The sequence below is a fragment of the Patagioenas fasciata genome, chromosome W, assembly GCF_037038585.1.
Source record: "Patagioenas fasciata isolate bPatFas1 chromosome W, bPatFas1.hap1, whole genome shotgun sequence".
Classification (NCBI taxonomy): Eukaryota; Metazoa; Chordata; class Aves; order Columbiformes; family Columbidae; genus Patagioenas; species Patagioenas fasciata.
Genome location: NC_092559.1, coordinates 68,170,108 through 68,314,286, shown reverse-complemented (window position 1 = coordinate 68,314,286; position 144,179 = coordinate 68,170,108). Strand labels below are relative to the sequence as shown.

At 43.4% G+C, this 144,179-nt stretch overlaps 2 protein-coding genes, 1 long non-coding RNA gene and 1 pseudogene across 7 annotated transcripts; 2 read left to right on the top strand and 2 right to left on the bottom strand.

The window, feature by feature from the left end:
• Positions 1-30,017: 30,017 nt before the first annotated feature.
• On the bottom strand, positions 30,018-45,703 carry LOC136115745 (uncharacterized). 5 transcript variants are annotated; one of them, XM_065862282.2, is made up of 4 exons: positions 40,873-45,703; positions 39,441-39,539; positions 38,894-39,013; positions 30,018-36,771 (listed from the first exon to the last, which is right to left on the bottom strand). In XM_065862282.2, the coding sequence occupies exon 1, from the start codon at positions 45,440-45,442 to the stop codon at positions 44,420-44,422; it is 1,023 nt and encodes a 340-aa protein (XP_065718354.1). In that variant the 5' UTR covers positions 45,443-45,703; the 3' UTR covers positions 30,018-36,771; positions 38,894-39,013; positions 39,441-39,539; positions 40,873-44,419. The 5 variants fall into 5 exon arrangements, 4 of the variants coding, with proteins under 4 accessions (XP_065718354.1, XP_065718034.1, XP_065718033.1 ...); XR_011736249.1 differs by having other exon boundaries at positions 30,018-39,539; positions 40,873-42,747; positions 45,481-45,703; XM_065861962.2 differs by having other exon boundaries at positions 38,894-39,539.
• A 765-nt stretch (positions 45,704-46,468) lies between these two features.
• On the top strand, positions 46,469-143,779 carry LOC136114671 (ubiquitin-conjugating enzyme E2 R2). The gene is made up of 5 exons (XM_065860107.2): positions 46,469-46,763; positions 115,622-115,708; positions 130,974-131,071; positions 139,996-140,130; positions 142,835-143,779. Exons 1-5 carry the CDS (start codon positions 46,587-46,589, stop codon positions 143,052-143,054), a joined length of 717 nt encoding a protein of 238 aa, XP_065716179.1. The 5' UTR covers positions 46,469-46,586; the 3' UTR covers positions 143,055-143,779.
• On the top strand, positions 48,416-48,469 carry LOC136115754 (U5 spliceosomal RNA; annotated as a pseudogene).
• Positions 123,099-126,411, bottom strand: LOC136114650 (uncharacterized). Its single transcript, XR_010653116.1, has 3 exons — positions 126,343-126,411; positions 124,438-124,633; positions 123,099-123,190 (listed from the first exon to the last, which is right to left on the bottom strand). It is a non-coding gene; the product is annotated as an uncharacterized lncRNA (long non-coding RNA).
• Positions 143,780-144,179: the final 400 nt, after the last annotated feature.

Genomic DNA, 144,179 nt, shown 5'->3' with positions numbered 1-144,179 from the left:
AATCTGTTAATCAGTGACCTGGCTAAAGAGACTGAGTGCACTCTCAGCAAGTTTGCTGATGATACCAAACTGTGAGGAAAGGTTGATGATACACCAGAAGGCTGTGCTGCCATTCAGTGAGACCTGGACAAGTTGGAGGACTGGGTAAAGAAACTGATGAAATTCAACAAGGGCAAGTGTAGGTTCCTGCACCTGGGGAGGAATAACCTCATGCACCAGTACAGGTTAGGGGTGGACCTGCTGGAAAGCAGCGTTGCAGAGAAGGACCTGGGAGTTCTGGTTGACAACAGGTTGACCATGAGTCAGCAATGAAGGCCAAAGGTATCCTGGCATGCATTAGGAAAAGTTTGACCAGCAGGAGGCTGTCTTCCCCTCTACTCTGCCATGGTGAGGCTGCATCTGGAGTACTGCGTTCAGTTCTGGGCTCCCCAGTTTAAGAAGGACAAGGAATTCCTGGAGGGACTCCAGCAGTGAGCTACAAAGATGATTAGGGGCCTAGAGTATCTTTCTTATGAGGAGAAACTGAGAGACCTGGGTCTGTTCAGCCTGGAGAAGGATGAGAAGGGATTTTATCAATGCTTCCAAATATCTGAAGGGTAGATGACGAGAGGATGGGACCAGACTCTTTCCAGTGGTGCCCAACAATAGGATGAGGCATGGAATGACCTTACAACCCTTGAGGTTATAAAGAAGGTATGTATTTATTTACGACGCCGGACACACGGTGTGGCTGCTAGTACATACAATGGCTTGACAAACAATCCATAATTATAAATCCACAACTGGCACCACTCTGTCATGCCCAAAAAGGATCCATAATTCTTTTAAAGTTTGAGGATTTGGAGCTTGACATATAGCCTCCTTTCGAGCCTGTCCCAGGGTCTTCTGCCCTTCACTAATTTCATAGCCCAAATAAGTTACTTGTTGCTGTATTATCTGGGCTTTCTTCTATGATACCTGGTATCCTTGAAGCCCCAAAAAGTTCAATAAACTTAGAGTTCAGGTTATGCACGTCTTCTGTGTCCTAGTAGTGATCATCCACATATTGTTGCATCTGTCCTTCATCAGATGGGGTTTCCCAAGATTCAGGATCTTTAGCGAGCTGATTTCCAAATATTGTCAGACTGTTTTTAAATCCTTGTGGCGACACCGTCCATGTGAGCTGGGTTTTACATAAATATTGTCTGGTTGGCTTCACAGTATGACAGTATGTTTGGGATTGGAAGGGACCTCGAAAGATCATCTAGTCCAATCCCCCTGCTGGAACAGGAACGCCTAGGTGAGGTCACACAGGAACATGTCCAGGCGGGCTTTGAATGTCTCCAGGGAAGGAGACTCCACAACCTCCCTGGGCAGCCTGTTCCAGTGCTCTGTCACCCTCACTGAGAAGAAGTTTTCTCTCAAATTTAAGTGGAACCTCTTGTGTTCCAGCTTGATCCCATTACCCCTTGTCCTATCATTGTTTGCCACTGAGAAGAGCCTGGCTCCATCCTCATGGCACTCAACCTTTATATATTTATAAACATTAATAAGGTCACCCCTCAGTCTCCTCTTCTCCAAACTAAAGAGCCCCAGCTCCCTCAGCCTTTCTTCATAAGGGAGGTGCTCCACTCCCTTAATCATCTTTGTTGCCCTACACTGGACCCTCTCCAGTAGTTCCCTGTCCTTCTTGAACTGAGGGGCCCAGAACTGGACACAATATTCTAGATGGGGTCTCACTAGGGCAGAGTAGAGGGGAAGGAGGACCTCTCTCAGTCTACTAACCACCCCCCTTCTAATACACCCGAGGATACCATTGGCCTTCCTGGCCACAAGGGCACAGTGCTGGCTCATGGTCATCCTGTTGTCCACCAGGACCCCCAGGTCCCTTTCCCCTACACTGCTCTCTAATATGTAATTTCCCAACCTATACTGGAACATGGGGTTGTTCCTGCCCAGATGCAGGACTCTACACTTGCCCTTGTTAAATTTCATCGGGTTGTTCCCCGTCCAACTCTCTAGCCTGTCCAGGTCCCGCTGGATGGCAACACAGCCTTCTGGCATGTCAGCCACTCCTCCCAGCTTGGTGTCATCAGCAAACTTGCTGATAGTACACTCCATTCCCTCGTCTAAATCGTTAATGAATATATTGAATAATATTGGCCCCAGTACTGACCCCTGAGGCACTCCACTAGATACTGGCCTCCAACTAGACTCCAGCAGGAGGCTGTCTTCCCCTCTACTCTGCCCTGGTGAGGCTGCATCTGGAGTACTGCATCCAGTTTTGGACTCCCCAGTTTAAGAAGGACAAGAAATTACTGGAGAGAGTCCAGTGGAGAGCTATAAAGCTGATTAGGGGTATGGAGCATCTTTCTTATGAGGAAAGACTGAGAGAGCTGGGTCTGTTCAGGCTGGAGAAGAAAAGGCTGAGAGGGGATCTCATCAATGTTTATAAATATCTCAAGAGTGGATGTCAAGAGGATGGGACCAGGCTCCTTTCAGTGGTGCCCAATGATAGATGAGGGGCAATGGGCACAGACTTAAGCATAGGTGGTTCCATCTGAATATGAGGAGAAACTTCTTTACTTTGAGGGTGACAGAGCCCTGGAACAGGCTGCCCAGACAGGTTGTGGAGTCTCCTTCTCTGGAGACATTCAAAACCCACCTGGATACATTCCTGTGTCATCTGCTCTAGGTGAACCTGCCTTAGCAGGTGGGTTGAACCCTTCCAACCCCAACCAGTCTGTGATCCAGTGATCCAGGCAAGCACAACAGCCAAAGGGCATCAAAGAGGTGCTGGGACCCGCCTGCCGGTCAGGGCTGTTTGAGTGGATTGCAAAGGGGAAGAAGGTTGTACCAGGGAACCCAACAACTAACCCAGCTTGGAGCTGCCACCTCTGCAGAGGACTTTGCGGAGACCTCTTTAAATGCAGCCTGTTGGAGGTAAGTTTAACAGAGAGAGTGAATGTGCAGAATTGGCACCCTGCCTTTGGAGCTGAAATGTTCCTCTCCAGCCCATGAATAGACACATCTCCTGATTGCTTTTCTTTTTTCATTGTAAAGAACAACTCTGTTTTTCATGATGCTGTAATGCACACACTTTTGCATCATGCCAGGGAACTGGCTCTTTCAGAAAGCCAAAAAATATAATGAGACTTTGTGGGGAAAAAAAATAAAAATATTGAAGTTCAGAACACAACAGTAACATGAAATTGAAAGTGTTTGCCAAGGTTCAGACATCAAAAAACCAATGAAAAGGTGCTTTGTTCTTATCAATGCCTGCTGTGATAGGCCTGCTCCCCATGTCTCCTAGGGTTTGAGGTTGGCTGTGGTGTAGTCCTTAAGCTGTAGGAGTTACTTTCTCTATGTATTCACTTGCATGCCACCTTCCATGGTGAGAAAGATGGCTTTCACCTCTGGTGTCCTGTTTTCTCCAAAGAGCAGGGCTTAAATTTCCTGGAAAATTTGCATCTGTGGAAGAGGTTTTAGCTGAGCTCTAGTGTGAAAGTGCTGGGCGATGGTGGAGGAGGCAGGGCAACACACAGTGGGAAGCCCTAGAGGCTTTCAGGGCAGCGAGTGATGGACCAAAAAGTCAAGGAAAAGCAACAACAGAGAGAGAGAGAGATCCCACACCGTGGGCTGCGAATATTCATCAGTGTGGCTTGGTAATGTTTAGGAGAACTGTAGGTTTCCACTGCATCCAAGCTGGACAGGGGTTGGGGGTGGCCGTTGACTGGTTTCCACAATATGAAGAGAAAAGGAGACCTTTGTCAAGCAAGTTGAGCTGCTCTGAATGAGACACCACTTGTCATCAAGAAAATGGGGCATTCAGGAGTGTGGCAACTCTGCCCAAGCTGCACCTGTAATACCAGGACATCTCTGCATTTAAGAATACAAGCAGGTTAATGCTAGTGTGGCTTTATACTGCTGTGCTGCTATCCTGAAACACAGAGCAGAATTCCATATACTCTATTAGCACAGAACAGTAAATGACCTGAACCCAGGGGTCCCAGCAGGAAGTTTGCCATCTGTACAGCTTTTGTTCTTTCTCTAAAAAGAATGATTCCACTGTAAAATGTCAGAAATCAAGAGTCACCCATCCAGCTTTCTGTGTGAGGGTATTCAGGGCTTGGGGACTGTCTGCAGACATCTCTTTGGGGCTAGATGTTTTCAGATCTGCCAAATCTTGGACAACTTCTGAGTCAGCCAGCACGTCCTAATAGGGCTCTGTTTGATTTACTTGTTCAAAATGCTGCTTCTGAATGGGGGAACAGGATTAGATGCTTTGTAGGCTATGTTTCTCAAAAACATGAAAGAAATTTTAGAAAAGCAGCATGTGGCTTGGTTGGTGTTCTAAAGGTACCAGGCTTTAACATCACTGAGCAGTTCAGATCCCAACTTTAATTCCTTTTAGTTTGTATCTGGGAGCTCTGAGGAGTCAACAGATTTTGTGGCTTGAATAGATGTTATTTTTTTTTTTTTTTTCCCAGAGCTAGGTTTAATCTGAAATACACCTTTGCAACTGCTGCTTTTCTCTTTTCTACTGGATATCTGCCAGAACCACCATCCAACAGATGTTACATGGCTTAGTGTTATTCATGCTGTATTATTTCAACTTGGGCAAAAGTCTTCTCCTGGATTCAGCAGTTAGCACTGTGAAAAATCTTGTAATCTTTTTTCTGCTTTCTCTAAAGCTTCAGTTACACTGTGAACTGACAATATAAATGGAAAATGCACATCTAGGATTAATTTAATTCTAGTCTTTGAGTGAAGTCTGTGCTCCTCATGATACACCACCCTCTGCATGTGTGTGCATTTACAAGCACACCCCTTGCAAAGGTAGAGGAGACTTTTTCTATGTTGGTGATGCTTTCAGAGCTGTAATGTGGAGGCACATATCCAGCTGTCTTAGAAGATACTCCTCTGGCTGACAGAGTTGCAGAATAATTCAGCCTCTGGAGGTTTCCAGTCCAGCCTCCTGCTCAGGGCAGGGCTATCTTCACAGTTATTGAGTGTCTCAGGGTCTTGCCCAGCCAAAGTCTGGGATATATTCAAGGATGGAGATTACAGCACCTTGGTGGTGCCTGCTCTCTGGTCAGCAGTCCTTGGGGGTATACCCACTCCCAGAGCTGGTTGGGCAGTCAGATGGCATGGGTAGGGTTGCAGATGTGCTCTCCCTTGCCATAAAATTCAGTGTTGAACATTTTTCTTCCACTCTGCACTGGGGTCATCCCCTCCAAACAAGGGGACTTTCCATGGGGAGGGAGATCCACTTTCATGGCCACATCTGCATGGAAAAGGTCCCAAAACACCATGGGTCTGGTCCGAGGCTTTGTCCAACACCTGGAGCAGAAATTGTCTCTCCTCAAAGTACTGGGCATGCTCCTGCTGTCCCAAATGGCATGTGTGGGTCTGGGTGGTCAGTGAGCACAACATGATGACTCCCACAGATCCCCATTCAGACCCTCTGGCCTCCCCTAAGGTTGACTAAGTGCTTTTGATCTCCCATCTTCCTTTCTCCATCTGTACAATGCACTGGTGCCCATCTCACAGGCCACTGGGTATAAAATTCAGGGGACAAGGAAAATGCATGGCTGGAAGGGGTCAGGAAGGTGATGGGGTGGGCACCTTCATTGCTCATTTCTCTGCCATGCAATTGCCAGTTCCTCAGAGCTGCTTCCTGGCCAGGTGCAGAGCCCCAGGGGTGGGAGGTGGGTGTCCCAGTGTTGGTGGCTGTTGGGCTGGTGAAAAGCAGATGGAGGCTAGCACCCAATAAGTCTGACTGGAGTGGATTTATCCTTACCCAGTGCCCATGAGTCCAGCAGCAGACAGGATCTTGAAGCATCTTCAAATCATCTGTACCCTTTTTGTGGCAGGCAGCAGGATGAAATCCTTTAACCTTTTTCATAAAGTGATGGGCAGAATTACATGGCTGGGGGGCGAGGGCTGGAAACTGAGACAGAACAACCCTGCTGAAATCTATTTCTTGCTTTTGGGTTTTTTTGTAGGGTTTTCTGTGGATTTTTTTTCTTTCCTCTTCTTGGCTCTATCTTTCAATTGGAGCTTGTGCAGATTTGTCACAGGTCAGGGAAATTTAAGTCATGATTTGTAGAAAGATTAATGGACTTTTAAAATAAATTTTGTGGTCTGTGGTGTCAGTGGGGTGCCAATCACTCTGTGCTGGTGCTGCTCAGTTCCTCTGCCAGTATCATTAGGAGGCGCAGGCAGCATTCATTACAGGGAGGTTGAGTCTCGCTGCCTGTTAATGGAATTGAGCTGCCTGACCTTAATGTGTGACTGATATTTAATTTGAAAGTTTCTCTGGACACCAGCAAGCTGTAATGGAAATGATACAGGCCCAGTGACACAAAGCCTTAGCCCTGAGAAGAGAGCAAAAGAAATTAAATTTAGTAATTCATAAAAATTCTTGGGGCCTAGAGGTCACACATGGAACTACAAAAAGTGTGGGTTTTTTTTTTCACTTTGCAACTGCATGGCTTCCTGGTAGTGTCTTGTGCGCCATGGGGAGGAGCGCAGTATAGTCTATTTGCCCTGGACTGGTGGGAAATTTTGAGATGCTCCTGGCCCCACTCGGATGCATCTCCAGCCCCATAGCCATCACCATCACCCTCCCACTCTCCTTTGCTTCGCTGAGATGCACAGGCCCTGTACTCCCGAGGCCATCATCCATGGGGTCTCTCCTGATGCACCCATCACCCCATGGGGTCCCTCCTTCCAGGTGTTTTACCTGCAATGATTGGGCTCCTTACGGTCCCACATCTGGCCTCAGGGATGGTCACCTGCTAAAAATCTGTGGGTGCCCAGAGTGGATGTGATCAACCCCCATCCCTGGTGCTCAGTTGCACTCCTTGCTACACTGGGAAGTGCAGGCAGCAGGTTGTCGCATCCTGCCAATGTAGGAGGGAATTCTGAGGTGTCTCAGATTCGCCAATTCCCTTGGGTGGAACTAAGGTGAGTCAACACTCAGGGTCTACAAATACACAATATTTATTTAAGCCAAGATGTGCAAAACGCTCACCGTGTGTGGGGCTTCTGCCTTGAGTTACTCAAGAGAGACAAAGAAGAAAGGGGTGGGGGGGGGCGGAGAGAGAGAGATCACCGGTCTGGGTTCCTGAGATGGTACAACCACAGCAGAAGCTCATGAATGCATCCATAGTTCTTCTTTTCCCCTCTTCTTTCAGGTCTTTTATACTCTTATTTCCAACCCTGCCCCTAGAATTATGTATTTGTATGTTTTAGGTGGGGCAAGTCTTTTCATGGCATGTTGCAATTTTGTATAATATGCTGCTACTCATAGAAACTCAGCCCTGTTCTTCTTTGATTCATCTTACTAGCAATGGTAACACAGTAATTGGCGTGGAAGCCCTGGGTAGGGTGATATCTGTAAATGCCCTGCAAGCATGGGGTGATGTAGAGGACCTTGGCTGGTCATAGGGGAAAAGGTGGCTTTGGTCTCTCAAGCATCACCAAGAGGCAGTGGGGAAGGGAATGGCATGGCAGCAACCTGTGGATGTACAAACACCTTTTTATGCAGAGGAGAGGGTCTGGTCCTGAGTCTGCCACCCACTTTTGTCCCCTGCCCAGCTCCCATCTCCTCCCCTGTAAAACAGGGTGCATTAACCAGCCCGGTTCTCATTGCACTGGGCAAGCACTTTGCTGTCTTCTCCCTGTACCAGTTAAGTACAGAATCAACTAAATTGGGTGTGCCATGATTTGCCATGGCATGAAAAGTCTGCCTGAAGGTCCTTCAGAAGAACCAAAATCAAATTTCAGATGGTCTCGCAAACGAAGCTGAAAGGTCATAACAATTTCAAGCAGGAGGTTGTGTGTGGCACTACATGCCTCTGCTAACTATCAGCCAAATATTAGTCCATCCTCTTCAAAAGGCCAAGAGCTATAAAGGCTCTGAGTTCCTTCTGCCACACATTCAAACTCATTGTGTCTAAAAATGGCACAAGTCTCCTATGAAAGAGAGATGCAACTTCAGGAACATCAAATTCAAGAGAAAATGTCAGGTCGGTGAGGTAGACGAAAATCAATCTGGAAAATTCTAAGATTTTTAAAAGCCAAAAGGGACTTGTAGTTTGTGTGGCTAGCTCTAATTAATTTGGTGTTTTGCCAAGCATTGTCATTCCAGTTTAATCAGCTGCTGTGAAACAGAGCGGTGTCCATCTGCCAGCCTCCCATCCTGGCTCACGGGGACAAGGGGACATCTCTCTGTTAGGTACATCACCGCATTCTGTATTTGTTTGAAAATCTGTTCTTTTAAAGGCTTCATCTGACATAAATGTTGCCAGTGCAAGAACTATATTGGACAGGAATTTAATCTGGGAAAAGTGAAGTCAAAGCATCAGTTTAATCAGGGGGTTAGACTCTTGTGAAAAGAGCTCAACAAGGCTGCAGGCTTCCCCAAGGCCACCAACCTTCTCCTAATAGTATTGTGCTAATTAACTGGCCAATTCCTCCTCTCTTGTGCTGACATGGATAGCTGGTCTAACTGGGTTCACTAATTCTCCCCTAGACCAATTTCTGGTGCCTGACACTGGGTCTCCCACAACCTCCAGAGGTCCAAGACCAGGAGTTTGAGGAGCAGCCGAACATCTCACCCATTAAAACCACTAAAAGCCCATACGAGACACTCTAGAAACATTAAATAATCCAGGGGCATGAGATAAATCTCATCTCATATGTGGTGAGAAGTGACTGATCCTGAAAACATGTCGGTGGATGCATCAGTTAAGTTAAAAAGTGCCTAGTGTGCAGAAAGTCCTGGGGACACAGGCTTTTCCTCCCATAGCATCCCTCCTTCCTCCTTCCTGGGTGACAGCTTACCTAGCTCCAGTTATTGACACTATTTGTATTTATGGGGCACTTAACCAGTCCTATAAGCAACAATTTACAGGCTATTCTGCACACTGTAACTGAAAACCTCTTATTTATTTTGTTGTCTCTGCTAAGAGCAGCACCTGCAGCCTCAGGAGTCAAATTCCCTCTGAATGCCCATTTTTTTTCTCAACAGCAAGGCTGGCCTTGGAAAGCAAGATAATGCTGGCAACCTGGTGCTTTTAATGGGTTTCTCCAAGAGGGTTTGCTGGTCCAGTGTGGCTGAGGGCTGCGAAGCTTCCCCGTACCTGCTGTTTGTGCCGAATGGCAGTGTTGAAGGTTTGCAAGGTAGATGTAATAAAAACAATATACATGTGAGAGAGGAGAAATGTTTCTGTCTGAGCGGGCTTGGCAAAACCACTGTCAAGAAGAGTAAAAATCGTTTACCTTGATCTCGGAGCACAAAATTAAGGCAACCAAAATGCCAAGGAGTTGTAATTCAATCAAACAGTATTACTTTATTATTTTGCCTGTAAAGCGACACGTGATTGAGAGAGTAGAGAAAAAGGGAAAGAAAAAGAAAAGGGGGAAAGAGGATTTAATTACCACCAGACGAGTCACAGTATCACAGTATGTTTGGTATTGGAAGGGACCTCAAAAGATCATCTAGTCCAATCCCCCGTCCCAAAGGCATCCCTCTGGTCTCCGGTCCTGTAGAGTCCTGCTGGTCCTCCGTTGTGATTTGGAAACCTTTGGTGGGAAGATCTCCACGATGTCCAGTCGGGAATCGTCTTTTATACATCTTCACCCCCCCCTCACTCCCATGGATTGAGGCCAATCTCCACCTTTGTTTCACAACCCAGGCTTAACTGCGCAGGCTCAAAAAGTCCTCGCTTCACTTGCCAGGACCCGTCTGCGCCTGCGTCGCCTCGTGTTCAGGGGTCTCTTTCTGGTCCGTTGGGTGACCTCAAGACCCTTGGCGAGCTTCTGGGCATGCTCTTCTTTGTTGGCCTTAGTAACAGGGAGGAGGTGGGGGCAAGTTTGACCTGTAGTCCCAGGTTGGAGAGTCCTGCATGATTCTTTCTCTCAGGCCTCTCTCCAAGTCCTTGCACAGTTCTTTCTCTCAAGGCATCTGTTCTCCAAGTCCCTGATGGCAATGTTGAGGTAAATACTGTATTTTGGACTGACTCTTACACCACTCCACCACATTGTTATCAGGACCTCATGACAATAACACAATCCTCAGAGACAGAAAGTAAAGAGGAAGAAAAGGGAAAGGAAAAGAACAGTGGTTTATATCCACGCGATCTGCTTTGTATCAATGGTTTTAGGGATGTCTACATTGGAGGGCACACTAAACAAATTGTGTGCATTAAGTACAGATGTTAAATGTGTCAACTGCTTTACCATTCTCCAATTCAAAACATACAATAGTGCGGACAGAACAAAACCTATCAAAACTAATACCAAGAGAACAACAACGGGGTGACACAACTTATTCAGGATGCCTGTAGCAGTAGGTGACCACCCTAAAAGCATGTCCCACCACTTATGTTCTATGTCCTTTTCAACTCTTCTCAACACACGGTGAATTTCTTCAGCATTGTGGTGAACAGTTATCAAGGTATTCTCTCCATTTACTCGAACCTCTTCCAAGATCTTGATCAAGTCTTGGTGTTGCAACAATTGCTTTACCAATGTGAGATTCATCCCAATAGGTGTAGGCAGAAATTCGTGAAACAGTGTGTAATTAGATTGTATAAGTTTATGAGATATGACTGGTGCTAAATAAAAAAAATCACATTCAGTAATTTTGACAAAATTACAAATAAAAAATTTGAATGGTTTTTAATATTTACCGTCACCAAATCTACTAATATAGAGTTACAAGCAGTCCTCAGGCACACACAACCTTTGCCAATATACACTAATACCATTTCTCGATTGTCAGGACGAACTTCAAAATGACAAACATTCTGCTCAGTGTCCAGACAAATGTCTTGAGCACTGACTGTATTACTTTCACAGATGAATCTTTGCTGTTCTCACACAATGCAAGATTCTAAATTGACAGTTTGCCATTTTTCATCCACTTTTCGGGCCCATACTCTATGCTTGAAAAGATAGAGTATAGCTCTGTTGTGGTTCAACCCTAATGCAATGATAGGGTAAATTATGTATATTGAGGCATTGTGTATGGTTAACACAAAGGTCATGGCCGTGTTTGTGATGGGGTTATAAGTAAAGTTTACCAAAGTCCACCAGGACTGGAGTTGTCTCTCAAATTAGGTGGCACTGTCCCAAACAATTTTCTGAATTATGGTAGGGAAAGTGCCTTCTTCCCCTTCTCTTATGATTGAGGCGGCCACTGATTGCATCTATAGTTGTTCCTGAATACAACTGATTGCCAAAGAAAGGTTATTTTGGACCACACCAAGTGTATCTATTATCAATTCATGGTCTTTTACATTAACTTTTTCCCATTTTGGCAACACTTTTGATGACAGTCATTTGTTAGTTCCCAAAGCCAAAAGGGAAGACCACAAGGGCAGTTGCAATTTTGCCAAATCACTAGTTCTGGTGGCCGATTTATTCATTAATATTTCTGAATCAATACTATTTAAAACTCCCAATCCTGTCCCCAACACACCAGTTAGGTCTCTCTATGTTCGTTTTCTATTAGGTATTTGTTTCCGCAGACAGGTTGTCCACCCTTTGAAGGAGGTTCTCAAGAAAGAACAGCAGGTTGGCTGAATCTCAGAAACATTATTTTGCATTAACAACTCAACACGTTTAAGAGACCATTCTGGGTTGAACAACATTTGTTGTTGGCCTATATTTTTGATCACATATGGTCCAATTTCAGAGTCTGCTTCGGATGCCAGTCATGGTCAAAGAGCGAGACCCTCGTGATCTCCCTCTTTTATAGGGTGTATGAAATACTGTTGGAATACTTATTCAGTCAGTTTTAGTCACCTGTTCTGCCCACCCCTCTTTGCAACTATGCCCCTCTCACTTATGGAACGTGCAAAATTTATCAGTAACTTTGGCTACCATAGCAATAAGTCTAAACCTGGGGCTCTTCTGCACACCATTGCTACCGTTATCAACTTGTCGAGGTTTTGATTGCGGGGTGACAATAAAACCGTGGCAGATGTATTGTTAACCCCCTCTACCCCCCCCTTCCCCCTCCAGCCCCTCCCTCTCCCCCCTTCCCACTAAGGACAGGCAATCGGGAGGGAAAGAAGGACAGAGAGAAGAGAGCTGGAAAACATTAACAATGTTTTACTAATGCTACTAATAAGAATAGAAAAAAGTAATACAAAATATACAAAACCAATCTTGAAAGTCCCAGCAACTGCAGAGCCGGCACCCGAAGTCCTGGATTGGACTCTGCAGCCAACCGGAGCTGGATTCAGCCTGCCACTAGGCCTCAGTTTGCAGGGACAAATAGCAAGGTCGTCTCCTAATGTCAGTCATAATGAAAAGGGACAAGATCCTCGTGATCTCCCACTTTTATATGAAGTATTCACGTGAGTGGGATGTTATACTCCGTTGGTCAGTTTCTTGGTCACCTGTTTCTCGTTGCCCCTCTCGCGAGATGTCCATCCATGCTTATCAATAACTTCTCATTCCATTGCTATGTTTACCAAAACATGTATCTGGTTCTCCAGGAAAATGCAGCTAATAGGAAGGCTTTAGCTGACAGGCAAATTCACTAAAAGAGAAACTTGTTTTTAACCAAACCAGGACACCCCACCATGTTCAGACTTGGTGCAGAGACTCTGCTGACACCAGCCTTTCCCTGCCCAGAGAGGTCCCTGGAAACTCACCCAGATACCGCAGGGTGCTCCTCAGCATCTGGTACCCATTCATCTTCTTGATGATCTTGCATTTCATCAGCAGGTAAACAACCAGCACAGAGACCAAGAAGCCACTGAAGCACCCCAAGCCCTCTGAAAACTGAGTCAAAAAGAGCTCAACGAGGCACCAGAGCCTATCCCACATAACTGCTTCTGGCCTCTGTCATCAGCAGCAGGGCAGCCTCCAAGCCCCAACCTCACCAGGAAGACATTGAGGCAAAGCCCTGTACAATGAGCAGAGAGATGGATCCCCTTGCAGGAAGTCACCACCTCCAAGTTCTTTGGGAAATGAGATTAATTCCTCCTCCCACCCCCCCACCCCCCCAAAAAAAAAAAAAAAAACACCACCAACAACAACACCAAAACCTACTACCAGGAATCTCAAAGAAGCATGATTGTCTGGTTCACACAGACTCATTGCAACCCATGGAGTAGGATGGAGCTCCACCATCTCACCCACCAGGGCCAAACCATCACTTTTCCACCCCTAGGAAGGGAGAGCAGGCCAAAGGCAGGTCATCCAGGTGAGCCTGCTCTGTCCCCTGGCACAGGACATACCTTGCTGAGCTGCCATTGTTTCAGCCAAACTTTGAGAAGGGCCAGGCCATCCTTCATGCCCAGGAAGTCAGTGGCTGCGCTAGACAAGAAGTGCAGGAAGGAGAGCAGCACCGTGTCGCAGAGGATGAAACTGTTGTAGCGCAGGGTTGGGGACTCTGTGGTTCCCATGTAAGGAAACAACAGCACGTTGAACCCAACCACCCTAGCACCCTCCTGTTCACCCTGGTCTTCCCATGCCACTGTCTGTCCCAAATTCAAACCCACGGTCACCTTGAGTCTGCAGAAACAAGCAGCATCCATCAGCTCATGCGTCCTACGTCATCTTAGAGAAGAGCCAGACTATGCACAGTTGCTTGGGGAAGGCAAGAAGATAGCAGGGAGCAGGGGTGGGGAAAACAGGAAGGACGGTGCTAGACATAGTAGACATAGCCATGTTTTTGTAGGGTCTGCTTTACTCCCCAAAGCACCCACAGGGTGGGCCAGCCAGCACGGTCAAGTCTAAAAAAAAATTTTAAAAAAAAAGGCAGCTGAAAGCTCTGATAAAGTGAGTGGTGAGACCACACTCCCCAGCTCCTCATGCAACCTCACACAGGAATAGAGAGGACAGGGCAGGGGCAACAGAGGATAGGAGGGGACAGAGCTCAGCCAGGCCCCAGGCCACTTTGGAGGAGGCATCATGATCAGACCAAGTTTGCTGATGACACCAAGCTGGGAGGAGTGGCTGACATGCCAGAAGGCTGTGCTGCCATCCAGCAAGATCTGGACAGGCTGGAGAGTTGGGCAGGGAAAAATTTGATTAAATGTAACAAGGGCAAGTGTAGAGTCTTACATCTGGGTAGGAACAACCCCAGGTTCCATTATAAATTGGGGAATGACCTATTAAAGAGCAGTGTAGGGGAAAGGGACCTGGGGGTCCTGGTGGACAGCAGGATGACCATGAGCCAGCACTGTGCCCTTGTGGCCAGGAAGGCAAATGGCATCCTGGGGTGTATTAGAAGAGAGGTGGTTAGTAGATCAAGAGAGGTTCTCCTTCCCCTCTACTTTGCCCTGGTGAGATCCCATCTGGAATATTGTGTCCAGTTCTGGGCCCCTCGGTTCAAGAAGGACAGGGAACTGCTGGAGAGAGTCCAGCATAAGGGCAATGAAGATGATTAAGGGAGTGGAACATCTCCCTTATGAGGAAAGGCTGAGGGAGCTGGGGCTCTTTAGTTTGGAGAAGGGGAGACTGAGGGGTGACCTTATTAATGTTTATAAATATATAAAGGGTGAATGTCATGAGGATGGAGCCAGGCTCTTCTCAGTGACAACCAATGATAGGAGAAGGGGTAATGGGTTCAAACTGGAACACAACAGGTTCCACTTAAATTTGAGAAGAAACTTCTTCTCGGTGAGGATAGCAGAACACTGGAACAGGCTGCTCAGAAGAGTTGTGGAGTCTCCTACTCTGGAGACATTCAAAATCCACCTGGGCACATTCCTGTGTAACCTCATCTAGGTGTTCCTGATCCGGCAGGGGGATTGGACTAGATGATCTTTTGAGGTCACTTCCTATCCCTAACATTCTGTGATTCTGTGAGTCTGTGACTCACCTGCGGCATAGTCACTGCCACATCCATGTTGATCTCCAGCTTAATGCAGGTGCCCAGCAGGTAACTGCCCATCACCTTCAGCTTGGCCAGGGGCAGGAAGTAGAATCTCTCCTTCATGCTGAACAGCACCTTCCCACCCTTGGGAAGCCAGGCCTGGTTGGTGAGCTAGGAACAGAAGGGACACGCAAAACACTCTAAGCATGACCAACAGCAGATGTGCAGAGACCAGGACCCCTCTCTCTACACATCTGCAGGCACATGCTCCCAGGGCTTAAAGACTGAGCATCTCCCTCTCCCCTCCAACATAAAGTAAGGTAATATTTTTTCAGTCCCTAAGGGAGATACTCCATGAGGACCTCTGCCTGTACAGCAATAGCAAAGCCTGCTCCATACAGAGGTCTTGCTGCCTCCTCCATCCCTCGGGACATACTTCAGTTTCTGGGGCCTCTGGGATGGCACTCAGCAGGTTTTTAATTTCGTGGAGGAAGGCATCAATCTTCTTCTTTGTCTCCTTCAGTGTCACCTCCTTCAGAAGCTTTTCAGTCTGTAGGGGGAAAGGGGACCATGAAAGGCAGCTGCAATACTGGAATTACTCCTTTATCTTGTCCTTCAGCACCGACCACAAGCCTGGTGAAGAGGGCAGCAGGTGAACTGGGGAACACACCTGAGCCCCTCCACAAACCCTGCCTGGAGTTGCTCCTGCCATCTCCTGTGAAGTTCTGGATGGCAATCCCACCAGCTTCTGTGTGAGGTCCAGCCACAAAAAAAAAAAAAAAAATTGCATGACTGACAAAGGTATAGCTCTCAGAAAGGTTTTTTGTATGACAGAGTATCAGCTCCAGGAAACAACCCTGCAGGTTCACACGATGAACCCTAGAGATCCTGCCACCAACACCAGCAGGGAGCCAAGAGATCAAAGCCACTCCTCATAAAATTACCAATGTTATAACCACCAGGAGCTATCGAGTCACCAGTCTGACCTCCCCCTAACACAGACAGCTTGCTTTTCCAGGACATTAATAAACTCTCCTGTCCCATCCAGAAGTTGGTCAAAGACAGGAGCCAGGTGTACCCGGTAATGTTACTTTCTCACCCAGGTAAGCAATAAAACACCACGGCAAGGGATGCAATGGTTACACTTACACCATACTGCAGTTATGTGCTAGAGGGGTTCAATTTTAGTGGTGTAAAAGAAGCAAAGAACCTGGTGTAGGATGATAATAAGAATTACAGTGGAAATATCAGTTATATACCTGGTGCCTTACAAAGTCTGCGCCTTCTGTCCCTGCCCTCATGCCCAGATTCACCAGGTCAGGAGGGCTCAGGGGCCTGCCAGGGGCCCGGGGTCTCTTTCCCAGGGGGGTTTCTGGAAAGCTCCAGGTCCGGGATCCTGCTGCTCCCTGGTTCCCCCCCTCCCTCCAATTAGTCCCCAGAGGGCAGCTCCCCAGGCCAGAGGGCCCCCCAGCTGACCCGCAGGTGGAGCAGGTTAGAGCAGAAGAGGTCCTCTGTCTCCTTTAGCTGGCTCAGCTCCTCCCTAGGTGGTGGCTTGTAGAGCTTAGCCTGGATCAGCTTCACCGGCTACAAGGCTCTGGCCCCAGCTGGGACGACCCTTTTTCCACCCTGCACCCCCAGTGGGGGGCTCTGGCCCTGCACCACCACTTCCACTGAGCCCTGCGAGGAAAACACAGCACAGCTCACCCCACCCCAAAGTCCCAAGAACCCCACTGCACAGGCCCTCAGTGCACCAATTTACCCTGGAACCCCCGCCGCTTCACTGCCATGGCCGCCGCCATCCAAGATATCATTCTCACTGGCCTGGGCTATCACTCCTTACCCTCATAAAAAACATACTTCTATATAACCTGTCCAAGGCTGTTGAATGAATGGTTTGGGTTGGAAGGGTCCTTTAAAGGTCATCTAGTCCACCCCCCCTGCAATGAGCAGGGACGTCTTCAATTAGATCAGGTTGCTCAGAGCCCTGTCCAGCCTGGCCTTGAATGTCTCCAGGGATGGGGCATTTAAGACCTCCCTGGGAAACCTGGGCCAGTGAAACCTGGGCCACCCTCATCTTCCTTATATCTAGTGTGAATCTACCCTCTATTAGTTTTAAACCATTACTCCCTATGCTATCACTACAGGCCCTATTTAAAAGTCTGTCCCCATCTTTCTTATAAGCCCCCTTCAAGTATTGAATTGCCACAATAAGGTCTCCTTGGAGCCTTCTCCAGGTTGAACAACCCCCAACTTTCTCAGACTTTCCTCATAGGAGAGGTGTTCCAGACCTCTGATCATTTTTGTGGCCTTCCTCTGGACCCTCTCCAACAGGTCCATGTCTTTCCTGTACTGAGGGCTCCAGAGCTGGACACAGCACTCCAGGTGGGGTCTCAGCAGAGCAGAGTAGAGGGGCAGAATCATCTCCCTCAACCTGCTGGCCATGCTCCTTTTGATGCAGCCTAGGATTCAGTTGGCTTTCTGGGCTGCGAGCACACGTTGCCAGCTCACGTCCAGTTTTTATCCACCAGTACTCTCAAGTCCTTGTCCACAGGGCTGCTCTCAGTCCCTTCATACTCCAACCTGTATCGATACCAGAAATACCTCCCATGAGATAACATCACTGTTGGGATCAACAGACTGGGGCTGAGTTTTTTCCCTGTCCCCATTGGGTTAATGTTGTTTCCATCTTTTCCTCACTTGGTTCATCCGTGCTGGTGGAGCAGGGTTGTCCTTTCCCATGGGATACAAGGAGAGCCAGTGGTGGTGTTGAACCACTGGTGGGGATCTCTGAGGTCCCAAAAAGGGGGAGTTGCAGAAGAAAAAGGGGGTTGCTACTCTCCAGCATCCCTTTTTTTGTTTAAGGGACCCAGATGCCTTTGGTTTGCCAATGCTGTTTGCAAACAGCATGATAGATCCAAGCCCAGCAACCTCCTGCCCACAGTCTTTGAACCCACCAAGCTGGCAGAGGGGCCGTCAGAAGCATGTGGAATCGCATGGCTGCTTGGAGCTGCCTTTCCTGGGAGCATCTCTCAAAAACCTGAGCACCTCCAAGCCTCAGTCCACTGCGGTGCTGATGCACTCAACCACGCGGCTGAAACTGCTGTGCACAAGTGCACACCCACACACACCCTCATGTGCATGCATGTCCTTTCTCCCTCTGCTCCCACTCTGGAAACACCGCTGCCATCATGCACAGTCGGTGGTAGGAAGGAGCTGCGGTTGGATGGGGCTGCCGAACAGATTTAGCCATCACATTGACCCCAACTCATGCTGCGTCTCCCCTCCCTCCTCACTGCCTCATCCCACCCTGCGGCCTTTCTGCAAATGCTGCTGCTGTGGAAATGCTCCAGTACCACGGCAGCTGTGGAGAGCTAAACCTCGAGCTAAAACCTTGGCACATCCTCAAGCTCAGCATTACCCATAGATGTCTCATGCTTCCCGTGGGCAAAGCCAGCTCCTGCCTGGGGCTTTCCCCATCAGATCTTTTCATCCATCTCTAACCCCCCTTGGCCACCCCATGGACACAACTGTTTTTTTTTTTCCAAGCCCCCCAACACCTGATCTCAGCAATAGTGCCTGGAGTAAGGCAGAAACCCATGGTCCAACCATGTGGGAATGTGGTACTTCTCATTGTTTGGAAGATCCCTCCCAGCAACTTTACCCAGATTTGACGGGGTGTCTTGCTTTTTCTGAGGAGAGGGGGTTCTGTCCCACCCCAGCAGAATCTGCATTTCATTGTAGGATTAAATAGTTCCTCCCTTTGGTTTCTCAAGTACTTTCAAGTGCTTCAAATTTTCAAGTATTAACGCATGATAGAGTCATTTATAACTCCCAGACAAAAATAATCTGGTATACAGGGTAATGACACAAGAAAGTGCTCCTGTAACATTTGGCTGTCCATCCCAAGTATGGCCAGATCAGAGAAACACATAGATAATGAGCAATCTTCACGATGGCCAAGAAGCGAGGGACTTCATCAGAACAAAGAAATAGGGTAAAGGAGATGTTTGTAGCCGTTGAAGCTTTAAACGAAACCCCAAGGACTTCACCCACGGATTCAGGCAGGTACCCAGCATGTTCCTGGCAGCCAATGAAAGAAAAAAGGTCCCAGGAGATCTGGAGTCCAGCTCTTGGCTCAGACACCACCAGCTCTTCATCTGTGGGATGGGGTCAGAGGAATGCCAAGGTCCCTCCCAGCACTTGGGGACCACCCAGGCAATGCAGACACATTGATTAAAACAAGCTTCAATCATCAGTCATTTCTTGGATGGATGATGGTTCATTAAGTCTAACCTGGTTCATTAAGCCTCACCTGTCTGCATGGGAATGGAGCAGCCACTTTGCATCCCCCACCAGTGGCAGCAGTGGCTCTGGGGCTTTACAACGGTAAAGTCAGGGTTCCTGGGATCATAGAATCATTTCGGTTGGAAGAGACCCTCAGGATCATCGAGTCCAACCATAACCTAACTCTAGCACTAAACCATGTCCCTACGAACCTCATCTATACATCTTTTAAACCCCTCCAGGGATGGTGATTCCACCACTGCCCCGGGCAGCCTGTTCCACTGCTTCACCACCCTCTCCATGAAGAATTTTTTCCTAATATCCAATATAAACCTTCCCTGGCGCAACTTGAGGCCATTTCCTCTTGTCCTATCACTTGCTACTTGGGAGTAGAGACTGACCCCTCCATGCTACAACCTCCTTTCAGGTAGCTATAGAAAGCTGGAGCCCTCCTCAGTGGGTTGTATGCTGGGAGGATGTGTTATACACTCATCCTAAGGCAAAAAAAAAAAAAAAAGCCTAACAGGTAGAAAATTCAAATAGGACTAAACCAATCAAGGGCAGAAAGGGAGAGACTGATTTTGACTGTCCAAAGTCAGTGGTTCTAGCAGCTTTATCTCAAAACTGTGGTGACCTGAATTACACAGAGAGAACTAAAGGGAAGTTGATATGTTTCATACCATGCTAGCAATATTTTGCATCCTTTTAAATCACTAATTTGCTTTTTGCATAGATTGTTTTGTGCTCCTTATTTTTATTTTCTGGTTGCTTTCATTTGCTTTCTGTGACAGGCTAGAGAGCGAATTTATCTGATTTCCTGGCTGTTGTTGTAGAATTTACACATAGCAAAATGGAGGAGAAACCCTGTGTCAATGAGAACAACGCATACAGACACAGACAGAGATGCACAGGCACAGAGTTTTTGTTAGCAGTGAGAGCAGAGCCAGACTGAGCTGAGCAGAGCTGAGCCAGGCAGAGTTGACTTTTATTGACAGTTCTCAATTTATAGGTTTACAGATATGGGCCTGGACCAAGAGATTAGACAGAACGTTTTTTTCAAAAATTGTTATTCCAAACACACCATGCTCATGTTGTGACTGTTTTCAGTCATGTTCCCATGCATATCCTGTGGGCGATGTCCTGACCCACTCATTCACACGCCCAGGCCCAACAGTCACATATCATACATACGGGGGCAGTTTTCCAGCCTGAGATATCATTCTCACTGGCCATACTTCTGTATAACCTGCCCAAGGCCCTTTAGCTGGAACCACACATCCTGCAGTTTCCCCATCTCCCCCTTTTTTGTTTTTGAACATTGGGTTCACAATGAGTGCAGCAAGGACCCTGGCTTTATTCTTTACAATCTGTATCATTTTCCAGTTTATTTGGAGGACTACAAGAACAAATATTACATAAGCACATCCAATTCCCACAAAAACCCATATATGCAGACTGAGGTCTGAAAACCATGGTTTTGGGTCTAACCACATTACGCTATAATGTCATCCATTATGTCTTGCAGTGTTAATTCTTGCAAATCATGCAGTTGTTTTTGCAGGGCACTGGTTAAATCCTAAACCAGGTCTTGCACATAAGTTGAAGATATTCTCTGTGGAATATCTTACAGACAGTCATCTTGAGTTACTGGAACAACCTTGACCAAAATAGAATGAGAAACCAGAATGTTTTTGTACAAGAAAATATTTTTACAATGCGTTAGCCAAACTGCCAGAGTGCATGCAAGATTAAGTAAACCAATCGCAAGATAACTTTAAGTGCATGAACAGCTGGCAAAAGCCAATTAAAACAGAAAATTAAATGCGTGTACAACAGCTACTAGCTATAAATCTAAGTGGCTTGCGGAAATAAAGGGTCTCTTGGTTCACCTGCGCCAGGAGTCCGTGTCGTCAATCCCTCAGTTCCCTGGAGATGTTGTTTCACTTGAGTCCACTCATGAACACTATAATTCCATTTTAACAGTGTTACATATAAATTGTTTTGAGTATATTCCCAACCACAATGCAGTTCTATTCTGGTAGCCAAAGTGTTCTGTCCATCTCCTATCCACAACAGAGCTGCTTCACATATATTTATCGCAGAGGTGTGAATAGTTGTTGAGTTTTATTCTTCCTCTTAGATGACTGCTCTCCAGTCTCCGCAGAAACTGTTTTTACAGAAAGAAGTTTGCCTCCTTCTTTATCTGTGTCATGGAGGCACTCGAAAGTCAGTTTTAGGTGGACAACAAGTTCCAAACCAGACTTAATTCTAGCTGGAAAAGTGTAGCCAGTAAACTGACTAGAAAAAGGGTTATATACAATTATTCAGTACTCCATCAACATAAGATACAGGTTCAGATATCAGTTGAGGAAATTACTGAGGTACAACAACATAAGAATAATGAGGATCCACAATGTGCATGGAGTCACTCACAAGAAACAAAACTGGAGGCCTCTCACTTCAGGGTACCCACAAGAAATAATCACTCACCTGGGTTAGGTGAGGGGTCATTCAAGGATATATCCAGTAAATAACCACTCACCCAAACGAAGAGGTGAAGCGCTCTCAATCCCGGGAAGTCTCCTTAGACAATGTTCCTGTCTAAGGAAAGGGCTTCAGTTCACAGAATCACAGCTCCAAGAAGACCACTCAAAGGAGGTCTTTGGCGGGGACCCTGTTTTATAATCTGGTCAGATGTGGCTGTGGGCATTACAACATGGTCCAGAAGCTTCTCAGCTACTCTGGTCACCTTCTGCAGCGATTAGGAATGACGCATACCAGGACGCAGACAGAAATTCATGCAGAGGCAGAGATCTTGTTCAGGAAGAAGCGCAGAGCCTGGCCAAGCAGAGAGCTGATTAGTTAGCCTAGGCTAAGGCTAACTTCTTTATTCACCATTTACAATTTTATAGGACTAAGATGTTTACAAAAGGTGTTTTTCCACTAATTGTTTTTAAAAACACACTAAACTCGTGATGTTTGTCTCACTTGTTTTTCCACTCATTCACAGACCAGGCCCAAGGACATTCACACATCCCAGACACTTGGGGGCGATTATCCGGCCCGAGATACCATTCTCACAAGTCTGGACTATAACTTTTTACAATTATGAGAAAGATACTTCAAAGTAATCTGTCCAAGGCCTTTTATATATTATTATGTTAGTATTATGTCTTTGACCGTCCGGATGGTCATGTTAGTACTGATCTTCTTTTATCATCCAGGTGGCTGGAACCGCACATCTTGTTTTCCCACATTTTACTTTCCAACACCTTCTTTCACAGTATCACAGTGTCACAGTACGTTTGGGATTGGAAGGGACCTCAAAAGATCATCTAGTCCAATCCCCCTGCCAGAGCAGGAACACCTAGATGAGGTCACACAGGAACATGTCCAGGCGGGTTTTGAATGTCTCCAGAGTAGGAGACTCCACAACCTCCCTGAGCAGCCTGTTCCAGTGCTCTGTCACCCTCACTGAGAAGAAGTTTTCTCTCAAATTTAAGTGGAACCTCTTGTGTTCCAGCTTGATCCCATTACCCCTTGTCCTATCATTGTTTGCCACCAAGAAGAACCTGGCTCCATCCTCGTGGCACTCAACCTTTATATATTTATAAACATTAATAAGGTCACCCCTCAGTCTCCTCTTCTCCAAACTAAAGAGCCCCAGCTCCCTCAGCCTTTCCTCATAAGGGAGATGCTCCACTCCTTTAATCATCTTTGTTGCCCTACGCTGGACCCTCTCCAGCAGTTCCCTGTCCTTCTTGAACTGAGGGGTCCAGGACTGGACACAATATTCTAGATGGGGTCTCACCAGGGCAGAGTAGAGGGGAAGGAGGACCTCTCTCGATCTACTAACCACCCCCCTTCTAATACACCCCAGGATACCATTGGCCTTCCTGGCCACAAGGACACAGTGCTGGCTCATGGTCATCCTGTTGTCCACCAGGACCCCCAGGTCCCTTTCCCCTACACTGCTCTCTAATATGTAATTTCCCAACCTATACTGGAACCTGGGGTTGTTCCTGCCCAGATGTAAGACTCTACACTTGCCCTTGTTAAATTTCATCGGGTTGTTCCCCGCCCAACTCTCCAGCCTGTCCAGGTCCCGCTGGATGGCAGTACAGCCTTCTGGCGTGTCAGCCACTCCTCCCAGCTTCGTGTCATCAGCAAACCTGCTGATAGTACACTCCATTCCCTCGTCCAAATCGTTAATGAATATATTGAATAATATTGGTCCCAGTACTGACCCCTGAGGCACTCCACTAGATACTGGCCTCCAACTAGACTCCGCACCATTGACCACCACTCTCTGGCTTCTCTCCTTAAGCCAGTTTGCAACCCACCTCACTACTCTATTGTCTAGACCACACGTCCTCAACTTAGCAACTAGGATGCTGTGGGAGACTGTGTCAAAGGCTTTACTGAAGTCAAGGTAGACCACATCCACCGCTCTGCCATCATCCATCCACCTTGTTACATTCTCATAAAAGGCTATGAGGTTGGTCAAGCATGACTTACCCTTGGTAAAGCCATGCTGACTGCCCCTGATAACCCTCTTATCCTTGATATGCCTTGAGATGGCACCAAGGATAAGCTGTTCCATTACTTTCCCAGGGACAGAGGTGAGGCTGACCCGTCTATAATTACCCGGGTCCTCCTTCTTGCCCTTTTTGAAGACTGTAGTGACATTTGCTTTCCTCCAATCCTCGAGCACCTCTCCCGTTTCCCAAGACTTGGCAAAAATGACGAAGAGTGGTCTAGCAATTCTTTGTTGAGTACCCTGCCAATTGACCAAGGGTCCCACCCCTCCTTCCCCACCAGCTGGTGGAAATGAAGTCACCCTGCCCTGGATGTGTATGTGGGGACAGGTACAGTGGGTCACAAAAGGTGCTAAAGAATTCTCAGCTGCCCCACTGAGGGCTCCAGATCTCAGGGGAATGTTGTATGGGAATATAGTGGAAGATTTGGCGAGGAGGTTAGTTAAATGTAAATACACTCAAGTGACTTGCACCTGTCTGTAGAAAAAGCACATACATCACACTAATTGTTTTACTGACCTTGTGTGCTTGATGAGTAGGACCTCTGTGTTAGATAACATAGGCCTGTGAGAAACTCTAGGCACCTTATCACTATGTCTGAGATACCTGCTTTGTTGTGAGAAAGAGTGGGAGGCTGTGCCTGCCTGAAGCCTTGAAATACAGGCGAGCTCAGCAGGCCCGGCGATCTTCCAGCAGGGCTGAACTTACCAGTGCCTGCATCCCCGCCTGTGTCACCTCTGCCTAGGAGCTTAGGTGCTACTTCGAAGATCCCCCAGTAGAGAGGTAACTAAAATAAAATTTGCTCTTTGCAATTCATTCGTGGCCTCTGGCTCTTCTTGCGACATGCCTGCATATATGTACACAAATGTGCAAGTGCCACACAATCCACCCCGTGACCACAATCTACTTTGGAGTGGTGGTGCAGTCACCTCTTGCCTCCAAAGTCAAAAGGGGGCACTCTGTTGGTGAATTTGAATGCCCACTGTGGATCATCATACCTTATGTGTCATTGTCCTGTTATACATTATCACTACAAATCAACCTACTAATAAACAATGAAATAGTGCAAATTACAACAATTACAGTAATTATAAAATAGTGGAGAAGCCTGGTTAACAATCCTGATAAGGAAAACAAATACATTGAAAGATTTTTCATGTTAGTCCCCAGTCCAAATAATGAAAATCTGCACCATTCTGATATGCTGGTGCCTCTAATTTACAGGGGGGGCAGTAAAAACTCAAAACATTTCCCATGGTTACTTTAGATACTTTGCATGTTGGAATGTCAGCAGGGGGTTTCAAAGTAGAAAATCAGCTAGTAAAATTTATAAGGACATAGATTGTGAATAAAAAAAAAAAAAATCAGAATTCACCAACAGTACATATATGACAGATGGGTCATGGCCTATTAAGACTTGAATCCACTCTCTGTGTTTTTTGATCAGATTAACAATCCATTCTAGACGCTGAGCAATAGTTTTACAGAAAGAATTTGGCAAAAAAAAAAAATCCATTCCAAATATATTAGTCTGTTTGCTTTCTCATCGCATTGTCCTACAACAGCCACAGGTTGTTCCTGTGTTGTAGCTATATATAGACAAATCTGCAAGTGTAATCAAATGTAGTCAGCCTGTAAGGTTGTCATAAACTTGTTCCTCAAAGTCTCTAACCCCATTTTGTTTTTCATATTTATTGGATATTGTTTTTCCTTACCAGATCGAAGTCCTGTTTCAGTTCTAACAGTATAGTGTTGGCTTTAACAGATGCTTCAGCTGCCAATACTAGTGGAAATACAACATCCAAAATTTCCTTGGAGATTTCTTGCTTGCAGCGAGTAGATCTGCACCTTCCAAGCAGCTTCTTATGGGACATGCAACTAAACAGAATTCTCAGAAAACATTATTTGAGCTTAAAAATTACTTAAAAAATCTTGACCTAAGAGAGCTATAGGGCTTTCTGGCAAATACAAGAATTATTGTGTTAAAACTTTGTTCCAAATTTGGCATTCTATTGGTTTCAAAAAATGGCCTTTCTTTCTTTCTCATGACCTCAAAAACAGTGAATTTACTAAGAAGTCTTTTACAAGTTACCAAGGAATAAGTCTATTAAAAGAGTTTTGTTTTAATTCCCCAGTTTCACTAGAACTATGGATCCACTGAGGATGCCTTTAAATTTCACCCTCAGATTCCTTCATTCAGTACTACAGTTCTCTAGCAACAACTTCTCCACGGCGGAGGGGGAAAAACCCCCCTTTTCGCCACTTTAGCAGTGAGCAGCCAGGTTTTTCTTTTTTTTTTTCCCTTCTTCTTTTTTTTTTTTTTTTTCTTCTCATTGCAGTTTAGACACAGGCAAGGCCACAAAGGTGGCGTAATCACTGGTACCAAGCGGGATCTGACAGGCCCTAGCAGACTCACACAGAATGTTACAGATTCAAAGGGACCTCGAAAGATCATCTAGTCCAATCCCCCTGCCAGAGCAGGAACACTTGGATGAGATTACACAGGAAGGCATCCAGGCGGATTTTGAATGTCTCCAGAGAAGGAGGCTCCACAGCCTCCCTTGGCAGCCAGTTACAGATGCACTCTCCCCAGGGCAGAGTAGAGGGGAAGGAGAACCTCTCTCGACCTACTAACCACTCCCCTTCTAATACGCTCCAGGATGCCATTGGCCTTCCTGACCACAAGGGCACAGTGCTGGCTCATGGTCATCCTGCTGTCCACCAGGACTCCAGGTCCCTTTCCCTTACACTGCTCTCTAATGAGTCATAACAATTTATACTGGAACCTGGGGTTGTTCCTACCCAGATACAATACTCTACACTTGCCCTTGATATATTTCATTAAATTTTTCCCCACCCAACTCTCCAGCCTGTCCAGGTCTCGCTGGATGGCGGCACAGTCTTCTGGTGTGTCAGCAACTCCCCCCAGTTTAGTGTCATCAGCAAACTTGCTGACAGTGCACTCTATTCCCTCATCCAAGTCTTTTATGAATATATTGAATACCAGCCCCAGTACTGACCCTTGAGGTACTCCACTAGATACAGGCCTCCAACTAGACTCTGCCCCACTGACCACAACTCTCTGGCTTCTTTCCTTCAGCCAGTTCGCAGTCCACCTCACTACTCGATCATCCAGTCCACACTTCCTCAGTTTAGCTGTGAGGATGCTGTGTCAAATGCTTTACTGAAATCAAGACAGACCACGTCCACTGCTTTGCCATCATCTGTCCATCTGGTTATGTCTTCATAAAAGGCTATGAGGTTGGTCAAGTATGACTTTCCCTTGGTGAAGCCATGTTGACTGCCCCTAATGACCCTCTTATCCCTGATATGCCTTGAGATGGCACCAAGGATAAGTTGTTCCATTACCTTTCCAGGGATGGAGGTGAGGCTGACCGGTCTATAGTTAACCGGGTCCTCCTTCTTGCCTTTTTTGAAGACTGGAGTGACATTTGCTTTTCTCCAGTCCTCAGGCACCTCTCCAGTTTCCCACAACTTAGCAAAGATGATGGAGAGTGGCCTAGCAATAACTTCAGCCAGCTCCCTCAGCACCCACAGGTGCATCCCATCTGGATCCATGGATTTATGAATGTCCAGATTGCCTAATTGCTCCCTAACCCAGTCCTCATCAACCAAGGCAAACTCCTCCATCGTCCTGACTTCCTCTGGGGCCTCAGCGGTACGGGGCTCCCCAGGACAGCTGCCGGCAGTGTAGACAGAGACAAAGAAGGCATTCAGTAACTCTGCCTTCTCTTCGGTTACAATGAGCTGAGTAGACTTCTGAGGCAGTCTATGCCAAGGATGCACAGAGCATTTGGGCCAGTCACAATAGGGTGCTTTTGCCAGTCCTTACCAGTTAGGCTCACTTTGGTTTCTAATACAGTCAACTCTTGGGATCCCCTAGTCACTCCAGAAACACAGATGAGTTCTGACCCTTCATAGAATTAGGGTACATTGTGCACCAGTGTCCACTAGAGCCTTATACTCTTGTTGGTCTAACATGCCAGGCCGTCGAATCCACACAGTCCAATAAACCCAGTTGTCCCTCTTCTCCACCTGGCTGAAGGCAGGGCTCCTCTAGTCCTGGTCATAGCATTCATTACTTGTTTCTTGCAAAAATCAATTGGAAGTCCCCTCAAGATGACCAGAAGTAAGATCAGTCCTTCTGCTCTGGGGAACTGCCTGCTGGAAACTGGAGCAGCATTTTTATGGAAAAAAACCCTCTTGTGGTTGTTTTTCCTTGCAACTCATGTACCTGTGCCTCTAGGACTTAAATAGGTTTCCCATCCTACTTCCTTATGTCTTCTCTCCATAGTCATGCAGGAAAAAGCACAGGGTGCCCCATTTTTTATATCCTTTATATTCTCTTTTGAGTTGAGGAACGCTTACTCCTATATAGCTGAGATACTGGTCCATACAGGCAGTGAGCAGAACTTATCCTCAAGTCACGGGAGCTCTCGGGACAGTTTCTCAGTTAACATGCCTGGCAGATTCTTCACAGCTAAGATGCAGGCCTGTAAGGAGGAAGAGATACTTCCTTTGTATTGCCAGAGTTGGCCAGCCAATTCATCCACTGTTTATCCCTTGCCTTCCTTCCAGGACATTACTGCCAATGAGCTGACATACGACAATGGTGCACTCAGTAGCAACTTCCACCACATGAGTTGTGTGCATTGGACTTCATCTGGATTTGTGGGTAACTGCTCATTATTCGGATCATTATAAATCGCTTCCAGCATGGCTAATTCCCTCAGGTACTGGAGACCTCTCTCCATGGTGGTCCACTTGCCTGGGTGAAAGGTAACATCTTCCCTGAAGGGGTACCTTTCCTTTCAGCCTGACAGAAGTCAACACCAGAGGTTGAGGGCTTGTGTCTTTTACCCAATCACTTTGTCAATGCCCCCTTCCCTAGACAGGGATCCCAACTGTGTGGCTTCCCTACCCTTTAATTCCAAGCTACTGGTTGCATTATCCCAGCATTGGAGCAGTCAGGTAACAAAGTGCTCACCTGGATGGCAGTTGAAAACTTCTCCTACGTCTTGCAGCTCACTCAGGGATTACATGATGATCTCTGGTTCTGCCTCTTCCTCCTGTTTTCATGATGACCCTAGTTCATCAACATCCCTTACTAAGCGAACTGATTATTTCTTTTTTGCACATTTCTTATTCTGTATAGGGGCAACTGATACAGGCAAGGGTTGGTTCTCTGGTTCAGCTGCAGTGCCTCTCATCTGAGTTTGAGTAGCCACAGTGCCCATCACTAGGGTTGAAGTAGCTGCAGGGCCTTTTAATCTGTTTTCCCTCTCTCCCCCCTGGGCATGCTGAATAGTATTGAGCAGTGTTTGGTAAATACTGGCCATGACCCTGCACAATGCAGTAAATTGTGCCTCTTTGGAATAGCTACAGCATTTTCCTTTTAAATATTCTAACACTTCATCAGGGTCTTATAGTCATTTGGGGGTTAAGCTCCAAACCATTGGAGGTGAGAAATTATCTAGATACTTATCCATATTCTCCTGCATGCCATACCACCCATAAGCATCCAGCCTTGGGGCAGATCTCTGGGTGGAATTCCTAAAAAAAAAACAAAAAAAAAACCAAACAAACAAACAAACAAAAAAAAAAAAACAAAAAACAAAAAACAACAAAAACACACAACAAAAACACCCACAATCATTTTGTAACCCTATACATTATACATGACTTGAAACTCATTCAGGAAAATCAGTAAGAGCATGATGTTAGCTTGAACGTCCCCAGGGTGTTCAAAATTTTCAAAAACTGCTGTACCTAGCCTGAAGGAGAAAGGGGAGGTGAAAGAACAGGGGAAGTCCCTGTCTGTCCCCCCCCACACGTCTTCCCCATAGATGGGGTCCAATTACTAATCAATTCCGAGAGATGGCGCCAGAGGTATGGACATGACAACAATGCCACGTACAAATACCAGCCTAGCCACGCGATCAGAGATGTTATCATATCAGAAGTCGATACTACACAGTACAGCAATAAGATGACTGTAATCCTTCTCTGAGAGGTGATAAACAGCACCACAGGGAATACATAGAGCTTATAAGAATTTAAATAACACAGCCACGGGGAACAACAAAGCAACATTGTGATCGGCAACTACTTAACTAATATAGTAAATTCCTATTTTAACACAGTCTGGGGTCAGCTCTGTCATTATCCCAACCCTTCTTGCCCCACATTGGACGCCACAAATACAGTTATGATTTAGCCCCAGCCCCCCCCAACAGCTGGCAACTAGAACCATATACCACTCGTTTACCCCTCCCCTGCCTGTCGTGGATGAGACAGACAAACGACATAGACCAAGTTCTTCCAGGATAAAAGTAGTAGATGCCATTTATTGCCACAAGTGCGTTTTTATACAGTTTTACCAATTCATGTGTCTCTTCACTATTGGTTACAAGTTACAGCAGTAACATCTCATTGGCTGTTTTTGCTATCATCAATGTTACTCTTCTACTCCCTTCTCTCTCATGGGTACATCCTTAACATCTCCGGATACTCCTTTACTCCCATCTTTCTCACGGGTAGGCCTTCATATCTTCAAGGCTAATTTCTGTTCCCATGCCCTCCATCAGGGAATCCACGGACCCACCGTAGTCCCCCACAATTCCCTCTTTTTGTATTTGTGCCAAAAAAAATTGCCTTCATTGTCCGCTGCAGGGTCCTTTGCAGCAGAGAAATCATGCATGGCAACATTAGTAACACAACCACAATCATCAAAACAATCATTCCTGTTTTCACTACTGATAACAACCACCCTGAAAGCCCCCAACCACTAAACAATTTATTTAATGAATCCCATCAAAATCTTCACACCCATGTCCTTGAGCTAACAACAAAAAGTCTATTGCGGTTCTATTCTGCAGTGTAGCATGTCTTATAGAATCTACATCTAACAAAAGTCCACTTAAAGCCTTAGAAGTTCTGTTAGTTTGCTTAACTAGCCAGCATCCTAATTTTTCTAAAATATTTAAAGTTTTAGCTGTGCCAACACCAGATACAAGAGATCCTAAAATCCTTAACCCTGATCCCCAAAAATCTACATTATCATCACATTTTGAATGATATACATGCAAAAACTGTTTTTCCTGTCTTGCTCTTCTGTGATGTCTTATCATAGATACATTGGGCGTTAAGAGAGTTAATAGTCCCAAAATACACAGTCCTCCAACAGCATTAGAAGGAATTCCTGGCCAGGCTCTGTCTCCACAGATCAAGAATACACCACACAGGAGGTTTTGGGGTCACTCTCCCACATTATCAATTACACCCCTTGGATTCTTCTGCGAGGCATTACACCATCGAGTTTCATTTCTATAGTCACCAAGGGTAGCATTAACATTTTGCAGTTTTATCCATTCATGCTCTTGTATATTGTCCTGACACTTTTCACAAACCAGCTGGATACAAGAATCCATGGGCATAGATCCCAGCAATTCCAGGTCCTGTGGTTCGATATCAATTTCCGGGAGGCAATTAATCCAAAGTGCCATGTTGGTATTATTACAGTTTGTTGCAATGCCTTTGCACCAAACACTATTTTGAAACAGTCGTGTAATGCTGCTGTAGTCATCAAGGAAGACGCCAACCAAGCATGTGTGGAACAGGTTTTCCGGAGATGCCATAGCTAGGCATATAGAGTCCTGGCCAGTCATGTTGGCTAAAGTAATCCACATGTTAGTCTTTGTCTGTGCAGGCATCCAAAAGGCAGCAGCTGCAGCAATCATTGTCAGGAAGATAACACAGGTTTCACATTTCGTGCCAGCAACCACTGCGGGTCTTGATCTGTAAAGACACAAGCATAGCCTCTCCCCCAGGTTATCAATTGATGTGGCCTTTTCCATTGACCATTAACTAGTGATTTGACCACAACTAATGTACGTTCTTTCTGATTTACCATGTTTTTGGGTCATACTTGCAAAGTGTTTCATCACAGGGCAAATTTGGGCTGCACCACTTCGATGTAAGTGATTCATCACATACAATGCTTTTGATAATAGTTTTTGTGGTGTTTTCCCTACTTCTCCCCCCTTTTTGTTTAAAAAAAAAGAAAAAACAAAACCAAAAAAACAGTTCAGAGTCAGATACGTGCGTTGGACCTTGACTACATACTCAGAATCACAAATCAAATTCAGAGGTTCCTCCTTAAAAAGCTCTCAGTAAGGTAAAGCCGTGCCAAGTTCTGCTAATTGGGTTGAACCTTCAATAATTTTTACAGAATGATGCCAATTGTTATCTTCATGCCAGACCACTACAGCTTTATGAGACTTCCCAGAACCATCAGCAAAAACTGTGCAAGCATGTAGGATCAGACCAGATACACGTATGGTCTGTGACCTGATGTTAAAGACTTGCAGATTCTGCAGCAATTTACATTTTACATTTATGCATGCCAAAAGCTGTGCTGTTAAGAAAATCAGCTAGTGCAATTTACAAGGACACAGATTGCAAATAAAAAAAATCAAAATTAAATTTCACAAATGGTACATACATGACAAAAGGATCGTGGCCTCTTAAGACTTAAATTCGTTTCCTGCATTTCTTGATCAGAGTAACAATCGGTATATCAGTCTGTTAGCAATCTCATCATACTGTCCCACAATAGCCACAGGTTGTTTCTATGTTGTAGCTATAAACAGACAAATCTGCAAGTCCAATCGAATGCAATCAGCCTGTAAGGTTGTCATAAATTTATTCCTCAAAGTTTCTAACTCCATTTTGGTTGTCATATTTATTGGATATTGCTTTCCCTTACTGGATCGAAATCTTATTTCAGTTCTATCAGTGTAGTGTTTCCTTTATCGAAACATTGGCTGTTAATACTAGTGGAAATACAGCATTCGAAATTTCCTTGGAGATTTCTCTCTTGAAGCAAGCAGATCTGCACCATCCAAGCAGCTTCTTGTAGGACATGCAGCTAAACAGAATTCTCAGAAAATGTTATTTGAGCTTACAATTTACTTAACAAATCCTGACCCAAGAGAGGTATAGGGCTTTCTGGCAAATACAATAATTCATATGGTAAAACTTTGTTCCAAATTTGGCATTCCTTTGGTTTGAAAAAATGGCCTATCTTTCATTCTCTCCCATGACCTCAAAAACGAGCACGGTGAATTTACTAAGAAGTCTCTTACAACTACTTACCACAGAATAAGTCTATTAAAAAAAAAAAAAAAATTGGTTTAATTTCCCAGATTCATTAGAACTATGGATCTACTGGCGATGCCTTTAAATTTCACCTCAGACGCCTTCATGCAGTATTACAGTTCTCTAGCAGTAACATTGCTTGGGGGAAGGGCGCAGGGGGGAATAAAACCTCCCTCTCACCCCCATCTGAGATGACAAGACGTCCAGCCCAGCACAAAAACAAATCAGTTCAAACTCCACATCAAACCAACCTGGCTCCACTCCACACCCAAATTAGTACCAGCCTGACCCAGAGAAGCACTGAGCACTCTAACCGCCCAAAGCTGACCAGTGTGAAAAGACCGACTTCAGCAAGGAGGTAAAATGATGAGCTCTTTCCCAAGATGTGCCAGAACCTAGGAAACAAGACGGAAACAAAAAGAAACAGTCCAGTCCAGTTCTGGGCCCCTCAGTTCAAGAAGGACAGGGAACTGCTGGAGAGAGTCCAGCGTAGGGCAACAAAGATGATTAAGGGAGTGGAGCACCTCCCTTATGAAGAAAGGCTGAGGGAGCTGGGGCTCTTTAGTTTGGAGAAGAGGAGACTGAGGGGGAACCTTATTAATGTCTATAAGTATATAAAAGGTGAGGGCAATGAGGATGGAGCCAGGCTCTTCTCAGTGGCAAACAATGATAGGACAAGGGGTAATGGGATCAAGCTGGAACACAAGAGGTTCCACTTAAATTTGAGAAGAAACTTCTCAGTGAGGGTGACGGAGTACTGGAACAGGCTGCCCAGGGAGGTTGTGGAGTCTCCTTCCCTGGAGACATTCAAAACCCACCTGGACATGTTCCTGTGTGACCTCATCTAGGCGTTCCTGCTCTGGCAGGGGGATTGGACTAGATGATCTTTTGAGGTCCCTTCCAATCCCAAACATACTGTGATACATGCTGTGATACATACTGTGATACTGTGTGAAACAGCACCAACAACCCCTGATTCAAAGCCGAGAAGCATCGCAGTGCCACAACAAGGATGGATGACAACACTTCAGGACAAAAAAGACCAAGCGGGGGGAATAAAGCCCCCCTTTCTCCACTTAGCAGCGGGCGACCAGGTTTTTCCATTTTTTTTTTTTCCTTCTTTTTCTTCTTACTGCAGTTTAGACATAGCCAAGGCCACGCAGGTGGCGTAATCGCTGGTACGAAGTGGGAGGCTCTGGCAAACTCCTCAGTTACAATGAGCTGAGTTTATCTTGCAGCTTGACACAGGCCTGAAATTTATATTCAAACTGTACAACACAGGCCTGGGATATTTTGCTTTTTTGTTTGCCCGTTTCATTCCAACCATAATACACTTGATATGCAATTCCAAGTAGCTCAGCAATAGTTACATTCCTTAGCTCCATGTACCTTTTGCAATTTACAGATGTCAAAAACCAGCATATTAAAAATCAATCCATTATTCCATTTTCCTCAATCCAAATCAGTTCATACTCTAGCAACCTTTAAATACAACCTCATACAACACCAAGTTCACATCCATCATAGCATTTAGGGTTTCTTTTGTTTCTGTTTTTTTGTTGTTGTTTTTTGTTTGTTTCTGTTTTTGTTTTTGTTTTTGCTTTTTTCTTCAATGTGAATCAGATTTTAACAATTTAAATTCTTTTCTGGTTTCAAAATTAGCAAATTAACTTACAGTACCATACTTCACCCAATTTTTTCCAAAGTTCTGCAGAACAACATTAATTGCAATATAGCACTAAACCCCAGAATTCCACATTTAAGCCACATTCGAGTACAGTATTGTTTCAAGTTTTCTTTTTTCAGAATATTTCCTCAAAAGTTACTCTAACGTGTAAGGATGCATCCTAAGGTGGTATTTTAGCAGTGGAACTGGTTCCCATTTTGTAATTATCACCCAAACAAAATTCTTTTGGTACCAAATACATATAAATATGCAAATTAAAATACTGAGCTCAGATATGAAAACCAAATACCAAGTTCAAATATGCAGATGGATCACAGTTACACTTATTCAAGACAATATCTCGATTTTAGCATTGCAACTTTGAACTGCTTACTGCTCAGCCAGGTGGAAGCACCACTGGGTCTCCCTGACAAAACAGGTCAGTGCGTGCTGGAGCCCAATTGGCACCCGCCCCCCCGCTGACACAGTAAGCTGGACTGGGCAAGGCTTTTATTAGTGTCTCATCTGGTGTGCTACGACTGTTATCCCAAAAACAGGATTCTTTACTTGGTGTGCATACAAAAGAGCCAAATTTAGTACATCGCAATGAGAGACAGCCTATCACAGAGTTGCACAAGTCTGAATGCCAGAATAAAGCTAGCGTGCTAGAAAGAAAAGTAACAGCTACTACACACAAAATTTTACCATCACATTCATGCGGTAAAGAACTAAATTACTCATGATCTTCTGTATTATCACAAAACACACATTTTGAGTCCATGGATTCTCATAATTTAATAGTCTGTGAACTCACCATACCACACAACAAAGACCTACTAAAACTGCAACATGCTTAAACAGATATCCACAAAGAAAACAGGTTAATGAGGAAAGCATCTTGCAGTCTTCAGCAAGTTTACTGTGACCTGTGTGTTATCACAGAATCAAAGAATCACACAGTGCGAGGGCGAAAACTCATGGACTCCACACAATTCAATATGAATTCAAGCGAAGCCATTTATTACAGAAACAAGCCTCCTTATATATGCAGTTATTTCCTGATCACGCGTCCACGCTCCAAGTATGCATTAGCTGATTGGATATTGTCCATGTTCACAAGCTGTCCATGCGCCCAAATCTCACTGCTGTTTTTCAGGGTGCTGTTTTTCAGCCTTCGGGATGGTCTTGAAATTCCTTTGGCTAGTTCAGAAATAAATCTGTATCTAATAGAAACCCATCCACACAACAACCTCAGGAAAATCCCTCAAATCTCCCACAACACAGAATCATAGAATCACACAGAATCACAGAATCGACTGGGTTGGAAAAGACCTCAGAGATTATCAAGTCCAACCCTTGGTCCAACTCCAGTCCATTGACTAGATCATGACACTAAGTGCCATGTCCAATCTCAGTTTACAAACCTCCAGGGATGGTGAGTCCACCACCTCCCTGGGCAGCCATTCCAATGCTTGATCACTCTCTCCATAAAGAATTTCTTTCTAATATCCAGCCTAAATTTCCCCTGGCGGAGTTTAAACCCATGCCCCCTTGTCCTATTGCTAACTGACTGGGAGAAGAGACCAATCCCCACCTGGCTAGAACTTCCCTTCAGGTAGTTATAGAGAGTGATGAGATCACCTCTAAGCCTCCTCTTCTCCAGACTAAACAACCCCAGCTCCCTCAGCCTCTCCCCATAGGTCTTGTGTTCAAGTCCCTTCACCAGTCTTGTTGCTCTTCTCTGGACCCACTCCAGCACTTCACTGTCTTTCCTGAACTGAGGGGCCCAGAACTGAACACAATACTCCAGGTGTGGCCTCACCAATGCAGAGTACAGGGGAAGGATCACTTCCCTTGTCCCGTTGACCACGCTCTTTTTGATACAGGACAGGATATCATTGGCCTTCTTGGCCACCTGTGCACACTGTTGGCTCATGTTGAGCTTCCTGTCAATTAGTACCCCCAGGTCCCTTTCTGCCTGTCTGCTCTGCAGTAACTCTGTGCCCAGCCTGTAGCGCTGCAGGGGGTTGTTGTGGCCAAAGTGCAGACCCAGAACTTGGCCTTGTTGAACTTCATCCCATTGGAATCGGCCCATTTTTCCAGTCTATCCAGATCCCTCTGCAGAGCCCTCCTGCCTTCCAGCAGGTCAACACTCCCTCCCAACTTGGTGTCATCAGTAAATTTGCTGATGATGGTCTTGTGAGAAATGCAGTTGTGATTCATGCTAAGATGTTTCATGTTTACAGATATAACCAAATGAGGCACGGGCTCTGAACCTGGAAAAAGGAAAAGGTGGTTAAGTTCTATGTAAAAAGTTAGGAAACTTGTTTATGAAGTTATATTGACAGAGGGAACTAACATTTTAAGGGTTAAGCAACTACATAATAAGGGCCTACTAACAAGCTAACACTTTAAGCCACATAATTAATATCTAGTTTAGAGCTGTATGTAATCAATTGTGCTAAGGAAAAAACAGGACTTCATCGAATGCCGAGATAAGAAGTTTTACAGCACCAGCTGCAACCTTGAGGAGACAAGATAGCCAAGATCTACAGCAAAAAGGGGGCACCAGTCTGATTTCGGTCGACTTGGCAGCTTGGGTTCCAGCCAATTCATCATAATGAGCCAAAGGTAAAAAGTTCACTGTGACGAAGCTGAAGGAGCCTTCATCCAAAGACCCTCAAAGACCCCTCCTCAAAATCACCAAGTGACAGGCGCAACAGGGGAGGGTCAGGGAGGAGACTATAGAAATGGTTATCTGAGACTCAGTTTAATAAGAAGCAGGGAAAAGTTATGAATATGTATAGGCATTCCTGGGGTTATTATGAATATGTAATAACTTATTGTATTTAAGCACACTTCTTATTGTTAAAAGGTGTGCATGTTGGGCGGAGCAAATCCCCCGCACACCCAGCGCTGTTTTGCTTATGCTCTAATGAACACGTGTTTAAGGAATACAATTAAGGAATTGGATTAAACATTCTTTATCCATAGAAAAAGCGTAAGTTATTTATTTCAGTCTCAATCCCGTCATCTAAATCATCAATAAAGATGTTAAACAGGACTGGACCCAACATTGACCCCTGGGGGACACCACTAGTGATTGGCCGCCAGCTGGATGCAGGCCCCATTCACCAGCACTCTCTGGGCCTGGCCCTCCAGCCGGTTCTTAACCCAGCAGAGAGTGCACTTGTCCAAGCCATGGGCTACCAGCTTTTGCAGGAGTATATTATGGGAGACAGTGTCAAAGGCTTTGCTGAAGTCTAGATAGACCACATCTACAGCTTTCCCCTCATCCACCAGGTGGGTCACCTGATCATAAAAGGAGATCAGGTTGGTCAGACAGGACCTGCCCCTCCTAAACCCATGCTGGCTGGATCTGATCCCTTGTCCATCCTGAAGGTGCTGTGTGATTGCATTCAGGATAATCTGCTCCATAACCCTGTCAGGCACTGAGGTCAGGCTGACAGGCCTGTAGTTGCCAGAGTGAGCTTTGCAGCCCTTTTTGTGGATTGGGGTAACATTCATCAATTTCCAATCGTATGGGACCTCCCCAGTGATCCAGGACTGTTGGAAGAAATGCAGTTGTGATTCGTGCTGATGTTTACAGATATAACCAAATAAGGCATGGGCTCTGAAGAAAATGAAAAGATAGTTAAGTTTTATGTAAAAAGTTGTGGAACTTGTTTTGTACCATATGCACATGTATAGGAAAGGTGGGGGAGTAACGTGAAGGAGAAGGTGACCTTCCCCGAGATGGCCACCACGGGGGAAGTGGGGGGGAGTCGGGTAGAAAAGACCCCTTAGTAACAACCTGGAGTCTGCACTCGAAGAAACTGACACTGAGGAAGAAGGAACTCTTCAGCCATCAATGAGAAAGAGAGAAGACCCCTGGTGACAACCAATCATGGAGTCAGAGTGCAAGAAGGACTAGCCAAGGCAATAAAAGGAGCTGGTCAGAAACTTAAGGTGCACCTGTTGGTGAGCATGGGCTCCACTCACACCCAGCGCTGTTTTGTGCACCCAGCACTGTTTGCTTGCCTCAATTCACATATTAAATAAACCAGACTCCTGTTTGGCAAATTATCTGAGTCTTGGTCTTTTATCACACATCCTTATTACTTCTCCTGTCCTGGCTGAGATAAGATGTCCAGCTTGCAACTACATCTCCATGCTGCATATTTCTCATGCAGCTAGGTAGTCCTGTGTGCTGACAGGCAAGTGTATGCATTAACATTTCCAGAACTGAAACCCAGTTTTGCACTATCTGGGGTTGTTATTGTAATTTATTTATTTTTACAATGGATATTATTTATATTATTCATTAAAGGCTAGATAAGGAATAGGAGCTGGCAAGCACTGTCTGAGGAGCTTGCTCACGTTCACAGGTCAACATACCTTGCCATCTCTGCAAATGTTTTTCTCCCTTAACCGCATCGGGGAACGGGAGGATGGACTGAAACTGCATTTTCTGCCTGTAGCACTTCACACATCCGTAGAGCTACGTGAAAATAACACCTGTGGGAGGGGGGTCACTGCTTAGAATCATAGAATGTCCTTGTGGGAGATTTGAGGGATTTTCTTGAGGCTGAGTTGTGGAGGGGTTGCTGTTAGATGGAGATTTGTTACTGAAGCAGCCAGGAATTTCAAGGTTGGGAATGTTAGTAACAGAATCAGTTATACAAAATGTTCTTGAAAGGATGAATCAGTTTTGTAAACTGTCCCTGTATGGATGTTCAAGCATATCGTGTTTTACCTAATAAGGGATTTGAGTATACTCTTATCTTATCAACCTAGCTTTTATCTTAGCCCAAATACGCATAGAATGAGAAGTATATACAGTATCTCTGGAGGTTGAGCAAGTCAGTAGTTATCTAACTATAGAAGTAGTACGCATGTGCAGTACCCAAAGGTGAAAAGGACAGAAGTGATGAAGACTACTTACTTCATCCTGAAGACCCCCTAAAAGACCACCAGAGGACACTGCGCATGATCAAAGTAGTTCCAAGGTGTTGCAATCAATGTTGAGTAACTGTTACGTATCCTAATGAATATATGAATATGTATGTGAATGGACCGTATAAATACTGTGTAACTTAAACTGACCGTTGAAGCCAGCTTTGGGTTCAAACCCCTGGTTTCCCAGCGCTGGAATAAAGCACCGCATATAACTACGCCCGTGGTTATGTGTTCTGATTGCTAACAGGAACAGGACCTGCCGTGGGAGAGAAGCAACTCCGAAATAACAAGGTCCCAACGTGGTGTAAATCAACGGACCTATTAGCAGTGAGACTCGGGCGCGTGGACAGCCCGTGAACATGGACAACATCCAATCAGCTAATGCATGCTTGGAGCGTGGACGCGTGATCAGTAAATAACTGCATATATAAGGAGGCTTGTCTCTGTAATAAATGGTTTCGCTTGAATTCATATTGAATTCTGTGGAGTCCATGAGTTTTCGCCCTCGCATGTCCTGAGTTGGAAGGGACGCACAGGGATCATTGAGTCCAACTCCTGTTCCTGCATATGACAACTCCACAGTTCACACCATGTGTCTGTCCAGTCTCTTCTTGAACACTGTTGGCGTGATAAAGGACTCAGCATTCCGATTCAATGTGAATCACGCAAAGCCATTTATTACAGAAACAAGCCTCCTTATATACGCAACTATTCTCTAATCATGCGTCCACGCTCCAAGCATGGATTCGCTAAATGAGTATCATGGGCAGTCCACACGCTGGAGTCCCACCAATGATAGGTCCGACGACTCACGCCATGCTGAGGCCCTGTTAATGAAGAAATGCCCCTCTTTCTCACAGCAGATTGTGTTCTCAGCTTCTCGAAGTGGCCTTGAGATTCCTTTGGGCCTGACTAATTCAACAACATATCTCCATGTAACCAAACCCCTCCACAATTCCCCCTTTTTGTTCTTGAATTAGTCAGGCCCCTTAAACAGCATGCTAAATCGTCTTTGAAATACACTGCAACATGGAACACGTGATTAACAACATAATTACAATTACATATAATGTAGCTAAACCTTACTTAATAAGATCAAACAACTACCCACCTATTCCAAAACTTATAAGCTATATGTCAAACCTTAACCTTACTACGGCAATCTTATTAATGTACTGTTCTAGCTTGCCTAAAGCACTTATTAATAGATTCAGAATAATCAAACAAGTTAATACAACACAACCATAATCCTAATGTCAAAAGTAGAAAATTTATAACTGCGTGATCTTGTAGATTTTGTAGGAATGTCTCATAATTTTACCTCATTTTTGCATTGACTATCTAAGTGTAATATCACCCTTTTGGCTCTCCTGCTGATTGTTCAAATTGCCATTCTCCACAGAAGGTACACCACCTACTTGCTAATAGGCTTCTAGAGCACGAGGTCTGTGAGCATCTATAACACTGAATTAGGATCCACAGTTTACATCTGAAACAGTCCTCACAACTTATCTCTCTCCTGTCCGTCTACATCCATTGAATCTTTGTTGTCTTTATTCAGCCATGGGTTGACCCATTTTGTGGGAATACACTTCAATCCTTGGCCTGTAATGACACAAGCATAACCTTTTCCCCAGGTTATCAATTGATGTGGTCTTTTCCATTGACCATTAACTAATTATGTGACCATAACTAATGTAGGTTCTTTCTGATTGAGCATGGTTTTGGGTCATACTTGCAAAGTATTTCATCATATACAATGCTTTTGACAATTGGTTTTGTGGTGTTTCCCCTACTTCCCCCCTTTTTGTTTAAAAACAAACAAACAAACAAACAAACAAAATTCGGAATCAGATACGTGCGTTGGACCTTGACTACGTACTCAAAATCACAAATCAAATTTAGAGGTTCCTCCTTAAAAGACTCTAAGTAATTTAAAGGTGCGCCAAGTTCTGCTAATTGGGTTGAACCTTCAATAATTTTTACAGAATTATGCCAATCGTTATCTTCACACCAAACCACTACAGCTTTATGAGACTTCCCAGAACCATCAACAAAAACTGTGCAAGTATGTAGGATCAGACCAAATATAAGTATGGCCTCTGACCTGATGTTAAAGACTTGCAGGTTCTGCAGCAATTTACATTTAGGCATGCCAAAAGCTGTGCTGTTAAGAAAACCAGCTAGAGCAATTTACAAAGACATAGATTACAAATAAAAAAAATCAGAATTAAATTTCACAACTGGTACATATATGACAAAAGGATCATGGCCTTTTAAGACTTAAATTCATTCCCTGCATTTTCTTGATCAGAGTGACAATTGGTATATAACAGTCGGTATATCACTCTGCTAGCAATCTCATCATACTGTCCCACAATAGCCACAGGTTGTTTCATAGACAAATCTGCAAGTCCAATCGAATGCAATCAGCCTGTAAGGTTGTCATAAATTTATTCATCCAAGTTTCTAACTCCATTTTGGCTGTCATCTTTATTGGATATTGTTTTCCCTTACCGGATCGAAGTCCTGTTTCAGATCTATCAGTGTAGTATTTGCTTTATTGAAACATTGGCTGTTAATACCAGTGGAAATACAGCATTCAAAATTTCCTTGGAGATTTCTCACTTGCAGCAAGCAGATCTGCACCATCCAAGCAGCTTCTTGTAGGATATGCAACTAAACAGAATTCTCAGAAAACGTTATTTGAGCTTACAATTTACTTAACAAATCCTGACCCAAGAGAGGTATAGGACTTTCTGGCAACTACAAGAATTCATTAATTAAAACTTTGTTCCAAATTTGGCATTACTTTGGTTTGAAAAAACAGCCTTTCTTTCGTTCTCTCCCATGACCTCAGAAACTAGCATGGTGAATTTACTAAGAAGTCTCTTACAACTAGTTATCACACAATTAGTCTATTAAAAAAAAAATTTGGTTTAATTTCCCAGCTTCATTAGAACTATGGACCAACTGGCAATGCCTTTAAATTTCAACCCTCAGACTCCTTGATGCAGTACTACAGTTCTCTAGCAGTAACATTGCTGGGGGGGGCAGGAATAAAACCTCCCCCTCGCCCCCATCTGAGATGGCAGGATCTCCAGCCCAGCATGAAAACAAATCAGTTCGAATTCCACATCAAACCAACCTGGCTGCACTCCACACCCAAATCAGTACCAGTCTGATCCAGAGAAACACTGAGCACTTTGACCTCCCCAAAGCTGACCAGTGTGAAAAGACCGACTTCAGCAAGGAGGTAAAATGATGAGCTCTTTACCCAGGTGTGCCAAAATCTAGGAAACAAGACAGAAGCAAAAAGAAACATCACCAACAACCCCTGATTCAAAGTTGAGAAGCAACACAGTGCCACAACAAAGATGGATGACAATACTCCAGGAAAAAAAAAAAAAGACAGAGCGGGGGAGTAAAGCCCCCCTTTCTCCGCTTAGCAGCAGGCAAACAGGTTTTTCCATTTTTTTTTTCTTCTTTCTCTTCTTGCTGCATTTCAGATGTAGCCAAGGCTACGCAGCTGGCGTAATAGCTGGTACGAAGTGGGAGGCTCTGGCAAACTCCTCGGTTACAATGAGCTGAGTTTTATACACCATTCCAATTAGTTCAACAGTTGTTACATTCCTCAGCCCCATTTACCTTTCACAATTTACAGATGTCAAAATACAGTATATTAAACATCAATCCATTATTCCATTTTCCTAGATCCAAATCAGTTCACATTCCAGCAACTTTTAAATACAACTTCATACAATACCGTGTTCACATCCATCATAGCATTTAGGTGTTTGTTTGTTTCTTTTTTTTTTTTTTCCAATGCAAAGCAGAGTTTAAGAATTTAAATTCATTTCTGGTCTCAAAGTTACTAGCTAACAATATAAGCAATTACTCTAATGCGCAAGGATGCATCCTAAGGGGGAGCAAGGTGGAATTTTAGCAGTGAAATTTTAGCAGTGGAACCGGTTCCCATTTTGTAATTATCTCCCCAAACAAAATTGTTTTGGTACCAAATAGAAATATGCAAATTAAAATACTGAGCTCAGATATGAAAACCAAATACCAAGTTCAAATATGCAGATAGATCACAGTTACACTAATTTAAGACAATCTCTCAATTTTTGCATTGCACCTTTGAACTGCTTACTGCTCAGCCAGGCAGAGGTGCCGCTTGGTCTCCCTGACAAAACAGGTCAGTGCGCGCTGGAGCCCCATCGGCACCCGCCCCCACTCCGCAGCAAGCTGAACTGAGCAAGGTTTTTATCAGTGTCTCATCTGGTGCGCTACAACTGTCATCCCAAAACCCGGATTCTTTACTTGGTGTGCATACAAAAGAGCCAAATCCAGCACATCGAGATGTGACACAGCCTATCACAGAGTTGCGCAAGTCTGGATACTGGAATAAAGCTAGCGTGCTAGAAAGAAAAATAACAGCTACTACACACAAAATTTTACCATCACATTCATGCAGCAAATAACCAAATTACTCATGATCTTCTGTATCATCACAAAATGCACATTTTGAGTCAACGGAGTCTCATGATTTAACAGACTGAACTTATCGTACCATATAACAAAGACCTACCAAAATTGCAACATGCTTAAACAGATACCCACAAAGAAAACAGTTTAATAAGGAAAGCATCTTGCAGACTTTAACAAGTTTTCTGTCCTGTGTGTTATCAGTTAAGTCTCTCTCAGCTTGTTGAAGTTCAAATCACCCCGCCTGTAAAACTGTCTGAAAAGATTTAATGATTTCTTGTCAGAGTGCTTTCCTATGTTTTAAAACACCTCCCAATGCCGATTTTTTAGGAACACAACTGAAAACAATCATTCCTGACCACATCTTGCAAGTAAAAACTTTGAGAAGGTGGGGGGGGGTACAGGGCTGCTTGCAGCGGGAGTGGGAAGAACAGGCAGAAGGTTTTATGGCGCACTTAAAAACAGCTAGTAAAACAATTAACTCACATTCCTGACAAGCTGCTTGATTTTCAGAGAGACAGCACACAGGAGCACATAATATGTACCGTAAAACTCGCAAATAACATGCTGATAGCAAACATTAGCATTCTCTACTGCTAATTTCAACACCAGTGCTTCCTTAACTTCTAAGTTTTCAACTTGCTTATTGATGGTCTCTTGAAGGTGGTCAATAAATTGCATGCAATTTTCATTGGGACCCCGATTAATAGTTGCAAATGATTTGGCTGCTTTGTTGCTTTCAGGCACCTCTCTCATAGCTTGATATTGCTGACTGTTGGATTCACTCGCTAATAGCTGATCTGATCTTTCACACAGTTCTTTTGCCCAGTTCTTATCCGGCGACTCCTTCTGCTCTCTCATGGAAGTTGGAGGGTTAAAAGGCGGTGAAGACAGACACGGATCAGTAAAAGAATTGATATTACACTTATTTATGACTTTAGCATTCTCAACTTTCACCAGTCCTTTTGACAAATTATCTGACTCCAGTTCTTTGGACTTCTTGGTTTCTCTAGGGTCGTGTGATGGTACAGGAGGCCATCCACTCGGTAATTTTCCTCCCTCCGCCCCAGACTGTTGTATCATCAGGGGCGCCGAAGGCACAACAGGGGATGGAGTAAGGAGGGTATCAAAGACACAAACCGGGTAAGCTTCACAGTTATTTTTAGAGTTCTTATCAGGCTGCAACGCTACAAAAATTCCGGTAACCGCAGCCCGTTCAGCCTTAAATTCTTTTAAGGTGGAAATTATAAGCTTCCATGTAGTCGCTAATGATTTAGCTTCTTTATCTCCATTGCTAACCTTATCCCATAATTTCTGCCCTATATCGTCCCAAAGTTCAATTTTAAAAACTTTCTCAGCTTCTGTCGGGTAGCCGTTAGTTCTACACCAAACCAACAGTCTACGTATGTTACTTTCTTCATATTTAAGTCCTCTCATAGAGAGAATATGAAGGAGGAGTTTAACTATGACTTCTTCTTCTGAGGATATATTTTGCCCCATAACTTCACTCTTCCCTCCTCCTGCTCCCAGCCACTCACCTTTTCCGAGGACTTCTTCAACAAAATTTATCCGCGGAACGTCCGTATGCCTCCGTCCGGTTCTCAGTCCAGCTGATCCGCCTCCGGCTGGGCCGCTCCAGGCTTTTCCCCAATCTTAGTGAGATGCCGTTCGGAGTATCACGTCGGGGTCACCATTTGTTGGAGCGATAAAGGACTCAGCATTCCGATTCAATGTGAATCACGCAAAGCCATTTATTACAGAAACAAGCCTCCTTATATACGCAACTATTCTCTAATCACGCGTCCACGCTCCAAGCATGGATTCGCTAAATGAGTATCGTGGGCAGTCCACACGCTGGAGCCCCACCGATGATAGGTCCGACGACTCACGCCATGCTGAGGCCCTGTTAATGAAGAAACGCCCCTCTTTCTCACAGCAGATTGTGTTCTCAGCTTCTCGAAGTGGCCTTGAGATTCCTTTGGGTCTGACTAATTCAACAACATATCTCCATCTAACCAAACCCCTCCACAGAACACTGTCAGGTTTGGGGTTGTGACACCTCCCTGGGGAGCCTGTTCCAGTGCTCCAGCACCCTCTGGGTGAAGAACCTTTTCCTAATGTCCAACCTAAACCTCCCCTGGCACATCTTCCTGTCATTCCCTCGGGTTCTGTCACTGGTCACTAATGAGAAGAGTTCAGCGCCTGCCCCTCCTCCTCCCCTTGTGAGGAAGCTGTAGATCGTGATGAGGTCTCCCCTCAGTCTCCTCCAAGCTGAACAAACCAAGTGACTTTAGCCGGGCCTCATTGGAGGGGAGATGTGGGCCTGGCTCATGGGGGGTGATGCACTGCCACACTCCCCAACAAACTCTCACAAGCGCTGCAGCAGGAAGCGCTGCCCCTTTAAGTGCGCCGGTAGAGGCGGGGCGTGACTTGTCGCGCGGCGGGGCGTAGCACGGCGCGGCGCGGCGCACTGAGGTCAGCGGCGAGCGTGTGTCGTCACAAAAGGAAGTGGCAGCGGCGACGGTGGCCGTCGGTGTGGTTTCGCGGGGCGGTGGGGCAGTGGGAGCGCGGGGCAGTGGGGGTTGCGCCACGCCACGCCACGCCACGCCACGCCACGCTACGCTACGCTACGCCACGCCACGCCATGGCCCAGCAGCAGATGAGCAGCTCGCAGAAGGCGCTGATGCTGGAGCTGAAGTCGCTGCAGGAGGAGCCGGTGGAGGGCTTCCGCATCACCCTGGTTGATGAGTCCGACCTCTACAACTGGGAGGTGGCGATCTTCGGGCCCCCCAACACCCTCTACGAGGGTGGGTACTTCAAGGTACGGCCTTCCCGCCGCCCCGCGGTAGTCTCGGGGAGCAGCCGCCGAAGTCTGTACCAACCCCCTCGTCACATACCGGGCATGTTTGTCGGGCTCTAGTGGGGCGGCTCGGGCTGTGGCCGCTGTCAGCCCCTCCGCCCCACGCGGGAGGGGCTCGAGGCCTGCGGGAGCGGGGAGGGAAGGGAGATTCAGCACCCTGTGAGCTGCTCTTCCCTTCCCGCTGCTGGCGGTAGGGGGACGGTCTGCAGGGCAAGTGGGCTGGGGCCTGCGGGACTTCTCGGCCTCGGGGTGCGCTTTGGGGAGAGGAGGCCGTGTTACAGCTGTCTCTATTCCATTCGCTATTTTAACACCAAAGAAAATCAAGTATCTCATGGCAGGGTGTAAATTCTTCCCTTCCACCCCCAGGTTGTCTTCTTGGCTCTGGTCTATTTCAAAGGGGCTTCCCAACCTTCCCTCAATCACTTTGATTGTCATGTAGGAGCATCCCGTGTAGGATGACTATTTCAGGATAAAGACTGTCTTTTTCTCAAAACTTCATGGGCTTCAGGACTACTTTTGGTGATGGTTATTTCCCACTGTTTTCCATTTCTTCCTTTCCCAACTTTTAGAGGGCAGCCTTCAAAGGGCTATGGCAGCACATAATTTGTGAAGGTAGATAAATACTTTCAATTCCTCTCTCAATTTTCCTGTTAATTAAAAAAAAAAAAAAAAAAGTAGTTGTTATTTCACCTCTTTTAAATACGGTAAGCAAGAAATCTGGTACTGCTGTCCCAGAAGGAGAGTAGACTTAAATTCTCAAAACAACTGGAGGAGGAATTGCATGTTTTTCTTAAAAAAAGCAATGAAAAAATCTTGGTGCCTGCAGAAGATATGTTGTATTGGGCACGTCCCTTTGCACTTGATGTCTGCTTGGTCTCTAGCAAAATATCATCCCTTCAGCTTGCTTCTCTCAGAAGTTATTGTTTCAGTAATGACTCCTATGTCTCCTGTTTCATTCCATTTGAATTTGTCAAACTGAAAAAAATTCTGGGTGGTCTTTTTGCTTGGCTAACATGCATCTTGGCCTCTGTGGGTCAAGGTTTAAGAATTTTGTTCCACAAAACCAAAGTAAGTTGTAGTTCGGGGAATAATATATTTGAGTCATGTTCAGATGGCCTCATTGTTTTGAAGGAAGGGAAGGCTTTGGCACAAGTCTTGCCTCTTGTAATGAGTTGCCTGGCTTATTCATGTAGGTGTGATAGGCATATTCTTAGACTTGCCTCCATTATTACATATTTAGGAAGTCACTCTAGTCTTGGGTTGGTAACTGGGTCACTTTTACATCCAAATGATTTGGCAACCTCTTCCTGTGATTTCTTTAAAAAAAATGGATGAATAATGTGTCAAAATATTTTTGTTTGGTTGAGGAGATCTCTGGACTGTATGTAATTGTTCCTGGAAAGAAGCTGAAGTAGCCTGTGAAATAATCTGGGGATGTACATTAACAAGTGCAGATTTAGGCAAGGTTGCCAGTTACCTTGCCTCAATATTATGAATGTGGGGTGGTTTTTTTTGGCATTTTATGTCCTTGAACTGTTGTGCCTTTCTTTTAAATTCTGCTGATCAATTCTATAATACTTATTTCGAGAGTGGGAGACTAAGGTCTCATGGTTTCTTTTCAGATCGTATAAATCTTTCACCTTTTACTAAAGATTTCTGTGGAGAGGTTTACCCCAGGTTCCAGTATAAGTTGGGGAATGACCTGTTAGAGAGCAGCTTAGAGGAAATGGACCTGGGGGTCCTGGTGGACAGCAGGATGACCAGGAGCCAGCACTGCACCCTTGTGGCCAGAAAGGCCAATGGTATCCTGGGGTGTATTAGAAGAGGGGTGGTTAATAGGTCGAGAGAGGTTCTCCTTCCCCTCTACTCTGCCCTGGTGAGACCACACCTGGAATATTGTGTCCAGTTCTGGGCCCCTCAGTTCCAGAAGGACAGGGAACTGCTGGAGAGAGTCCAGTGCAGAGCAATGAAGGTCTCTTTAGCTTGGAGAAGAGAAAACTGAGAGGTGACCTTATTAATGTTTATAAATATGTAAAGGGTGAGCGTCATGAGGATGGAGCCAGGCTCTTCTCCGTTACACCCAACGGTAGGACAAGGGTTAATGGGTTCAAACTGGAACACAAGAGATTCCACTTAAATTTGAGAAGAAACTTCTGTCGTGGTTGAGACGGACAAACAACATAGACCAAGTTCTTCCAGGATGAAAGTAGTAGATGCCATTTATTGCCACAAGTGTGTTTTTATACAGTTTTACCAATTCATGTCTCTTCACTATTGGTTACAAGTTACAGCAGTACCATCTCATTGACTGTTTTTGCTATCATCAATGTTACTCTTCTACTCCCTTCTCTCTCACGGGTACATCCTTAACATCTCCGGATACTCCTTTACTCCCATCTTTTTCACGGGTAGGCCTTCATATCTTCAAGGCTAATTTCTGTTCCCGTGCTCTCTGTCAGGGAATCCACAGACCCACCATAGTCCCCCACAAACTTCTTCTCAATAAGGGTAACAGAACACTGGAACAGGCTGCCTAGGGGGGTTGTGGAGTCTCCTGCTCTGGAAACATTTGAATCCCACCTGGACACCTTCCTGTGTAGCCTCATGTAGGCATTCCTGCTCCGGCAGGGGGATTGGACTATGTGATCTTTTGAGGTCCCTTCCAATCCCAAACATTCTATGATTTTGTGGTGCCTTTACACTTGCAGAGCAGAGGGTTTCCCTTCAAGTGGCATGGATAGAGTATGTCATATGTCATTTCCATCTCATCTTTCTGCAGTGAGTAGCCGTGCATGGTTGGTTGTGTTTGTTTGTTTTGGTAGCATTTGATCTTTGCTTATGCATCCGAAGTTCTGAGCCACTGAAAAAGTGGTCTTAGACACTAATTTTGTCCCTAGGGAGGAATCATGTTGTCCTGAGAAGTGATGTTCTTGGCTTTCAGGCCTTTAGATGTGTTAGACTCTGCTCACTGTCATGGATGAGTGATTTAGGGTCCTGCTTGCTTCAGAGCAATGTTTAGATCACTTAAAGAAAAGTGTGACTTAACAGAGTTTAAAGGCAAGGTTCACTCTCTTACTTGCTGCATAGAGGAAATATGCCAAGCAGAATCAGGTGAGAGTTGTTTTAGTGATTTCTATGGGGATAGGACATGTGGAAGGGTAGAGGGAGGCTCTCCCATTGAGTTGGGAGGTTCAGAATGGAACCCTGTGCCTTTCTAAACTCCTTCTCAGAGAAGAGTCTAGGTGTGGCTAGATCTGAGCTTAGCCTTAGACTTGATCAAGGGTTCATGTCTAAGAAACATAGAGGGGAAGGAAAAACAGGTAAGGGATTATATGTATCTATGGCCAGATGGTTGTATGTGCGCATCTGATTCTTTATATTGCTTGTCTAAGATTTCCAAGTTTCATTATTCTGCATCCCAACCTTCTTACCTCCCCTATAGGAGTCACTCTGGTCACTCAGGTCACTCTGAAGTTTGGATCCTAGGTCTCTTGAAGCAAGCTGTCAGGCATCAAAGCTCATTGGCAATGAGGATGGGATCCTAAGTCTCTTGAAGCAAACTCTCAGGCATCAAACTTCATAGAAATAATAGTACAGCAGCAGGGTTGGCTTGAGCTGGATGCCTTTGCAGAGGTCCCAGCCAAGCATAGAAATCCTTGGATTTACCTGCCCCTCACACCATGATTCAATCCAATAACAATATTTGAGTCTGGGGTCTTCTTGCTTCTTGTTGGATCCTTTCACTGACCTCAGACAGACCTTTGTTTTGTTTAGCTGTAGACATTGTTGATAGTCTGTAGCTGCTTCATGCCAGTCTTGAAGGTGTTATTTTGTTTGAATGAATCCTATTTGTTCAGCCAAGTGCAAAACAGGTCTTATCTTGCTGGTGTCCATGATGGTCTGTAGCTGCTTTTGTTTTTATTAGTAGATACAAGCTTGGTGAATATAAGCAGAACTTTATGACATACAGGTTAAGATTTCAGCAAATTTAGCTTACTAAGCAATGAGGCAGACAAAATTATAAGCTCATGTAACTTTTAATATATTAAGTGATTCATTCTATTTAATAGGCATTTACTGAAGCTAAGTGATTGATATGAAAGTTAATCTGAGCTCATCCACTGATCTGCGAGTAGTAAAAGATGATCACTGTACAGCCACACTTTTTGAGCAGAAAGAGCTCAAAGTAGGCTCACTCAGGCTGTTATATTTATGGAATAAAGTGGTGTCAAGGTTTGATTGCAGGGCAACAATAGACCATGGCAGATGCTTTGTCAACCCCCTCCCCCCCCCGCCAGTAAAGGCAGTAAGAGGGCAAAGAGAGAGAGAACTTGCAAGTTGGAAAAAGTTAAAAATGTTTTACTAATAAAATAGAGAAAATAATACAAAATATACAAACCAAATCTTGAATTCCCCAGCAAAGCTCAGCACTGCTCCAGCAGAGCAAGCACATGGAAGTCCTGGGTTGGACTCTACAGCAAACCGGAATTGGATTCAAGGATGCAAGGTCTGTCACTAGGCCTCAGATTTGCAGAGACGGTAGGTAGGGTCCTTCCCAGATGTTGACCATAGTCGAAGAAAGGGCCAAGACCCTCGTGATCTCCCATTTTATATGGTGTTATGATGTGGATGGGATGGAATACTTAGTTGGTTGGTTTTAGTCACCTGTTCAGTTCGTTCCTCCTTGCCCCTCTCACTTATGGGATGTGCATCCTTGTCAGTGACCTTGCATTCCATTGCCATGTCTACCAAAACATGTATCTATCTTCAGAGAAGTGCAGTTACTAAGAAGAACTTAGCTTGAAAGAAAAATTCACTATAAGATAAACTGGTCTTGTTTTTAGCAAAACCAGGACAAGTGGTTGGCTTATAGTCAAACTGCATACAGTGGGAAAGGTGCACATGAGACTCCCTGCACCCACAACATATCATTGTTCAGTGTGTCATTCTACTTCCTTGTGGGTTTCCTAAAAGGAGTTCTTGGCCTGGCTACAGCTCAGACCTTTACCTCCTTTATAGCCTGGACGAAACTGCTGCTGGTTTAGTTGGGGGTGTGTGTTGAGTGTATCTGTCACACTTAGTGAATTGTTTAGAGATAAGATTAATACTCTAAACTTTATTTGGTGGGGTGAGATCTATGATTATATTTGTAGTATATGTAAGTATATGTAGTATATGTAAGGTGAGCACTAGTTCAGATCAGTATCCGATTTATTTTTCAGGTTTATTGGCTTGGTGAAATAACTGATATAATCTTGTTTTGTCTGTTTCCTAAGATTAGGTAAAGCAGGATTAGAAATACACAATTAAATGATGTAACCTTTTTGTGGCAGAATGCAAACCCCCCTCTCTTCCCCACCTCCTTCAGATTGCAAGTATATTTATACTTTCCATGCACATATGCACGTGTAACTTCCCGTGCTTAATACAAGCACGAGTAACTTTCCGTGCACATATGCACGAGTAACTTTCCGTGCACATATGCACGCGTACTTTAAATTATTTCCTCGCACAATCGCGAGTGTATTTTCCTCCCGTGCTTCCATATAAGCACGTGTAGTATTCCGTGCACATTTGCACGTGTAAGTAAATTAACCCTCGCAGGATTGCAAGTGTATTATAAATTTACCCTCGCGGAATCGCGAGCGTACACTTTCCGTACTCACTACGAGTACGTGTATCTCTTTAAGAATAATCCCGCACCGTGTTCAGGCAAGTGTGTGCTCTTCCCGGACTCAGAGACGGTTCCGGCATTGTTTTGGTGAAGCCACGTGCATGCACTCTGTGGACCGCCTGTTGTATTAGTTGCTGCCCCTTAATAATTTTCCTCAACTGATATCCGAACCTATATTTAAGTCACTTTTGGAGTGCTAAAACCCTGTTTCTCACTGGTTTAATAAAAGTTGCTTTGGACCCTGTTGTCCCTTAAACTAATCTCGGGGTGCCTCCGTGACACCTTTTTTTAAACTCTATGGCTATGAGAGTTTGGGAATTGTCTTCTACTTGAGGTGTGGTTTGAGGGTAGGAAATGGAGGGAAAGTACAAAGGCTTCCAGTTACGCTCAAGTATAAATATTTTTGAGGAAAACTTGTTTTTTATGTGACCTCAATAAAGGAAGTGTTAGTGATAGTTGATTAGGAATACAAATGCTTGATTTGTGCTCATGGAGCTCTTGGAGCTGATAACACCAGCTTTTGGCACCTTGTTTATTCTTGGAGAAACGACTTTTCTCTCTGGGTTGTTAGAACTAGCTGAATGAACTTAAATGAGTTAAGTGCTCTCTTTGCACCTCCTTGACACAAGCTACTGCTGTTAAAAGCTGGTTCAGCACTTCAACAGATTCTGGTTTCAGTTGCTAATCCTGTAACTCTAGCATTTGATAAATCGAAGCACAAAACATGCCCCCTTGAATGTATGTTTAAATGGTAGGTTATTGATACCTTAGTGCTGGCTATAATAACATTGAGGACTTCTTAAGAGTTCAAGCACAGCATTTAAGCATAATTTAGCATCTAATACAGCATGCTGAGATCTGCTGCAGTACTTCATAGTTTGGCTTCTCAGCTAGATGGAAAGACCAGCAGCTTTCAGAGGCAGTCTCCCACAGCATCCTTACAGCTAAACTGAGGGAGTGCGGTCTGGACAGTCGGGTAGCGAGGTGGACTGAGAACTGGCTGAAGGAAAGAAACCAGAGAGTTGTGGTCAATGGGGCAGAGTCCAGTTGGAGGCCTGTATCTAGTGGAGTGCCTCAGGGGTCAGTACTGGGGCCAGTATTATTCAGTATATGCATCAATGACCAGGATGAGGGAATAGAGTGCACTGTCAGCAAGTTTGCTGGTGACACTAAGCTGGGAGGAGTGGCTGACACTCCAGAAGGCTGTGCTGCCATCCAGTGGGACCTGGACAGGCTGGAGAGTTGGGCAGGGAAAAATTTAATGAAATATAACAAGGGCAAGTGTAGAGTCTTGCATCTGGGTAGGAACAACCCCAGGTTCCACTATAAGTTGGGGAATGACCTGTTAGAGATCAGTGTAGGGGAAAGGGACCTGGGGGTCTTGGTGGACAGCAGGGTGACCATGAGCCAGCACTGTGCCCTTGTGGCCAGGAAGGCCAATGGCATCCTGGGGTGTATTAGAAGAGGGGTGGTTAGTAGGTCGAGAGAGGTTCTCCTTCCCCTCTACTCTGCCCTGGTGAGACCACACCTGGAATATTGTGTCCAGTTCTGGGCCCCCAGTTCAAGGAGGACAGGGAACTGCTGGAGAGAGTCCTGCACAGAGCCACAAAGATGATTAAAGGAGTGGAGCATCTCCTTTATGAGGAAAAGCTGATGGAGCTGGATCTCTTTAGCTTGGAGAAGAGGAGACAGGGGTGACCTTATTAATGTTTACAAATATATAAAGGGTGAATGTCATGAGGATGGAGCCAGGCTCTTCTCGGTGACAACCAGCGGTAGGACAAGGGGTAATGGGTTCAAACTGGAACACAAGAGGTTCCACTTAAATTTGAGAAGAAACTTCTTCATGGTGAGGGTGACAGAACACTGGAACAGGCTGCCCAGGGAGGTTGTGGAGTCTCCTTCTCTGGAGACATTCAAAACCCACCTGGACACATTCCTGTGTCATCTAGGTGTTCCTGCTCTGGCAGGGGGATTGGACTAGATGTTCTTTTGAGGTCCCTTCCAATCCCTAACAATATGTTTCACAGGGACCTCAGAAGATTCTGAGAACATTCTGTGATTCTGTGCAACCATCAGTGAGGGGTAGGAGCAGTCCTGAACCGCAAGTCCCCCATATGCTCTCAGCTAAAGGCATGCATCTGTAGTTGTCGTGACTCCAGGTGTTTCTGCATGACTGTCCTTATCCCTGTCAATATTTGCTTTATCTAGTGACCTTATGTAGCTAATTCAGTATGACTAGGAATAATGTTTTGGGCAACCCTTTGCTGAAGTTCCAGATTACCACTCTCAAGGAAGGAGTTGAACTATTTCATGCACTGATTACCTCTCATTCCTTGCTGGCATGGTAAAAGTAGCTCAGCATCAGTGATGTTAATGCCTCTAAGGAGGCCCAGTGATAAGAGCAAACATCTGTCCCTCAGCTGCTGTCAGCAGGAAATTGCCCGTTTGACTGAAGTTTCTGCAGAATCAGTTGTTGGGCTACAGATATTTGATTGCAATAGGTGAAGCTGATTTTTTTTCAGTGACAAAGGGAAGATTTTTCTTGCAATGAAATGCAAAATGCTTCATGTCCGGGTCATAGTGCCAGTCGCTTGTTTCTTATGTCATCTGGGAAGGACGTAGTGTGCTAAGACAGGTCTTTAGATCCAACTCCTCTAGGCTTTGTGGTAGTTCTGAATTGCTCTGGAATTGGTAGGAATGATTTTTAGGGTTTGGGTGCTGTGTTTGTTTTGGTTGTGTTTTTTTTTTTTTTTTTCTGGTTTTGCAGGCAGTGCTTGAGCAGCAGAGAACCAAATTGTAGTCTCCAGAACTATGTGTGAGCAGTTCATTAATGCCACCTTTATGCCATAGGCATCTTCCATTCGAGAAGGTTCTTCACTACATGGCAGGAGAACTTCATGTTTAATTTTGACAGCTGATACTTAAATGGGGACCACTGCAACAAATAATCTGTAATCTGGTGATGATAGGTGCTGGTTGGGATAGATTTCAATGGCTGAGGGTTGTGCATGGTGAAACTCTTACTTTCTCAGTTGGCTGTTGATTGGTCTCTCTGTCTGCCTTGAAATCCAGTGTCTTACCTTGGTGCTTGGACTCTCAGAGCCTGGAGGCTAATAAATCTCTGTCCAATGCTTTGATCAAGCAATGTTTTCAGGATACTTGCAGTACTATTAGAAGGTGCTTCCTGATAGATTAGTCAAAGCTCTGCATTTTTGGTGCAGTTGCACTGATAACTGATAGCAAGGATGAGTACCACATTTAAAAGTTTGGTATTGTAGGCTACTTCCCAGAAAGGTTAAAGTTTGCCAATGTAAGTTGTAACTGTTTAGGTAAATGGCTGAACATTTAACTCCCCAAAAATATTCCTTGGTGTCAAGGAATAAATGTGTGGTACTCTCAGCACAAAAGCTGCCTTCTGCAGGCCTCTGTGTTGCAGGGTGCTACATGGAGGAAATTATTACCTTGCCAATATAATAGGCCCAGGCAGGATCTCTCAGCAAAGCATATTTTATTAATGATTTTGTAAGACCAGATGTTGTACCTAAAGGTAGGCACACGGAATAGGGCAAAAAGCCCCTGCTTATATCCCCCTCCCGAATCCCGGCCACAAATTCCCTCCCCTGTTCCCCATTGGTTGGGTACTGCAGGGTTTACAGACTACCCAATGCCTGCCTCAGTTTACCTATCTCATTCATCTAATTCTAACAACCCTCTCCCCTTATTGATTAATTTAAAATATGGATTCCGGTCTCTCTGGCTACCCTTCCCCCTAGCTTAACTTTCTAAATACAGGAATCGGTTTCCGTTCTGGGATTAATTTGAAGAGACTGTGTTTTACATGAAGGATTCATAGTCTGATGTCTCTCAGTCCTTCCCCCAGCTGGGGTCAGGCACCAGGTCCCCAGTTTTGTAAAAACAACACTCCTCCTTCAATGGCTCCTTACAATTTCCTCCTCTCCTTATTTTTTACTTTTGTTGTTTTTGTGTTTTCTTATGATATAGTTCTGTAGCTGGCTTAAAGCCTAGATAACATGATATCCCTTTTTTTCTTTTTCTTCAGGAGTTAAGTATTTGGTACTGCTCCATTCTTCTTGTTCTTCTAGCAGCATCATTTTATCAGAGTACAGCAGTGACCCTAAAGGCATTTGCTCTGGTAGAGCTGTCTCGACAAGGCATTGAGTAAGTCCTTGGTCACATGGGATGATGCTGCATCCTATCACAGTTAGCACTCCTGCTACTATGATTAAAGAAGTAAAAATAGATATTATCACTTATTTCCATTTTCCAAACCAAGATTCTAACCATCCTATGAGTGAACTATATCTGAATTCTCAGCCAATTCTTCTGCTCAGGTTTTGAGTCCTTGCAATGCTCTGGTTATAGTGCAGTTAGGGGCAGTATTGTTTGGGATAAAGGTGCAACACCTGTTTCCTAATACATACACCATCTTTTTCTGCGGACATCATATCTAGGACCATCCTATTTTTCCCATGCCATTCTACTAGTAGCATCTAACTGTTCAGCGATTCCCTTAACTGCTTCTCTGGTGTAATTTATAAATCATTGTTGGTTATAATAGATGTGATTTATCCAATCTATATTCCTGTTTATAGTTACCCACCAGAATAAGAAGGATTCAAAAACTATTACTTGATTTCTTGCTTTGTGTTCATTGGGGACCCTGAAATGAAGAAATAAACTTAACAGCAGAGTCAATTATACTGTTAAGTGGCATTCTTTATTTTATCAGCGCTGGGGAGCTCTGGGTATAATCCTCCATAAGTGCTCCAGTGACTGGATGCTCTTGCGTTGTTTATATTCACATAATTATTACATATGCATTACAGTTTTTGGAAATTTTTAATGTATAATACATCTGTACCAAGAAATAATGGTTGAAGTTAGTTATAATTGATTAGTTTCTTACTTACAATACATCTATTAATTATTAGTTAAATATAAACTAAGCACTGTGCTTCTAAAGAATGTATCACTTAATCTTCTGTCTCCCTCTTGTCATGCAGAAGTATGTAAAACTTGAAAAATATCTCCTTGTTTTGCAGGTGGTCAGAAAGCATTTATCATGTCAATTGGTTAATGATGGGTATGTCTTTTGCAACTTAATCACAGTATACATGAATTTAGCAGCTTCTCTTCAACCCTTTTGGGAACCCCAATTGAATTGAGAAACTCTGTCATCAAAGGGAAACTCTAAATTCCTTTTTCTCTTGCCCTGATGAATTACAATGTTCAAATGCCAGGGTAAAAGGAATTGTCAACTGAACAATGTCACAGGCACCTTCCAAGTGGTGGAGGGGGTAAAATGGAATGAAGTGTCATCTTCCCACAGTACCACCAAAGATCCACTCAGGAAACATTTAAAGAAGTGTAATAGCTTTCATGAGGACCAACTTTCTGTGTCTCTACACACCTACTCATGTTTCCTAGGAACCTGGTATCATTCCTGCCCGATCTTGAGACACAGGCATTATGATTTCCAATTATTCCTGAAAATGCCAGGGGAATTCTGAGATCTTTCCCCTATAAGGCTGGAAAGAGTAGGGAAAGAGTATGACATGACTTACCTTCCCCACACTGTAGATGCACTCCATCCCAGAAGGAAGTGTACCACCTGGGCCACACCTGATGCACACACAAAGCAATTGCTCGTTTAGGTTTTGCACTGTACATTTGATCCATTCTATCCAGGCATTTGTATCTCTATATCCTGTGTCTACATCAAAGTTTTCTCTTAAATCTGATATTTCTACAACAGTAACCACTTTAGGGTCACTTGGTGGGACCTAAGGCTCTATTACTGAATCATCTGCTCCCTGCATTGTAATTAGTAAAGGGTTGCACTGCAGGGACTCATATCCTGGGAGAGATTGTCCTTTGGATAGGGTAACTTTTCAACTCTATAACTATTCATTGCTCACTGGCCATCCCCTAAACTCTGTGGTTCAGAAAATACTGTATCAGGAGGGGCAAGGAGAGACAGCAACAGAAACTATGCACTTATTTAAATCACTCTTAGACTTGGTTCCCCTGGACACATGTGTTTGTTTTCATAACTCAATTGTCTTTGGCTCTGTATATCCCCACAATTAAGGATCTGGCAATCATCTACTCAAATTGTTAGAGAACCTTCAGTTTCAGTCATGTTAATGATGAGTAAACCTTTTGTAAATTCTATACAATACAGGATTAATAATCCCCAAATGCCAAATGTTCAATTTAATTTTTGTTTCTGTATCTTTAGTCAAAGGGAGCCATCAGTTGTCTGTACTTGCCACTTACTGTTGTCCTTGGGAGGTTTGATTGGCCCTTTGGTCCATGTGTAATGAGTCCACCCTTTCTCAGCTGGTTGTACTGCTGTCTCCATGTTCTGTAGAACTTGAAATGGTCTTTCCCAATCTGGCTGAAGCTTAGTTTCCTTCCAGGATTTGAACAGGAACCAGTTTCCAGGCTGAAACTTGCGATCTGCAAACTGTAATGGCGGAGTTTGTGCTAGATGCCCTTGGTGCCTGAGAAGGCAGAGGAGAAGACGACAACCTAAATATATAGTTTTTTGATAAACATATCCTTAGTTTTGAACTGTGGGGATTCATCCATTATTTCTGCCTAGGTATGGTAGCCCAAAGAGCGTTTCATAAGGTGGAACTCCTATATCCTTATGAGAAGCAGTTCTGATTCTCAACAAGGCTATAGGTAGACATCTAGTCCAGGATAATCTAGTTTCTGATACTAGCTTTGACAATTGCTTCTTTAAGGTCTGGTTCATCCTTTCTGCTTTTCCAGATGAAGGGGGATGCCGGGGGTCAACTCCTGGGCAAGCCCCAAATTTGTAGGAAACTATTACCTTGCCGGTATAATAGGCCCAGGCAGGATCTCTCAGCAAAGCATATTTTATTAATAATTTTGCAAGAACAGGTGTTCTTCCTAAAGGTAAGCACATGGAATAGGGCAAAAAGCCCCTGCTTATATCCCCCCCTGAATCCCAGCCACAAATTCCGTCCCCTGTTCCCCATTGGTTGGGTACTGCAGGGTTTACAGACTACCTGACACCTGCCTCAGTTTACCTATCTCATTCATCTAATTCTAATAACCTCCTCTTCTTATTGATTTATTTAAATTATGGATTCCTGGCTCTTTGGTTACCCTTTCCCCTAGCTTAACTTTTTAAATAGAGTAATTAGTTCGAAGATACTTTGTTTTACATGAAGGATTCAGAGTCTGTGATGTCTCTCAATCCTTCCCCCCCTCTGAGGTCAGGTTACAAAACAACGTTCCCTCTTCAATGGCTCTTTATACTACAGAGCTTCTCAGTATTGATTTAATCTTCTATTTTTTGTTGCCTTTAGATGCTAATGAGCAGAGGTTTGATACAGCCAAGGTATATGGAACTGTGGGTGAATAGAGCCTGGAGTTGCTTGCTCCAGCTCTGAAGAGTTCCTGTTCAGAGCGGGCTATATCCAAAGCCAAAGAGCCCCTAAGCCATCTGCAGGCAGGGAGGCAAGTGGCTTTTTCTGATGTTGATTCTCTGATCACAAGCACAGTTATGATCTCTAACTCTCAGGTCTGGGGAATACCTGATTGATTGACCCTCGCTCTGCTGTTGCATATAGTTTTTGGATGGTTTATGTCTATGAGCCCCACAGAACCCCCCAGAGAATTCACCCAGCCTGTAGCCTGTTTTGGATAGCAGTCTATCCTCAGGAGGCAATGGGCAAGGTAATGATGGTAGCCAGCTCACAGTCTTTTCCCTAGGGCTTCTCTGATCCAGGTAGCGTTATTGTGTATGCTAAGAAGCACAGAAAGTGCTTTCCAGTTTGAATCATGCCTGAAAATACAAGATCGTGTGCAATTAGGTCCTGTTCTATGGCAGGAGGAGAGCTGTAGCACAGCCTACCTCTGCTATTAGAATAAAACCAGAAAGCTTTCTGTTTGGAAAGACTGAGCACTGTCAGTTTGTGTAATTATGGGAATTAGTGGAAGTTCTTGACTCTATAGTGTTAGAAGAGTGGTGTTCTTTTTTTTTTTTTTTTATTTGTTGTTCACCTGGTGAATCCTTAAGATCTCTAGTATTGCAGTGATATTATGCCAGTGTCTGAGTGTGGGATCACATCTGTAGTTTCTCAAAAGCTCAAACATGTTTTTACTTTGCTGTTTCTGAAGTCATGCTTACACTGTCTGCTATTTTACATAGTGATATGTTTACACTGAATATTATCTTTTTTAATAGCACTTTAGGTATACTGTATGATGCTCATTTTGCATCTCAAGGGTAGGAAATGCCAGAAGAACACTTGCAGAATCTTAACTCTGATCTTTGATATGCAATTTGGCTGTGTGCTTTATGGCCATCATCAGGTATTCATAGTAACGAGTAGTATAGAATAAATGGTGGAGATTTTTTGTTGAATTTAGGTGTAACTGAGGTAAAGTTAGAAATGTAGTAGAGTCACAGATGGATTGCAATGTGGATGGACTGGAGGTTGTATGAGTTATAGGAGGTCCTCTTATTTGAGCTGTGCATGATCAGATGTGCATACACATATGCACGTGCACAAAATTAGCTTGCTATTTTATTTTTAGAACCTTGGTGTTTTATCCAGCATTTTGAGTTGGAAGAATTGCAGTAGCAACTTACCAAGAGTGTTTCATCTTGCCAAAACAGTTTAATAGTAATAACTTTGGCAGTGTGTACCCTCCCCTGAAGCACTAGTAGCCAAGATGAGCCAAATTGATTGCCTGTCTCCACGTTTTCTGAAATATTTAACATGCATAAATATTTGCCCAAAGCGGCCTACAAATAGGAGAAAAAAATATAAAGCTACTGAATTTATGGTGCATGTAGGATATTTTGGAACCTTACTTGACTTGAAGAAATGCGACCTTAAGACTTGCTGGATGTTTGTGGTTTTGTGTGTGTGGTGTGTTGTGTGTGTTGTGTTTTTTAAGTGAGGTTCTCATATGGAGAATGAGGGGAACATAAAGAGGCTGTCTTAAGTGGGTGACACTTTTAGATATCATAGTATTTGTGATTAACAAAGAGAAGGCTGCCTGGTAGGCAGGATGTGTCTTACTCCTTAAGGTTTTAGTACTAAAAACATGACATGATGTGTTCCCATTGGTCTGTTTTGTTCTCTTAAAATTATACAAGTAATTCAGAAATTTGGTTAAAGTGCTTTTGCGGGAGATAGCAGAAGTTCATAGCAGTAAGGACATGTTTGCAATAGATATGTGACTCTTCCCCAAGATTTGCCCTAGTTAAAGTATTTAAAACATGTTTTAATGTTCATTGTAGCAAAATATTTGGAGGGGTTAAGATGCAAAACTCTTTGCCTGGGGTATTGGAACAGCATAAGGGTCAGTGTTTAGTAAGTCACTTGGGTCAATTCTTGTGTGAAGTACACTTGTCCGTTGTGCAAAAATTATTGTTTTTAAATTAATCCTTAGACTTCTTTGCAGCTAGAAACCTTTTGTTGTCAGACCTAGGCAAAGGCTGAAACAATATTCTCTTGTGCAGCACTCTCTTTGGCCTTGTCAAGACAAAAGTCATGAAATGGAGTAGCTTTGACTTATATTTTGTGAAGATGCATTTTGCTTTGTATAAGAGTCTGCCCATATAAGCCTCTAATTCATGAATGTAAACTACACTGGTGTGCATATGTTTGCTAATCTTGGCTAGAATAACTATCTCTAAAAGCACTCACCTTTATTAAAAGAATGGGCTTCTTATAATGGATTGAAGAAAATTTAATCTCTGTGCTCATGGTTACTTCTCTTGCAGAATAGTAACTGTACCCATACTTAGTAGCTGAATGCCTTTCAGTGATGAATTAAACAGTACAACTTAAGAGGTTAAGGTCTCTTTTGTACCTTTTAAGTGTATTGTAGCTATTATCTAAATCCCTTCTAATTTGTCATTTATGTGGTAACAAAATGCTCCCACCAGCACCTGAATGTTGTAGATGAAGGGGAATGGCACTTTTCTGTTAAGGTGGAAAGAAGTGGTCTTGTCTGTTCTTAATTATATTGCCACTTCAGTGAGATCTCTGTCTAACCTTTTTTTGTTGTTACGACCATAAACTATTCAAAATGCTAAGCAAGAAAGGCATTGAAGCTCAACTGTTTTGAAAACTTAGTGTTCAAATTCAGTGGATGATGGTAATGTTTCTTGTATAATTCTGTAAGTGCCAAGTGGCTGTTTCTTGAGGCAACCACAGTCATATGTAAGCAATTCTCTATCAAGGACTTGTCACTTCTTTTTTGAAAGACCAGTGAACTTCTAAATGAAACTAGGCATTTTATATTGCTGTATGATCTCCATTAGAGCATATAAAAAAAAAAGTTTTGAGACCAACATATGGAATGATTTCTATTTCTCCGTGTCTGCCAGAAACCTGAAGGTTTATGTGCTTCAAAACTTGTCTAATACGCTTTCTGTCAAGTTTAACTTCCCCCCCCAGCCTGCTGGTAGTAGCCTTTCATTTTTGTGGAAGAAGTTTGGCTGCCTTTGGTCTGAAATACAGCAGTAGGGGCACTACTGGGGGAAGCTGGATAGATGGGATAGACTTCACTGAGGCTGTGAACATTAGGGCTTTTACATTTTGGAATTGAGTGGATTATTTCTGAAAACTTGTTAATATTGAAGCTTATTTTAACCCTTGGAAGATTATGGGCAAGCTCATCATGAGCTAAAGACCAGCTTTGGCAGGGTCATCGTGGAATGTCACTCTGGAGATATGTTTTAAAAGGCAATAATAACCAAGTTTACAGTCTTGAACTCATGTCATTCATGGCTATTCTCCAGTTGGAAGGAGATCATAGTTGTACTGGCTGCTACTAAGGACGGATGGGGTAAGAAGCCTGCTGGTCTTGGCCACTTCCTTTTGGATGTTATGGAATAAGTTTGGCTTCTAGTGCTATTAGAGGTGATACTTGGTGTCGTGGTTGAGACGGACAAACGACATAGACCAAGTCTAGCCCAGGAAAGCCACCCCCCTCCACTGTCTCTGCCTGTTCCCGTTGCTCTTTTAATCCTCTCAAAGTCTCTAGCAACAAGTGCCATGTCATTAATGGTTCAGTTGTTTCTTTGGATCTTTGGGTAGTGCTTTGCCCCATAGTAACATAGTCCTTCGTAAAGTCAATTCCAGAGGGCTAATACCCTGCTTCTTCAGAAGCAGCTTCCATGTAGATAATATAATACCCTCTTCTTTAGATAAGTTTCACCCCCCCCATGTTCCCGGTAGCTCACCAACTCTTGGCGTGGTGTCTTTTCAAGGATCCGGATCTTCGGCAGCTCCCCCCTGCTGCTCTATCAGCTGTACCGGCTCGGTCTCCACAGCTCGTCTTCAGCTGCCACAGCTTCACCACTGTCTCTTCTTCATGTGAGGTCCTCTTCATGCAGGATCACGTCAGGGTCACCAGATGTCGTGGTTGAGACGGACAAACGACATAGATCAAGTTCTTCCAGGATGAAAGTAGTAGATGCCATTTATTGCCACAAGTGCATTTTTATACAGTTTTACCAATTCATGTGTCTCTTCACTATTGGTTACAAGTTACAGCAGTAACATCTCATTGGCTAATTTTGATATCATCAATGTTACTCTTCTACTCCCTTCTCTCTCACGGGTACATCCTTAACATCTCTGGATACTCCTTTACTCCCATCTTTCTCACAGGTAGGCCTTAATATTTTCAAGGCTAATTTCCATTCCCATGCCCTCTGTCGGGGAATCCACAGACCCACAGTAGTCCCCCACGCTTGGGTTTCACTGATTTGAAGTATCCCCCTTAATGTTCAGCTTGGACACATCATCATTAATTTTCATCCAATTTGCAGGCTTATCCCATACTTGCTATGTATTTAGTTGTTCATTTTGGTTCATGCCTCTAGTGTGAGTGATATGCTTATGCTTGGGCTCTTCAACCAGGGACCATATTTTGCCTGCAAGGCGCAACTAAGTAACATGCTGGCAGTCAACAAAAGCTGTGAAAAGCCATGCTGATTAATGGCAATACCAGTGGAGACCACAGCTAGGCTGTTATAAGTATGTGCTGTCTACCTTAGCCAGGGAGTTTCCTGCTGAGAGTGGTAGGTGTGTTGCGAAGTGGTGGATCAGGTCAGGTTGAGGCAAGGGTAGTGAGTAACCATCCAAAAGCATTACCTGTTCCTAGGCCTCATGGGGGTGCAATGAATTGTCATATAGAAATATCTTCTGCAATCTTTGGCAGGTGCACCATGCTTGATCTTGCCTGCTGTCCGGGTAGGTAATACTGTGGGGTCAGCTTTGTGCAATGGTAGAGGCATGGAGGAAGGCTCTATGCTCAGCCACAAAAGACCTGTCATTGTGATGTCACCAGGCCTCTTCATCTGTCTGAGGGCCTCTGGAAATCCAAGCCCATCTAGGGTGTCTCCCTCTTCCTTCATCTTTTCCTATACTGAACTGACTGTACTATGGGGCATGACTGAGGGCTGACATAAGGTCACCATGTGTGACCTGATTAGAGCTCCTGGTGTCTCAGCCTTGTTCTGTTTCATTTTTCCGTCTGCAGCTGTCAGCTTTGAGCATGCGGATGACTTTCACCTATTTCCAAGAGAACAGTGAAGTATTTTTGACCTGCCTACTACTAACCAACACTTTGAAGATGGCTAGTTTCTGCTATTAAAACAAAAGTAAGCTTGTTGGCGATGCTAGGGAAAGCCTGTGAGTTATGCTTCAGCAAATCTAACAAAGCTCTGGAATGGAGGTTAGTGGATAGAAAAAGCCTTTTGAGGTGTTGGAAGGCTGCATCAGTTCTGTATCTTTGACTCTTGTATGTGCCAATTTATTTGTAATCTCATAGCTGTTTTCTTCAGCATGCATTAGTTCATAGTTGGGGGTATGAGTAAGTTTTGGGGTTTTTCTTCCCTTCTCTCGTTAAGTATAGAGCAATGACTTCTGTACTCTAGAAAGAAGAATAGATGCAATATGTTTCCTGAAACAAACTCTGTATGAATAGTGTTGGGGTTTTTCTGCATCGTTGTAATCTAAAGTCTATTTCAAATCTTTTTATTAAAAATAAATTATGAAGGAGGTGTGTTATGGCAGAAGAACACAATGATGACACTGAGAAGGAGAGTCCCTATGCTTGGAAGGGACTTCTGTTTAGTTAGACTACTTTTATAGGATACATAACTTGTTCTAGATCTGTTGGTGACTGTAATAGGTACTCATCTGAAGGACATGGGGCTAGGATTGGAAGAGTCATGTAGAAGTATTGAGGGGTTTGTACTGCTTTGAATGTAAGGTAGGGCCAGAACGTTCTTTGACAACATTAGGAGGCAGTACAATTTAGTGAACAGGATAGGGACTAGAAGTCTTCTGTCTTTAATGAAATCATATGCATGACCCTGGATAAATAAACATTTTTATGTAAAATGGGTATATCTTATAATAGCATAGTTAACTAAATCTGTAGGTAGGAATTGGTTTGCTTTTTATATAGAGCACATGGGAAAGCTTTCTTCCAAAACAAATTCAACTTGTATGTTTACAAGTACAGTATTTAAATTTGCAATACCTGAAGAAATTGTCAAGTGAATAGCTTTCAGGCTGCTTAAGGAAAAAAGCAAACATTTTTAGAATAAGAACTTCTGCTTATTCCTGGTTTTTAAAAATAAAAACCTGAGCAGTTTCCTGAAGCACCCCAGCACAGATCCTGCTGTACTGACAAGTCATGCTCTTCTGCACAAATTTTTGTCTGAGAGGCAGCTGCATGCTCTCTAAGAGCATGAGCATACCCTCATGGGGTATGTAGGCTTGCTGGAGGAGACATATGCTGTGCAGGCTTCACAAATCCTGAGAAAGAGTATTGGGGAGAATCTGGGTTAACTTTTTGTTGGAAGAGGCAAAGCTATGCCTTGATTACCTAACTTTGAAATGTCTGAGGGTTCTGCACTGATTTTGGAGCTACCCGGCTTTTTTACCTCCCACCTCTGGGATTTCTTTCTTGTACTGTCTTAATTGCTCTAGCTCCTGTGCTCTTCTACTACAGCCACCCCAGGTCTTACCCTCCTGTGCTTTGAAGATTAGGTTCAAAATAAAGCCTCTCAGCATAGCAAAACCAGCATGTGGGTGGGATTTGATGTCAAGTGTGAAAGTGTGAATTGGCTTGCAGCTTTCTAGCACGGCCAGGGAAATGGCCTGGCATGGCGCTTTGTGGAGCTGGCACCTTTGCAGAGCAAGATTTAGTTCTGGTAAGTTAAGATGAGGTTTAAAATATACTATTGACATGCTTCTGAGTTCTGTGCTTGTCACCTGAAGTGTAATTACCCAGGCTATGCCACAACACTGAGCTTAAAACACATGGGCAGGAAGCCAAATTGTACACTTAACAAGCACTTTAAATAGAAAGCTGCAGCACAACTGACCTGCAGATACCTTTCCTTTTATAAGGAAAGCTGGTGTTTCTAACTGCCAGAGGCTTTAATTATGAATGCATTGATAAATGCTGTTGTATAATACTATATTGCTAAAATAATGTTTGGTCACAGCTTAATGTGATTGCCATGTAGAGTTTGAGTTTCAGGAAGAATATAGTCTTTTCCTGCTCTAGTTTTGTTAACCTTGTACTAATAGGTACAGTGAAAAGACTACTTGGGGCTTTCTCCAATGACACTGTGTCAACCACGACAAACCACCAAGGTTCACAGTACTAAATTGATGAGATTATTTTACAGTGTTTAAGTAATTGCAGCAATGGTACATTTGACCTGTCTCAAGCACAACAGTAGTCTGGTAGCAACAGCATGATATTTAAAACCAGTTGTAAATTGACCCAGCTTATGAGTTGTTTTGCAGCTCATGCTTAATCCCACATTGCCATGGTTAGACTGCTACCAGTATCTGTGCTAATGGATGCAAAGCTAGTACAGTTGCAGCTGTAAATCTTTGCGTAAGTCATAACAGTGAGGGCCATGTAGACATAAACTTGGAAAACTGATCTCGAATAGCTTCAAGTGCTGATAGTACAAAGATGCTGGTAGCTGTTTTGGTGGTAGAACTTAACCAAACCTGGTTTAACTGTTTCTGTTGGCTAATTCCATATTTTATAAGATGTAAATTCTGATCAAAGCTCATGTTGTGATTGAAGTTTTTTTTGGAGGGGGGGGTCCTAACATAGATGAATTGGAGTAAGGGAAGTGCTATGCAGGGTCTTATTTCCCTGCTTTTATTATTGTGAAACTCCTAGAAACTATATTGTGTCTCCTCAGGACTTAGCTGCCCGCAGAGCTCAACTGAATTGGCTACCAGGTTTCATGGCTGCCATGACAGAAGAGCCTGACAGCTTAAGCCTTGCTTAGTTAAAACATGTATACAGCTATGGGGGTTATCCACTTATTAATTTCTTTATGGAAATTCTATGATCTTTTGTTAAAAAAGACACCTAAATGGGTGTGCATTTCAAGGCATACTTGAGTTTGAAAAGTATTATAACAAATATTGAGGCACTCTCTCTTCGGAACAGAAAGCAAAATAGGAGACCTCAGTGAGTTATTGAAACCAACAGCACAGATGTGTGTAAACCTGGTTTGGATGTATGCCTCTGTGATTGCATCTTCTACTTCATTGCCTCAGTGCCCTGGAATTTAAGCTTTACAGAAAACCTCACTATTGGGGATATAATTAAAAAAATAATCTGTTCATATGAAAGGAACTTGAGATTCTTAAGACAGAAGATCTCAAAGGCTACTGAAAGTTTATTGGTTGTGGGGTTTTTTTTGTTGTTGTTGTTTTGGTTCGTTTTTTTTTTTTTTAAAGCAGCCAAATTTCAAAATGACTGTTTCTGGCAGCTGATTTCCTAGAAGTCATGGTGAACTGAAGGGAAGCCCAAGATAAATGAGCTGAGGTGCTGGTGTTGATGAAGTGGTTGTCTTGGCAACTGCAGTCACTTAAATATCTCTAGGAAAATAAATAGCGAATGTTAAGATTGAAAAATAGCAATGGATTGACAGAAGAACCAGGAACAGTGAGCAGCTTGAGGTTTATACAAGGAGTTGATTTGACTATAATAGGAAGTTCCTGTTTTCAGTGGTGGGATCCTTGAGTGATGCAACCTTGATGGTTCTCATCTTGTAATGATAAGTGTCTGGCTGCCCTCTTGTTGCATGAAGCAAGATCCTTAGGGAGAAATGCTGACCTTCCAGTGTATATTCATTACCAAAAAAAGTGGTAGATGAATGTGGCATTAATTCTGGTACTACTAGAGTGCTTCATTTTGCAGCCCCACCGTTCAATGTAGTCATACAAATATTGGAGGAAAACCCAGTGCATGCAAGCAGATATGTATGGGAATTGTATTTCATGTCAGAGCTAAAGTGCAGAAGCTGTAACTGCATCAGGGATTGTTTTAGGTCCTTGTAGGGCTTATTGTGGTAAGAAATTGAAACCATGTGTGTTTTGCTAGTCATGATTGCACATGCTGGTTTGTGACGCGCAGAAACAACTTTACAACCTATAAAGTCATAAAACTTTACAACTCGCAAGGTTATAAAGCAGATATGTTTATTTCGATGTCGGGTGCAAGGGGGATCATTCCACCATACATGCACCCCTTCTAACAATAAGAAGTGTGTTTAAATACAGTAAGGTGTTACATATTCATAATGACCCCAGGAACGCCTATACATATTCGTAACCTTTCCTGCTTCTTATTAAAATGAGTCCCAGGTAATCATTTCCATAGTCTCTTCCTTGACCCCGCCCTGTTGTGCCTGCGCAGTGCCATCTGGTGGTCTTGAGGAGGGGTCTTTGAGGGTCTTTGGATGAAGGCTCCTTCAGCTTCGTCACAGTGAACTTTTTACCTTTGGCTCATTATGTTGAATTGACTGGGACCCAAGCTGCCAAGTCAATTGAAACCAGACTGGTGCCCCACTTTTTGCTGTAAATCTTCGTTATCTCGTCTGCTCAAGTTTATAGCTGGGTGCTGTAAAACTTCTTATCTTGGCATTCGACGAGGTTCTGTTTTTTCTTAACACAATTGGTTACATAAAGCTGTAAACTAGGCATCCTTAAAGTGTTAGTTAGTTAGTTCCCTCTATCAGGATCAATTTCCTATCAACTTTTTTCTAAGAAGAAAAAATCTAGAAATGGGAAGAGTACCTATATTTATATTTTTTTACCTTCATGTTTCGAAGCTACCTGACTCTACTGGTCATGGTCAAGATACTAGGCAGGTTTGATATTCCTGGGATGCAGATCCAGTTGGCACTGTGGTTAATTCATTCAAAGCTTCCGTCATTTGACCAACTGTTTTTACTTTGCCTGTGCTAAAAAATGTGTCTAAATCTCTTAACTTTCTCTACTAGCAGTGTAAGCCAGTGTTACAAGTAATAGTTGATTTGACTTCTGAAGCCTTGCCAAATTAGAGGGAAGTTTTCCTTGGCAAGTGACATCAGCTTCTGCAGTACTAAAATTTTTAAAGAAAAAAAACTGCAGCATGTTTTGTTTTGGTTTTAAAAAATTTATTTATGAGTACCTTTCGCTGAAGGAGCAATGGCAAAAATACGTATTTAGGTTTTCCCTTCTTTCTGGTTTATAAGCTTTTAACCTGTCTCACATCTCCCTCTGACCCTTCAGGGTGTTCTTGCACTGAAAGTGCTAATCTCAGATACAGGACTTCAGACTTCTTAAGGCTTCTGAAACTTCATCTGCCACTACGATCAACAGATTAAGGTTCACAAATCACCTCTGAAAATAGCGGTACGTTTTCCAAATATTTCTTATAATGGGTAAAGAATATTTAATTTAAAAAACTGAGGGAGTATGCAATGAAACCTGGATCATCTGATGTGAACTCTGAATTCTGTACTAATAATGGGCTGCTCAGATGTTTGGACTTACTATTCTTTTTTTTACTATCCGCTTTCACTATTTTAACAACTAAAAGTTCGAAAAAGGCCCGGTACAATAAAAAACACCCTCTTGTCAAAACAAAGCTTGATACAGGGAGCTTTATAAACTAGGCACAGAGTAGTCTGTGTTTTCTGAAGAGAACATATGGTAGCTGACACTTCAGCTGGAGATGACTTCGTAATTGCGGCTCCTTTGTCTGAATCCCTCTGCTGTTTCATGGGGCTAATGGCAAATTAAGCTTTTCTTTGTACATGCAAGGAAGGCAGGTTGCTAAAAATATTTGATTTCTGCACATCTTATTCTATCAGACTTGCACTGGGCTGAAAGTGTGGAGTCCAAGGTATGAGGTCAAAGTGGTTAAACTCTTCTAAAAATGAGTGAGTAGTCCTACTGTTGGTGACAAACCTGAATGGAGAAGGATCTCGATTCTCTGATCTAAGACAGGACAAGGAAAACCTGTTGTTGGAGACCTTTGTGGTTTGGGTGTGTTTGTGTTTTTTTTTTTTCTCCTCTTTTTTTCCCTCTAGCTCCAGGTAGTAGCTGGTTACTGAAATCAGCAGAAAATTGCTTACTTAAGTGTTTCATTGTGATGGTCTGGGTGTTTTGTTGTGGTGATCTGGCTTTGAGGGTGAGTCACATCAACTTCTGTGATTTAAATGTCTCCATTTCAGTTTAATGTGCTGCAAATGTTTCAGCCTCAATCAGCTGAAGTTTAGCCTGAATTGCTTTTTATTCCAAGATAAATGTAATATACAGTTGAACAAGCTCATTAGAGAAGCTTGAACCTGAGCAAGTGAAATCTAGTTTGATTTTGGTTTTTGTAGGCTGATCCTTGGTGCAATTTAGCTAATAGTTGCTAGAACAATGGGCATGGTTTCTGCTGCTCTGTGCTAAGCAAAACAATTGGAAAGAACAATTAATCTATGATACAGTGGCTGACTCATGCCACAAGGCTTTGGTATTCCTTTAATCCTTTTATAAATAATTTTATCCTAGCTAATGTAATTGTGGATGTTCTTATTACTTGTATAATACCTAATCCCTTTCGAATTTTGCTAAACTGTTGGCCATAATGTTACTTAGCAATAATTAGCAAAATACAGGTGTTTTGTGTATTGTTTAACACTTGATCAAACCTTTGAAATTTTGTTTATGCTGACCTGTTATGCTTTTATGTTGGTAATACTTCCACTGCTGAATGGTGAATGGGAACCTGTTCAGACTGATGCTTGCATCAGCCTGATTGCTAGCCCTTAGCTCAGATCCTTTCTTAAGCTTGACATAGCAGGCTTTTAAGAGTACTTGATAGCTTCCTTCCCAAAGTATGGAGTATTTTGTAGGAAACTTCACATTCACAAAGAAAACAAAGCATCTCTGTCCATTCAAATTAGTGAGCTAAGTTGCTGGATCCCTTGCTGGATCCTGTCCTACTACTTTTAGTTTAACCATGCTCTTCTTACACATAGCTATGATAAAGAAGGAATAGTCGTTGGTGTTCAGACACTTAGGATGTCATTCATTCTTTTTAACCTTTCAACTAGACTGAGGTCTTTAAGGGGCATGCAAGTCCCATCTTACCCCCAGAAGAGTAAAAATAGTCTATATTATTTCTGCTATAAAATGTGGAACAGCCAAACCTTGGTATGATTTAATTCAATAATTTCTTTGCAACTTCCCTAGCTTTGTTAGTCCAGCATGGGAAAGCTTCAGGCCATATGGAAAATTCAGAAAGATTAACTTAACAATATGATCCCAGAAAATTCCCTCTTTTTACCTCTCCAGATGGGTGCTTTATCACTATCTTACAACTTTGCATTTTAGGTCCAATTGCATATCTTTTAACATTTGTCCAAAATGGCGAGTTTTACAGTACGTTGCTGATGTTCCTTTAGGTTTTAGAACAGCTTCTAATAGCTTCAAAATTCTTTGCTCATGTTTGGTAGGTGACATAAAGTCAGAAGTCCCCTTTCTTTTCATATTGTTCTATGTGCCTGTACAATTCCAAAAACACATTTAGAGTTTGTATGTATTAACTCACTTATGACTTAGGCTCTAATCAAAACAATAGGCTCAGCTTTCTGTGCTATTTGATGGAAATGATTGTGTTTCATTTATGTTCTCAGAAGTTACCACTCAGAGCAAAACTGCTCCCATCTGCATAGAGAGTCCACTCTGTACCTTCCAGTGGAGTGTTTTTAAATCTGGTCTGCTAGAAAAGACTTGTACAATAGCTAGTATACGATCATGCTCCAAATTTTCATCATTAGATACAGACAATAAAGTAGCAGGATTCAAAGATGTTCTTGTTTGCAAACTCATATCATCCTGTTCCAGTAATGCTACTTGGTACTGCACCACTCTGCTAGGCGACAGACAACTGTGTCCTTGTTGTTCCAGTACTGAGGCCTCAGCATGTGGTACAAATACAGTAATCTGCTGTCCCAAAGTTAGTTTCCTTGCCTCTTGAATCAGCAACACAGTTACAGGCACAGTACAGTCACAGATACCTGCCAAGCTTCTAAGGTGGTTTTGGCCAGTATGTTACCAGAGAAAGCAGGATTGTTCTTAAGCCCTTTTGGCAAACAGTCCATCAAGTTGCATCTTTCTTTCAGTGGTAGGTCTTTCCCATTCAAAGGTGAAAAGCATCTGGCTCTCTGAATCCCCAGGTGCACATTTATCATAGCCTGATTAATGACTCTCAAATCTTGTACCAACCAGTATTCCATAGAATGTAGCTTCTTTACTGGCAAAATGCAAGTATTATATTCTGATTGGCATTCCTGCAAAAGTCCACGGTGCATAAACTTGTTCATCAAAGTCTCTAACCCCATTCTGTCTTTCATGTTTATTGGATATTGTTTTTCCTTACAGGCTTGAAGTTCTGTTTCAGTTTTGTCTTTATCAGTGTAGTGTTGGCTTCACCAAATACTTCAGCTGCCCATACTAATGGAAATACAGCATCCAAAATTTCCTTGGACAGTTCTTGCTTGCAGCAAGCAGATCTGCACCTTCCAAGCATTTTCTCATGGGATATGCAGCTGAACTGAATTCTCAGAAAATGTTATTTGAGCTTACAATTTACTTAACAAATCTTGACCTAAGAGAGGTATAGGGCTTTCTGGCATATACAAGAATTAATGTGATAAAACTTGGTTCAAAATCAGGCATTCCATTGGTTTCAGAAATGGTCTGTCTTTCCCATGACCCCAAGAACTAGCATGGTGAATGTACTAAGAAGTCTCTTACAACTAGTTACCACAGAATAAGTCTATTAAAAAATCTGTGGTTTAATTTCTCAGCTTCTGGGTTCTGCTGGAGATGCCTTTAAATTCACCCTCGGTCTCCTTCCTTTAGTATTACAGCTCTCTAGCAGCAATATCACTGTGGCAGGGGAAAAGGCCCCCCGGTCTTTTGCTGCTTTAGTAGTGGGCAGCCAGTGCCTTTTTTTTTTTTTTTTCATTCTTCTTGCTGCAGTTCAGATATAGCCAAGGCTACGCAGGTGGCGTAATCGCTGGTGCTAAGGGGTAGTTGCCAGACTGCTGGGTTACAATGAGCTGAGTTTATCTTGCAGCTTGACACAGGCCTGAAATTTATGTTCAAGCTGTACAGCACAGGCCTGGGCTCTTTTTGCCTCTTGTTTTCCATTTCATTCCTGCTATTATACACTTTATATGCAATTCCAATTAGTTGAGCAATAGGCATTCCTTTTACATTCCTCAGCCCCATTTATCTTTTGTAATTTCTTCCAGATGTCAGTAAACAGCATATTAAACATCAATCTATTATCTTCATTTTCCTAGATCCAAATCAGTTCATATTCTAGCAACTTTTAAATACAACCTCTCCCAAGTTCACATCTAGCACAGCATTTAGTTTTCTTTCCCATATCTCCAACTAGTGCATAAATTCAATGCGAATCGGAGTTTAACAACTTAAATTCTTTTCTGGTCTCAAAATTATTACATAACAATAAGAGCAAATTAACATACAGTACTGTACTTCATCCTATTTTTCCAAACTTCTGCAGAACAACATTAATTACAATACAGCACTATAACTTAGAATTCCAAATTTGGGCCATTTTCCTCATTATCCAATTTATACAAAAGCCACAATTAAGTACAATATCAGCTCAAATTTTCTTTTATCAGAGGAGGATTCTATTTATGTCTGAAATAATTTTTGCAACAAAATGTGGTCCTCGGTCAGAGGACATTCCGATCAGGATACCCAATCTAGGCATGAATTCTTAGTATTCAAAACCGAATATGAGGCTCCAGTATCTACCAGACACTCAACCTCTGATCTTCCCCCAGTTTAATTCGGACCAAGGGTTTCGGCTGGGGAAGATTTCCCTGGTTTCTGTCATTCATTAAGCTTAGCAACCTTATTTAAGCACAGCAACAAACAAACACCGAATTTCAATTCTGGACACTATTAATAGAGGGCAATCTCTTTTCCAGTGTCCCTCTTGTTTACAATACGCACACTGATTTTCTCTAAGCTTCTGGGGTCTGATGCCTCGATGCCTCACCTTCGTCCTTTTCCTCTACTTCCTTGAGTCATTCCTGGACCCCAGTTTACTCCCTGATCTTTATCAGAAATTCCCTCTAAAGTTGCAATTAATTAAACTTCTCATTTATTTTTCTATCACACATGATCCTCCAAGCAACATCCAAATCCCTATCATCATCTCCTTGCAATTTTTGCAGTTTACATGTGATCAGACTTTTATCTTTTCCTTTCCCCTTCCCTTTCCAAAGCCAAACTGATATCACATTCCTTTTGCCATTTGGAATGCCTCCACAAACAGAAAAACATCTCTGCATACATGACCTCATCCTGAAACAGAGAAATAAACTTAACAGCAGAGTCAGTTATACTGTTAAGCGGCATTCATTATTTTATCAGCGCTGGGGAGCTCTGGGTATAATCCTCCATAAGTGCTCCAGTGACTGGATGCTCTTGCGTTGTTTATATTCACATAATTATTACATATGCATTACAGTTTTTGGAAATTTTTAATGTAGAGTACATCTGTACCAAGAAATAATGGTTGAAGTTAGTTATAATTGATTAGTTTCTTACTTACAATACATCTATTAATTATTAGTTAAATATAAACTAAGCACTGTGCTTCTAAAGAATGTATCACTTAATCTTCTGTCTCCCTCTTGTCATGCAGAAGTATGTAAAACTTGAAAAATATCTCCTCGTTTTGCAGGTGGTCAGAAAGCATTTATCATGTCAATTGGTTAATGATGGGTATGTCTTTTGCAACTTAATCACAGTACATATGAATTTGGCAGCTTCTCTTCAATCCCATTTCCCTTCTCACTTTAAAAACATCATCAATTGCAATCAAGTATTGTAATTCAAGGTTCCATTCTCCCTCCACTTTTCCCATCATCAAACTTATACAGTGGCTATCATTGATTACAGTATTTCACAAGATCTTCCTTCCTCGTGTTTGCCCCAGGCACATTTTTTTTAAAACACACCCTAATACTGATTTCTTAATAACAAGATTAGGAACATACGTTCCCGATCCCATCTTTTTAAGTAAAAACCATGAGGGGGGGAAAAAATGGGAAAGCACAGAGGACAGCACCAGCGGGAGAAGGCTTACAGCACGCCTACACAAACACCACCACAGAGAAACAATTGTAACAACAACCAATAAAACGATGAACACATATTTGTGTATTTATAAACACTCAAACTAAAATGAAGTTTTCTCTTTTTTTTTTTTTTTATTTTTTCTCAACCTTCTTTCAAATCTTATTTTTAGGGGTCATCACCTTCAAATATTTTACCTTTTTTAGGGACTTCTAACCCCTGGGCCTTGCACCCTTTTAGGGTGACCCTTCTAGGGGACTCAAACCCTAGCCTTCTTAATCTGGATTTTTCAACCCAATCCTGTGAAGCTTTCCTGCTTTTGATTAATGGGCAGGTAAGCCCCCCTGTGAGGCTTTTGCCTCGATTTATGAGTGGGCAACCCAAACCAGGAAAAAAAAAAAAAAAAGATGCTTTACTTACAAATGGTTCTTGGCTCAAGGATTCCGACGCCTCTGGGGATTGAGAACCTCCTTAAGCATCTCTCTGTGCAGGCTAGAGATCTTTTGATCCCAGGAGTCGGTTGAAGATCAAGAGCAGAGCCTCATCTGGGGTGCCAGAACTGATACTGTAAATTGGCTAATTGAAGAAACTTCTAAAATAAAAAAAAATTGCAGTTTTAAAAGCAAGCGTCCTTAATTGACTCTCATGGGGATCTTTCCACCTAGTGGGGGCCCCGAACAATTCCCAGACACAGATTATATAACACAGATCATACACGTTCATTACATTTCCAAGAAATGCTTTGCATATGCATTACATTCCTTTGTTATTTGGCTTGTAAACTGCTTGCGCTGGTGTCACCACCTTATCTTCTGACAGCAAGGGTGTTGTCTCCTAACCTTCTCCTGCTTATCTTAACAAATACCATTCTTGTGACTTAACTCCTAACAAGTGCCTAACATCTAACATCTGTGAACCTTATTCTTATTAACTTAGTAAATGCCTAAAATCTATGACCCTTATTTGTATAGACTCCCAGACGAGCCCCCAAATTTGTAGGAAACAATCATCTTGTCAATATAATAGGCTCAGGCAGGATCTCTTAGCAAAGTATATTTTATGAAGGATTTTGCAAAACTGGGTGTCCTACCTAGTGGTAAGCACACAGAATAGGGTAAAAAGCCCCTGCTTATATCATCCTAATCCTGGCTGCAAATTCCCTTCCCTGTTTCCCATTGGTTGGGTACAGGATTCACAAACTCCCTGACGCTTCCTGCATTTCCTGCCTGAGTTTACCCCTCTCACTATTCCAATTCTAACTACCCTCCCCTTATTTACTTATTTCCATTTAAGGGATGGCGTATTGGCTCTCTTACTTCCCCAGCTTTTATCCACAAGAATCAGTTTGCATTCCTCAATTAGTGCAAAGAGACTTTGTTTTGCATTCAAGATCTGATAGACAGATGTCCCTCAGTCCCCACCTGTTGGGGTCAGGCCTCAGATGCCCAGTTGCAAAAACAACATTTCTCCTTCAAGAACTCCTTACAAAAGTGGCTTTGGGCCCAATGTCATAATGCCAGCTGACTGAATAAGGTGTCCCAATTTAGCTTTCTTTTTGAGGAAAATAGGACAATCATCTGAACCAAATGCATGCTAAAGGTGGTCATGTATGGAATTTCAGGCTCTGAGTCAGCCTTGTACTTGATTGTAACCTTGAGTTCAGTACTAAATTTAAAGTTCAGTATTCCAGACCTGTTAAGGCACTTCATAGAATCATTTTGGTTGGAAAAGACCTTTAGATTGAGTCCAACTGTTAACCTAACACTGCCAAGTCCACCACTAAACCATGTCCCCAAGAACCTCATCTACACATTTTTTAAATGCCTTCAGGGATGGTGACTCCTCTACTTCCCTGGGCAGCCTGTTCTAATGCCTGACAGCCCTTTCCATGAAGAAATTTTGCATAATATCCAGTCTAAACCTCCCCTGGTGCAACTTGAAGCCATTTCCTCTGGTCCTATCACTTGCTACTTGGGAGAAGAGACCAAAACCCTCCATGCTACAATCTCCTTTCAGGTAGTTGTAGAAAATGATAAGGTCTCCCCTCAGCCTCCTTTTCTCCAGGCTAAACAACCCCAGTTCCCTCAGCTGCTCCTTATCAGACTTGTTCTCTAGACCCTTCACCAGCCTGTAATTCCTCAGATCCTCCTTCTGTCCCTTTTTGTAGATGGGTGTCACATTTGCTAACTTATAGTCAACTGGGACCTCCTTGGTTAGCCAGGCCTGCTGATAAATCATAGAATCATAGAATACCAGGTTGGAAGGGACCACAAAGTCCACCCTTCCAACCTATCCAGGTCATCCTGCAGGTTGGCTCTCCCTTCCAAAGTGTTTACTTCCCCACTGAGTTTGGTGTCATTGGAAAACTTAATCAGGGTACACTTGATCCCATAATCCAGTTCACTTAGGAAGATGTTAAACAGTGTTGGGCCCAATATTGATCCCTGGGCAACCCCACTTGTGACAGGTTGCCAGTTTCAAAAGGTGGCATTTACTACCATCCTCTGCGTATGGCAGATGAGCCAGCTCCCCACCCACCACAGAGACCAGTTGTCTAGACTGTAATGTGCCAGTTTCCCTAGGAGGTGGCAGTGAGAAACTGTATCGAAAGCCTTGGAAAAATCAGGTAGATAGCGTCCACCACTCACCCCATGTCAGCTGAGCAGGTTACTTTGTCACAGAAGGCAATCAGGTTTTTCAAGTGTGACTGGCTGTCGGGTAGAGAGGGGAGACCTGAGACAGCCCCTGCCCTGTCGCTGTTGGGCAGAGGTAGGAGACCAAAAAGATGAGGAGGGTTGGAAGCAAGTCCCAGTTTGGCATTGCGGGCAACCCCCCTCCCTACTTGCTTTGCTTCCCCAGGTGCCCCTCTGTAATAGGTTTGAGGCCCTGGATCTTGAAGGAGAGGTAGGTGAGGATGTGGTGGAAGGCCCAACTATGAGGTCACATAGGAAGAGGCGGTTGATGCCATGCCTCAAGACTGCCTCCAATAAGAAAGAAAGAAGAATAATTGTAGTAGATGATTCCCTTCTGAGAGGAACAGGGGACCCAAAATACAGAGTTAACCCTCATTATAGGGAAGTGTGCAGTCTCCCTGGAGCCCGAATCAGGGATATCACCATGGCACTCCCCAAGCTGGTGCACTCAACAGACTACTACCTGCTACTCATCTTCCAGACAGATGGGGAGGAAGCTGCATCCCATAGTCTGAGGGGAATGAAAAAAGATTTCAAGGCCTTGGGACGGTTGGTGAAAGAGTCTGGGGCGCAAGTTGTTTTCTCTTCCCTCCTTCCATTTTTGGATGACGACGTGGGACGGAATAGAAGGATCCAGTCCATAAATGCTTGGCTACAAGACTGAAACTACAGGCAGGGCTTTGGGTTCTTTGGTAATGGCTGGTTTTATTAGACACCAGTCCAGACAGTGATACATGGGAGATGTTTATCTCACAGGGACAAAAGGATGCTGGGACAGGAATTAGCAGGGCTCATTTGGAGAGCTTTAAACTAGATTCGAAGGAGGATGGGGTTGTAGCTGGGCTTGCATCAGTGGGGCAGCACTCTAGTATTGATGAAGACCGGGAGGCCTCCCACTCCCCTAGGGTGAAATCAGTGTGCTCGGCTCATTCTCTGAAATGCCTGTACACCAATGAGTGCAGCATGGGGAATAAGCAGGAGGAGTTAGAAACCTGTGTTTGGTCAGGAGATTATGATCTGGTGGCAATTACAGAGACATGGTAGGACAGCTCACATGACTGGAATGTGGTCATGGATGGCTATGGCCTTTTCAGGAAAAACAGGCCAGCCAGGCGTGGTGGTGGAGTTGCTCTTTACGTGAGAGAGCAACTACAATGTACTGAGTACTGTCCAGGGGCAGATGAGGAGCAAGTTGAGAGTCTGTGGGTGAGAATTAAGGGGCAAGCTGGCAAGGGTGATACTGTTGTGGGTGTCTATTACAGGCCACCAGATCAGGATGAGGAAGTTGATGAGGCCTTCTACAGGTAGGTGAGAGCAGCCTTGCAATTACAGGCCCTGGTTATCGTGGGGGATTTTAACTACCATGATATTTGCTGGAAGGACTATTCAGCCAGCTATCCACAGTCCAGGAGGTTCCTCCAGTGCATTCATTATAACTTCCTGATGCAAATGGTGCATGAGCCAACTAGGAGAGGAGCACTGCAGGATCTCATCCTCACTAACAAGGAGGATCTGATTGAAGGGGTAAAGGTTGAGGGCTGTCTTGGTTACAGCGACCATGAAATGGAGGAGTTCAGGATCTCATGTGGCAGGAACAGAATACCAAGCAGAATCACAACCCTGGACTTCAGTAGGGCCAACTTTGGTCTTTTCAAGCAATTGCTAGGGAAAATGCTGTGGGAAAGGGTACTTGAAGGTAAAGGGGCCCAAGATAGTTGGCTAGCATTCAAGGACTGCTTCTTCCAAGCTCAAGATCAGAGCATTCCATCAGGTAGGAAGTCAAGGAAGGGAGCCAGGAGACATTCTTGGTTAAACAGGGAATAGCTGGGCAAACTCAAGTGGAAGAGGAGAGTCTACACATCATGGAAGGAGGGTCTGGTCACTTGGGAAGAATATAAGGCTGTTGTCAGAGGATGTAGGGAGGCAACTAGGAAAGCTAAGGCCTCCTTAGAATTAAACCTTGCAAGAGGGGTCAAGGACAACACAAACAGCTTTTTCAAATACATGGCAGATAAAACTAACACTAGAGCCAATGTAGGCCCACTGATGAATGAGGAGGGTGCCTTGGTGTGGAGGGTTAGATAGCTGGGTGACAATCAAACCCTGGCCGATGTATTGTTAACCTCCTCTCCCCCCACTTCCCCCTTTTGCCCCTCCCTCTCCCCTCTTCCCACTCAGGACAGGCGATCGGGAGGGAAAGAAGGACAGAGAGAAGAGAGTTGGAAAAATTGAAGATGTTTTACTAATGCTACTAATAAGAATAGAGAAAATAATACAAAATATACAAAACCAGTCTTGAAAGTCTCAGCAACTGCAGAGCCAGCACCCAAAGTCCTGGATTAGACTCTGCAGCCAACTGGAGCTGGATTCAGTCTCTCACTAGGCCTCAGTTTGCAGGGACGACTAGCAAGGTCCTCTTCTAATGTTGGTCATAAGCAGAAGGGAAAAGGAAAAAGCAAAGGGAAAAAGGGACGAGATCCTCATGATCTCCCACTTTTATATGAAGTATTCATGTGAATGGAATGTTATACACAGTTGGTCAGTTTCTTGGTCACCTGTTTCTCGTTGTCACTCTTGCAAGATGTCCATGCGTGCTTATCAATAAGTTAACATTCCATTGCTTTGTTTACCAAAACATGTATCTGGTTCTCCAGGAAAATGCAGCTAATAGGAAGGCTTTAGCTGACAGGCAAAATTCACTAAAAGAGAAACTTGTTTTTTAACAAAACCAGGACACCTGGTGACAGAAGATACAGAGAAGGCAGAGTTACTGAATGCCTTCTTAGTCTCTGTCTACTCTGCCGGACGCTGTCCTGAGGAGCCCCATACTGCTGAGGCCGCAGAGGAAGTCAGGACGATGGAGGAGTTTGCCTTGGTTGATGAGGACTGGGTTAGGGAGCAATTAAGCAATCTGAACATCCATAAATCCATGGGTCCAGATGGGATACACCTGCAGGTGCTGAGGGAGCTGGCTGAAGTTATTTCTAGGCCACTCTGCATCATTTTTGCTAAGTTGTGGTGAACGAGAGAGGTGCCTGAGGACTGGAGGAAAACAAATGTCACTCCAGTCTTCAAAAAGGGCAGGAAGGAGGACCTGGGTAACTATAGACCGGTCAGCCTCACCTCCATCCCTGGGAAGGTGATGGAACAACTTATCCTTGGTGCTGTCTCAAGGCATATCAGGGATAAGAGGGTCATGAGGGGCAGTCAACATGGCTTCACCAAGGGGAAGTCATGCTTGACCAATCTTATAGTCTTTTATGAAGACATAACCAGGTGGATAGATGATGGCAAAGCAGTGGACGTGGTCTGTCTTGATTTCAGTAAAGCATTTGACACTGTCTCCTGTTGGAGTGAATAAAGGTGTCACAGAGGCACCCCGAGGTTAGTTTAAGGGACAACAGGGTCCAAAACAACTTTTATTAAACTGGTGAGAAACAGGGTTTTAGCACTCCAAAAGTGACTTCAATACAGGTTCGGATATCGGTTGAGGAAAATTATGATAATAATTCAGGAGGACCACAGAGTGCATGCACGTGGCTTCACCCAAAACAATGCCAGAGCCGCCCCTGAGTCCAGGAAGAGTCCACACTTGCCTGAACACGGTGCGGGATTATTTTAAAGGGATACACCTACTCATATTGAGTATGGAAAGTGTACACTCACAGTTCTGCGAGGGTAAATTTATAATACACTCGCAATCCTGCGAGGGTTAATTTACTTACACGTGCAAATGTGCACAGAATATTACACGTGCTTATGTGGAAGCACGGGAGGAAAATACACTCCCGATTCTGCGAGGATTAATTTATACACGTGCTCGTATTGAGCACGGAAAGTAGGTGTGCATATGTGCACGGAAAGTAAATACACTCTCAATCCTGCGAGGAGAAATTTTACTTACACCCCTGGTGGCAAGGCAAGCACAGCCTCCATCCTGGGGAGGGGGGCTCTCGGCGGCAGCATCTGGCTCGTGCTCCCAGAGACTCGCAACAAGGGGCGGAGTCTTGAGGAGAGTCCTGTTTTTTATGGGCTGATCAGATCTGACTGTGGGAATTCCAGAAGCTTCTCTGCACCCCCACCCTGGCTGTGGGTGCCCCTGAAGCCTCCAAATATCCCCCACACTGGCCGCGGGCACCCAGCGGCTCCCTGGCGCCTGGGCACTCCCTTCTCCTAACGGCCCTGGCCAGGGTGCTCTGGGACCAAACAAAAGAAGCTGTTAGCCTCGAACAGCAGAGAGAGAGGGAGATGTGTCTACTCCTTCCATGATGGAGGAGGGAGGGGGAGAGAGGGGGATTTGCATCCTGCCACAAAAGGACTCAGCATTCTGATTCAATGTGAATCACGCAAAGCCATTTATTACAGAAACAAGCCTCCTTATATGTGCAGCTATTCTCTGATCACGAGTCCACACTCCAAGCATGCATTCACTGATTGGATATCATCTATGTTCACGAGCTGTCCACGCGCAGGAGTCTCACTGCTGATAAGTCTGTTGATTTACATCACGTTGAGGCCCTTTTGTTGTAGAACTGCCTCACCCCCACAGAAGGTCCTGTTTTCAGCTTTCCGAGGTGGCCTTGAAATTCCTTTGGGCCTGGCTAGTTCAATAACAAATCTCCATCTAACAGAAACCCCTCCACAATTCCCCCTTTTTGTTCTTGAACCAGCCAGGCCTTGTTTACAGCGCACTAAATCATCTTTGAAATACACTGCAACGTACAGCACATGATTAACAACAATAATTACAGTTACATATAATGCAATTAAGCCTTACTTAATAAGATCAGACAACTACCCACCTATTCCCAAACTTTTAAGCCATTTGTCAAACCTTAATTCTACTATGACAATCTTATTAATGTGTTGATTTAGTTTGTCTACAGTACTATGAATAGGTTCAGAATGATCAGACAACACATTCTCTCAAATTATTCACAACCACGACCTAGTGTTAAAACATCTATAACTGTGCGATTCTGTAGAGTAGCGTGCCTAATACCATCAACATCTACTATTAATTGAATTAGTATCTCAGAAGTTAGATTAACCTATTTAAGAGACCAATAGCTTAACTTTGATATGTCTCCTGAAGCTTTACCAAGACTAGGGAGAAAGAGTCAGTAGATACTATGGTAGAAATGTCGTATAATTTTACCTCATTTTTGCATTGACTATCTAAGTGTGATATCGCCCTTTTGACTCTCCTGTTGTTTGTTCAAATTGCCATTCTCCACAGAAGGTACAGCACCTGCTTGCTAATAGGCTTCTAGACCACCGGGTCTGTGAGCATCTATAACACCGAATTAGGATCCACGGTTTACATCTGAAACAGTCCTCACAACTTATCTCCCTCCTGTCCGTCTACATCCATTGAATCTTTGTTGTCTTTATTCAGCCATGGCTTGACCCATTTCGCAGGAATCCACTTCGATCCTTGGCCTGTAACGACTCAAGCATAACCTTTTCCCCAGATTATCAATTGATGTGGCCTTTTCCATTGACCATTAACTAATTATGTGACCATAAGTAATGTAGGTTCTTTCTGATTTAGCATGGTTTTGGGTCATACTTGCAAAGTGTTTCATTACATAGAGTGCTTTTGACAACTAATTTTGTGGTGTTTTCCCTACTTCCTCCCTTTTAAAAAACAAAACAAAACAAACAAGCAAGCGAGTTTGGAATCAGATACGTGCGTTGGACCTTGACTGCATACTCAGAATCACAAACCAAATTTAGAGGTTCCTTCTTAAAAAGCTCTAAGTTATGTGAAGCTGTGCCAAGTTCTGCTAATTGGGTTGAACCTTCAATAATTTTTACAGAATGATGCCAATTGTTATCTTCACACCAAACCACTACAGCTTTATGAGACTTCCCAGAACCATCAACAAAAACTGTGCAAGTATGTAGGATCAGACCAGATACAAGTATGGTCTGTGACCTGATGTTAAAGACTTGCAGGTTCTGCAACAATTTACATTTATGCGTGCCAAAAGCTGTGCTGTTAAGAAAACCAGCTAGAGCAATTTACAAAGACATAGATTACAAATAAAAAAAAAATCATAATTATATTTCACAACTGGTACATATATGACAAAAGGATCATGGCCTATTAAGACTTAAATTCATTCCCTGCATTTTCTTGATCAGATTGACAATCGGTATATCAGTCTGTTAGCAATCTCATCATACTGTCTCATACTAGCCACAGGTTGTTTCTATGTTGTAGCTATAAACGGACAAATGTGCAAGTCCAATCGAATGCAGTCAGCCTGTAAGGTTGTCATAAATTTATTCATCCAAGTTTCTAACTCCATTTTGGCTGTCATATTTATTGGATATTGTTTTCTCTCAACCAGATTGAAGTCCTGTTTCAGATCTATCAGTGTAGTGTTTGCTTTATCAAAACATTGGCTGTTAATACTAATGGAAATACAACATTTGAAATTTCCTTGGAGATTCCTCACTTGAAGCAAGCAGATCTGCACCATCCAAACAGCTTCTTGTGGGACATGCAACTAAACAGAATTCTCAGAAAACGTTGTAAGAAACAATTATTCTACAAATATAATAGGCTCAGGCAGGATTTCTAAGAAAAGCAATTTTAATAATGATATTGCAACACCGGGTGTTCTACCTAAAGGTAGACACACCTAATAGGGCAAAAAGCCCCTGCTTATATCTCCCCAAAATCCCGGCCGCAATTTCCCTCCCCTGTTCCCCATTGGTTGGGTACTTCAGGGTTTACAGACTATCCCGACGCATACAGTCCCCTTCCCCTTATCAGTCTATTTAAGATATGGATTTCTGGTACTTTGGCTACACTTCCCCCTAAATTAACTTGTAAATACAGATATCAGTATGTATACAGGTGTCAGTACATATTCCAGGAAGAGACTGTGTTTTACATTAAGGATTCATAGTCCGATGTCTCTTGGTTCTTCCCCCCTGCTAGGGTCAGGTGCCAGGTCCTTAGCTATGTGAAAACAACAGTTCTTCGTTAAATGTTTCTTACAATGTTATTTGAACTTACAATTTACTTAACAAATCCTGACCCAAGAGTGGTATAGGGCTTTCTGGCAAATACAAGAATTCATATGGTAAAACTTTGTTCCAAATTTGGCATTCTGTTGGTCTCGAAAAATGGCCTTTCTTTCTTTGTTTCCCAGGATCTCAAAATCTATCACGGTGAATTTACTAAGAAGTCTTTTACAACTAGTTACCACAGAATAAGTCTATGAACAAATTTTTAGTTTAATTTCCCAGTTTCATTAGAACTATGGATCTGCTGAGGATGCATTTAAATTTCACCCTCAGACTGCTCCATTCAGTATTACAACATTGCTGGGGGGGGAGAAACCTCCCTTTTACCGCCTTGAAAGCGGGCAGCCAGATTTTTCCTTTCTTTTTCCTTTCTCTTCTTGCTGCAGTTCAGATGTAGCCAAGGCCACGCAGCTGGCGTAATCGCTGGTACAAAGTGGGAGGCTCTGGCAAACTCCTCAGATACAATGAGCTGAGTTTATCTTGCAGCTCGACACAGGCCTGAAATTTATGTTCAAGCACAGGCCTGGGATATTTTGCTTTTTTGTTTGCCCATTTCATTCCAACCATAATACACTATATATGCAATTCCAAGTAGCTCAGCAATAGTTACATTCCTTAGCTCCATTTACCTTTTAAAATTTACAGATGTCAAAAAACAGTATATTAACTATTAATCCATTATTCCATTTTGCTAGATCCAAATCAGTTCATATTCTAGCAACTTTTAAATATAACCTCATACAATACCAATTTCACATCCATCATAGCATTTAGTTTTATTTCCCATATCTCCAACAAACACATAAATTCAGTGTGAATCAAAGTTTAACAACCTAAATTCTTTTCTGGATCACAGATGGATCACAGTTACACTTATTCAAGACAATATCTCGATTTTTGCATTGCACCTTTGAACCGCTTATTGCTCAGCCAGGTAGAGGTGCCGCTGGGTCTCCTGACAAAACAGGTCAGTGTGCACTGGAGCCCAATCGGTGCCTGCCCCCCCGCCACCGCAGCAAGCTGGACTGGGCAAGGCTTTTATTAGTGTCTCGTCTGGGGTGATACAACTGTTATCCCAAAACCAGGATTCTTTACTTGATGTGCATACAAAAGAGCCAAATCCAGCACATCGAGATGAGACACAGCCTATCACAGAGTTGCGCAAGTCTGGATACTGGAATAAAGCTAGCGTGCTAGAAAGAAAAGTAACAGCTATTACACACAAAAATTTTACCATCACATTCACGCAGCAAAGAACTAAATTACTCATGATCTTCTGTATTATCACAAAATGCACATTTTGAGTCAACGGATTCTCATGATTTAACAGTCTGTGAACTCATCGTACCATATAACAAAGACCTGCTACAACTGCAACATGCTTAAACAGATACCTACAAAGAAAATAGGTTAATAAGGAAAACATCTTGCAGACCTAAGCAAGTTTTCTGACCTGTGTGTTATCAGTTAATTCTCAGCTTGTTGAAGTTCAAACCGCCCCGCCTGTAAAACTGTCTGAAATGATCTAATGATCTCTTGTAGAGTTTTATTTTTGTCCTGCTCTTCTCACCTTAAACACAACATTAATTGCAACAAAGTGTTATACTTCAAGGTTCTATTCTCCGGACACTTTTCCCAATCATTTAACTTATACAGCAGCCAACACTAATTTCAATATTTAACAAGATCATCTTTCCTCCTTTTTCCAAGTGCTTTCCTATGTTTTCAAACACCTCCCAATAGCGATTTCTTAGGAACACGACTGAAAACAGTCATTTCTGACCCCATCTCGTATGTAAAAACCATGAGAAGAGGGAGGGGGGGATACAGGGCTGCTTGCAGCGCGAGTGGGAAAAGTGGGGAGAAGGTTTTACAGCGCACTTAAGAACAACTAGTAAAACAATTAACTCATATTCCTGACAAGCTGCTTGATTTTCAGAAAGGCAATACACAGGAGCACGTAATATGTACTGTAAAACTCGCAGATAACACCTTGATAGCAAACATTAGCATTCTCTACTGCTAATTTCAACACCAGTACTTCCTTAGCTTCTAAGTTTTCAGCCTTATTGATGGCCTCTTGAAGATGGTCAATAAGTTGCATGTAATTCTTATTGGGACCCTGATTAATAGTTGTAAATAATTTGGCTGCTTTGTTGGTTTCAGGCACCTCTATCATAGCTTGATATGCAAGGTCTGGTGACTGCCTCAGGATTTTAGAAACTAATCATGCCTGTAATTGTGGTGTGCCAATTAGTGTCTCTTCCAAGAGTTGGGGGGTACCCGCACCTTTCAACGAATCCCCGTTTTTCTGTCCTAAATGATCTATAGTTGTTGCATTTCATAGGTCTAATTTTGCTTGAGTCTTTCATAGTTTTTATCTGATCTCGAGGCAACACATGCACATACTCCTTTTCCTTTTAACTTTCAAAAATATGCTGCAAACCCCCATCCTCATCCAAGTCATCCGATAACGTGGACTTGAATGGTGCTGGAGAATCATTAGTAACAGGGGGATTCGGAACAGTGCACATCCTCGCCAATGCTTTCTAGCATCATAATTATGTGTATAACCTGAGTTCCCAGGCGCACCCCCTTTCCCGTCACGATCAGCATGACCGCATTGCCGACTGTTGGATTCACTCGCTATTAGCTGATCTAATTTGTCACACAGTTCTTTTGTCCAGTTCTTATCCAGTGAGTCCTTCTGCTCTCTCATGGAAGTTGGAGGGTTAAAAGACCGTAAAGGCAGATACAAATTGGTAAAAGTACTGATAGTACACTTGTTTACGAGTTTAGCATTCTCAGCTTTCACAGGTTCTTTGGGCAAGTTGTCTGATTCCAGTCCTTTGGACTCGCTGTTCTCATCAGGGTTGGGTAATAGTGTAGGAAGACACCCGCTCGGCATTTTTCCTCCCCCCGCCCCGGACTGCTGAACCCTCGGGGGTGCTGAAGGCACAGCAGGGGATGGAGTAGGGAGGGTATCAAAGACACGAACCGGGTAAGCTTCATAGCAATTTTCAGGTTTCTTATCAGGCTGCAATGCTGTAACAATTCCAGCAGCAGCAGCAGCAGACCGTTCAGCCTTAAGATCTTTTAAGGTGGTAATTATAAGCTTCCATGTAGTTGCTAATGATTTAGCTTCTTTATCTCCATTGCTGACCTTATCCCATAATTTCTGCCCTGTGTCGTCCCAAAGTTCAAGTTTAAAAGCCTTCTTGGTTTCTGCCGGGTAGCCGTTAGTTCTACACCAAACTAGCAGTCTACATATGTTACTTTCTTCATATTTAAGTCCTCTCTCAGAGAGAATATCAGGAGGAGCTTCACTCTTCCCTTCTCCTGCCCCAGCCGCTCACCTTTTCCGGTGATTTCTTCGGCAAATTTGTCCGCGAAACGTCCATACACCTCTGCCTGGTTCTCAGTCCAGCTGATCCGCCTCCGGCTGGGCCTCTCCAGGCTTTTCCCCGATCACAGTGAGACGCCATTCAGAGTATCACGTTGGGGTCACCACTTGGAACAAATAAAGGACTCAGCATTCGGATTCAATGTGAATCACACTAGAGCCATTTATTACAGAAACAAGCCTCCTTATATATGCAGCTATTCTCTGATCACATGTCCACGCTCCAAGCATGCATTCACTAATTGGATATCATCTATGTTCACGAGCTGTCCATGCGCTGGGTTGTCACTGCTAATAGGTCCGTTGATTTACATCATGTTGATGCCCTGTTATTGTAGAAATGCCTCCCTCCTGAGGCAGGTCCTGTTTTCAGCTTTCCGAGGTGGCCTTGAAATTCCTTTGGGCCTGGCTAGTTCAGTAGCAAATCTCCATCTAACAGAAACCCATCCACAGTTACCAATTAAAATAATTAATTATGTCATCAGTTATTAACCTAAGGATGTGTAAATCCTGTCAACAATTTCTAACCTAAGGATATGCAAGCATCCTCCACTGATACACACCCTTGTTTCCCTCTAGTATGCATCCTGAAAAACTGGAATAAATTTGGTGGGGATCTCGTAACTAAAGGAAAATTGAAAAAATATTGTAAACAGTGGTGGCTATTGTATGGATTGGATGATAGTGAAAAGTGGCCTGAAAATGGGTTTTTGAAATATAATACTACTTTACGATTAATGTTCTGCTGTAGAAGAATGAATGAATGGGATAAGGTCCTATATGTTGATTTATTTTTTACTTTGCATAATGATCATGATACAAGAAAGAAATGTAAATTGTTGGATAATGATGCTAATAGTACATATGTCTTAGCTAAAAGTGTGTGGAAAAAGCCAAGGCAAAGGTTCTGTTCTTCATGTGATATTGGGTGAAGTTGTGTCAAAAAAATTAGATGAGCTGGAGGATGTGCAATTGTTGGTAATTAATGTTAAAAAAGAATCGAGTAGTGATGATGAGAGAGTTGCCTCCAGAAGCAAGGGAGGAAACTGGCACAGCAGCCAGTAGTACAAGCACTGCTCAGACAGGCAGTTGGAATAGAAGGGTTACCAGTATTTGTGCATGTCCTGTTTACTACTTGTGATTTATTAAATTGTAAACAGTCAGTAGGGGCATATTGGGAGAATTCGGAGAAAGTGTGCCAGCTGTTAAAAACAATTATGCTTACTCATAACCCAAATTGGGGTGACATTCAGGCTCTGTTAGATACTTTCTTTACTACTGAAGAGGTTGGTATTAGAAAAAGCCAGGGAAGAGAATATATGATAAAATGCCAGCGATTATCCCAAACACTACAGTTGCTAAACAGAGCCAGAGTGGGATCCAAATGTTAATGTGGGAAAAGCAATGATTAAACAGTATCAACAATTGATTTTGTATGGAGTACAGCATGGGGTTCTGAGACTGAAAAACATGTCAAAACTATATGAGGTGAGAGAGGAAGGAGATTAAAACACTTAGGTGTTCTATGACAGACTCTGTGAAAACACAAGAAATGGACAGGCTTGAACTCTGAAGACGAGGCTATCAGGGAAATGTTTAATATGCTATTTATTGGACAGTCAGCATCAGATATAAGGCATAAATTACAGAAAGTGGATGGGTTAGGGGGTATGACAATTTCACAGCTGATAGAAATAGCTTATAAAGTGTATAATAATTGTGATGAAGCAGAGAAGAGAGAAAAAGGAGAAAAAGAAGGATAGAAAGTTGTAAGCCACTTTGGTGGCTGCTATTGAAGAAAATTCTATGAGAGGAAGGGGAAGAAACAGAGGATCCTACCGCAGGAGGGCATTAAGCCAAAGAATGGGCAGAGGATCTGGTCCTGTGCTGTGTGGGCTGCTAGGACAGAACCAATGTGCATATTGTAAACAGGAGGGTCATTGGAAAAATGAATGTCCAAAGATAAGAGGGCGACAGAAGCCGGTAACTCAAAGAGAGCCATTTTCTGAGGCTAATTTGATCATGTTAGAAGCCACAGATTCAGGTTGAAGGGGACGAGGTGAGAATATTGAAGTCTCTCCAGATGGTCCCCTGGTTCCAGTTAAGCTGGGGAATGTAATTACTAGCTGCAAAGGACCTTTGCGTAAAACCTATATGCCAATTGTTGGGGTCATAGGAAAGTGAGCTCTAAAGCCATTTTTTAAAACCAATGGAATGTACAGTTGGCAACGCAGCTTTAATTAATTAATTTCTATATATGCCAGAGTGTCCCCTTCCCCTCCCAGGACAAGATGTGCTATGTAAGCTGAGAACTCAGCTAACCTTTTCTGATAAATCAATACAGCTTCACCTACCAAAAGAAACTGCCTGGAAAAGCTCAGTTATGTTTATTGACTGAAAAGCAATCAGAAAAAAGAGCTGCTTCAAGAAGTCCTGGATGCCATAATACCTCTTGTATGAGCAAAGAATTCAGTACTGGTAAAGACTGAAACTAGAAGCCCAACTGGTAAGAAACAAACAATATCCTATTAAATTAGAAGCCACTGATAAACATGTTTGTTTAGTATGGACTGTTACGAGAACACCAATCTGAATATAATACCCCTATTTTGCAAGTAAAGAAACCTCAAACTCAAGAATACCAATTAGTACGGGATCTAAGAGAAGGTAACCAGATAAGTTATTGTGCATCCAGTGGTTCCAAACCCCTAAACCTTGTTATCATCTATACCTGAAAATGATCTTTATTTTACAGTATTGGATTTGAAGGATACTTTCTTCTGTATACCACTGGAAGAGGAGAGCTAAAAGATATTTGCCTTTGAATGGGAAAGCCCTACTACAGGTAGAAAAACTCAACTTTGCTGGACAGTACTGCCCCAAGGCTTCAAGAACAGCCCAATGCTCTTTGGTAATGTACTTGCTAAAGAGTTAAAAAACTGGCAAGGTTAAGAACCCTTCTATTAATATTACCCTGCTACAGTATGTGGATGACATCCTGCTAGGAGCTGAAACTAAACGAGAATGTACAACTGCCACAATCGATTTATTAATCTCTTTAGGATTAGCTGGATACATAGTGTCTCAGAAAAAAGCCCAAGTGGTACAAACTATGGTGGTATACTTGGGCTTTGAAATATCTCAATGTGAAAGGAAATTTGGAACAGAGCGAAAAGAAGCTATATGCCAAATAGCCCCTCCTAAATCAAAAAAGGAACTATGGGTTTTTCTGGGCATGGCTGGATGGTGTGGACTCTGGATACCAAACTTTAGCTTAATCACTAAACCATTATATGCCGCCATTAAAGGACCTGGAGAAATCTTGGATTGGACTCCAGAATGCCAAAAAAACTTTGATGTTTTAAAGACTGAATTAATAAGACCACCAGCATTGGGACTGCCCAATCTAAATAAGCCTTTTTCACTGTATATACACAAGTGACAACACGTGGTGTTGGGAGTTTTAACCCAGATTTTAGGAGAATGAGAAAGACCTGTTGCATATTTTTCTAAACAATTAGATGATGTGAGTAAAGGATGGCCAGCATGTCTAAGGGCAGTCACAACTGCAGTATTGCTAATAAAAGAGGCACAACCTGTCACTGTGTTAGTGCCTCATGCTGTATTAGCAGGGCTGGAACAGAGAGGTCAACATCAGCTCTCTCTGTTCAGGTTAATCCAATACCAAGCAGCTCTAGTTGAATAGGATGATGTTACCCTAAAGGTCTCTTTGAAGAAGTCAGACTCTACCCTGCTACCAACTGGTGATGAGGGACTGCTGGAACATAACTGCCTTCAAACTAGAGAACAGGTTTATTCCAGTAGGTCTGATCTGAAAGATGAACCTTTGAAAAGCCCTGATTAGGAATTGTTTACAGGTGGAAGCAGTTTTGTGATTTAAGGAGAACAGAGAACTGGATATGTTGTGGTGACTCTTCAGGAAAAGGTAGAGGCATGTGCTCTACCCACTGATATGTCTGCTCAGAAGGCAGAAATTATAGCTTTAACCTGATCTCTAGAGCTATACAAGGATAAAAGAGTAAATGTTTACACCGATTCTAAATATGCTTTTGGAGTGGTCCATGCTTGTGGAGCAATATGGAAAGAACGAAGTTTGTTATCATCTCAAGGGACTCCCATTAAATATGGACCAGAAATCTTCAGGCTATTGCAGGCAGTATTAAAACCAAGCGAGGTGGCGATAATACATTGTAAAGCTCACTAAAAAGGACAAACGGAAATAATAAAAGGAAATTCAAAAGCAGATGAAACTGCCAAAAGAATTGCCCTATCAGGATCGACAATAGGAGCTTTGATCCCAACCAGGTCATTCCCAACGGATCCTCCTAAATATTCTGAGAAAGATGATCAGCTAGCAAAATCATTAAAGTGCACAAAGTCTGAAGATGGATGGTGGATTACAGATGATAGACAATAGCCACAGCTCCAATGAGAGACTTAATAACAAAGGCTTATCAAGAGACTCATGGGAGCCAATGCCATAGTAGCCAGTATCAGAAGATATGCTATAGGACCATGAATGCAAAAACTAGCCAATGTCACTGTAAGACAATGTTTGATTTGCTGCAAGAATAATCTGAAAATACACAAAAGACCTCCTCCAGGGGAGGTCAAAAGGGGATAAGCTTCTAGAGAATATTGGCAAATTGTTTTGTCTGAGCTACCTAAGTGTAATCTGTACAAATATTTGCTAGTGTTAGTAGATATTTTCTCAGGATGGCCAGAAGCTTTCCTGTGCCATACCAACAAGTCTAGGGAGGTAATTAGAATACTATTGAAAGAAATAATTCCCTGATTTGGAAGCCCGGAAGGGATGTCCTCTGATAATGGACCTCACTTCATAGCTGAGGTAGTACAAGGGGTCGCTAAATTTTTACAGATCAAGTGGGATCTACATACTCCCTGGAGGCCCTAATCAAGTGGGAAAGTAGAACAAATGAATCAAACTTTAAAGAGACAGGTTTTGAAACTTTGTCAAGAGACCCACATGAAATGGATAGATGTATTACCAATACCATTAATGAGAACTCAAGTTACTCCTAGAGTGAAAGGTCCTTTTGAAATTCTGTATGGTGAGCCTTATCCTGTAAATAACAGGGAAAGGTGACCAGATATATGTAACAGGAAGTCAGTTGTTAAGTGATCATTTATTATCATTAGGGTGTACCTTATCTTTCCTTCATAGGTATCTAAATGAAAGAGCACCAATACCTTCCAGCCAGGAGACAAGGTGTATATTTGGATGTGGAAGGATGAATCCCTGAAGGAATGCTGAAAGGGACCTTATTTGGTACTGTTAGCTACCTACACAGCCGTTAAGGTAAAGGGTATAGACTCCTGGATCTATTATACCCAAGTAAAAGCCGCCCCAGAGGAGAATTGGACTTCTGAAGAAGTCAGTCCCTTGAAACTCTCCAGGACTACACAAACTGTAACTGGACTGATGCTAAGTTGGACTTTGAGTGTGAGCAAGGACTTGCCCTTCTGTTCAGTATACTGTTAATTAATTTTCTTAGATATGTGTGTAAGCATCTGTACAGGGGCGATAATCAGGCTCCTTGTGCAATGTCATATCATAAATTCACAAATCAAAACCAGGAAGTCCATGGGAACTGAATGGTTAAAATACCTAACTGATCTGATTGCTGGATCTGTACCCATTTTCCTGAGTGTGGAACAAGATACCATGGCTTTAGATATGCTCTTAGCATCTGAAGGGGGGGTCTGCGTGGTAATAAATGCTAGCTGCTGTGTGTATATGGATCAAAGTGGAAGGATTTCTACAGAATTAGATGAGATTTGGAAACACACTAAGATCCTGCATATATCCTGAGGTTTCAAAGAGGCTTGGAAATGATTGACTTCCTGGTTCCCAGATTTGAGCCAGTGGGTTAAGAAATTGCTTGCTATAATTATAATGGCTTTACTGATTTTTGCACGTATTTGTGTTGTATTATAATGGGGACAACAGTAAGGAGATGTTCATATTAAAATATAAGCATTGCGTCTGGATGTGTTCAAGTGCACTAAAGCATTTAAAAAAAGTGGGGATTGCCTTTTTGGTTTTGTACTTGCAAGAAATTTGTCCATTTTTAAGAGCAATGTGAGGATTTTCTTGAAAATTAACAAGTTAAAGATGGTAATGCTTGTGTGAACATTAAAATGAATGCTAGCGACGTTACTTGTCCATGCTTTTGGTGCATAAGAAAAGATGTTGCCGTTTTGTTGAACCACTTTGTCCTTTAAAGTCTGATAGAGTTGTTCGAGGTATTTGGCATTAAAAAAAGAAAGCTTGTTGGCCTTAAGCTTTGAGTAGCATCACTATGCTCACTTGCTTAAACTTCTGCTTCCAGTGGGACAGTTAAAGGCCAAGTAGTTTTGGACATCTACAGGATAGAATAATTTTGGTCGGAAGAGACTCTCAAGATTGTAGAGTCCAACTATTAACCTACTCCAGCACTAAGCCACGTCCCTAAGAACCTCATCTATGCGTCTTTTAAACACCTCCAGGGATGGTAACTCAACCGCTTCCCTGGGCACCCTGTTCCAATGCTTGATGACCCTTTGCATGAAGAATTTTTTCCTAATATCCAATCTGAACCTCCTCTGGCACAACTTGAGGCCATTTCTTCTTGTCCTGTCACTTGCTACTTGGGAGACGAGACCAACCCCCTCCATGCTCCAACCTCCTTTCAGGTAGTTGCAGACAGTGATAAGGTCTCCCTTCAGCCTCCTTTTCTCCAGGCTAAACAGCCCCAGTTCCCTCAGCTGCTCCTCATCAGACTTGTGCTCCAGACCCCTCACCTGCTTCGTTGCTCTCCTCTGCACTCTCTCCAGAACCTCAATGTCTTTCTTGTAGTGAGGGGCCCAAAACTAAACACAGGATTCAAGATGCAGCCTCACCAGCACTGAGTACAGGGGAAAAACTTCAAAGGTATAAGTCATACTATGTTTTCTTAACATCGGGCAATTTTGTGCAGACATTTTGTACAGGCAACATTTTAGAACCTGCATGACTACACTCCCATTACTTTTCCAAAATGGCAGTTCATGTGTCAAGGTAGCAATTCCTGAAGAGACAGACACATTCAGACAAAAAAACCTACAACCAAACAACAACAACCACCAAAAAAAAAAACCAACCCACCACAACAACAACACACAAAACAACAAAAACAAACCACAAAACCAGAACCTTACCTGTTCAGGTTTTTATGACCAAATGTAACTCAGTTCCACCAGATTTCCATTAATTCATCTACTCATGTTATTAAAAACAAATTTAAAAAACCCCACGCCTTGGCTGCCAGTATTTTTACAAAAAAACCCACCAGTTCTCTTCTTGCTTGCTTTCATTTATGTATTTCTGTAGCAAAGAAATGCTATAGTACTTAGCAAGAGAAGGCAGTTTGTGAAAATAAACTATTTTTATAAATGTCTGAAGTTGCAATGATAGAGGAAAACACTTTAAGATTTATTGCCTTTCTCTGAGCTCTCTACTTGGGGACTCAGAGTGAAATAACCCCCCTCCAGTTTGGTCAGTGGAATTTTTTTCCTGTATTTCTAGTTCTGAATTTCACCAGAACTAACAATGTTGGATATAAATCAGTATAATCCTGAGCAGGCATGAGTGATTTTAAGGGTCAGATATGCATAGGTCTTTAGAGGCAGTTGTGCTGCTTGGTTGAACTGTTCATTTTCCCAATGCAGTAAATAAGCGAGGTGGCATGGCCAAGGTCACTGTCTGTTGATCCTTCTTTGCAATGGGCCTTGGTATACTTTAATAGGCATTGATGGGGCTGCTCCTAAGAGGTGCATTATCTTTGTTTCGCATGGCCAGTTTAGGGTTGGAAGGATGTGGAGGCAAATTGTACTGATCTGGGAAATGCATAACCCTTTTGGTACAGCAGGGGAGGCTCTTGGATCTGATACTCAACTTCCCAGACTGACTTTAGTGCCAGTGAAGGTTACTGCTGTTGCAGTCTCTGATGGAGACCATTTTGCTTGGCTGAAAACACTTTTCCTTAGAGGCTATGAAAACTGGGACAAAGTGGGGTAGGAGGGACTGAGCAGTGGTTTTGGTGAATAATGCTGAATGTCCAAGAATGGGAACAAAGGGAATTCTGTGAGGTTTTTCTTTCTGGGAAAGTGCTTGGAGTCAGTTCCTACAGTTGTCCCCCCATGCTACCACCACTGTAGTGCAGGTACTTCCTCTATGTGTTACTTGAAACTTTTTATAATATGACAGGGTGCATAACCTGAGATGTTTATTGTGAGCTGTTATGTTCCATTATTGCCCCTTGTATGGCTAGGTACTCTTAAAACTGAAAATATATGTACAGCATAAGGCTTTTCTTAGACTAAAATTTCCAACATGTAGCAGCTCCTGTACAGAAACACAGTTGAGAGAAGCGCAGAATAAAGCAGCAAGAGCAAAACAGTTGACTCCTGTTGGTCACCTTGCAGTGTTCTCCTATCACGACCAATAGTATGCTGATCTCCCTCAAAATCTGCCAAGGCATATAGAGCTCTCAAACATGTCATTGCATGCTTGCTCCACAATAGCATATAAATAACTGTTTGGTGTTTGATTTTTTTTTTCAGGAAATGAATTTCATGCAGGAACATAACTGTAACCAGGTAAAACTACAGCTTTGTAGGCTACATAGGGAGGGAAGAAATTTTATTTGACTTCCAGTCAATTTGCAGTGTCATTTTCATCCAGAGATCTAACACAGCAGTGTACTTTATTATATTTCAAATTAAAATAATATGTGATGATGCTTAGTTTTTTATATATTATTTATTAGGCAGAGAATACCTTGAGAAGTATACTTTATATTTTGTTATATCCAGGTCTTCTAAAGCAAACCCTGACAAGTAGCACTTACTATAAATGTACTGATCATGTGTAGATGGCTGTTAAGTTAGTTTGTGAACAGCTATATACTTCTTGGTAGTATTTGAAAAAAAAAATAAATTTCAACATCAATTCTTTAATGATTTGATTTTTGGGAAATTTTACTCTGTGTATCAGATCAAGTCATAAGGAAGACAGACACCTATAGTTGTCAGACAAATCTTTCAGCTGCTAAAATCCAAACCTCTGAAGTATTTTGATAGTGTTTAGTCTGCAATTGTAGTTGCAAAGTGCTGAAACAGCGTTTACTTTTTCAGCATCTGAACCTTAACTACCAAGAAAAGTTGGCTGTTTTGTTCAGTTCCTGATGCCAGATAAGCCTTATGAGCCTTTAATTCCTCCAGTTCTTTAAAGACTCTTACTGGAACCTTAATGGTATGTGAGTGTATGCAAGCAAATTGCCAAATGTGGTATTTTCAGGGCTTCCTGTAAGAGTGAAACTAGTTTTCCAGTTTTTATGTGCCACATCAATGTGGCTGCTTTATACACAGGTTGCAAGATTGGAGAAACTGCATAGTTAATGATACCTGCTCTCAGGCTTGCCAAATGGAGTGCAAACAGAACTGCTCTCAGTTGATACTGTCAAAGTTCACGCTCTGGAAAAGTCATTTTCCAGCAGCAAAGTGTTCTCCAGTCTTGGTATCTATGAAAGATGCTTCTCTTACATCTGTGTAAAATTACTCAAAGAATGTGCTTCTGCAGTGCAAATTTTAAACATCCTTACTGTGTTTGTTTTAAAATAGTAGTCTATCTGTGCCAATATGTAACTTGATGCATAAATCAGGTATGAACACTGCTCCCTGTTCTACGAAGCTTTCAGAACTGTTCATTCAATTTATGTACTAAAGATTATAAACAAGCAAAAAAGGACAAAAAGCAAGCTGGTTTGTTCCCTTATTTGAATCAAGGCAAGGTAAAACTTGTAGTTAGAGCACTATTTAAATAATCCTACTTGGTACCAAGTGTGTGTCTGTGGCTTTCAGCTGCTAATCGCTGGTAACCTGACTAGGAGTAAGGCATCTATCTGTAGGCTAGTATGAATACCAGCAAGGCTGTTAGCTTATACTTGAGCATCTGTTAATTCATAATTGCATTTACTTTATCACCACTGGAAGTTCTGCCTGTCAGGGAGATCCTACACACATATTCAGTCTCAGTCTCCTTAGCTTGTCTACTATATTTTTTGCTGTTAGGTTGGTGCAAAAGTAATTGCAGTTTTGGACTGTTTTAATTTTAAATCATTATAACTAAACTCAAACACATCTTTCTTAATCAAAATAGAAACCATCACAATCAAAACGTTTTTTCCAACAAGAAATATGTTTGTTTATTCCTGTAGCATAAAAATCTGTGCTTTGGGATTTGATGAACTCTTGGAATTAATTTTCTGCATCCTGCTGGTTGTGGAAGTGTTTTCCCTGCAAAAAGTTGTCAAGATGCTCAAAGAAGTGGTAGTCGGTTGGCGAGAGGTCAGGTGAATATGGTGGATGAGGCAAAACCTTGTAGCCCAATTTGTGCAACTTTTGAAGTGTTGGTTGTGTGACATGTGGTCCGGCATTGTCATGGAGAAGAATTGGGCCCTTTCTGTTTCTCATCAGCTAATCCTTTCTCAGCTTGTTGCCACTTAACCCATTCTGCTTCCAATTTTGTCTGCAGTGATTTCAGGTGAGGTTTCACCACTCCAAAGGTCAGTCGATCCAGTGATGATCTCTGTAGTTCTCAGGGTGGTGGGCACAATGATTTCTGTAGTTCTCAAGGTGCTAGGTGCGATGAAACTTCATGCTAGTGTCCCAAGTGAGAAGTTTTAAATACTTTAGTTCATTTGCATGTGAGATAGGAGAGGGTGGCTCATCTCCTCTCTCTGCTCACTCCTCATGCTAATTAAGGAGATTGTTCCAGAAATGAGTCAGTGGTCCCAGAAGTGAGTTGGTTGGTCTTCTAGAGGTAGCTGGTGATCTGTTATTTCCCCTAGCTAGTCAGTGATTGCTGAATGACCATGTTTTTGTGCGGGCCTAGTTAATGAGGCCTCAAGGAAGAGACAGTGTTAATGCCTTTATCTTAAAGATTGATGCCTTCATTTTGCAAATAATAGATAGGTCTCAAGGAAGAGATGCCATCCTGCCTTCACAGCACTTTTCCTCCCTGCCAGAAGTTGAAAAACCAGCTGTTTAAGGCATAACAAGGTGCATGCCATGTGTATCACAGCGAAGTTGAGTAGAAGCTTGTAGTGTTGCTCACTAGTAACTGGAAAAAACAAGCATGAAAATATTTGTAATGAGTGTGGGTAAATAATTTTCTTTTAACATCAACATATTTTATCCCGGTATGGATAAGACTTTAATTACCAAAACAGATTATTTTAGAGTTCATTGTATGTCTGGAGTAGGTTTCCCATGGCAGGGCTGTACTTATGCTTCTATTCTTAAAACACTGTCAACCTTTGCTACAAACTGATTATTGCTGCATTGTAATTTGACAGGGTGTAGGCATCTTGCATCAGATGCAGCATGTCCAAGACACAGACTCTGATCAAACAGCCTAACAACATTAACACTGGTGTGGCCTCACCTGGAGCACTGTGTGCAGTTCTGGGCTACTAGAGAGTGTCCAGAAGAGGGCCACAAAGTTGGTGAAGGGTTTGGAGAGGAAGCCACCTGAGGAGTGGCTAAAGTAATTTGGTTTGTTCAGCTTGGAGGAGACTAAGGGGAGACCTCATCACAGTCTACAGCTTCCTCACAAGGGGAGGAGGAGGGTCTGGCGCTGATCTCTTCTCTCTGGTGACCAATGACAGAACCTGAGGGAATGTCAGGAAGATGTGCCAGGGGAGGTTTAGGTTGGACATTAGGAAAAGGCTGGAGAGTTGGGCGGGGGATAACCTGATGGAATTTAACAAGGGAAAGTGTAGAGTCCTGCATCTGGGCAGGAACAATCCCAAGTTCCAGTATAGGTTGGGGAATGACCTATTAGAGAGCAGTGTAGGGGAAAGGGACCTGGGGGTCCTGGTGGACAACAGGATGACCATGAGCCAGCACTGTGCCCTTGTGGCCAGGAAGGCTAATGGCATCCTTGGGTGTATTACAAGGGGGGTAGTCAGTAGATCGAGAGAGGTCCTCCTTCCCCTCTACTCCGCCCTGGTGAGACCCCATCTGGAATATTGTGTCCAGTTCTGGGCCCCTCAGTTCAAGAAGGACAGGGAACTGCTGGAGAGGGTCCAGCGTAGGGCAACAAAGATGATTAAGGGAGTGGAGCATCTCCCTTATGAAGAAAGGCTGAGGGAGCTGGGGCTCTTTAGTTTGGAGAAGAGGAGACTGAGGGGTGACCTTATTAATGTTTATAAATATATAAAGGGTGAGTGCCACGAGGATGGAGTCAGGCTCTTCTCAGTGGCAAACAATGATAGGACAAGGGGCAATGGGATCAAGCTGGAACACAAGAGGTTCCACTTAAATTTGAGAAAGAACTTCTTCTCAGTGAGGGTAACAGAGCACTGGAACAGGCTACCCAGGGAGGTTGTGGAGTCTCCTTCCCTGGAGACATTCAAAGCCCGCCTGGACACATTCCTGTGCGACCTCACCTAGGCGTTCCTGCTCCAGCAGGGGGATTGGACTAGATGATCTTTTGAGGTCCCTTCCAATCCCAAACATACTGTGATACTGTGAAAAGGTTCTTCACCCAGAGGGTGGTGGACACTGGAACAGGCTCCCCAGGGAGGTGTCACGGTCCCAAGCCTGACAGTGCTCAAGAAGAGACTGGACAATGCCCTCAGACACATGGTGTGAACTGTGGGGTTGTCCTGTGCAGGGACAGGGGTTGGACTCCATGATCCTTGTCAGTCCCTTCCAACTCAGGACATTCTATGATTCTTTGATTCTAAGACTAAGTTTTCAAGAATTAATCTTACAAGACAGAAAAGAATATCATCATGGGTGGTGCTTTGGGACATGGTTTAGCAGTGGACTTGGCAGTGCTAGGTTTATATTTGGACTCAATGATCTTAAAGGTCTTTTCCAACCTAAATTATTCTATGATCATGGCTAACACACAAATAAGGATGAATTTTCTGTTCTCCCCCATTCCTGGGTTTTGGTAGGTTCAGCTTATTCTGTATACAAGCAAGTCCTATGCTGAGGTCTTAAGTTTTTGCAGGTGTATGGGTATTGTTTTTCTCTGAATGGAGTAAGAGAGAATACAGTTCCCAAATTAACTGTGTGGATGCTACAATTTTTGAGTGCGACAGCATGCTGGAACACTGTACTGGAGCTATTGGAGATACAGCATGCATTTTTGTAGATTAAGTATCAGCGACCTCTATAGTCACAGATACTTATATGTGATGATCCTATTATTTAGAAAGAGGAGGAGCTTTTAGATGGATCATGCAGGAAGCAACATGACTTGTTTTTGTGGAGACTTCAAAATAAGGTTGCTGTGTGGCTACTGACATACACATGAGGGCCTATTGGAAGATTTTTTTTTATATGTTTCTTTAGCATTCAGTTAGTATTCTTAAACTTCAAGACCTTAGAAAGGGAGAAGCTGAAAAATAAATTATCCAAAATTCTCCAGAAGGTAGATAGCAGAAGGGTCTAAGTAGAAAGTGATGTCTTGCAGTAGAAAAATTGCTCTGTCTTGAAGTTCTCTTTTTTTTTTTTTTCTGGAGATATCTTGATCCACGCTCCAGTTCTCACTAAAAGCAGACTGTCTGTCTACCATAGATCTCTTCTTCCCTGGTATGCCACTTATGGGTGATCACTTATCTGTCACACAAATTTCTTCTGAAGTTAAGTCAGATCTGTGACTTCAAATCAAGAATAATATCTATGATGTGCTTAAACACAAGAAGAAAAATTAAATGAGTTTTAATTCCCCCCCCCCCCGCCAGTTCCTTTCTTGGTACTAGCAGGCAATACTGCATAGTGTTAGAGCTATTTAAGGGTTGGTTTTAGTTGCACAATTGTACAAGTTTTCTCTGACTTTCCTACAAGATCTAGCTTTCTTTGTCCAAATGGTCAGATCTCTTGCCTGTATTCTCATCTTACATCTGTCTCATTAAATTTCTGTCTTGACCTTGAAATCCTCTTGACCTGCAGTAGTCTGAAGTAGTTCTTCCTGACTGCTACTCTTACCCTGTATGTCTTCAAACTTAATGTAAATGGTTACAATTAATTAGATACAAACTTAAATTTGAAGGATGTTCATTCATGTACCAAGCTTAACTTGATTGCAGTGGTTCTGCTTTTACCAGAAATGTAAAGGGTGCCTTAAATATCTGTGCTGCGGATCAATCAACCTGCTTTGTACCTGTTTGTTTGCTCTTTCAGGAAGTATTTCAGCAAAATGAAAATTTATCTAGATGTCCTATTAGTCACTGACGTGGCAACTAGTTGGAACATAGGTAGAAATATCAATACTAGCTTTCACTTCAGTAGTGTACTTTCTCTTCTATATCTATCTGACATGAAAGATACCTTTTTAAGCATCCATATATTAATTATGATCAAGAACAACCATTTTGTAGATGGTTCTTGTCTAGCCATGTGTAGTTAGTTTTTTAAATTGAAGCATGGTTGTTATAGCAGGGAGGTGAATTCCTGGTGATCTGCAGGAGATGAGGACTCTATATGAAGGGACATGTTCTTCAGTAGCTGTTTCCTTAGATCCATGTTGGGAGCATAAGGTCTATACAGTACTTGACACAAGGCAACCTGAGATGTGGTTTGAACAGTAATAGTTTGGAGTCACTGAAGGCCAAAGCAGTTGAATATCTTGTCCTTGTGACTACAGCAGCAGTGCTGTCCAATCTGCTTTTTTTTTAAGCAGATGTTTAGTGTAAGAACTAGTCATCTGCCTGGTGTAACACAGCTGTTAAACGTATATTTGCAGGAGCCAGTACTGTGGCAAATCCATGCTGGTTGCTGCTGCTTTTGCCTCCCAGCCCAGGCAAGAGTACTTTGTAGTGTGAGAAGTAGCAGCTTAATGCTCTGCAGACCTCAGTGATCTGCCTCTATGTTTTGATTTTTGACTTGAGGTGGGTGTCTGTGTTTTGAAGTAATTAAATTTGAACTGGACCCCCTTTCCTTAGCAGGCCAAAGATCTAATTGAGATTCTTAACAGTTCAATAATATTGTGCAATTTGGGTTTTTGTCTTGTTTTGAAAAAATAAATCTGAGATCTGAGCTAGGATTCATCTTTAATTCTTATCCCTTGCAGTGCAGTTTGCTGGCAACTAAGTCATTGCTGCTAATGAGTAAAGCTACGTGTGCTGGTTTGACTGAAAATTAGTTGGAAACCTTTCTTTTTCATAGCTAGCACGCTCATTATTTGGATTTAGTTTTAGAACAAGAGAGAACACCCCAGCACAGAGTTAATGTTTTTATTGCTCTGGTCTGAGAGCCAAGGACATTCTGAGTGCTCTGCCCACAGGTGTGAGGCATCGAGGAAGGGGGGCATAGATGGGGCAGAGCTTGACTGACATCCAGACTGATCAATAAGAGTATTCCATCTCATTAGCATCATGCTTCTTATTTAAGGATTCAGGGCCTTTCAGTTGGGTCTTCTCTTTGTCTCTCTCTCATTTCTGTTTGCTCTGGGGCACAGCCAGGGAAGTTTTGGTCAGGATGTTTAGTCTGGCCTTTTGCCATTTTGCAGAGGCCTCTGTGCTTTTCTGCCTTTTTTCTTTTTTCTCTCTTTTGGATCTGCTGCGCAGGACCAGGGTATTGCTTCCTGGGACTGACTGCTTAGTGTGGATGGAGTTCATGAGGAATTACCTTGAGTATCTTTTATTTCTATTTTTTATATATATTTACTAGTAGTGTATTAGTATTTTGTTATTTTATTAAACTGTATTTATCTTAGTCCAAGTTTCTCCCTTCCCTTTTGTCTCTCTCCCCTATTGGGGAGGGGGACATGAGACAGGGAGGGGGTGAGTGAGCGACTATCATGGTTGTATTGCTAGTTCAGGTTAAACCATGACACTACACTGATTGTAATGCTGTGAGCTCCAAATCTAAAGCACAAGGCAGGGATGCAAAGAGGTAGAGAATGACAGAATGCTGAATGCCTCTTGAATTTGGCTCCTCACTAGCAAATAAACACCCAAAACCTGTTACCATAGAAACAATAGCCTGAGGAGTATGGATGGGTATGTATCAGCTAATGCACTTATTTTAGCTTAAACTTTAAATTTGATCTGTTTGAAGCAGCCTATGATAATGGAGCTGACAGGTGGATCATTCTGCAGTAATGTGAAAATACGCTTTTGTGTCTCAAACGTGGGCTTCTTGCTAGGAGATACCTTCTGACATAGTGCTGGTTCCTGCAGTGAACTAGAGGATTCTGGGCAGGGAGGCAGCTTGCATAAGGTATATTAGACCTCACTGGCTCATACAGGATTATAGACACTTTGCAGATGAGTTGAACACTGGGAATGTGCATAATATAGTTGTGTTGATACTGTAAAATTGGCAAATTGAAGAAACTTCTAAAACCAGGGTTTTAAGATTTTAGAAGCAGCATTCCTTTATTGGCGCCAGGCTCACTCCCAGGGATAGCTCCACCAAGCAAGGGCACTGAATAATTCCTAGACAAAGCTTATATCCACATATATCATACATATTCATTACATTTCCAGGAAATACTTCACATATGCATTACATTTTTTTGAACCACTTAGCATATGTAAATGTCCCTTGTGCATACACAATTCAATGAATCTGGGGTCTTTCAAGGGTCTTGGGAGGAAGAGAGTAGCCTTTCTCATGCTGCGCCCTGGTTGAACTCAAGTCCTGGGTAAGTGCAGTTCCTTTGTTATTTGGCTTGTAACTGCAGAGACAGTCTGAAATGGACCTTGCACTAGTCTGGTCTCCTTATCTTCTGAGAGCAAGTGCATTGTCTCCTAACCTTCTCCTGCTTATCTTAACAAATACCATTCTTGTGATCTAATGCCTAATAAGTGCCTAACACCTAACAGCTGTGAACCTTATTCTTATTAACTTATTTTATTAATAATTTCTGATTTGAGGTATCAGTATTGATAAGCGTCACCTGTGTCTCCTTAGATTTACTGCCTGTGACCAGCTCCAAACAGGAGGGTTCATGATCAGTAATGCAGTGGCTGAAAAATAAGTGCCATGGCTGCATAAGTGTTTAGTTGGCTTGTGTGGCAGACAGTATAAATTTTTGACTGCACTTCCTGAGTGTTGCTATTCAGTTTCTAAACACCTCTATCCCTTGTTTAAATGAATGCTGGTATGCCAGCTTAAGAAGTCTTGTTATAGAAGAACTGCTGTGCTGAGAAAGGTGAAGTGGTGTAACACTGCAGCACAGTGCTATGGTTTACACTTATGATGCTATAAATATTCCTTTCATAAGCAGCTGCTTAAGGTGACTTGCATGAAGACCTGCTCTGTCTTTTAGCAGAACATGTGACTGGCTGTCCCTTGAGGAGAGCATTTCTCTTGCATTCATCCTGGCTTGCATATGAAGGGAATCAAGGCAATTAGTCATTCACATACTCATGAATGGTGCTTTTTTTAAAGAATTGTCTAAAAGTAGTTAAAACAGGCTGAAGGAAAAGGTGTCTGTATATTGAGCTAGCTTGGACATCTCTTCACTCAAGCAGATGCAAGCAATATGGCTTGCTTTACTGAACAAAAAAGCAATCTGCTGTGTTTTGGTGAGTATGCAAATGGAGGAATGAATAGGTGAGTTTGCTCTGTCAAGCCTGATACAAAATGCTGCAAAACTGGGATATACTATGGTTGTGATTACTTGAGTTTGATATCAGCCGTGTACACAGGACTTCCACACATGCTGCCAGAGATGCCAGAAATGTAGCATGATACTTTCAATAAGCAGCCTCAAATATTCCTGCCACTGCTCTGGTAAAACTCTTATTTTTGCAAGTAGAAAGAGTTGGAAAATGCTTTTTCTTAAGCGGACACAAACAGCTTCTAGAGCAGCTGTAGTAGTGTTAGAGCTTTACTGGTTCAGGTACCAGCATCTTCAGCTGTACCTGCAGTAGGACTGTTTTGAGTGTCAGTTTTTCCTCTAAAACAGAGCTAAGAGAAGATGTATGGTTTGGAGCAAACTTTAGGTGCAGTATTGCTAAATATCTTTGGCTCCTTCAGCAAGTATTAGTCACTATAGGGAGACTTGAGTTTCACACATTTGAAGTTATTCCTCCTATTTTGCCTGAAGGGAGTTGCTGCTCGGAAATGGTCTGGGCATTGGTATTGCTGCATGATGAGAGATTGCATTGTGTATCCCTTGCTTTGTATATTCTTTCATTATTATTATTATTATTGTTATTGTTTATTAATTTTTTCTCCTTTTTGCTGTTCTGTTAAACTGTTCTTATCCCAACCCATGAATTTTGCTTTTTGTTTCCTGATTCTCCTTCCCATCCCACCAGAGGTGTGGGGGGGTGAGTGAGTGGCTCTGCCCTGGTGAGACCCCATCTGGAATATTGTGTCCAGTTCTGGGCCCCTCAGTTCAAGAAGGACAGCGATCTGCTGGAGAGAATCTAGCACGGGGCAACAAAGATGCTGAAGGGAGTGGAGCATCTCCCGTGTGAGGAAAGGCTGAGGGAGCTGGGGCTCTCTAGCTTGGAGGAGACTGAGGGGTGACCTCATTCATGTTTATAAATATATAAAGGGTGAGTGTCAGTAGGATGGAGCCAGGCTCTTCTCAGCGGCAAACAATGATAGGACAAGGGGTAATGGGTTCAAACTGGAACACAGGAGGTTCCACTCAAAGATAAGAAGCTTCTTCATGGTGAGCGTGCCAGAGCCTGGACCAGGCTGCCTAGGGAGGTTGTGGAGTCTCCTTCTCTGGAGACATTCAAAACCCGCCTGGACATGTTCCTGTGCAACCTCACCTAGGCGTTCCTGCTCCGGCAGGGGGGTTGGACTAGATGATCTTTTGAGGTCTCTTCCAGTACCTAACATTCTGTGATTCTGTGATGAGCAGTTATTGTCATTAAGGCCATAACCTCCAGACTGAACTTCTAGGTTATCCAAGGGAGACAATATTTAAAAAAAAAAAATTTCTTTCAAGTAATATTAGAGGAAAATGGTTTGGTTTCCAGGTACTAGTTGTTCTGATGTCACTGCTTAGAGCAGTTTTATTTACTCAGATCCCTTGAGAGATGACCCAGGCAACAGGAATGTAAACATATGTGATAGCAGGAGCTTGGATGCAAACCAGCTTAACAGTGCTGTAGTGAATCCTCCCCTTATGATTCAGCTCAACCCTGGTTTCATTTCCATTGTTAGTCCCGATTTCAGATCTGAGGAGCCCTTTCTTTAAAGGTGTAATTGTAACTGACTTTTGTATTGTAGGCTTGCTGTTATATTTAATAACAATTTACTGTTCAAAGAAGTTTTGGTAAAAGGAAACCTAGTTTATACCAGAAGAGTCTTCCATTGAAAACGACACCTTTTAGTAATGCCTCAGATAACTAAATTAGAAAGTGTATAGAAGTTATGATTTGGTGTGAAACAAGAATGGACTCCTGCCTGTCAAACCAGTCTCTGATCTTTTAAGTTAACCTCACTTCTTGACTCATCTTTGCCCTACTGACTTGTGGCTCTATTTTCTTTATTGTTTAGAAGCTTAATTTCCTTTTTATGAGATTTAGTTCACTCTTCACATTCAGGTCATTGTGATTTAAATTCCTTATGAGACAGCACAGATAATATAGAATATAAGGGGTTTGCTACTGTTAGTGTTCATATGGCCACTGCTTTTCGGGACTCACAAGATTTAATTCACCTGGTCACTCATCTTGGATCAGAGATGTCCTTATTCTCTAAAAGCACAACAAATGTCAGTAAATATTGTTGTGGTGCTGCTGGGAAATGAAGCCAGAACTGGGTCTAAATTACCAGGCTAGTGCCCAACTCTGATACAAGAAATTACTTTGGTCCTAAGTCATAATATCTGGAGCTGAAATAGCAATGTTGGTCCTACATTAATTTTTACCTTGTCAAATAGTTGGCAATGCAGTGTGGCTAGCTTTAATACTGCTTTACAGGTTCTGAAGCTGGGTGATATCAAGGTGCTTTAAACCTCATTGATGTGCAAAACAGGCTGTTAGTACTTATTGCTGATCTCTGCTGAATATGTTTTCCTGCACATAGTATTTAATACTGCATATACTAATCCAGGCTTAATGTGGAAGAGGAGAATCCATTAGATGAATTGTATAAATGTTTGATGTGCTAGAAACGGTAAAAGGTATTTTGTGAGATTAGATATTAATACTTAACCCAGTAGTAGTCTTTAGTTCCTGTTCTTTTTGACTCTCTTGTATGTTATTATAAATGTATGGTGTAGTTAGCAGCATGCTGGCAGGAGGCATTCATTAGGCGTGCAGATATGGGAAGTTATGATGTGCACGGCGAAGAGCCTGGTTATGCCTGTTACAAAGAAAAATAAGGAGGCCTTGTGCTGTCTGCAATTGCTTGTAGCTCTTACCTGGACAGGGAGGGTGATCTGTAGGAGACCTTTGTGGTGCCTGCACACAGAGTCAGTAGGAGATTGTCTGTGAGCTGGCTGTAGCAGATAATTAGAAAAAAGCACAAAATACTTTAAAAACTCAAATGCTTCCTTCATATCTGAACTTAAATACAGTTTTCAGAAGATGCTCAGTTTCACTGGTGCTGCATTTTCATGGAACTTGCATTAAGTTTGGAGAAGAGGAGACTGAGGGGTGACCTTATTAATGTTTATAAATATGTAAAGGGTGAGTGCCATGAGGATGGAGCCAGGCTCTTCTCAGTGGCAAACAATGATAGGACAAGGAGTAATGGGATCAAGCTGGAACACAAGAGGTTCCACTTAAATTTGATAAAAAACTTCTTCTCAGTGAGGGTGACAGAACACTGGAACAGGCTGCCCAGGGTGGTTGTGGAGTCTCCTTCCCTGGAGACATTCAAAACCTGCCTGGACATGTTCCTGTGTGACCTCACCTAGGCGTTCCTGCTCCAGCAGGGGGATTGGACTAGATGATCTTTTGAGGTCCCTTCCAGTCCCAAACATACTGTGAAGTTTGTGATGTTTTAAAATAAAAATTATCTTTAACTGGCATTTCCAGAAACACCAAACAGCTGCAGTTTCTGTTGGCCACTGTAAAAGCTTCTGGTGCTCCTGATTTCCCCAAATCAGGTCAGTTGTGATGCTGGTGGCTTTCCAATAAATGTGTGCTCTTCCCTCCATTGCCTCTCTGCAGTGGGAAGATAGGATGGATTCACCATTCCTACCATTGCTGCCTAACAATTAGGGATCTAGGTTTTGTCAACTTGAGAAGAGTAGAAGAAATCAGTGTCAGACTATATGTGTCATATACAGCTAGGCTGGAATCAGTATTGAATTTCTAGACAGCTGAAGCTAGGAGGGAGTCCTGTCTGCATTAGTACTCCCTGCTGAGAAGGAGGTGATATTAATATCCCGTTTCCCTGAAAATAAGCCCTACCCCAAAAATAAGCCCTAGCATGATTTTTCAGGATTTTTGAGGATACTCAAAATATAAGCCCTATTCAAAAAATAAGCCCTAGTTACATTTAATAAAAAAAGTAAATTTAGATAGTGTCTAGGCAGCTATACATGTAAAAACGTAATAAGTTTTGGAGCAAAAATTAATATAAGACCCTGTCTTATTTTTGGGGAAACAGGCTATTTAAGTGTCAAGTCAAGTGCATGGCAAGATCTCCAGAAACAAAGTCACTGTAGTAGTTATTCATAGTGACTGAATTGGGACTTAATTCAGCAGTTGGTAGAAACATTAGGTTTGTATTTTCATTCTAGTAAGACTTTTTCTGGTATACACAGATTATGCTATGGCTTTACCCTATCCAAATAGAAGAAAAATAACAAACCTAAAGTGCAGGCACTAATGAGGATGCCAGGGAGCAAGGCAGTAAAAAAAGGAAACAAAGCGACTGCGCAGGTAAGCAATATTCTTAAAATATGTATCGTGGTGTAACTTAGAGGTTCTTATGCAGTAGCTGTAAATGCCTATAAAGGGCTGAATCTTCTGCCAGGCTGGTCTTACTGAGTATAACATCAGGGGAGTTTATTCTTTTTCTAGGGACTATAAGCATGACTAGTTATAAATTGGGGAAGGGGAGGAATGGGTTGATGACTGTTGTCTCCACCTTCCTGGTTCTAGAGCATGTTCAGTGGTGTCAAAGAGCCATAGCAAGCAGGCAGCTAAAATCAGGACATTGAAATAGGATTACTTCTGTTTAGTTTAAGCTCAGCTAGAGGAGTCAAACACATGGTGAATGCAGTAATGGTTGGGTACATGTAGGTGGGGGACTAAGTTGGATCTTTAGTCCTCCTAAATTAGTTTGTCTGGCTGTAACTTAGCTAACAACAAGCTACTCTAAAACTGCCTCTCTAGCACCTAGCAGTGCCTGGTTGAACTTACCAGAAATAAGCTCAGATAGATGATTTGCCTGAAATAAATAACTTAAGCTTTTTCTATGGATAAACAACATTTAATCCAATTCCTTAATTGTATTCCTTAAACACGTGTTCATTAGAGCATAAGCAAAACAGCGCTGGGTGCGCGGGGGATTCACTCTGTCCAACATGCACACCTTTTAACAATAAGAAGTGTGCTTAAATACAGTAAGGTATTATGTATTCATAATAACCCCAGGAACGCCTATACATATTCGTAACCTTTCCCCGCTTCTTATTAAAATGAGTCTTCGTAGTCTCCTCCCTGACCCTCCCCTGTTGCGCCTGCGCAGTGTCACTTGGTGATTTTGAGGAGGGGTCTTTGAGGGTCTTTGGATGAAGGCTCCTTCAGCTTCATCACAGTGAACTTTTTACCTTTGGCTCATTATGATGAATTGGCTGGAACCCAAGCTGCCAAGTCGACTGAAACCAGACTGGTACCCCCTTTTTGCTGTAAATCTTGGCTATCTTGTCTCCTCAAGGTTGCAGCTGGTGCTGTAAAACTTCTTATCTCGGCATTCGATGAAGTCCTGTTTTTTTTCTTAGCACAATTGGTTACATACAGCTCTAAACTAGATATTAATTATGTGGCTTAAATTGTTAGCTTGTTAGTAGACCCTTATTATGCAGTTGCTTAACCCTTAAAATGTTAGTTCCCTCTGTCAATATAACTTCATAAACAAGTTTCCTAACTTTTTACATAGAACTTAACCACCTTTTCCTTTTTCCAGGTTCAGAGCCCATGCCTCATTTGGTTATATCTGTAAACATTAAATATCTTAACAGGAATCACAACTGCATTTTTCACATGCCTTACGTTAGAGAAACTGTAGGGGGGGAACCTTTCTGTGAGCTACTGCTTTATTTAAAAAAATAAGTTTATTGCCTAATTTGGTCTTTTTGTCTCAACGTGTTTAGAATTGGGCTTTTAATTAAAAAAAAGATCTGTAATCATGGCTGTTGCTGCATCTTTTTTTGGTCACCTAGAAACTATACCTGTGTAGAAGACATATAGGTTCTGCCAAGAAATCTTGTAGCTAGCTCAATGCTGAGTTTTGTTCTCTCTTGCATTTTTAATCTCAGTCCTTGGGCTGTTTTATGTCTTAGATCTCACAAAACTGCACGTAAGCATAGGAATGGGCTTTCTTGGGAAAACCCCAGTAGTCTGGAGGAGTCTGCAGCCATGTGATGCAAGTGCTTGATGTAAAGTGAATCTGCTCTTCCCCGGGTAAATCTCTGCTCTTCCCTAGGTAAATCCTTGCTCTGCTCCCAGTGCAGGGTGATGCATTGAACAGCCAGGCATGTCCTCACTGCAGTAGCCACTCTCTCCTGCAGTGGTGTGTTGTCACAGAGGCACCCCAAGGTTAGTTTAAGGGTCATCAGGGTCCAAAACAACTTTTATTAAGCTGGTGAGAAACAGGGTTTTAGCACTCCAAAAGTGACTTGAATACAGGTTTGGATATCAGTTGAGGAAAATTATTAAGGGGCAGTAACTAATACAACAGGCGGTCCACAGAGTGCATGCATGTAGCTTCACCCAAAACAATGCCGGAACAGTCTCTGAGTCCGGGAGGAGTACACACTTGCCTGAACACTGTGCGGGATTATTTTTAAAGAGATACACGTACTCGTATTGAGTACGGAAAGTGTACACTCGTGATTCTGCGAGGGTAAATTTATAATACACTCGCAGTCCTGTGAGGAGAGATACACGTGCAAATGTGCACGGAATATTACACGTGCTTATGTGGAAGCACAGGAGGAAAATACACTCGCGATTGTGCGAGGAAATAATTTATACACGTGCTCGTATTGAGCACAGAAAGTATGCGTGCAAATGTGCATGGAAAGTAGATACACTTGCAATCCTGCGAGGGTAAATTTTACTCACACCCGTGGTGGCAAGGCAAGTGGAGTCTCCATCCCGGGGAGGGGGGCTCTTGGCGGCAGCATCTTGCTCATGCTCCAAGAGATCCCACGCAAAGGGGTGGAGTCTCGACGAGAATCCCGTTTGTTTTTATATGCTGATCAGATCTGACTGTGGGCATTCCAGGACAGAGAGAGACAGAGAGAGACAGAGAGAGACAGGTGTCTACTCCTTCCATGATGAAGGGGGAAGGGGGAGAGAGGGGGGTTTGCATTTTGCCACATGTGGTAACAAGAGGCATTTGCTTGCTGCTTTTGGAGCAATGCCATTTGCGTATAACTGACCTTAAACCATGTTTAAGTGGATCACAAATCTTTTTGTTGTGAGAGTGCTGTGGCAAAGGACTGCAGGGTGAAGACTTTGTACACGAGAACATTACAGCAGCACAGTCAGTATTACAAGAGGGCATGTGCAGAACATAAAGGTAGGTGAGCTGCTGAATTTGTTTCATAAAGATGAACAGAAAACCTTTTCCTGGCTACCTGGCACTCTGCCCTCACAAAATTTGGGTTACAAGGCAAAAGCATATGCCAATCTAAGTAAAACTGTAGCCATGTGCTCAATGACTTGGTAATAGAATTTGTTTGCCTGCTTATGATTCTGGGAATAAAACTTCCCATAGCTTCTCTTGTTGAACAAGGTCAGCACCCCATATCCAAGTTGCATGGTTAAATGCTTAAGCGAAAGAGAGTGACCCAGGATTCTGCTCTTGCCTTATGTGACCTGCTTTTGCGGTCTCTTCTTGCCTTCTCAGTTGCACATGAGCCCAACTGTGATGCAGGTGCCCATGAGATACTTCTCTGGAGATGCCACACCAGACTGGAGGGACTTTTTTGGTGCACTGAGCAGTGCCATGGGAAGGATCTGTGTTCCACAGTGCAGAAAGCTCCTTTCAGAGGAGAGCATTTTTGGCACTTAAGCAGTCCAGATTGAATGGCTTTTCTGGCTGCTGTGAATGGCAGGACAGCACAGAGAAGTTAATATCCAGTGCTGGGATCTCTGTAGTCAGCCTCACCTCCATCCCTGGGAAAAGTGATGGGAACTGCTGGAGAGAGTCCAGCGTAGGGCAACAAAGATGATGAAGGGAGTGGAGCATCTCCCTTATGAAGAAAGGCTGAGGGAGCTGGGTCTCTTTAGTTTGGAGAAGAGGAGGTTAAGGGGGGACCTTATTAATGTCTATAAGTATATAAAAGGTGAGTGCCATGAGGATGAAGCCAGGCTCTTCTCAGTGGCAAACAATGATAGGACAAGGGGTAATGGGATCAAGCTGGAACACAGGAGGTTCCACTTAAATTTGAGAAGAAACTTCTTCACAGTGAGGGTAACAGAACACTGGACCAGGCTGCCCAGGGAGGTTGTGGAGTCTCCTTCCCTGCAGACATTCAAAACCCGTCTGGACACCTTCCTGTGTAACCTCATCTAGGTGTTCCTGCTCCAGCAGGGGGATTGGACTAGATGATCTTTTGAGGTCTCTTCCAGTCCCTAACATTCTGTGATTCCCACAACTGACTCAGCTCTGATAGTCTTGTCCTACAGCTGGTTGCTGACTTCAGAGGCACTGGAAAGTAATATTTGCTGTCATCGCCCATCAATATTTGGTTCATCACGTTGCACTGATTTATTAAACAGACACAGATGTTATTCAGACTTGAGAAGTGCCTGCGGTGGTAAGAAATGTAGTATTAGGATCACAGGTAGGTGGGCCAGTTTAACTCCTGCATGAGAAAGGGAAAAAAAAAAAATCTCAACTGAGCAAGTATTTAACTCCCTCCCCACCCCCGCCAAGAGTCATTTAAAATCTTTGCACTGGCAAGTATAAAATGGGTCTTTTCACCTTAGCAAATGTTTTTAGCCTGCATCTGAACCTAGCAAGACAGCAATGATATCTCAAGTTCTAGCTTTTCAAGTTTATTACAAGCCCAGGTAAGGCCTGGTGTTTAGATTTTTCTTGTTCAGTTAGTGTTTTGCTCATAAGAAATTGTGTAGTTATACTGTGGGTCCACGTGGGCACTGATATATAAAATGAACTGTTTAATGTACTTAATGGAAATTGTTTTTTCCAGGTTTTCACTGTAATGGTTGCTTGTTGATCTCTCTTCATTCTGTTTTCACAACTAAAATAGTTTTGCTTTTTTCCAGGCTCACATTAAATTTCCTATAGACTATCCATATTCACCACCTACCTTCAGATTCCTGACCAAAATGTGGCACCCCAATATTTATGAGGTAAGGTGTTTTTTAAACTTAATTAATTTTTTTTTTTTTGGTAGGGATGTGAGATTTTCTATGTCCTTAAACTTCTGGAAGTATTGAAAGTACTAAAAGTCTCTAGCCATAACTGAAGTGGTTAGCTGTCTGTGTTTAGATGTCAGCTTCATGGTTGCAGAGTTAAATCTGAATGTTGTAGGAAATGCTGTTCTTGTAGGCAGGGATGGAGCCTTTCTTATACTCACGAGTGCAGCAGATGTCCCCAGCTGAAGCACTGTACCATGAGCGTTGGCAACTTTAGGGGATTCTTGAATCAAGGCTGGTGTGTGGGGTCTTACCCTACTGTGATACTTAGTCAACTAGTTGTTTGTACACCTTTCAAGTACATTTTTTAGTATATCCTACTAAATTGTGTGATGAGACAAGAAATAGTGGGAAACAGTCTTCTGCAGCAGTCAGCCTATGATGAAGGGGTTTGGACTTGGGATGCTCTGACTGTACAATGACTGTACATTGTCTTCATGATGCTGAGCACAGGCTGCTTGGAGAGATTTATGGTAGAACTGGAGGAAGTGCTGCAATGAGGATATGTCTGGTGCATCTCAGCATGGTGTGGTGCTCTGCTGATGGACTAGCTCAGGTTGATGGTGGCCCAGCTGTGTTAATATGGCAGTGCTCAGGCTAACCTCTGCTGTTACTGGGGCATAACATATGTTTCCCTGCATCTGGTATGAATGGACTATGTTGTGTTTCTTGCTGGGCTTTCATCTATCAGGTGACCTTTAAGGTTTATCTTGGAGTCTGTTTGAGTTGAGCTGTTGTGTTAGAGCTCATGCGAGCAGCTTGAGACAGAGTTTAATAGTGCTTCTGCAAAGACTGTGAGAAGAAGCATTTCATTTCATACAACTGGTTCAAAATTACCAAATTTTATAGAACTGTATTTGAAAGTTGAAGGCCTGTTTTGGTTCAAAACTTGACTTAAGCTTTTAATGGAGGCCAGTCAAATCCCTGCTAAACTTTTGGATATCCTAGCCAAGTGTCAGCCTGCTAGGACTACTGCTTGAATAGTTTGAGGAGCTAAAGGCCTTTTAAAAATGTTCCTGTTAGTGCAGCTGTCACCTTATCACAGGTCTTCATATGAGAGGTTCTGCATGCTTCCTTTGGGTCCACTTCAAAACAGAAATGTCAGTTCTCTTCCTTGCTGTGAACGAACAATGGCTTCAGTTGATGCCTTGGGCTTGGAAGACCCTTTTCTAACAAGTTGCTGCTGCTAAATGCCCAGCCTGGAATGAGCATGCTTCAAATGTCATGGTGAAAGCAGCACTAATTGCTTAGTAATAAATGGCCAAAAGCCTCTCAAAACTTCAGTGCAAAACAAGATAGTATCAGCTTTAATTACTGAATGTTCAGGAGGATTGCCCTAAGCCCAAGGACATCCTGAAATCAGTCATCAGTCTTTTGCATGTAGCCAAGGATGATATTTCTCTTTAAAGCTCTATTTCAGTTATACGGAAGTTTGATCTATAAATAGAGCCAACTTTGAGACCTGCAGATTACTGCAGATCCATACTGCAGACATTGATTCTGAATGCAGGAGGTGAGTGGGAAATGGTTACCAAAATGGCATGTACTAAATGAATCTTGGAAAGGACTTCTTCCAGTCTTGGTGGGAAAGATGAAAAATTTGCTCTATAAACAACTGAAGGTAGGAGGAGAAACTAACTCAAAACTTTATGGGTGTATTTTGGGGTTATTCTTTAAAACTACAGCCTTCAGCTTTGTACTTTGTGTTCATAGCAGTATTTCTTGGAGATGAGGGAATGTGAAGCAGCTTGCAGGCTGTTTTGAAAACAACATTTAAACACCTGTGCTCACCTGTGGGCGATGTGCCCAAATAAAGGAGCTGCTCAGCCTGGTGACAGAGCTTCAGGAGGAGTTGTCCAGGCTGAGGAGTATCAGGGAGTCAGAGAAGAGAGATTAACTGGTGGAATCACACTCTACCATCCCTGAGGCAGGTGCAGAAGCCAACCACAGCACAAAAGACAAAGGACACCCTACCCTCTCACCACCAGGCAGAAAGAGGAGACCCAGGAGACGGGGGAGAAGGGAGACAGCTTACTGCTTCAAACTGTGCCATGGGGTGATGAGCACAATGAACCACACTTGAAGTGTTTCTACACAAATGCACGCAGCATGAGGAAAAAGCAAGATGAACTAGAAGCCTTGACCCGGTCCCAGGGATATGAGATAATTGGCATTAGTGAAACTTGGTGTGATGAGTCCTGTGACTGGTGTGCCATGATGGATGGCTACAGGCTGTTCAGAATGGATAGGCAGGGCAGGCAAGGTGGGGTGGTGGCACTGTATGTAGCAGAGGAGCTGGAGTGCATGGAGCTGGCAGTTGGCGATGGCAAAGTTGAGAGCCTCTGGGTAAGGATTAAGGGACAGACAAGTAAAGTGGATGTCTTTATGGGAGTCTACTATAGGCCACCCAGCCAGGATGACGGCACTGATGAGTTATTCTTTAAGGAACTAAGGGATGCCTCCAAGTCATCTGCCCTTGTCCTTATGGGGGACTTCAACTTGCCAGATGTCAACTGGGAATATCACACAGCTGGCACCAACAGGTCCAGAAGATGCCTGAAGCATTTGGACGATAACTTCTTGGTACAGATACTAAGGGAACCAACCAGGAAAGGTGCCTTCCTAGATTTCCTCCTCACTAACAGAGGTCTTGTGGGCAAAGTGGTGATTGGTGGCTGCCTTGGCCACAGTGACCATGAAGCAGTCAGGTTTAAAATCTATGCTAACAGAAAGAAATCTGCCAGCAAGACCTCAACTCTGGACATGAGGAGAGCAGATTTTGGGTTGCTCAGGGAACTACTTAGTAGGGTTCCCCGGGAAAATCATTTGAAGATGCTGGGGTCCATCAGTGCTGTTCACTTTTTAAATACCACCTCCTAAAAGCATAGGAGCAGGCTATTCCAAAATGTCGAAAGTCAAGCAGGCAAGGCAGAAGGCCAGCTTGGCTGAGCAGGGATCTTCTTTTAGAATTAAGGCAAAAAAAGAAAGTATATGGTCAGTAGAAGCAAGGTCAAGCATCATGGGAGGACTACAGAGATGCTGCTCGCTGCTGTAGGGAGGAAATTAATGTGTCCAAAGCTCAGAGTTGAAGCTGGCCAGTACTGTGAAGGACAATAAAATATATATTTTTTTAATAAGTTGATGGCAAAGGGCAAGCCAGAAATAATATTGGCCAATTACTCAATGAGCATGGTCACCTTATAAACAGGGACACAGACAAAGCAGAGATGTTTAATGCTTTCCTTGCCTTGTTCTTCAACACCAAAGATGGGCCCTGGGACCCCCAGAGCTCTGAGCTAGAAAACCATGGCTGTGAGAATGACAAACTCCCAATCCGGAACTTGCGTGGGATTTGCTGCTCCAGCTAGATCCCTGTAAGTCAGTGGGGCCTGATGGGATTCATTCAAGGCTCCTTAAAGAGCTGGCTGATGTCATAGCAAGACATCTCTCTGTGATTTTTTTCAATGCTTTGGGGAATCTGGAGAGGTCTCAGTTGACTGGAATCTGGCAAAAGTTGTTCCAGTCTTCAAGAAAGGCAACAGGGTTGACCCTGGCAACTACAGGCCTGTCAGCCTCACTTCTGTGCCTGAAACAATTATGGAGAAGATTATTCTGGGAATTAATGAAAAAAAAAAATGAAAGACCATGCAGTCATTGGTCCCAGCCAGCACGGGTTCATGAGGGGAAAGTCCTGCTTAACAAACTTAATTTCTTTCTATGACAAGGGTACCCACCTAGGTGACCAAGGGAGGGCTGTCGATGTGATCTTTTTGGATTTCAGTAAAGCCTTTGATACTGTCTCTCACAGTTTCCTCCTTGACAAATCACCCTGCACCCTCCATCAAACCAGCTCTCACCAAGAAAAAAAAGTGGGTTGTGGTTGTAGGAGACTCCCTTCTAAAGGGAACAGAAGGCCCTAAATGCAGGCCAGACCCACAGGCTGTGGGACTGGTGTCACTGGCAGAATTTCAGGTTTTTTGATCATGGGTCAGCTTACATGGCACCTGATCTGCTAGCAACAAATGGGATGGACCTGTCTCAAAAGGAGAAAAAGATCCTGGGGCAGGAGTTAGCAGGACTTATTGAGAGGGCTTTAAACTAGATTTGAAGGGGGAGGGGGAGGAAGCCAGATATGGCAGAGGAACACCCAAGGGTGACAGGCTGGCATCTGAGGGTAGTGCTAACGAGGCCCTTGGGTCTGCCAACCAGGTAGAATCATTGGCTCAGCTGAAGTGCATTTATACTAATGCAAGCAGCATGGGCAACAAACAGGAGGAGCTGGAAGCCCTTGTGAGGCAGAAAAACTACAATATAATTGCCATCATAGAAAATCAGTGGGATGACTCTCATAACTGGAGCACTGCAGTGGATGGCTATAAACTCTTCGGAAAGGATAGGTGAAGAAAAAGAGGAGGTGGGGCAGCCATGTATGTTAGGAAGGGTTTTGATTGTCTGGAACTTGAGGAGGGTGATGATAGGGTTGAGTGGCTATGGGTAAGAATCAAGGGGAAGGGCAACAAGGCAGATATCCTGGTGGGGGTCTGTTACAGACCACCCAACCAGGATGAAGAGCCAGTTGAAATATTTTGCAGGCAGCTGGGAGAAGTCTCATGATTGCTAGTCCTTGTTCTTGTGGGGGACTTCAACCTACCAGATGTCTGCTGGAAGTACAACACAGCAGAGAGGAAGCAGTCTAGGAAGCTCCTGCAGTGCATGGAAGACAACTTCCTGACACAGCTGGTTAGTGAGCCTACCAGGGAAGGAACCCCACTGGATCTGTTGTTTGTAAACAGAGAAGGGCTCGTGGGCAATGTGTCAGTTGGAGGTTGCCTTGGGTATAGCGTTCATGAAATGAATGAGTTTACTATCCTTGGAGAAGTTAGAAGGGTGGTCAGTAGAACTGTTACTTTGGACTTCTGAACAGGTCAAAGTCTGCCCTTTGAAGGCTGGTTGGCAGAGTCCCTTGGGAGACAGTCCTGAAGGACAAAGGAGTCCAGGAAGGCTGGTCTCTCTTAAATAAGGTAATCTTAGAGGCACAGGAGCAGGCTGTCCCTGTGTGCCGGAAGGTGAGCCGGTGGGGAAGAAGGCCGGCCTGGCTGAATAGAGCTGCGTCTGGAACTTAGGAATAAAAAGAGAATTTACAACCTTTGGAAGGAGGGGCAGGCCACTCAAGAGGAATACAAGAACTCTGTGAGGCTATGCAGGGAGAAAATCAGAAGGGCCAAAGCCCAACTAGAGCTGAGTCTGGCCACTGCTGTGAAAGGCAACAAGAAATGTTTCTATAAATATATTAGCAACAAGAGGAGGGCTAAGGAGAATCTCCATCCCCTGATGGATGCAGAGGGAAACAGTGACAGAGGATGAGTGAAAGGCTGAGGTACTAAATGCTGTGTTTGCCTCAGTCTTTAATAGTCAGAACAGTTGTGCTCCAGGTACCCAGCCCCCTGAGCCAGAAGACAGGGATGGGGAGCAGAATGAAGCTCCAATAATCCAAGGGGAAATAGTTAGCGACCTGCTACAACACTTGGACACCCACAAGTCTATGGGGCCAGATGGGATACACCCAAGGGTGCTGAGGGAGCTGGCAGAGGTGATCACTGAGCCACTTTGCATTATCTACAAGCAATCCTGGCTAACTAGGGAGGACCCAGTTGACTGGAAGTTGGCTAACATGACACCCATCTACAAGAAGGGCAGGAAGGATGATCTGGGGAACTACAGGCACTTACAAGAGAATCATATAATCAGGCCCAGTCAACATGGGTTATGAAAGGCAGGTCCTGCTTGACCAACCTGATCTCCTTCTGTGAGAACGTGACCCAACTAGTAGATGAGGGAAAGGCTGTGGATGTTGTGTACTTAGACTTCAGTAAGGCCTTTGACACCATATCCCACAGCATTCTCCTGGAGGAGCTGGCAGCTCATGGCCTGGATGGGTGTACTCTGTGATGGATAAAGAATTGGCTGGATGGCTGGGCCCAAGGAGTTGTGGTGAATGGAGCTAAATCCAGTTGGTGGCTGGTCACGAGTGGTGTTCCCCAGGGCTCAGTATTGGGGCCAGTCCTGTTTAATCTCCTTATCAGCGATCTGGATGAGGGGATTGAGTGCACCCTCAGTAAGTTTGGAGATGACACCAAATTGGGTGGGAGTCTTGATCTGTTGGAGGGTAGGAAGGCTCTACAGAGGGATCTGGACCAGCTGGATCATTGGGCTGAGGCCAATTGGATGAGGTTTAACAAGGCCAAGTACTGAGTCCTGCACTTGGGTCATAACAAGCCCATGAACGCCACAGGCTCGGGGAAGAGTGGCTGGAAAGCTGCCTGGCAGAGAGGGATCTGGGGGTGTTGAATGACAGCCAGCTGAGTATGAGCCAGCAGTGTGCCCAGGTGGCCAAAAAGGCCAACAGCATCCTGGCTTGTATCAGGAATAGTGTGGCCAGCAGGATTTGAGAAGTGAATGTGCTCCTGTACTCGGCACTGGTGAGGCCCCACCTTGAATACTGTGTTCAGTTTTGGGCCCCTCATCATAAGAAGGACATTGAAGTACTAGAGAGAGTTCAGAGAGGACAATGAAGCTGGTGAGGGGCCTGGAGCACAAGTCTTATGAGGAGCAGCTGAGGGAACTGGGGCTGTTTAGCCTGGAGAAAAGGAGGCTGAAGGGAGACCTTATCACTGTCTGCAACTACCTGAAAGGAGGTTGGAGCGTGGAGGGTGTTGGTCTCTTCTTCCAAGTAGCAAGTGATAAGACAAGAGGAAATGGCCTCAAGTTGTGCCAGGGGAGGTTTAGACTGGATATTAGGAAAAAAAATCTTCACGAAAAAGGTTGTCAGGCATTGGAAGAGGCTGCCCAGGGAAGTGGTGGAGTCACCATCCCTGGAGGTGTTTAAAAGGTATTTAGACGAGGTTCTTAGGGACATGGTTTAGTGCTAGAGTTGAGTTATGTTAGGTTATGGTTGGACTTGATCTTGTGAGTCTCTTCCCACCAAAATGATTCTATGATTCTATGAAATCTATTCCAGTAACACAAACCTGATGAATAATTTTGCTCAAAGAGCCTAAAACCTGATACCACTGAAAACCATAGCAGCACACATTTAGCTTCAGCAGCAGCCAAATCAGGTCTGTACCACACAGTTCTGCAGTTTACTATCAACATTAAACCCTCACTGAATACATTTTGCATATTCTTCAGCATTTGGAACAAGAATTCCAGGTGCAACATGTGCCAACAGAAATGCCTTGGCATAGACAGCAGCAACAGCACTAGAGGGCCCACTTGCACCAAGGATTAAGCAGTTAAGGACAGGAACAATTAAATTGCTTACTGGGTAGGCAGGCAGAAGTCCTCCAGGTCCCACAATATACTGGTTATGCAACAAGGGTGGTACACCTTGAGGCAGGTTTGGGGGAGCTTTGCCTGTAGAATCAAAATATAGACACTTTAACAAGCCTTTGGAAAAGGCTTCAGCATTGAGACAAGATAGCTCACAAGCCCTGGTGACTGCGCTGTCATAGCTTGTAAGGAGCAGAACTGCACAAAAGAATTTTGTGCTGGTTGATGAAAATACTCAAAATAGCCTGAAGAGTTTAACCATGCCTCAAGGAAGGGAAAGCACAGAGTATCCAAGACTGAAAACAGTCCCATCAGAGAACAGTCTGACTTTGTCATTTACTTTGTCCAAGAGGATTACAAGAATTACAGGAACTTCTCCTTTCCTCAGTCCTCTCCTGAAGGCAAAATTCAGGCATTGTTCTCAATCAAAGAGAGGAAATTCTCTCCTTTCATTTTTTGGTCTGTTAACACATTCTCCCTTATCATCAGCAATAGACTGGAAAACATGAAATGTTGCCAACATACTTTTTGTGGGTGACTTACTGCAGCTGGGAATAGCAAAGAGAAGAAGATTGAAAGTTTCAGTTGCCTCCATGAAGCAGTTCTAGGAAGCAGAAGAGTAAAAAAAAAAAATGCACTTTGGCCAGTCATCAGACACTTAATTTACAAGGTATTGGAATAAGAAAAGACAAATCCTTCTGTAACTAAGTTTGATCTTAATATTTAAATCATTCACTTCCCTTCATAGGATTTCCTTTTAATAGTTCAGGTTGATTAGAGAAGCAAGAGAGAATTTAGCATTGCTTCCACTTCAGTGCAAGAAGCCTTCCCACCTTCTCTCTTTGTGGGCCCTTTTTCTAAAGTGCTATTTGTTGTGGAATGACCCAGACATCTTTTTCTTTCTGTAGATGTGGCGGTAGGGACATGGCATATGATGATGAGGACACTGAAGTATATTTTGATACTGCCAAATGAATTCAAGTCACAGAGAAGACCGAAATTAAAGCTAATGTGAACTCACAGCCAAGAACTGATCACAACCTGGAATATAAACTGGGCGAATCTCCTAGCTCAAAACTTATCAACTGCTCTGGTGTCTGTCTATAAAGCTCTTTGGGGATGGAATGTGCTATATAAATGCCACATAACACCCTAACAAATATAACAAATATTTCAAATACACAAAACCAGGAAACTTTAGTTAGCAAATAAAGTACGATAGTCAAGAGTGTGGATTTCTTAGTGCAGTTAATGGCTAATGAGATGTTCAACTGACAGCCCTGCTGACTGAAGTTCTCTGTCTATCCATGTGATATGTTAATATTGCAAACCTGAAGACACTAAGGGAGCTGCCCGTGTGGTAGCAGCTGGTATAGACACACTGGTAACACTCAGGCCGAGGCTGTTTGTAGTGTTGATATTGCTTGCCATGTTGACAACTGAAGAAGTGGTGCTAGTGGCTGGGGTTGAAATAGTTGAAAAGGCTGTTGAAGGCTGGAGCGAAGTTGTGTTCTCGACACTAGTGTGCTAGAAAGGAGACAAAAAAAAATAGGATCACATAGCAAATAAACCGCAGTGGAAGATGCTGGGGAAAAAGAAAAAAACAACAACAACAAAAAAATCCACACCAAAACCAACCCCAAAAACAACAAAAAAAACACACAAAAAACCACCACAAACAAAAAACAACAGCAGCAAAACAACACACACCACACCAAAACAAAACGACAAAACCACAACCAAAATCAAAAATCTTTTAACTAACAGTAGCACGTGGAAAAGAAAAAGATATGCATTATCTATGTACCAATCAAGTAACTAAGTTGCATGCTTGTGATTTTTAAGTACTCAAAGAAAATGATTACATGAGAGTTAAATTCAAACCACTATATCAGCACAAAATTATACCACAGTAACTCAAATATCACTCAATTGCATTATTTCATGCCCTTTGCTTGTATACTCCTTTAAGCTAGTACTTGTTATGTTAAATAAACTCCCATATTCTTCCAAAAGACAATATTTGTTTTCAAAACACAGTACACTGCTATTGTGATTTCCTCAAGGCACTTGTGAAATTTAAAAGATTACAACTGCAGTGCCTCACAACAGAGTCAATGTGGTAAACTGAAATGCAGATCAGATGTATTACAGGAACACATGAGGATAAAGGAGTCCCTGGTTCGAATCCAGCACAATACAGTGCCTTAGCTGTAAGCTGATCACACCTGCAAAACAGTGTCATCAACACACAGAAGCCAAAACAACTCTGACAACAGAAAAGAAAGACATTTGGTAAGTGCTAGAGTTAGGTTAGGTTATGGTTGGACTCGATGATCCTGAGAATTATCCTAGAACTATCTTATTCCAACTGAAATGATTCTATGACAAGATGGCCAGCATACAGCTGGGTAAACACACAGTGCACTGGGTGAGCAATTGGCTGATGGGCCAGGCTCAAAGGGTTCTAGTAAATGGGGTTATGTTGGGCTGGCGACCTCTCACTAGCGGGGTTCTACAGGGATCCATCCTAGGGCCAGTGCTCATTAACGTCTTAATAAATTACTTGGATGCAGTGACATTTGGTAAGTGTGAATTTTTAAGTTACATATTCAATAGGGATAGAACATTACAAACCAAAATACAGGCATAAAGAAAAGCAGTAACTGATCTGAACACCCCAACTGGGACTGTACACAGAACAAGGCAGCATCTCTCTGACTTTTGTTTGTGCAACCTCATCTAGAGCACTGGTTTCACTACCGTTTGCCTTATTACCTCGAATGCATTAAATACACAGGTGACAACAATGCCACATGGTAAACTCTAAAATCATCTGTCATGAGGCATCGCCTGTGTTTTGCCAGCTAACCTCTCCAGCAGAGACTGCTAACAGTCCACATTTTGGAGAAGTTTCAGACAGTTGCTTCTAAAGATCTTTTTTTTAATAAGTTTTTACAAGAATTTTTTTCTTTATTCCATTCCTCCTTGTTGGCACAAAAATTTCCTCTACAGTTGTGTGACTGGCAAGTCTCTGTAATAGCTATTCCTGATCTAGTACAAATCACAAGTGGTAAAGACTTTTTTTACTACTAGAGGGCTGGCAGTCCTTCCCTGAGAGAAGGTTCTTGTTTTGGTTCTTCGCATACTGGGACACAATGAACTTTAAGAGAGGGTCTTAATCATCAGATAAACTGACTATATGCCAAACGTGTTGAAATGCAAATAGAACTTACTGCATGTGATGTGTCTGAAGACAACACTGAGGCAGGGGAGAGGCCGCTCTGATGATTGGAAAGGGAGCTAGAAAGAAATTGCAAAGAATTAATAAAAATAATTTGTACTAGAACATTTTTAATACATATATGTATGTGTATATACACACATATATTTATACAAACACAGAGTAGGTAACAGGATATTAGTTTAAGAATAAAAATTGTAGATATGTGTATACACATATACACACAGTAGGATATTAAAGAAAGAATTGTCAGTAGGGGTGTGTATATATATATATACACATATATATGTGTGTATATACGCGCACCCCTACAGACATTTTTTCCTTTAACTAATATCCTACTATTTGATGAAAAAAAATGAAGTACAGAGACAACTATTACTAACAAGAAACATCTAAAACACCATTCATTCATATTTATCGATTTACTATATTTTTAGAAAAACAATAGCTGCTTCAGGAAGGAGGACAAGGAATTACTGGAGGGAGTCCAGTATAGAGCTACAAAGATTATGAGGGGTCTGGAGCATCTTTCTTATGAGGAAAGACTGAGAGAGCTGGGTCTGTTCAGCCTGGAGAAGAGAAGGCTGAGATGGAGATGGGCTCTTATCAATGTTTATAAATATCTCCAGGGTGGGTGTCAAGAGGATGGACCAGACTCCTTTCAGTGGTGCCCAATGACAGGATGAGGGGCAAAGGGCACAGACTGAAGCATAGGAGGTTCCATCTGAATATGAGGAGAAACTTCTTTACTTTGAGGGTACCAGAGCCCTGGAACAGGCTGCCCAGAGAGGATGTGGAGTCTCCTTCTCTGGAGGCATTCAAACCCGCCTGGACACATTCCTGTGTCATCTGCTCTGGTGAACCTGCTTTAGCAGGTGGTTTGGACTGGATGATCTCCAGAGGTCACTTCCAACCCCAACCAGTCTGTGATTCTATGAATTATGTAGCAACAACTCCAAAATATGCCAAGTCCAAAACCAGAAGAAGGTTCACACAACACATGGCTTCTTTCTCATTCTTTCCCTGAGCAACTACTGCTGCCTGCCACGGGGTACAGGTATCAATTAGATGAGACAGTACTTTGTTTTGACTTACTATGGTATTTCTCACATAACCTACATAACATTAGTTCAACAGATTAGAACTGCAAGGTATTTGCCCCATAACTCTGCCAAAAGCCCCACCACACTCTCAAAAGACAGGGGTCAAAAAAAAAAGTAAATGAAGAGCATCTGTGAAAACCCAAAAAAATAGCCATACTACTACAGAACTACAGAACCTGTCAATTTAATCAAGGCCAGTTCATACCACTACACACTACTTGGATGCAGGACTTGATGGAATACTAAGAAAGACTGCCGATTACACAAAATTGGGAAGAGCTGTTGACACTCTTGAGGGCAGAGAGGCCCTGCAGATGGAGCTGGACAAATTGGAGAACTGGGCAATCACCAACCGCATGAAGTTTAACAAGGGCAAGTGCCAGATTTTGCACCTGGGACACAGCAATCCTGGCTGTACATACAGACTAGGGAATTAGAGGTTTGAGAGCAGCTCTGCAGAGAGGGACCTGGAGGTTCTGGTCAGTGGCAAGTTGAACATGAGCCAACAGTGTGCCCTGGCAGCCAAGAGGGCAACCGTGCCCATGGTATTGCTGGCTGGGCAGGGAGGTGATTCTCCCGTTCTGCTCTGCACTGGTGTGGTCTCACCTGGAGCACTGTGTGCAGTTCTGGGCACCACAGGACAAGAAGGTTATAAAGCTACTGGAGAGTGTCCAGAAGAGGGCTACAAAGTTGGTGAAGGGTTTAGAGGGGAAGCTGCATAAGGAGTGGCTAAAGTCACTTGATTTGTTCAGCCTGGAGAAGAGGAGACTGAGGGCAGACCTCATCACGGTCTATAGCTTCCTCACAACAGGAGGAGGAGGAGGAGGAGGGGCAGGCACTGATCTCTTCTCTCTGGTGACCAGTGATAGAACTTGAGGGAATGACAGGAAGATGTGCTGGGGGAGGTTTAGGTTGGACATTAGGAAAAGGTTCTTCACCCAGAGGGTGCTGGAGCACTGGAACAGGCTCCCCGGGGAGGTGTCATGGCCCCAAGCCTGACAGTGTTCAAGAAGCAATTGGACAACATATGGTGTGAATTTTGGGGTTGTCCTATGCAGGGATGGGAGTTGGACTCCATCCTTGTGGGTCCCTTCCACCTCGGGACATTCTATGAAGATGAGGCACTGTGATAACTCCAAATGAAACTGGGCATAAATCAGCAAAGGGCTTGAGGTTTGAGGGTTTGTCAGGAGGATAAGAAAAAAAAAAAATTTTCAGTATAAGGAAGATGAAAGAAAGCAACAGTTTACAGAATTTACTCATGGGATCAGGTGGAGAGATTGGGGCTGACATTCCAGTTCTGAGCAATGAGACTTGAATAACTTGTGTGTTTTCCCCATCTGCAGTTTACTTGGGTCATCTAGTTGACTTTTGGTAAAACTGCATTCAAGACTGGGTTTTTATTTTTATGACACAAGTTCTCAGACCTAATGGAAGTATAGGCTATTTCCCATTGGCAGATGAATACCCCATCCTCCATGTTCATATCTTTCAAAAATGTATGTGGGGACAGGCTCTCCCATTGACTCCAGTGATCCCTAAAACCTCATGCTGATCTCATCAGGCCCCATGATACCCTTTACCCTTCCAGATTCAGTAATGCAATGCTACCCTGCATGAATTCCCAAACATGTAACATTTATTGTTGCAAGAGGGAAACTTCTCACATTCTTGCTTCCCTCTATATCTTCATATTGCCAAATATCTGTTTGTCCACATGCTGCTTACCTGTTCACATGAGAAATTTCCCCTGAGTTTAACAGTGACTTCTGGCCACCAGCACTACATTCTCCTAGAAGATGGTTAAAGGAGAAATTGGGTAAACTCATGGAAATTATAAATAAAACCAGAATAGGCTGAGAATATAATCTAACATTACTAAAGTTAACCTTAAAATGATATTAAAAATATTTTCTAGATTGCACAAGCCTGTTGGAATCTTAAAAAGGAAACTGCCTTGTTATGGTAAACTGTTCCAGCAACATAAGTGGGTGTTTGGTATTCAGCAGCTCCAGATGCTACATTGCTGTTTTTTTGTTGTGTTCTTGGAAGAAAAAAAAAAAAACAACAACTACACAAACAACAAACTATTTCAAAATTATGAGGGCTTGCTAAATTAGCATACCTCGCAGAGTTAATGAGCTGCTGAAATCTGGATACCAATCACAAGCCCCTGATGTCAAAGTAGGATCTTGTTTGGCTATAAAACAAATGTCATTGTTAATTAAGGAGAGTTGAAATGTTTGGGAGGCCCTTTAGGTGAGCTGTTGCTATCTATAGCTGTGATAACTGGCCTGGGCTCAAAGGGATGGATGCTATTGCTGTGAGCAGTGCTACTGCATGTTGAGCAGTGTTGGAGGGTCCTCAGTATGTAGCTGAGCCCAGGTGCGTGGGGAACTGGCAGCCTGTGGTCTTGAACAGAACTGATCTGACGGTTTCTCTATTGTTTCTATCATTAACCTGTACCTTGGATTGGGGTGATTGTGCCACCTGAAGGTGTGGGGCTACTTCTGGGAACTCACAAGTCACAGCAGCCAACTGCAAGAGGCAGCAAGCCAGCAGGGCCTGGAGAGGCCAACATCTGCTGGCCAGCCTCAGGCCTCATCTGAACCTTCATCCCATCCTGCAGTAAGGCATTGGGACCCCATGAGCCTCTGGAGTTAACTTGAGTGGAGAATATCAGCTGTGGTGAATACTGCTACAGCACTTCTACATAGTAATCATGTCAGAGTGCTGTTGCTGATGGAGAATTGGTTTTACAGGCTTCTTGAAGTGTTTATAAATGGTAGGCATTATGGAGCTTTAAATCTATATTCAGGCTATAACACTAGTGAGTAAAACACAGATTGAGGATTACGTGGCTGTATGGTTTCCATATGCTGCCAAAATAGTCTTCCTCTTGCATGCTGGAAGAGATTTTCAGTGAAACCTTCAGAAAGCATCTGCTGCTTTTTTTACCTGATATTTCAAACAGCTGTGTCCCAGGGAAGCAGTATAAGCCTGCCCCCATCTGTTCAACCTCCTTGTGTCCTGGGAGAAGCATTATTTTGATACCTGAGCTAGTAGAGAGTGCTAAACCCTTCAATTTAAAAATTCCTGTAGCTAACTCAGCTACTGTCGGGAACAATTTTTTTAACCCTACTTTGGATCTCTTGTGACTAAAGCTCACTTCTGTCACTGTGACAGTACTTGTTATTTGGAGACTTAGTTTTATATTGTTTTATTTCTATTTTTGCTTGCTTTGCCATGTTCTTTAAACCTCTTGACTTGAGCTTGTTTTGTACCAGTTTGCAGAGTAATCCTGTTTAGCAAGGGAGACTTTTGAATATATAAATACAGTAGACCCAGGAAGAATTGAGGAATGTTTCCAGTTCTTCCACGTATTTTTACTGATACTTGAGGTGTCCATATCAACAGGGTTAAACTGCTCAGAACATAGAGTGTTGGAGTTGAGTCATCAGACCTCTGACCTCTGCCTTAAGCCAGGCTATTCTCAACTTTAATTTCTGTCTTGCAGAATGGAGATGTATGTATTTCAATTCTTCACCCACCTGTAGATGACCCACAAAGTGGAGAGCTGCCATCTGAGAGGTGGAACCCTACCCAAAACGTCAGGTAACAGTGTGAATCCCTTATGCACAATGGTGACCTTGAAGGCCTGTCGTCTGTCTCTGAGACTAAGGCCTGTATTGGGAAAGGTTTGGAGGGGAATTTAAGACTTTGGGGGCTTTAGGTCTTGAATTGGGTGGGAACCAGACTTATCAAGTTGCATGAAGTACTGTGTGTCCTGATGCTGAGCTAACAATGTGGAGACTTCTGCCCCGTTCACAGAGTTTCATGCTCTTAAAGAAATTATCTCAAATGTTCTAGCCTTTGCCAGTCCATGTTATCCTATACTTAGGTTTTTCAAACTCCTCCAAGATACCACTAGTGGAAAAGAACATTTTTGGGTATTCAGGCCCAGTAGGAGTAACTTTGTGCATAATTCTACCTACTATTTGCCTTCCAGTATGTCTCCTGTCCTGCAGTGTGGTATCTTGAGCAGTTAGCCAGGTAGTTTTCTTCCTGCCAAAAAAACGAAGGATCTCTAAGTACCGGAAGTATTCAAGGCTAACCTTTCAATTTTTTTGAAACACTAGTTGAATTTTATTCTCATTACAAGGCACTCCTAATAAAGAACTGATAAAACTCAAGTAGCAGCTCACTGACCTGTGCAGCTGGAGTAGTAAGTGATGTAGTGGAAAAACCTTGAAGTAAGGCACTTCCTGTTCTAACTCTTTAATCTGATTTATTATCCGAATAAGGTTAAAATATTTGCCTCTAGATTTTTAGCATATCATATGAGATTTATGCTTGCTTTCAGAGTGATTTATTAGATGTTGGTTCCCCAACTTGAAATATGTTATTTACTGGTAAATCCAGCTAGGGATCTTGGCACTCCTGAGGGAGTGCAGTGATTTGAAAAGGATTGTCTGATAGTTTGACTCAGCTTTCATCTAACTTAGCTTCATGAAATTCATTTGAAAAGAGCCTTTGTCAAAGCAAAGGTCTAGCAAGAGGGATTTATTGGAATCTTGACCCCTGGAATGGGATTGTAACACACATGCTCTGCAAAGTGCTGAACCAGAGCTAACATGTCAGAAGACTAGGACTTGTAGCAGTCACCAAATTATAGCAACTGATGTTTCTCCTGGAGCATGGTACTTCAAGGTTAAAAGGCTCAAGAGAAATGGTGTGTCTTAGCTGTGTGAAGTCATGAAGGGTTGGGAATCTGACCTTCAGAGCTTAAAGTAAATGTTATCTAAACCATCTGTTACAAGTACAAGTGAGTATGAAGCAACCTCTCAAAGTTTTATAATAGTTCAGATTTTTTAAAAATGAAAACTTAAATACTATTTTAAGCTATATATTATTAAGTTACATTCACCAGTCTCTGTGCTCATATGGCTGTTAAACTGTTTTTTCATACATCTGATATGGTTAGGACTAGGTGACAAGCCTCAATTCATAGTTAGGAAACAACTTTGGGCATTAATTACTTATATCACACACACATTTTGAGTATTTCTTTATATGTAACCCTAAAGATCGATATGAAACTTCTTATGGTGCTAGTTCTTTGATTTTTTGCTCTTCCTTACTGTGGTACAGTTTTTGGTGCTTCTTCTCTTGGAACATGTTGGGCTTAAGGGTGACATTTGGGGAGAAAACATTCCTCAGCTGTACCAGCAAGTGGAAATAAAAGTTGTCCTTAACTGCTAGCATGCTGCCAAGCATCACCTGTTGGGTTAAGTGCCAATAGAAATATGTCCTACTGGGGTCCTATCTGGCTTTACAAGGCTCCAGAGTGCCAGACAGGAGGCAGCAGGGCCGAAGGTGAGAGAGGGGGAGTATGCTTGTTGTAATTACCTGTATGTGTAACCTAGGACTTCTCTTCAGCTGATGAACTTTGTAAATCCTGCTGAGTATTGACTGTTTACTACAGATGACTGCAGTTGAAGTGTCTGGAGGGGGGAAATGTCATTCTTCTACTTTGAGAGCACTTGTGTTTCCTACCTCTAGTGGTGTCAAACATCCTCATTAATTGTTTTAAACACAGTCAATATGGACTTTCCCATCACTCAGAGCTAGATGAGGCAGGCATAAGTAAATATGGCAAACATCAAACAAAATGTGAAGGAATGCAGCTGTGATCTGTGTGGCAGAAAATATTGCTTTTTTTCTTGTGTCCCCTAAAGCTGAGGAAGTGGTGGCAGGGCTTAAGGATTGAGGATCTTTGATCAATTTACTTGCCCTTCTCCATATCTCCCCTGGCCTCTCTCTGTCCTTTGAGGTGCATAGACCAGAACTGAGCACAGTATTCAAGATGTTGGTACATCTGTATCTTGTGAAGACAGGTGATGCTCTGTCTTACTATTGCTTTGTTTCCTGAGGATGCCCATTTTTGTTGGCGTTTTTGACTGCTTTAGTGCATTGAGCTGGTTGCAGAAACTGTCCAGATCTAAAATTATTGTCAGTACAGCCTAAGCCAAAACTTCTTACTTGATACTGGAGTGTAAAAATGTGCTAGGACAAATCTATGCATACTTCTAAAGGTGGCTCTGAGAAGCTACAGTGTAGAAAGCAACTGGAACAAAAAAAAAAAAAATCCTTTTCAACAAGGTATATAACAGGATGTGTTGGTTGGGAGCCCCAGCCACTATATGTAAAGTTTGGTTTTGTTTAGATTAAATTCATCCATGTCTGAGCCTTCTGTTGATACATGGAGAGAAAAAGGCACTTAGGTCTGATTCCTTGAGCCTCTGCTAGCTTCTCTCCTCTGCTGATAAAGGGATGTAGAGGGACTCTCTCTAAAGACAACAGCACTGTAAACACTTAAAATGAAGTGGCATGGCAGCTGACAAGCACACTGTTCCCCAGAATGGGGTATGGGGATGTAAGAAAGCAGAAGGTGGTCTTGAAATCCCTACTCTTCATGCAAACAACTTGCATGAAACAACATGCTGGAACAACCTTGCCTGAAGGAGAAACAGATACATGTCAGTACTGGAGAGGGTCAGTCTATATCAGTGCAGTTTGTATTTGATGCCGAGGATGTTTTCAGACATGCATGGTTGAAATTTTTTTGTGGTTTTGGTCCTGTCAGATCCCATGTGCTGGGATCCCTTCCTGTTACTGTACCTTTTTCACCTTGCTCACCCACAGCAGCAAGGTCCGAGTCAGAGGAGACTGTCCAGCTCTTAAAATATCAGCAGTGATGGAGCTGATCTAATGTGCTGTTTGGGAATGAAGAATGCAGAGCACTTAACCTCTAATAGACAGTTGCCTTGGTGTATTTACGTATCTTTGCACTGATTTTAGGGTCTGGGGGCACCACAGTGGAAACCAGCTTCTCCTCATTTTGTTGATGGAAGTGTGCTCAAGCAGATGCTAAATCCAGACATGAATTCCTGTCTTCTGCCTTCCCTAGACTTTGCTTGCTCTACAGTAAAGCTGCTACAATGATGCTGGAGCTGACATGCTGGCTTTACAGCATGTTTGCTGAGAATCAGAGGCTTTTAAATGAATTCTTGGTTTTTTTTCTGCCCATCATTCCAGTCTGACCAGACAGTTTTTTCCAGAGCTGCTGTTCTTTTTCCTACTGAATTATATCATTTGGTAAGTGTTAAGGAAGCTTCTTTTCCCTAGGTTTCCCGACACAGAGACTCAGACATGGATTCCAGAAATTCTTCCTAAATAAATAATTTATTTGCAAGGTACACCATAGAGCAGCTTGAGCTGGGTGCCTCCTGAAGAGGGACCTTGAATAAAGATACTCTTAAAATGTAAGCTTCCTGCCCCTTGTGCATCAATTCAGGCCAATTGTAAAATTGAGAGCTTTAAACTAGGCTCAAAGGGGGATGGGGTTGTAGTTGGGCTTGCCCCAGTGGGGCAGCATTCTAAAACAGATGAGGACCGGGTGGCCTCCTGTGCCCCTAGGGAGAAATTGGTGTGCTCTGCTCGCTCCCTGAAATGCCTGTACACCAATGCGCGCAGCATGGGGAATAAGCAGGAGGAGTTAGAATCCTATGTTCGGTCGGGAGATTATGATCTGGTGGCAATTACAGAAACGTGGTGGGACAGTTCACATGACTGGAATGTGGTCATGGATGGCTACGCCCTTTTCAGGAAAGACAGACCAGTCAGGCGTGGTGGTGGAGCTGCTCTCTATGTGAGAGAGCAACTGCAATGTACTAAATTCTGCCCAGGAGCGGATGAGGAACGAGTTGAGAGTGTATGGGTCAGGATCAAGGGACAGGCTGGCAGGGGTGATACTGTTGTAGGTGTCTATTACAGGCCACCAGATCAGGCTGAGGAAGTTGATGAGGCCTTCTATGCGCAGCTGAGAGTGGCCTCACAGTCACAGGCCCTGGTTGTTGTGGGTGATTTTAACTTCCCTGATGTTTGCTGGAAGGACCATTCAGCCAGCCAGCCACAGTCCAGGAGGTTCCTCCAGTGCATTGATGATAACTTCCTCATGCAGATGGTGGAGGAGCCGACCAGGAGAGGTACACTGCTGGATCTCATCCTCACTAACAAAGAGGGTCTGGTCGAAGCAGTAAAGGTCGAGGGCTGCCTGGGTTGCAGTGACCACGAGATGGTGGAGTTCAGCATCTCGTGTGGCAGGAACAGAATAGCAAGTAGAATTGCAACCCTGGACTTTGGCAGGGCTAATTTCGGCCTTTTCAAGCAATTGCTGGGGGAAATTCCATGGGCAAGACTGCTTGAAGGAAAAGGGGCCCAAGAGAGCTGGATTGCATTCAGAGATTGCTTCTTCCATGCTCAGGATCAGAGCATTCCCACACGTAGGAAGTCGAGGAAGGGAGCCAGGAGGCCTGCGTGGTTGAATAGGGATCTGTTGGGTATGCTCAAGCAGAAGAGGCGAGTTTACAGGTCATGGAAGCAGGGACTGGCCACTTGGGAGGAATATAAGGCTGCTGTTAGAGGATGCAGGAAGGCAGCTAGGGTAGCCAAGGCCTCCTTAGAATTACAGCTGGCGAGAGGGGTCAAGGACAGCAAGAAGAACGTTTTCAAATACACAGCAGATAAAACTAATAGCAGAGGCAATGTAGGCCCACTGATGAATGAGGTGGGTGCCCTGGTGGCAGAAGACACAGAGAAGGCAGAATTGCTGAATGCCTTCTTTGTCTCTGTCTACTCCGCTGGAGGCTGTCCTGGGGAACCCTGTACCCCTGAGACCCCGGATGAAGCCAGGTTAATGGAGGAGTTTGCTTTAGTCGATGAGGACTGGGTTAGGGAACAATTAAGTAGTCTGGACGTCCATAAATCCATGGGTCCAGATGGGATGCATCCGCGGGTGCTGAGGGAGCTGGCTGAAGTCATTGCTAGACTGCTCTCCATCATCTTTGCCAAGTCTTGGGAAACGGGAGAGGTGCCCGAGGATTGGAGGAAAGCAAATGTCACTCCAGTCTTTAAAAAGGGCAAGAAGGAGGACCTGGGTAATTATAGACCGGTCAGCCTCACCTCTGTCCCTGGGAAAGTAATGGAACAGCTTATCCTTGGTGTCATCTCAAGGCACATCAGGGATAAGAGGGTCATTAGGGGCAGTCAGCATGGCTTTACCAAGGGTAAGTCATGCTTGACCAACCTCATAGCCTTTTATGAGAATGTAACAAGGTGGATGGATGATGGCAGAGCGGTGGATGTGGTCTACCTTGACTTCAGTAAAGCCTTTGACACAGTCTCTCACAGCATCCTCACAGCTAAATTGAGGAGGTGTGGTCTAGACAATAGAGTAGTGAGGTGGGTTGCAAACTGGCTTAAAGAGAGAAGCCAGAGAGTGGTGGTCAATGGTGCGGAGTCCAGTTGGAGGCCAGTATCTAGTGGAGTGCCTCAGGGGTCAGTACTGGGGCCAATATTATTCAATATATTCATTAACGATTTAGACGAGGGAATTGAGTGTACTATCAGCAAGTTTGCTGATGACACTAAGCTGGGAGGAGTGGCTGACACGCCAGAAGGCTGTGCTGCCATCCAACGGGACCTGGACAGGCTGGAGAGTTGGGCGGGGGATAACCTGATGGAATTTAACAAGGGAAAGTGTAGAGTCCTGCATCTGGGCAGGAACAACCCCAGGTTCCAGTATAGGTTGGGGCATGACCTATTAGAGAGCAGTGTAGGGGAAAGGGACCTGGGGGTCCTGGTGGACAACAGGATGACCATGAGCCAGCACTGTGCCCTTGTGGCCAGGAAGGCTAATGGCATCCTTGGGTGTATTACAAGGGGGGTGATCAGTAGATCGAGAGAGGTCCTCCTTCCCCTCTACTCCGCCCTGGTGAGACCCCATCTGGAATATTGTGTCCAGTTCTGGGCCCCTCAGTTCAAGAAGGACAGGGAACTGCTGGAGAGGGTCCAGTGTAGGGCAACAAAGATGATTAAGGGAGTGGAGCATCTCCCTTATGAAGAAAGGCTGAGGGAGCTGGGGCTCTTTAGTTTGGAGAAGAGGAGACTGAGGGGTGACCTTATTAATGTTTATAAATATATAAAGGGTGAGTGCCACAAGGATGGAGTCAGGCTCTTCTCAGTGGCAAACAATGATAGGACAAGGGGCAATGGGATCAAGCTGGAACACAAGAGGTTCCACTTAAATTTGAGAAAGAACTTCTTCTCAGTGAGGGTGACAGAGCACTGGAACAGGCTACCCAGGGAGGTTGTGGAGTCTCCTTCCCTGGAGACATTCAAAGCCCGCCTGGACACATTCCTGTGCGACCTCACCTAGGCGTTCCTGCTCCAGCAGGGGGATTGGACTAGATGATCTTTTGAGGTCCCTTCCAATCCCAAACATACTGTGATACTGTGTGAAAACTGGAATCTGGGGTCTCCCCATTCTTTATTGGATCCCTTCATTTTCATCAGGCGGGCCATTTCTTATCTCTGTGAGTAGTTGTTTGTCCAACCAGACTGGATGTCAATCAGAGTCCTATCCTTCAGTTGTTATTTTGCACCTGCAGCTGGGAAGAAAAATAAGTTCTTGGCAATAACCAAACTACTCCTGCATTTATACAGTCCTAAAATTACATTTGGTCCTTTGAAGGCAACCACGAGGCTGATGTGGCCCCCGATGAAAATGAGTTTGAAACCCCTGTTTTAGATGCTCTGATCCCTTCCTTTACTTATCTCCAGGGATGCAGCTCCCTTTCTGAGGCTTTTTTTGCTTGAGGCAGAAAGGTCAAAAGTGCACAGTTTGCAGTCTAAGCAGACTTATGCTAAGCAAATTCTATATAAGCAGTTCCTAAAGAAGTTCAGTAAGAAGCGGTATACCAAATTATTCAATAAGCAAAAGCAGTCTATTCCATAAAAAAAGTAAATTGTAGAAGATTCTCCTGATAGCTGTGCTGGACATTCTGGCCAGACACAAGTATTTAGTTTCAAAACCTTTCAAGAAGCTTTGCATCCAAATGACCAAGCGTTTTGTGGAACTGTATCTCATATATATGATCTGGTAGATGTGCTCAGCACATGCTGCTCTGAATGTGCCCCTAAATCAATGCAAATACAGCTGAGGCTGTAGTCTAATCAAGTTCTGAAAAGAAGTTGCTCTGTACTGCTGTAGTTTAAGACTTATTCCTTGTCTCTTGTTTTTCCCTTCCATCTAAATCAAAAGCTGTTGCTAGCAGGACCACCTCAGATATGTGAAGCTATTGCAGTGGTAGCTACAGCCAGGTGGCTGGGCATGTAGAGCTGCCTGATGAGATGCTGCTGAGTTTTGTGCTGGTTGTGGCACTGTGTCGGCAGTGAAGGGCTGAATCTCTGAAGTGCAAAGAGTTGTAGGAAATGCAGGAGAAGGGCCTGGGTGAGGAAGGTGGTGTTTGCCCCTAGTAAATGCCAGCAGAGTGGGGCAGCCAGCACTTCTGTGCTGCTGCTAGAAATCCAGGAAGGTTCCCTGTCTGCCAGGAGTTATACAACTGGCTCATGCTGGCTTTGCTGAGTACCAGCAGCTGAATCCTGCCGGGCTCTTGGCTGCTCTCCTGGGCATTGAAAACCAGCTGCTCTGTTTTCCCCTTGCTGTGCTTGAGTGCTGCTACAGCAGCCTTAGTGGCACATGGGCTGAGGAGAGACCTGGCTAAAGCTCTAACCTCTTAACATGCTGTGGGGCAGGGAAGGCAATGCAGTCTCATCTGATGGCTTTGGGTCATAGTGGTCCTCCCTACATGGGGTAGGCGAAGACCTTGGCTTTCTGCTTGGAGGCTGAATGTCATGAGGAACAGGCTCACCAAGCAGGCTTCCAACCCTGTACCATAGCTGAATTTTGGTCTAATGCAAGCATTGCCTACTGCCCCACCGCAAACATATGTACAGATGTGATAGTCTGTTATCAGATTAGGTCTTTGAGGTTTGTATTGTCATTGAAGGGCAATGAAGTTGATTAAGGGAGTGGAGCATCTCCCTTATGAGGAAAGGCTGAGGGAGCTGGGTCTCTTTAGCTTGGAGGAGACTGAGGGGTGACCTCATTAATATTTACAAATGTATAAAGCGTGAGTGTCAGGAGGATGGAACCAGGCTCTTCTCGGTGACAACCAATGATAGGACAAGGGGTAATGGGTACAAACTGGAACACAGGAGGTTCCACTTAAATTTGAGAAGAAACTTCTTCATGGTGAGGGTGCCAGAGCCTGGCCCAGGCTGCCCAGGGAGGTTGTGGAGTCTCCTTCTCTGCAGACATTCAAACCCGCCTGGACACCTTCCTGTGTAACCTCATCTGGGTGTTCCTGCTCCAGTGGAGGGATTGAACTAGATGATCTTTTGAGGTCCCTTCCAATCACTAACATTCTGGGATTCTGTGACTCTTCCCTGTGCTGTTGGCCGGGGTCTGAAGTTCATAAATATCTGCTCTCACTTCAAACTATTATCCTTAGCTGTCCTTAACTTAAACTTTGTCTTTAAACAAGTTTCTGATGCATCACTTAAAGAAGTTGTTGACATTCAGAATCCATGAATGTGTTACCTCTGACTCTGCTGTTGTGGTTATCTTTTTTCAGGACTATCTTACTGAGTGTAATCTCTTTGCTTAATGAACCCAACACATTCTCTCCTGCCAATGTGGATGCATCAGTCATGTTCAGGAAATGGAGGGACAGTAAAGGAAAAGACAAGGAGTATGCTGAAATAATAAGGTAAGCTTTGCTATGTGGGATGCTGTGCTACTGACCTTCTGGTTTGAATCTTATGAAAGAGGCTGCTTGCAGAATTTGCTGAACTCAGCTTCTTGCTGTGTTGTTTCTTTGGAAATTAATTTTACAGTCTTATTCCAAATCCTAGAAGGACCAAAAGCTTGGATTTTCATCACACAAAAGTGGTGCAGACTTCTGGAACAGGACTGGGCTGATATGTCTTTGAATTATGTCTTTCTTTCAGACTAATTGTCACGGGGGAGTAATTTTAGGGTTCTGCTTACTGCAGAGCAATGTTTAGATTTCTTAAAGAGAAGTGCGACTTAAAAGAGTTCAGTGGTGGGTTCACTCTATTACTTAGTGCATGGGGGAAATACGCCAAGCCAAATGCTGCTTACCTTCTCTCCAGGAGCCTGTACCCCTTCACAAAGAGAACTTTGAGGCGCCTTCCCTCCCTGATAACCGTTCACTCTGGAGTCTGTGTCTTGGAGCTCCAGAGGCAAACTTTCAGGCGAGGCCTGTATCCATCACAGTGCAAACTTTCAGGATTCTTCTCTCCCTGATAACCATTTGCTCCAGAGTCTGTATTTTAGAACTCCAGAGGCAAACTTTCAGGCAAGGCCTGATAACTGTATGCAGAGCAGACTTTCAGGAGACAAAATTCTTAGGAAAAAAAAATTAATGGATTAGGATAGCAGGAGGGCTGGCTCAAGCTGGGTACCTGCGCAGAGGTCCAACTGAGCACAGAAAACTACAAACTTTTATATCTTTATAGACCATTCACACCATGATTCAGTCCAATAGCAATATTTCACTTTGGGATCTTCTTGCTTCTCATTGGATCTTTTTCTCTGATTCTACGTGGGCTTTTGTTTTGTTCAACTGTAGACATTGTTTATTGTCCATAACCTTGCAGATACTGTTTTGTCTAAAAACATCCTTTCTTCTTAGTGAAATGCAAAATAGGCCTTATCTTGCAAATGTTCAGTGTAGCTTGTAGTTGCTTTTGGTAAACATGAGCAGAACTTTACAGCTTAAAATTTTAGCAAATCCAGCTTACCAAGTAGCATAAAGCAACCTTATATCTCTAAATAATTCATTACATTTAGTATGCATCTACTTAAGCTAAATGGCTAATATGGAACTTAAATTGGGCTCATCCACTGACCTGTGAGTAGTAAAACCATTGCCATACAGCTCACTTATTTAGCAAGGAGAGCTCAAAATGAGCTCATCCAGGCTGTTGTATTTATAGAATAAAGCGGTTGACTCGTAGTCAAATTGCATACAGTAGGAAAAGTATGTGTGAGACTCCCTGTGCCCACAAGTTACCGGTGTTCAGTGCCGTTCTGCTTCCTTGTGGGTCTCCTGGAAGGAGTTCTTGACCTGGCTAAGTCTCAGGCCCTTACATCCACTGGAGCCTGGACCAAACTGCTGCTGGTTTGGCTGGCGGGGAGAGGGGGGTTGAGTGCATCTGCCACACTAATCTGGCATGATCCTCTGCAAAACCTATTGGCTGCCAGTAAATACCAGTCAAAGTCCCTGCTTGTCTTTGAACACTGCTTGCATTGCTTGGCATGTGATTTAAACTGACTACATCCTAATAATTCTGCACTTAATGCACTCATGAATCATAATCTTGTCCCTCCAGTTTGAAGGAATATCAGCAGGATTTGGCAAGCATTTGCAAAGCTGGGTTTGATTAGCCGGAAGCACTGTTCAGTCTTGACTGTCCTTTGTTGAGTTCATGGTAGGGAGATGATGTAAGCATGAGCCAGGGTTGCTGTGGAGTGGTAGATTGGTAGCCCATACTGCAGTGAGACTGCTGTCTTGCTTGCCTGGGGCAAGACCACATCTGCATTGACTCTGCTAGCTGGGCATTCAGGATATACCCCTGGTTGGAGCTATGCAGGGCAGTCAAGTCGCTGGCCTGAGCTGTGCAAAGAGCCTTGCTGGGAGGTTATCCTTATTCCCCTCCAGCTCCATTGGCTTCAGCAGAGCTGAATGTACTTCCTAAATAGAGTATGACAGATTGATGAGCAGGTAGGTGAGGATGAAGGGACAGACTGCCATCTACTCCTCTCCCTGCTGGGAGGCAACACAGGCCAGCAACAGTTCACAACCAGAGTGCTGCTGGGAGAGACTAGCCAGAGCCTATCCTGGGATGATGGGAAACACTTGTTTCCTGCCATCCCCAGGCAGTGCTGACTGCATTTTGGGGTGAAGCCACATGCTCAGACTTCTCTTACCCTCCAGTGGGATCTCAGAGCTGCCAAATGCTTGTGGGAATTGCAGTTTTGAGCATGCTGGGGTAGTCATCAGTGGTGAAGGGTGGCTGTGGATGGCATCTCAGAACCCACCTCTGTAAGTCATCTTAGGAAATCCCTGGACATCCCTTATGTAACAAACATAATGAAATTTGCTCTGAGCTCTGGCACGTCTCTAATGTGGAGTCCTGGAGAATAACTGATTTCGTATATTGGTGAGAGCGTGTGTGCTGCAAACACCCTTGGAGTGCTCCTAAGCTCAGGGCTGTGCAAACTAAATCTTTTTCTAGTGCTGCTTATGGTACTTCAGCCAAACATCAGCTCTTTTGACTCTGAGCTGCCAGGAGGGCTGGGCTTGGGCTGGTGGGGAGGTGGGGAATCAAGCGATGCTGCTGCCAGCACACTGCCTTGCTCATGTTGCTGTGTCCTCCTCCCTGCAGGAAACAGGTTTTGGCTACCAAAGCCGAGGCAGAGAAAGATGGTGTGAAGGTCCCCACTACACTGGCAGAGTACTGCATCAAAACTAAAGTGCCTTCCAATGACAACAGTTCAGATTTGCTTTATGACGACTTGTATGATGACGACATTGACGATGAAGATGAAGAGGAGGAGGATGCCGACTGTTATGATGACGATGACTCTGGCAATGAGGAGTCATGACCTGCTCCTTCTATGCCTCTGTACTGCCCTGCCGATTCAGGCTAGAAGGGAGCAGCGGTAACCTAGCAGCAGTCCGGCAAAAAAGTGTGGGAGGGGGGGGATCAAAAAAAACATTGTCTCCTACTGTCTCCTGTTGTATGGATCTCTTTGCTCCTTTTTTATGGACCTCTTAGAGACCCTCCACAGAATGTCTGAATTTTCTTGCATTCTTAACCCTTTCATCACTGTATTATGATTCCTTTTTTAAAAAGAAACTCCCTTTTTCACTTCTCTACAAAATGCTCACAGTGAAACAGGTTTGCTTGTGTTTAGATTCTTGAATTAAATACAGACTTGCAATGAAATGTTTAATGTATTTAAAGCTGGAACAAACCCATTGGAAGCTGGCTTTTCAGGAGCTCAAGTGCTGCCTTTACTGGGAAAAAAAAGTCCACAAAAAACAAATTGCCAAGGTTTAGCTGCTCCATTTACAATAATAGTGTGTGTACATTTGTTTAGCCTTGTGGTGATGGCTTTTCCTTTATAAGGTGTGGGGGCAGAGACTATAAAGCTACCGTGTGTTGAGTGTGGTGGGATGTTGTTGAAAGGTACAGCATTCTTTTTCAGCCTGCTCAAGTTAGGAAATAGCTCTGGCCCCAGAAGCCTCAGAGGGCACAATCAGCTTTGTCTCTGAAAAAGGCTTGTGATATGAACCCTAAAATAAACACCACTTCATGTCTGTACAACTGAGCCCTAGGTTGCACTTTTTTTTTTTTTTTTCCCCCAGACTAGGTTGGGGTTGAAGAAGTTCAGTTTCACCATGCTGCTGAGATCTGTTGCCAGCTGCCCCTCTCCTGAGGGAGGAAAACAGATATGCATCTTGCTGCACAGTGGGCCAGTGTTCATCCCAAACTTGTTTTTGGCAGTGGGGGAGACCTCCTGCCCTAGTGCTTGCTAGGAGCCCTTGCTTCCTGCAGCCCAAGTCCAGTGCTGGCCTGAACCTTCTTTCTTTTGCTTGTGTTGGTCACATGTTGGTAAATGCAGCCCTACTGCAGCTCTATGGAGTTAGTAGAAGTCAAAGCTGCCTTTGCCTGCCTGGGGTGACCAGGCTGTTCCTGAACTGGCAGGGGCTGCTGTGGCTGGGGC

Excerpts from the sequence above, each read along its gene's own strand:
- LOC136115745 (XM_065862277.2), bottom strand. The coding sequence starts at position 45,442 with ATGGGGCAAAATATATCCTCAGAAGAAGAAGTCATAGTTAAACTCCTC.
- LOC136114671 (XM_065860107.2), top strand. The coding sequence starts at position 46,587 with ATGGCCCAGCAGCAGATGAGCAGCTCGCAGAAGGCGCTGATGCTGGAG. Across the intron at positions 46,764-115,621 it reads ACGAGGGTGGGTACTTCAAG|GCTCACATTAAATTTCCTAT; the intron begins GTACGGCCTTCC and ends GCTTTTTTCCAG. Across the intron at positions 115,709-130,973 it reads GGCACCCCAATATTTATGAG|AATGGAGATGTATGTATTTC; the intron begins GTAAGGTGTTTT and ends TCTGTCTTGCAG.